At 40.4% G+C, this 122,537-nt stretch overlaps 2 protein-coding genes and 2 pseudogenes across 4 annotated transcripts; 1 reads left to right on the forward strand and 3 right to left on the reverse strand.

The window, feature by feature from the left end:
* Positions 1-12,915: 12,915 nt before the first annotated feature.
* SEC62 (SEC62 homolog, preprotein translocation factor) lies at positions 12,916-42,317 on the reverse strand. The gene is made up of 8 exons (XM_080654544.1): positions 41,846-42,317; positions 32,036-32,144; positions 30,919-31,024; positions 24,885-25,089; positions 24,571-24,663; positions 21,757-21,817; positions 18,839-18,958; positions 12,916-14,133 (listed from the first exon to the last, which is right to left on the reverse strand). Exons 1-8 carry the CDS (start codon positions 41,879-41,881, stop codon positions 13,664-13,666), a joined length of 1,200 nt encoding a protein of 399 aa, XP_080510670.1. The 5' UTR covers positions 41,882-42,317; the 3' UTR covers positions 12,916-13,663.
* Positions 42,318-60,170: 17,853 nt separating this feature from the next.
* Positions 60,171-86,845, reverse strand: SAMD7 (sterile alpha motif domain containing 7; the record flags this gene model as incomplete). The annotated part of the gene is made up of 9 exons (XM_080654253.1): positions 60,171-60,365; positions 64,142-64,252; positions 69,052-69,173; positions 71,015-71,637; positions 72,593-72,671; positions 76,022-76,146; positions 78,766-78,892; positions 81,190-81,257; positions 86,808-86,845. 9 exons carry the CDS (start codon positions 86,843-86,845, stop codon positions 60,171-60,173), a joined length of 1,488 nt encoding a protein of 495 aa, XP_080510379.1.
* On the forward strand, positions 69,771-70,233 carry LOC308240810 (large ribosomal subunit protein uL23-like; annotated as a pseudogene). The gene has a single exon. The product of its transcript is annotated as a large ribosomal subunit protein uL23-like (transcript).
* LOC308242644 (keratin, type I cytoskeletal 18-like) lies at positions 76,536-77,854 on the reverse strand (annotated as a pseudogene). The gene has a single exon. The product of its transcript is annotated as a keratin, type I cytoskeletal 18-like (transcript).
* Positions 86,846-122,537: the final 35,692 nt, after the last annotated feature.

Here is a 122,537-nt window from a genome sequence, read left to right on the forward strand (position 1 = left end):
GAGGGAGAGAGGGATAGAAACGTCAATGATGAGAGACAATCTCTGATCGGCTGCCTCCTGCACGCCCCACACTGGGGATGGAGCCTGCAGCCCGGGCATGTGCCCTGACCAGGAATTGAACTGTGACCTCCTGGTTCATAGGTTGATGCTCAACCACTGAGCCATACTTGCTGGGCTGTTTTACATTTTTAACCAATCTCTTCAATGTCTGGCTTAATAGAAGAAAGCTAGATCCTCAGATCTTCCCCTGCACTGATCCCGCTGCCATGTCATGCTGGAAAACTCCACTGCACGTGTGAGAGAATGAGCATGGTAAGGCAGTACCATCTTAGCATTATCACGGAAGTAATTTGCCCTTGCAGATCTCCTGGAAGGGGACGGCGGCGTTCCCAGACCATGAGTTGAGCACTGCTGCCATTTTTTGGCGCAATTCCTTCCTTTGTGTAGATCCATACTTCCACTTGGCATCTTTCTCCTCCTGTGTGGATAATTTTCTATTACTTTTTTTGCAATGTGGGTCTATTGGAAATGAATTATTTCAGCTTTTGTATGGTTGAAAAGTCTTTATTTTTGAAAGATATTTTCATTGGGATAGTAGAATTCTAGGTTGACAGAGTTTTATTTTAGTATTTTAGAGTGTAGCTCCGCTGTCTTTTTACTTGTATTGTGTGTTTACATACGTGAAACCTGAGAAAGAATATGGTGGTGAATATTTATCAAGGGTAAAGACAGAAGAATAATGTGTTTATTGACCACTTACCAGAGCGGATACCTAAAAAGAGAATGTCTCTGTGGGTTAGAATTGGAATTATTGGTTCCAATTCTTCATGCCTCCTTCTATCTATGCCCTTTGTCATGTGATTCTGGACTCCCTCCACTAGAGATAGTGAATACTTCCCACCCCTTCACTTTGGCCAGTGGGATTTCAGTGGATGTGGCCTGACCTGAACTTGAATGCCTGGGCTTCCTCTCTTGTGCTTTTGCCATCATCCTGAGAAGAATCACCCCTACATGGTCGCTACCCCTTAGGCCTGGGCCCCAGAATGAGCATATGTTGAATAGACCTGAGTTCAACCCACAGTAAGAAGTCAAGCCCAGCCAGGCTCACAGCTTGAAACAAAGCTACCTAGCCTAGTCCAGCCTGCATCAGCCAATCCACAGCTGACCCACAGACATACAGACTGTACCATGTCTCATTCCTACCATCTCATCTCAAACCTTCATACCACCACCCTCATCCAGGCCTGAGGTCATAAAGGCTTGAGCTAAGTGGGAAGCAGAATGGCAGAGTCAAGAGACTTCAAATACTTCAGTAAGTAAAGGGACATTTTTGAAGAGTAGAATGAATAGAATTGGGTGACTGGTTACACATGGGGACCAGGGATGACTGAATTTCTAGTTGGGCTGGCTGTTACTTGAGGTCACTAAGGGCCTCAGCCCCACAGGGATGGAAAGTCAAGTTCCATTTGGGGCATGATGATATCAAAGTGCCTGTGGGACTTAGGCCCAGAATGGTATGATGATCAAGGCTGAAGCAAAAGATTTGGGGTCACATTTGGGGCCAAGAAAATAAATGTAATCTCTGGAGAGAATGTATGTAGTGAGCATGGACCAAGGAAGGAATTTTTAGAGTCCCCATCTTTAAGATGCAGAAGGGGAGGCCAGAAATAGAAAAGAACCAGGAAGGAGCCATACTATAGATGCTGAGGGAGGAGAGAAGTTTAAGAGGGTGAGAGGCAAAGGACTGGTAGCTTTTGGTGACGGATGATGCAGAGATAAAGTGGAATGAAGGTTAGAAAGAGGCTATTTGGCTTAGCATTTGGGAAAGGTTATACTTATCCAAACACCTTACTATTTGGGGGTCTAAGCACATTTGTAGGCTGAAGGGCAGAACCCAGGGGAAGAAGCCACTGGAATGAAGTCCTCTCTGACTTGACATTTAAGGTGTCCTTCAGTATGATTCCCACCTGGCTTTCTATCCCCAACATTCCCTGTGATTAAGGCAATCAGGCCACTTAATATTCTCCACATAATGTCCCATTGTCTATCTTTGGTTTTGTTTGTTTATTTATTGGTTTTCACTCAGAATATATAGCCTTGGCCTGGAATATCTCCATAGATCATCCTATTTTTTAAAATATATTTTTATTGTTCATAGTATTTACAGATATCTCCCATTCCCCCACCCCCTTCCTTCCAGCCCAGATCATCCTATTGATTTCACATCCTATTGACCCTCCAAAGCTCAAACACCATCTCAAAGCCTTCTTCTGATCCCACAAATGAGTGATTTCCTGACTTAAAATTCCCAGAAGCACCTTATATCTCCCTTATCATCTCTAGTCAGAATATGCCCTTGAATGAGAGTTGTCTGGGAACTAGTCTCATTGCTCCTTTTCAGTGCAAGCTTCATGGCTGGGATTGTTCTCTCTGTAGCGCTCACCCAGCACAAGGATTTACACATAGGAAGTGCTCAGCAAACACTAGTTGAATTCACAATGAAGGGAACAGAAAAGTGTTTAAGGGATCGAGGTACAGTGGTCAGGGAGTTCTCAGGAGAGACTGTTCTAACCATGAATCCATTCTCAGTGGAGAATGGCAGTTCTGTTTGTTCAATGTTAGGCTGGGGAGATAAGGACATGGAGCTAACTGCACTTAGAGTCCCAGTTTAAGGGAAACCTCACACTCATCTGTGTTAGTTCTCTCTCCCATCCAGATGTTATTAATCATCTGTGCAAAGAAAATGAAGGAAATGCTGCTACATACCATATGGATCCCACAATGTTGAAAAGTCCAACGCAAAAGAGTACATAAGATGATTCCATTTGCAGGAAGTTAAAAACAGGCAAAACTAACCTACGGTATCTAAAGTGACCCTGGTGAAGAGGAGAGGAGTCAGGTGGCTGAGAGGAGCACGGACCTCTAGGTGCTGGTGTTCTGCTTCTTGGTCTGACTGAGGTTGCATGAATGTGTTCACCTTGTGGTAATTCAGAGCCATACACTTAGGATGTGCACTTTTCTTTAGGTATGTTACATTTTATTTTGAAATATTTGTTGTGCATTTGTAAGTTAATTATCCAATTAAGCTGTTCTCGTAACAGGATAGAGGACAGCAGCAAGTTGATCACACACAACATCAAAGCAAGCAAGCCACCTTCTCTAAATGCACAGTTCTTGGCCACCTTGATGTGTGTGTGTGTGTGTGTGTGTGTGTGTGTGTGTGTGTGTGTGATCTTATGTTGCTTCAGGAGGGATGGAATTTTATAGCACAAATCTGTTGGAAAAAATTTCTATAATTACTTGTATCAAGAAAAAAACAGCCAACAGGAAGGAAATGGAATTGTTCTCAGGTGCACAGAACAATGTCTTGGGTGGCTTCCTCTTTGTAATGTGGCGGGGTGGGGGGGGGGTTGGGGTAAACAGAAATGAGCATCTTGATGGATCTTATTTTAAGCAGGTTTAACTTGAACTAGGATAAACACAAGATACTTATGACATAGTGTCCCCGATGTGAAGGCTGTGCTGGAAGCCTCTGTCCCAAAGAGGAGCAAGATGTTCTTTTGTTCCCTTCCTTTCTACTCCAACAGTTGGCTTTGTAAACTCCGGCAGGGCAATATTCCCAATTCTGGAATTTATTTGTTGATGGTAAAAAGGAAACAGGGAGGAGTGATGGCAGCTGTGAAATCCCTGCTTGTTGGTGAGTGCTCTCTCTCTCTTCTCACCTCCCCAGTCTTTTTGATGTGGAATTTTTGGACTAGAACCTGGATTCTTTGTCTGCCGGAGTCAAAGAATGAACCACGGACAGAAGGTGGTATAGTAAAGGTGGAAATTTATTGAAGAACAAGTATAGACTGCCACGTGGGGAGAGGGAAAGATTCTCATGGCATAGACTCCCACATGGGGAGGGGGAAAGGGTCCCACCGACTTCCTGTTCCACGGTTTATAAAGGCTGCAGTTCCTGTGTCCTGACATCCCCTCTGATTGGTCAATATTCCCTTTCGAATTGGTTACTATAGTGATTCCTGAGGCCCTCCTCCCTCATTGTCCTCCTATTCTTTCTGAACTTTATTCCTTCTTCTTTATTTTGTAAATATAGACCTTTTTGGGCTACTTCCAGTTCCCTTGTCTTTTTTTTTTTTTTAAATAAATCTTTATTCAGATTATTACAATTATTTCTCCTTTTTCCCCCCATAGCTCCCCTCCACCCCTTTCCCACCCCACCTTCTGCCCTTACCTCCCCCCCACTGTCCTCATCCATAGGTGTATGATTTTTGTCCATTCTCTTCATGAACCCCCCATACTCCTTTCCCCCTGAGAATTATCAGTCCACACCCTTTCTATGCCCCTGATTCTATTATATTCACCAGATTATTCTGCTCCTCAGGTTTTTAATTCGCTTGATTTTTAGGTTCGCTTGTTGATAGATATGTATTTGTTGTTCATAATTTTTATATTTACCTTTTTCTTCTTCTTCCTCTTCTTAAAGAATACCTTTCAGCATTTCATATAATGCTGGTTTGGTGGTGATGAACTCCTTTAGCTTTTTCTTATCTGTGAAGCTCTTTATCTGCCCTTCAATTCTGAATGATAGCTTTGCTGGGTAGAGTAATCTTGGTTGTAGGTTATTGCTATTCATCACTTTGAATATTTCTTGCCACTCCCGTCTGGCCTGCATAGTTTCTGTTGAGAAGTCAGCTGACAGTCGTATGGGTGCTCCCTTGTAGGTAATTAACTGTTTTTCTCTTGCTGCTTTTAAGATTCTCTCTTTGTCTTTTGCTCTTGGCATTTTAATTATGATGTGTCTTGGTGTGGTCCTCTTTGGATTCCTTTTGTTTGGGGTTCTGTGGGCTTCCTGGACTTGTAAGTCTATTTCTTTCACCAGGTGGGGGAAGTTTTCGGTCATTATTTCTTCAAATAGGTTTTCAGTATCTTGCTCTCTCTCTTCTTCTGGCACCCCCATAATTCTGATGTTGGTACACTTGAAGTTGTCCCAGAGTCTTCTTACATTATCTTCAACTTTTTGGATTTTTTTTTTTGCTTTTTGCTTTTTCGGTTGAGTGTTTTTTGCTTCTTTGTATTTCAATTCTTTGACTTGATTCTTGTGTTCCTCTATTCTGTTTCTGGGTCTCTGTATAATATTTTTTATTTCAGTCAGTGTATGTTTAATTTCTAGTTGGTCCTTTTTCATATCTTCGAGGGTCTCGTTATATTTATCGGCCTTTTCTAGGATATTCTTAAAAAGTCTTATAACGGTGGTTTTGAATTCTATATCCAGTCGTTTGTTTTCCTCCATTTCTTTCGTTTGTGATCTGATTCTTTGACCCCGCATTTTCATTGATTCCCTGAGTTGGTAAGGTAGATATTTGTGCTAGGTTTCCAATATGGCCCAGTGGGTCTGCTTCCCCAGTTAACCTGAGGTGGACACTCTTGGTGCACCCCTTTGTGGACTGTGTGTACAGCCTTGTTGTAATTAAGTCTTTATTGTTGTTGGTATCACTGGGAAGAATTGACCTCCGGGTCAGCTGGCTGTAAGGATCAGCTGTGTCTACGCTGGGAGAAGCCCGGTGCTGGAGACAGCCCTATAGGATTAGACTTGCCAAATTGCAATAGCCTCTGTGCTCAGCTTGGATGGGGTGGAGCCTCAGTCTTGGCTTCCTGTCAGCCCCGCCCCTGCGCGCACCTGCGCTTTCAGTCCTCCGCCTTCCTCAGCTCGAGTCTCCGCCTGAGAGTCCAGACTCCCCCCACAAGAGCGTGGGTCCCCAGGGGCTCGCCTGGAACCGGGGTTCACTGCAGTCAGAACTGGGGCACAGTGCCGTCAGGAGCCTCTGACTCCCCTCCACCAGGGAAAGCCCGCGGCAACCTCCACAGCCCTTGTGTGCACCAGCGCAGGCGCGCTTTCAGTCCGTCTTCCCTGGCTCCCGAGTCTCCGCCCGAGAGTCCAGACTCCCCCCACAAGAGCGTGGGTCCCCAGGGGCTCGCCTGGAACTGGGGTTCACTGCAGTCAGAACTGGGGCTCAGTGCAGTCAGAATCCTCTGACTCCCCTCCACTAGGGAAAGCCTGTGGCAACCCCCGCAGCCTTTGTGCGCACCGGTGCTCGCGCGCGCGTGTGCACTTTCAGTCCTCCGCCTTCCCCGGCTCCCGAGTCTCCGCCCGAGAGTCCAGACTCCCCCCACAAGAGCGTGGGTCCCCAGGGGTTCGCCCGGAACTGGAGTTCAGTGCAGTCAGAACTGGGGTTCAGTGCGGTCGGAGGCTTCCTTCCCCCTTCCGCCAGAGGAAGTCAGCCAGGCTCTCAGCCGCCCTTCTTCTCTGCGCGCACAAAGACCCTTTGCCGTACCTCCAATTCTCTGTGAGCTTTTCTCCTTCCTTCTAGTTGTAGAATTTTCACTCAGCCAGCTTTCCTGTGGTTCTGGATGGTGTCCGTTCTGTCTTTTAGTTGTAGTTTTGAAATTGTTGTGCGAGGCAGCAGTTTAGGTGTTTACCTATGCCGCCATCTTGGTTTCTCCAGTTCCCTTGTCTTATGGAAATATACCTGTTGCTACTCCCTTGTCTTATGGAAATGTAACTGCACCTGGCTTCCTTGTGTTTTGGAAATGTACCTTCTCCCAGTCTGTAGCCCTGTGTTTGTTTTTTATTATTCCCATGGACCCCAAATCTAAAAATTCCCTAAACCTGCCTATATTCCCCTAAAATTCCTGTTTCATCTCCCTCATGATCTCTCTCAAAGTCCCACAGCACCAAAGTTTTGTCTCTATGGCACACAGGGTTCCTCTTTGTAGTTGCCGTATTCCCGCCAGGCTGGAAGCCTACAGGTGGCAGAGACTATAGCTCTTGGGGTAATGGATCTCCTTCTGCATCATGTTTTTTCTTGTGTGGGAAGAGCTGGCTGTTTGCTCCTTCCCAGGACTGTGAGCGGCTTGGGGCAAGGAGGACTGATTGCTCATGTTTGTATTTCATTGTTTTGTGCACAGTAGGGACTCAGGTAGTGTTGGCTGAATGAAGAAAAGAAGGGATGGTGGGTCAAATCTCCCAGTTTCAAGATTCTTCAGATGACCTGCCTCCTGAGTGCTGCGGAAAACTGTAGTTGCCTTTTGAAAAATCAATCTGTGTTCTATATTGTGAATGTAAATGGCATTCCTTTTGCCCCTACTGATCACCACATTCCTCTCAATATGTATGGGGGTGGGGTGGGTGAGTGGGGGTGAGGTAGCAATGGGCTGAAAAATTGAGCTTATTTTACAGGAGTTGGTTCCCCTGTTAGGGAAATTATGTGTTTATAATTGTGGCTCAGCATTGATGGAAACTTTAAAACAAACATTCCATGCTCCCCTCCAGTACTGTTATTTAATAAGTCACTTTGGTTACAGACAGAGGGAAGCACTAGACATCTTCAGAGTCCTTGCAATATGCTGTTTTAGGAAATCAAATTTGCAATCCACCCTTTGGAAAGAGACTAAATTGGGGGTAGGTAGGATGGAAGGGGAGGTAGAAGAAAGTGTATAAGGATTTGAGAAGTGGAGAACTCCGAGGCTTCTTTTATTAAAAGTCCATCTTGTAAATCTTGCGGAGTACATGCAGCTAGAGAATAGGGATGGAGAGGTGATGTGTTACTTTGTGCAGCTTCCGACAGCTCTTACAGCCGTGAAGTGTGACAGGTATTACAGAGACTCTATAAATGCAGACCAGCTTCTACACACTCATTGCTCTTTTCCTCAGCTGTAGACTAATTTGCTTGTCAGTGATTTTTCCTTTGCAGTGGGAAGTGCCACTATTGTAAGAGGTTGAAGGTGTATATTTGAAGATATGGGGATGTTAATAATAAAATCTTCCTTTTCTAACCCCTCTTCTGTTGATCATCAAACACACTGTAATGTGAAATCTCTGTAACATGCATTTGGCATATTCTTAGTCTAGAGCTAATGTAACATCAATTTACATTTCAAAGCTTGAAGTTGATGAGCAGAAATACAATCCTATATAATAGAAGTCCAGCAACTGACATGGCAGAATGGCCAGAATGACCAGTACAACCAGAATGACTGCAGCCCCTCGCCTCTGCTGGCCCTGCCCCCCACAGCGGGGACCCCACCCTGATCGGTGGCTTCCATCAGGGCAGGCTGGTTGGCCCCCACCCATGCATCAGGCCTCTATCCTATATAATAAAAGGCTAATATGCAAATCGACTGAATGGCGGAATGACTGGTTGCTATGATGCACACTGACCACCAGAGGGCAGTTGCTCAATGCAGGAGCTGCCCCCTAGTGGTCAGTGAGCTCCCCCATGGGAAGTGCCATTCAGCCAGAAGCCGGGCTCACGGCTGGCGAGCACAGCAGCAGTGTCAGGAGCCTCTCCTGCCTCCGTGGCAGTGCTAAAGATGTCCCACTGCTGGCTTAGGCCCACTCCCCTAAGCCATCAGTCAGACCATCTCCCAAGGGCTCCCGGACTGTAAGAGGGTGCAGGCTGGGCTGAGGGGACCCCCCCTCCCGAGTGTACGAATTTCATGCACCGGGCCTCTAGTCTATATATGTAAAAGCCGAAGTGACTGTTCGACTGGTCGCTATGACGTGCACTGACCAACAGGGGGCAGACGCTCAACACATAGGACTGGGCTCCCTCCTGTCTGGATTGGGCCTGTAAGGATTGGGCCAAAACCAGTTCTCTGACATCCCGAGGGGTCCTGGATTGCTAGAAGGCGCAGGCCAGGCTGAGGGACTCCCCACTGTGCACGAATCTGCACTGGGCCTCCAGTTTAATATAATAAGCTGGTCAATGATTTATTTTGCAAAATGTTTATACTATGGTTTCAAAGAGAATGTTCTTTTTCCATATCATCAATTCTTTATATTCCAAGTGCAAGGTACATGTGGTATGATCCCACTTACTTAATACTTTTCCCACCTCACTGAATGCACAGTCACACATGTAAGGGTTTAGAAGGACATATATATATATATATATATATATATATATATATATATATATATATATATATATATATATATATATAATGTTTTGACAGAGGTTGTTCCTGAAGGGTAGGTTTGGGGGTTTTCTGTTTCCTTATTTTTGCTTTTAAGTATTTTGAGTTGTCTGTAATAAGAAAAAAATTAAAATTATTTGAAAACAAGAGGGGAGTTGTGGTTAGAATATGTAAATCTAAGAACAATCAGAAATAGTCAGAGAATTTGATGGCCACTACATCATTCTTCTTCCCTCTACACTTGCTCCTCATTTTAATGTGGTTAGCATAGTCAAAGATGCAAATTTGATTATGGCACTTCCCTGCTTTGAGTCAATTCCCTCTAAAGGTACCTCAGTGTCACTGTTTATACTTATATTGTGTAAATCAGTCATATTTCAGTTCCAAATGACAGAAATCTCACTGAAAATTTTATCTGGATGGAAAAACCATGGGATTTAAGTTCAAAGGGTCTCTGGGCTATGTTGTAAGAGCGGACCTACTCAGAAACTCCCAACTAAATGCCACAGACATTGGCTTAAGGGCTTATCAAAGAAGACAAATTAATTTTTGTGTAGTTATCTGCATAGATATGCACTAGAGCGGGATTTTGGCTATCAAAACCTTTAGGACATGCTCTGTAATGAAGGTGGTAAGACCCTTTCTAGCAGATTTTGGTGATAAGACCCGTCAAAGAGAGAAACTCATTGGAATTCCTGTTTTTTGGTTTATTGGCCTTGGTTCTAACAGGAAACAGATGGTTCTTACATTAAGATACTTTGAGGAGACACAAACAAAGATGTGGGGTAGGGGAGCCACAGGGGCAGTCACAGTAGCTTCAGCAACTCCATGCTAGTAGCAGCAGAGCTGGCATCATCCCCAGGCCAGAAGGGAAGAGAACAGGAAGAGGTGAAGGGAAGTTTGGAAGTAGTGACCTCTGACTGCTGACGCAGCCCCACTGGGTGAGAGGCCAAAGAATAAATACCCTGATCATCCTCAGAGGTCATCCCTTGGCTAAACCCACCCAGAGGTCAGGAGGCAAAGGAGCTGTGGTCCTTTCATCAGCCTCATGGGACAGGGCACAGAGAGGAGCTGGAGATTTTTTTTTTTAATATATTTTATCGACTTTTCATAGAGAGGAAGGGAGAGGGATTGAGAGTTAGAAACATCGATGGGAGAGAAACATCGATCAGCTGTCTCCTGCACACCCCCTACTGGGGACGTGCCCGCAACCAAGGTACATGCCCCTGACCAGAATCAAACCTGGGACCCTTCAGTCCACAGGCCGACGCTCTATCCACTGAGCCAAACCGGTTTCGGCAAGGAGGAGCTGGAGATTTAGAGATACCCAGCACGTTTGGCAAATCCCCACCATAGCGCTTACTACACTCTTTGATGGTCTAAAAGGGCAGAACCATATTTTTTATTCATGGCCATGTCTAGTAAAATTCTGGCACATGGTAAGTGCTCAGTATTACTGAATAAATGAAACAAAGAACTGAAATATTGTTGAAAAAGTAAAAGCAAACTACCACACACAATTAGGAACTAAGTATTTACTTTCAGAGCGGATATTTAAAATGTTCCAGAAATACTGGAGCATGATTGAGCAATAAATTCTATTCTGTAGATATGCCACAGCTTTATAATAAAGTACAGTCAATTCTCATTATTCGTGGATTCTGATTTGCACGTTTGCCCCCTCTTTAAAATGTTTTGTGTGCTTTCATGGTCATGTGTAGTGGTGAAAAACTTGACTTGCCCAATGCCTATGTTCCCAAGTTGAGGTTGACAAGGTGACATACCCTTTTCTTGTTCCAGCTCTCATAATTTTAACAATGTCCTTAGCTCTATTTAGTGCTGGTGTTTCTGTTTTTTTGTTTGTTTTCATTTTTGATGATCTTGCTGTTTAAAATGGCCCTTCAATGTAGTGCTAAAGTGCTGTCTAGTATTTCTAATGAATGAAGGCTGTGATATGCCTTATGCAGAAAACACACGAGTTACATAAGCTTTGTTCAGGCATGAAGTTATAGTGCTATTGACCATGAGTTCAACATTAATAAATCAACAGAACAGAAAGACACCTCAAACAAGTTTATGTATTATTGGCTAATGAAAATGTGACCAGATGCTCACAGAACAATAGCCTGCGGAAGTATTTGTTAATTGCATTTTGGTGGTGACTTTACAGAACTAAACCACCACTAATAATGACAATCAACTGTACTTATTATTTTCCAGTTCCTAATAAAGATTTAAAAAAAGAAAATTCAATTTACAAAAGATAGAAGATGATTTTTCTATAGTTGGCAGCTAATTGGTACTTATTATATAAAACCAGAAAGGGGGGAAACATTAAAAACCATCACCACTGCAAACTAAAGAAAGCAATAGAGGTAAAAAGAAAAACAATCTATTTAATACATTGATTTTAACAAGTCACAAATGCACTATTCTTACGTGGACTCAGTTGGTGAAGTCAATCCTGCTTAGTCGGGCCTATTTACACTCACTCCACAATAAATCAATCCTACATGATCCCAAAGCTGCACGCTTATACTTTTCAGTAGTATGGCAAACCTAAAGTTTTGTTTTTTTTTTTAAATCACCATTTCATTGGCTAATGTAAACAGTTCTCCATGCTCTGGCATAAGAATATTTATTATTAGCCAACAAAGACAGTCACCTACTTTGAGGGTATAACAGTGGCAGCCTTTTGATTTTTATGTTTGTTTCAAGTACACAACCTTAAATAGTAAGACACTAAGCTGAAATTTCTAACTCCCTTTCTAACAAAGAATGACATTTCCCCCAGGGACCACCAGATATTTATAAAAATTTGTACTAACATTTTGTAAGAACACATAAACATTATTAAGAAGCTGACTTTCCTGCCATGCAACAAAGGTTTTTAAGAGGAGATATAATACATATATTATAAAGAGCTTTAAGATAAATATTATTGTTATAGTAGTAAAGGTTATTTTTATTTCTGAAAAACACTTTTGGTACCATTACCATAACCCAAAATAGGTATTAATGCTACTGGTGGTTAAGAAGCTCAGAAGCTATAATTATGCATCTCTTACTGCGGAAATTATGCAGGAGAGCTCTGAAAATGTGAGGAGAAAACGCCCTACACTTAAATCAATAAATATTTACTAGGAGAAAACTTTTAAAATGACTGCAGCCTTGATAGAGTTACATTAATACCAACCAGCCACACTTCTGTCCACTTACAAGAAGTATTATTAAGAAGCTAAAAAAAATTAAAGCTATGTGTAATAAAATGTGTCAGTGCACAGAAAGTATAGTTTTTCACAATAAAAAAATTTAGTATCTTTAAACACTTAGATGGGAAACAGCCTAAAGAAAAATCAAGACCTACATATTCCACCTATTTCAACTACAAAACAAAATGCTCTCACTGTGACTAAAAGAAAATAATTTAATATTCATTATCAGTTTATAAGAGTGTAACACCAAGGAATGATTATGCTTAAAATAAATTCAAGATTTTTCCAAAGATTTGTAACTAATATATGCAAGATAAAAAAATCAAACTGCAAAACTAGTTCAAAGCAATTAGAGTCCAATGGTTTTCTTATGTTTTCTTGTATGCTCTTTATTTTAAATTGATATTTTAGAACAGTGAATTATCTTTCATAGCAGTGCCTCCAGGTCTGATAATACAGTACCCACTTCAGAATGTATAGATTTAAGATAAATCAAAATGAACATTAAGGCGTACAAACAGCTAATTTAAGTCTGTTCTTATTTAATAAGGATTGTTTTAACTCATTCAAATACATGGAATGTTGGCACAAAACTTGAAGCTGCTGTAGAAAGATCACAGATGTTCTGTGGGTTATTGGAACTTCCATTTCTCTAAAAACATACCCTTAAATGGTCTTAATTTTACAAATTTAAGTGTTAGGAAAATGTCTAAATAATAAGTAACAATTAAAATAAAATGTTTATTTGTAAATTATATACAGAATACATTTTACTTTACGACAAGGAAATGGGGAGAAGAGCCATCACCTCCCACCCAGCGCTGCTTGCTTTCTCTGTTGGAGATGACCACCCCTCTCTGAATCCGATGTACAAACCAGTTTGGATTTCCTAAGCTGGAAAAGGAGAATTTGTAGCTAAACTGCAAGTGCTGTTTCAGTATACTAGTTGGCTTGTTTCCACAGAATGCTTTTGAACCCTGTTAACTCAGAATCTTAGAAATTTCCTGATGTAATTTTATAATCAACAAAAGTTAACTGTCAAAAACAGTGAGTTTAAGCATTTCATCTCAATGAAACTGTGAAGTGGCTACATAACTGCACATAATCTGAAATTGTTGTTTATTTTTTACCCATTTAATTATTTTGATTAGTCTAACAGTAAAAAGCCATACAACTATCAAAAATGCCATTAATCTAAATGTCATTGTGGAAAGTGCACCTTTGACAACTATCCAAATTAATGAGACCTATGTACTGTAAAATTATAAAAAAGATAGAACTTATAAATGGCTTTTGACTGTACCAATAATAGTATTCTATGAAATGAAGGACTGAATAGTCCCTGGATGTCAAATACATTTCAGTAAGTGGACTTAAAGAATGCTACAAATATCTGGTATGCATTATGATGATCAGCCAACATAGAAAATCCAATCTCTTGCACTTTTTTAGTCCCCAAATTAGGCAGATTATGATTTTTCATGTAAAGATTTAGTTGTTTCTCCATCATTGTCATCCTCTTCCTCCTCTTCACAATCACCATCTGTTTGTTGTTCCAATTCCTCTTTTGTGATCATTTCAAAATCATTCCCATTTCCACTACTGTGTTGGGATCGGTCATCTTCCCTCCTGTCACTGTCTGTGTCAGAATGCCGTTCTCCACCTGAGCCTTCTGTTCCATGATTTCCTGGTCCTACTTTCCCCTCCTCATCTTCCTTTTTCTCACTGTCTGACTTTTCCTCACTGTCGGACTTCTGCTGTTTTTTGGTTTCAGACTTTTCATCTTTCTTTAAGTCTGCTTTTGGTCCTTTATATTCATGTGTATACAGAGGCCTGAAGGAGTCAATGAAGCCCACATCAGCAGTCAGATTTGGCAAGAACCAAAAGTGGTGCCTTCCTCCAGTTATGAGCCAAATGATGAGAAATAGAATGCAACGAGCTGTGGGAGAAAAATTTCTCTAATTAAATAATTCAAACATTGACTCTGACAGCAGGGAAAAGTTATTAAGAAAAAACTGAGAAGACAATCAGAGTGTTATTATTTGCACATTACATGCACCCTAAATTAAATTAAACAATTAAATTCTGATTAGTTAAGCAGCTATCACAGTATTCTAGGCACAGAACATTCTGTTCTGAACTTGAGGGCATAATGCTACAATGCTATTCAAAAAGTTACTTCTATGTCTTTTTCAGCTGGGTGCTGTTTCATAGATAGATACTTATGGTTTATGCAATTTGCTCTGTTATAGTTCAAGAAGCACAGCCATCAGTTGCACATTAAGTATGGCTAAGACCACGGTATAAGAAAAAGAAAATAAATGCGAGTAAGGAATGAAGGTATCTTAAGAAGTCTCTAAAAAGGAAAAAGCAGGGCTGCACAATGACTTCCCTAGACCTTAAGTACTTCAGCAATTCTCCATAAAAAAATTAAAAATTATACTTTTATGACCAGATTGGCATAAATACAAACATAATACTGCATAGATTCATTACTATATACATGTATACATATTATTACTTCTGATTATTTAAAAAATGAAAATGAAAATATTGGGTCCAAGGCCACCTGCCTACTCTGTCTACAGGATAAGTCTTCTAAGTGAGAACTTTTGAACAATAAGAGAACATTTTCCTACAAGTTATACTTTTAAAAAATTAAAAAATTTTGCTTTTTTAAAGGACAAAAACCCTCTCCCAATATTAGGAAATAATATAATGCTAATGAAAGCCAGATCACTTAAACAAATAGGGTTTGTGGTTACCTCCAGAGCAATATATGACAAAACTGTGGTTAGTTAATAGAAGAATTAGAGAATTTTAAAGTTTATCATGAGTTATCACAAACAAATTTAGTTTCATCTTAATTTACCAATTACATAGAGCTGAGTGATTTTCCAATTTTTTTTAAAAAGTCATAATGATTACATGAATGTTACAGACTAGTCAATTATGTTAGGTTTTTTTGTTTTCTTTACAGACAATTATATCACTATTTTCATCTAAGGCCTAAAAGAAGCTCATGTATGCTTCTTCCATTATTTTGCTTTGGATAAATAAAAGGAAATGGTTTTAGCTACCTTGACTTTTATGCAGTGGTAATTTCTTTTCTTTTCTTTTTTAATATATTTTTATTGATTTCAGATAGAAAGAAGAGGGAGAGAGAGATAGAAACATCAATGATGAGGGGGAATCATTGTTCAGCTGCCTCCTGCACACCCCCCTACTGGGGATCGAGCCTGTAACCCAAGCATGTGCCCTTGACTGGAAACCTGGGATCCTTCAGTCTGCAGGCTGATGCTCCATCCACTGAGCCAAACCAGCTAGGCAGTAATTTCTATTTTCACAAAAGAATATAAATATTCTAAAAGACTGTACTACAAACAGAAAAGGCAAATATGTTGGAAATTATGATTTAAGAATAAATTCCACTAATAAAAAATAATGAACATCTTTTAAGGAGGCTGTACAATTTTTTCTCCAAATATAATTATGATGCTATGATAGGCTTTATAGGGTTTTAAGACAGATGGTTCACAGTATGAAATTTTCCCTCAAATCCAAGAAAAAGCAATATAGAATAATGGCACAAATAAAATCTAAGTTCTCACCATATCTAAACTGGGCATAGCAGAATTCTAACATGTTTTATGGTTTTTTCTCTATGTGACCTTAAATTACCAGGGTCAAAAGGGGAAGACTAATGGAAAAATCAATGGACTAATGGAAAAATCACTGTGACATATATTGTCATACTGTTTCTAACACTAAGAGTGACACATTTAGAAAATTGCAAAAGGTCTTATTTTAAATGGCGATATTAACAATACATATTCAAAGTAGCACCAAATATAATTTTGACCAATATATAATAGTTCATAGAATAATATAAATGAAATATCCAGTTTATAAGTGGGCTACAGATCAAAATTGTTTGAAGTAGGTTTGGAATTGTATTTTCTAACAAAAACAACAAATGTTGGGTTTATTTTCTGGTTTAATTCACAAGATTATTTAATACACAATGCTATTTAAATCCATAGTATATTTAAAATAAAAAATTATACAAAATACACTGAAGAACCATTATTTTATAATCTCTTTTTAAAAAATACGTTTTTACTGATTTTAGAGAGAATATGGGAGAGGGAGAGAGATAGAAGCATCAATGATGAGAGAGAATCATTGATCGGCTGCCTCCTGCACGTCCCCTACTAGGGATTGAGCCCACAACCAAGGCATGTGCCCTAACTGGGAATTGAACTGTGACCTCCTGGTTCATAGGTAGACACTTAACCAATGAGCCACACCAGTCAGGCAAGAAACAGTATTTTAAAATGCAAAACAATATAATAACTATAAATTATTGTGAATAGTGGTTTAAGTAAAAGATAAGCAAGTGGCCCTGGCCAGTGTGCCTCAAGCAGGCATCCTCAAATTACGGCCCACGGGCCACATGCGGCCCGCTGAGGACATTTATCCGGTCCACTGGGTGCCGCTGCCTGTCCTGCTTAGCAGCCGACTTGTCCCGGGCCCGCAGTGCGCATAGGAATTTGTTCATAGTTTTTTTTTTAAACTATAGTCCGGCCCTCCAACGGTCTGAGGGACAGTGAACTGGCCCCCTGTTTAAAAAGTTTGAGGACCCCTGGGTTAGAGCATCGTCCCATGCACCCAAGAGTCGCCGGTTCAATTCTTGGTCAGGGTATGTACCCAGGTTGCAGTTTTGGGGGCTCATACGGGAGGCAACCGATCAATGTTTCTCTCTCACATTGATATTTTTCTTTTCTTTTTTCCTTTCTCTCTCTTCCCCCCCCCCGTCCCGCTCCCTTCCTCTCTCTCTCTAAAACAAACAAACAAACAAACAAACAAACATATCCTCCTGTGAGGATTAAAAAAATAAAATGATAAGCAAGTGGGTTAATTTCATTCAGTGGAGTTAAACCTTTGCTGAAAATTTTCAAAGGGCTTCTCAATTTTCAAGGTTTTGAGAATGGTGCCAGAAGACACCATTTGATTATATCTAATGTCAGATTAAAGTTATGGCTTCTCATTCTTGATACACTACCACTATTTACCTGCTTCACAGTATGTCTTGGCCTACAAATGTGCTGTGTTACATGCAAAGCATCAGGGGATTTTCTCAAGGTGACTAACTAGAGGAAGGAAAAAAATGAAAGGCGGGTGGAAAGGCTTCACACAGTCAGATCTGATAGAAAAAAGAGGCCTGTAAACCCACTTGAGTGAAAACACTAGCTGAGCTCCTGGGCCCACAGATGGAGGCACCAACTCAGAACATACCTTGATGTCTAGGATGAAGGCATATACAGAAGAAAATTGCTTAGGGCTGTAGAAGTAATGCTTTATAAACGTAAGAGTCTATAATTATCATAGAACCTCAAAATAACTTGCACTCACTTCAGATACTCTTGGTCAAATTATGTCCTCTAACAATAGGTACTAGGTCAATAATGTGGGTGTTGTTTTTAATTTTTATACAGAAGTACTCCTACATTCTTGGTGGAAAAGTTGATTTATCAGTTGGAAAAAATAATCAGAAATCTGTACCACTTGCTAACATAAACTCAAGCATGTCAAACTCCGTTTATTTGTACCATGTTAGCCTTTGAGTTTGACATGCTTGCTTTCAAGGAATTTTATATAAGTAAAAAAATCACTAGACAACTTTGGATAAGCTAAGAAAAATTCCTTTCCCAAAGCGAAAAATTAAATTAGACCTGCCCACCCAATGTCAGAAAATCTTCAAAGACTAGGATTTTAAGTGAAATAATATTTGTTGAATTTTTTCATGGTAAGTAACATGCTCATTGTAAATAATACAGACAAGTGTAAAAATACCATTAAAACCATTCATAACTATCACCACTATTTATATTGATGTACATTTCCTTCCAGTCAAACCCTTCTTGGCATTGAGTGCTTCCATTTCAAAAAAATCTTCCTAATTAAATAGACAAACCCTACTTCATTATTTTATTATTGTTTGATTACTAGTGATGAGCATTTTTCATGTATTTATTAATCACTTATTTTTAATATCCTCTTTTAAACTGGGTTTTTATATTGTTTTGTTTTTAGCTATGAAAGACATCCAGAAATATTAAAAAAAAGTTACTTATGTGTTCTTGTTTGATTTTTAAAAAACATTTTAAAACTCCTTAATGTATCTAGAACTTATTTTGGCACATGGATACAAATTGATTTTTCCTAATGGTAAATCAATTGTTTAAAATCATTTATTAAATATATAAAAGAATTTAAATATTTAATATGTTTCATTTGCCTTAAGTCAAAATATAAAAATGTTTTACTGAAAATATTATGTCTAACAAAAAACAATATGGTAAAAATATTAACATCCTTGTGGTAGCTAATTTTTAAAGCTTATCAATGTGCACATTAAGCCACATTAAATCTTTTTCTTCAGAATAGACCAAATCTAATCAAGCATATATACTACTCCTTCAAGTCTGAGTCAGATTTGGGATATGACCCAAAAAGTAAGTGCATACACTTTTTTATTTACCAATTTAAATTATGCTGTTAATTACTGTTGTTCCAGACTACAGTTCTAAATACTCAATATCTACCTGATTGAAGTCAGTTTTACTAGTAACAATACTTACCAATAGCAAGGAGAAGAATGCTGGCTACAAAACAGCCTGCACCCACACTGAGGTAATAAACACCCACTCTCATTTCTGCTGGCCAAAGAGGGAAAAGGGTGGCTGCTATCACTGCAATCACTGGAATAAGAAATGACAAAGTTACATAGATAACTTTTTGATTAAAATTCTAAATGGCATGGATGATATAACAGTGAATATATTCCTAGGGGGGGAAGCTGAAACATAAATATATAAAAACTAGAGGCCTGGTGCACAAAATTCATACACTTGGGGGGGGGGGTTCTTCCTCAGCCCGGACTGTGCCCTCTTGCAGTCCAGGAACCCTCAGGGGATGTCCGACTGCTGACTTAGGCCCGCTCCCCTCCAACAGTTGGACATCCTTAATGCTGCCATGGAGGTGGGAGAGGCTCCCGCCACCGGCGCTGTGCTTGCCAGCTGTGAACCTGGCTTCTGCCTGAGCGGCGCTCCCTGCCGTGGGAGTGCACAGACCACCAGGGGGCAGCTCCTGCATTGAGCATCTGCCTCCTGGTGGTCAGTGCACATCATAGCAACCGGTCATTCCTCCATTCGGTCGATTTGCATATTAGCCTTTTATTATATAGGCTATATTAAAAATTGCCATTTTTGTAGGTGAAATATGGTCAATTATCAACCATTTCCCATAATTCTGTTTAACATTTTAACTACTGTTCCTAAATTAGGTTAAGATTTTTCTAGAATTACATATAGTTAGAAAAAAAGTGCTGTCAAAAAATGTGAAATTGTTAGCTCCTTAAATGATCAATTGCTACTGTTCTCCAGCAATGTCTACTTTATTTTTTGACTAAGATATCTGTCTACTGAGCAGGGGAGCTTAAAGAAACAACAACCCAACAACAAAACTAACAACAACAACAAAAGATTCAATAGATCCTCTCTAGAGATTCTGATTCTGGGGTGGAGCGCTGACAGATACAAATTGAAAAGGTCACCTTGTGGTGACCTTTTTGGATAAGCTAAGAAAAATTCCTACTTCTTTCTCAAAGTGAAAAATTATATTAGACCTGTCCATCCTATGTGGAAAAATCTTTAGAGACTAAGATTTTAGGTTAAACAATATTTATTGGATTTTTTTCATGGTAACATATATGCGTATTGTAAAAAAATATAGACAAGTGTAAAAAATAACATACAAATCATAACTATCACCACTATTTATATTTAGGTGCATTCAGGTGGTGATACAGATGGTTTTTGGTAGTTAGGGAAACTGTATACAAATATCTCCAGTTTTTTTTCTAAGTACAGTGGGACCACACTGAATAATTGTAAGAAATTAGAAGTCTGGTTATTAGGTCTTTAGAGCAAAAAAGATCAGGATTCAAATTCTAGCTATATCATTTATAAGCTAAGTAACCCTGGGCAAGTTATTTAACCCTGTTGAAGCTAGATTACTTTATATTTAATATGTGTCTGTTCCTATTTTTTAAGGGTTGCTGTAAGGATGAAATGAAATAATGCATATAAAATATTTAGCAACATTACTAGTACTTAGTAGGTGATCAACAGCTATCAGATATTTGGGTTAGAATTATATGAGTTTCAACTTTTTGAATGGGATCCTATGATAACTTATTGATCAAGCTTGTTTAACTGTTTTTTTTTACTTGTTAAATCATTCTCTCCCTGCCCACCCATGCCCCCCACCCTGAATAACACATACCCATGGTCAAATTCCACACAAATAAAAACAAAGCAAAAGGTATAAAGGGAGGTCTTCATCCAATTCTTGGTTCATTCCCCAGAAGTTAATTAGTAGAGACTGCCTATATAAAATTAAATTTGCTACATAGAATTTTTTTCTACATAAATAACCTTATACTAGTCTTACTCTTTTGCAATTTCTTTTTCATTTAATCAGTTCTACATATCTATCAGTACATTCTACCTAATTCTTTAAAAGCTGTATTGTATTCTAGTGGGCAGTTTCACCATTTTCCTTCAGAGTAATTTCCTACTGAAGAATATGAATTATTACCAGTTTTATCCTATTATACACAACAGTTCAACAAATACCAAACTACATGTACATTTGTGCAACTGATTACAGCACAAGAGAAATTAGTTGAGGTGTAATTGTTAGGTCAAAAGGTAAAGGTATTTAAAATTTGAAAGATAGTTGCTAATTATCCTCCTAAATATAATCTGAGGGATTTGGATTAGAATAGATAACAGTATCAATGCACACTTCTGAATAGACTCTTTGTGCAACTGTATTAAGAACAGCCATGGCCCCTGGCTGAGTGGCTTAGTTGCTTGAAGCATTGTCACATACACCAAAAGGTTGTGGGTTTGATCCTTGGTCAGGATGTATATGGTAGACAACTGACTGATGTCTCTCTCTTTCACATCAATGTTTCTTTCACTCTCTGTCTCTCTCCCTAAAAAATCAATAAAAATACATCCTCGGATGAGGAGAAAAAAAAAAGAACAGCCATGGGATAAATTTTGAGAAGTAGAATAGCTGGGTCAGTGTATATATATTTAAAATCTGAAAAGGTATTATCAATTGTTGGAGGGTGTTGGTGCTAGCCCTGAAGTTAGACTAACTTCATTAAGACTAGATATTATCAAACTCTGAAATTCTTTTAATCACTGTTGCTTTACTTTGTATTTATTATGAGTGTGATTAATTATCATTCATGATTATTGGTCACGTATTTCTTTATCTATGAGCTATCTTTACCATTTTTCTACCAGGTTGTTAATCTCTTAAATATCTTTGCTTTAATGTGTTGCAAATACTCTCTTCATTTTATCATTTAGCTTCTGACTTTAAAGTATATTTTTAAAAAATAACTATTTTATATTAAATATTTTTCTTTATGGCATCTGCATTTTTATTTTCCTTTCTAAATTTTAGAGACTGTACTTACCAAGAATTAGTCCCATGACAAAGGTTTTAAAGTGAACTGGGTCATAGATCCACACGAATACCTAGAGGAATCAAGAAACCACAGTGCTTTAAGTTTTAAGGTCACATTAGAAAGTTAAGCTTAATTCTGTTTTAGGTCTACAAGAGTAACTTCCAACCTCTTAACATGTGAGAACTGCTTTTTAAGGTAAACAAATTTCAAAGACCTTTCCTTCAGTAGTATTTTGTTTTGTTTTAGTCTCCAGTTAGAAAATTGTTTAAAAAAACTATAAATTCTGTAATGCACTTAAGTAAATTTCTACGTACTTACATGCTTTTAACAATTTGTTCATGTGTGTAAACTATTACTTATTCAACCTGAAGACCAAAAATTTACAACCTTTTTTTCTTTAATATAATTATGTACACTGGCATGAGCAGAATAGTCTGGGTTAAGAGCACAGTTAAATAGATTCCAGCCAGGCTCTATTACAGATCTGGCAGCTCTCAACCCCACCCTGTTCTTTCCCATGGATGAGATAGAAAAAACCATTATTAAAATATCATGCTTAGTGAACATAAAGATGCTATGACCCCCTGTAATAATTTCATTGCCTACTTCCCCAAATCAAACTCTGCATAATCATCATCCACAAAACTCCTAGATTTATCTCTTAATTTCTATAAATAACAATACTCCTTCCATTTCCTGGTTCTATTTTGACCAGAACTCTTTGGTACTGTCTTTTGATTTGGTTCTATTTTTAACACTGGGGGTTCCATCCTTTTTCTTTTTTCTTTTTTTTTTTTTAAATATATTTTATTGATATTTTACAGAGAGGAAGGGAAAGGGATAGAGAGCTAGAAACATCGATGAGAGAGAAACATCGATCAGCTGCCTCCTGCACACCTCCCACTGGGGATGTGCCCGCAACCAAGGTACATGCCCTTGACCGGAATCGAACCCGGGACCCTTGAGTCCGCAGGCCGACGCTCTATCCACTGAGCCAAACCGGTTTCGGCCCATCCTTTTTCTTTAACTCTGCACATTTCCCCTGGAAATCAGATCCACAGACATCACTTCTGCCAGTTAGCATTCTAAAAAAACAACTTTTAGACATTTCCCACCTCTACGTTTGAAAGCATGATTCTTTGCTACATCTTCCTACAGAATAAAATCTAGCCTTTTCAGGAATGCAAGCACCCATGGTTTTGCTCAAACTACTTCATTTGCCTAACAGGTCTATAACACCTTCCTGGTGCACCTGGTAATGTGCTAATCATCCTTCAAGGCTCAGCTCAAGTGTTTAGGATCTTCAGAACTGCCTTATCCTCTTGATTACATTAACTATCTCTAATCTGTATTCTCACATCATTACACTTAACACACTGTAACACAGTACCATATTTAAAAGTTTGTACATTTGCTAGACAATAAGAGCATCTAAGAAGAGAATATGTATCATGCTATTCCTAGAATCTATAAAAATATTTTGGCATAAAGCCAATGCTTGATGTGTGGTCTTCAATTATGTGGCTCTTAAGCATGGGTTCACATCAGAATCACCCTGGGACACATTACAGAACCAGTCACACACACACGTTCTCATGCAATTGTGTCCGAAATGAGCCTAGGGCACGTATTTTCTGAAAAGCTTTCCTAGAATTTCAAACTCATAGCTCCCAGAATCACTACTTCTACTTTACATATACTATTTTTGTATTAGGTATAGGAAGAAGAGATAGATCTTGAAATTCATAACAATTCAATGGCCAGTATATAACTAATACTTTTGTATTAGTTTAATGACTAAATTAATCATTCTGCTCTTTTTCCTTTGATAGCAATGGAAATCCTGCATGTTTGGCTGGGCAAATGACCACCCAGTACAAAAAGCATATTTCTTAAGATTTTACTGCAGGTAGGCATGACCATGTGACTAGGTTCTCAGGGGTCCTCAAACTTTTTAAACAGGGGGCCAGTTCACTGTCCCCCAGACCATTGGAGGGCCGGACTATAGTTTAAAAAAAAACAACCTATGAACAAATTCCTATGCGCACTGCGGGCCCAGGATGAGTTGGCTGCTAAGCAGGACAGGCAGCGGCACCCGGCGGGCCAGATAAATGTCCTCCGCGGGCCGCATGTGGCCCGCGGGCCGTAGTTTGAGGACCCCTGTTCTGGATAATGGAATCCAAGAAAGGAAACTGCCAGCTTCCTGGAAGGTGTCCTTACAGAGGACGCAGGTCCCTCATTTTCCTTCCCTCCTTTGGATGCAGATACAAGGTTGGCAGTCATTTGGGACCATGAGGGAATTATCCTTCACACGGAAGGGAGAGTTCAGATCTACCATTATCTGTAGTGCTTATCCTTCAGATTTCCTTGATGACAGAGAAATAAGCATTTATTTTAAGTAACTGTCATTTCAGGTTTCCTATCACTCATACACAGCTGAACCTAATTCTGACTGATTTTTCATAAATTTTATGTCTTAATTCAGAGAAATTATGGATTTTTAAAATGTTTTTTATTGATTTTAGAGAGGGGGGGAGGAAGGAAAGGAAAGAAAGAGTGAGAAAGAGAGAAACATCGACCAGTTGCCTCCTGTACGTGCCCTGACTGGTGACTGAACCCGCCAGCCTTTGGTATATGGATGATGCTCCAACACACTGAGCCACACTGGCCAGGGCCAGATAAACTATAGATTTTTAAAAAGAGTAAATTTTATATCTACATGGTTAGATTTATCTAAATTATTTTCTTAGCGAAAGCATTAAAGATAATTCTAAATTTTCCTATGGAAAACTGGATTTCTACCTATCAACTAGATACTCTCACCTCATTTCCATCCAGAAAAACTTGATCATCATGTGGCTCGAGCTTGAATTTTTTCTTAGTTTCCTTCTTTTTGGGAGTTCCTGGAGCTTCCTCCTATTAAAACACAAGTTAAATAGAAGAAAAAGCACTATGGCATTCACATAGTAAAAAAATCTTAATCTTTAAGATACAGAAGTAAAAATTCTCAACCATGGTATTTAGAAAAACCTGAATATGCTTATCTTAAATGGTTGTTACATAGTATTTCAAGATTGCTCATATGCCAGTAATCCTGTGCACATAATGACTTTTGATTTTTACTTAAATGAAATGACCTTTTTGGATTCTTCCTTTTCACCATCTTTTTTTTTCTCTTTTTCCTTTTTGGTCTTTTCATCCTTTAGATTTTCTTTCTTGCTCTTTTTATCTTCTTCTTTTCCACTTTCAGCTTTTCCTTTTTCTTTTTCTTTTTTAATGTCTTTATCATACTTCATTTTCATTACTTTTAGTGCTCGATGAAAAAACTGTTTCTTTAAAAGCCTTTAGAAAAAAAGGTATGACAATTATAAGATACAGACTGAAAAGCAAAAATATCAAGACCTGAATAAAATGAGCAAGGGAAGACATACACTGGCAACTCACAGAGAAATTACAATTAGTAAGCCACGGGAAATAAAATCCAACCCCACCTCTAATAAAATAAAAAAAAAACACTATATAGCCAATCTGAGTATATAAAAGTTGTCAATCTAATTTTCTTTTTTTTAACTATATAATTTAGGTAGGAGATTATATAGGTTTGGAATTATCCTTGTGAAATTTTCTCTACATTCATTAAGAGTAACCAAGACTGCTTTATTTAATGTTAAGTCTCAAATTTCTAACCTTATAATCCTACTGAAAAATCCTTACATTTGTCACCTAAAAGCCATCTTTTCAAATCTTATGTTCCAGTTTCAGAGTTTCTGATTTGTGTCTTCATTTCTGCCTAATAAAGTGCAATCACCGAAACACAACTCACTGCCACCATCTGTGCCTATTGGTGATTACCCCCTTCCTACCCCTACCGGGGCCTGCTCAAGCACATCATACCACTTGTTAACTAGATGCCCCTCTCCTGCCAAATGATCGCTTATTTCTGGTCATTATGTTCTGCCCTCCAGAGCATTGGTTTTTACCTGGCTGGCTGGGCTTCTTTCTGCTGCCCAATTAGTACACCCATGCACATCGCCACAAAGCTAACTTCTAGGTGTCCTCACCTGGCCTTCTACTTGTTCAGAAGATCTATACAGCAAGTAATGTGCAACTGTCTGAAATATCCCCAAAGACTCCACCATTAATATCTGCTACACATATACATATGTATGTAAACCAACAAAAAATTGAAATGAGTCCCTTAATAATTAACTACTTATGAGTAGAAAGTGAGATTTAGGAGTAGTGGTAGGTATTTGAATATGAAGGAGGATTTAAAATTTTTATTGTACTTCAGAATTTCTTATAAAAATTTATAATGAATATATTTTAATTTTATTTACTTCTGTACTTATGTGATTTCCAGATTTTCTATCAGGAATATTCATTACAACTTAATATGAAAACAAAAATACATCCTATTCACTGTATGTTACAAACCAGCATTTCATATTACAGTTCATATTATGGATTTCCACATATGAAGAGTACATATATATACACATAGATACTTGAGTACACATTCTCAAATGGTAATGTGTTTTATATAACTAATTTGGATTTTCTTCTATGCCATTTTAAGTGGAAAAATTTATTCTTAATAAAGTAATAATTTAAAAAATCAAACAATTTTAAGAGAAAAAAATCTTTCCCTTAGTGAGTAGACACAGAAGTGCACAGAGCCAGTAGGAAAATCAGCTCAGTCATCACTCCTGCACAGTTGCCCCACCCCCATAAAAGAAAAATAGACTATAATCCATCAAATTGTTGAAAAGTTCACATTCAGCCCTGCTGGTGTGGCTCAGTGGTTGACATCAACTCATCAACCAGGAGGTCATATTTGATTCCTGGTCAGGGCACATGCCTGGGTTGCAGGCTCGAACCCCAGTAGGGAGCATGCAGCTGATTGATCAACTATTCTCTCTCATCACTGATGTTTCTTTCTCCTTCTCCTTTCCTCTCTCTAAAATAAATAAAAAAACACACATAAAAATATTTTTTAAAAATGTGGTAGCTATTTCATAGGGGTTTCTAGGACTAAATGAGAAACATGGTGCCTGACATATATGTACTCAATGTTAGCCATTACTGCTATAACAAAACCTTGAATTTCTTTAATAGTTATGGAATACACATACACAAACACATTTGGTCTCACGAATCACTAATTTTAACATCATTCCATTCTGTAATAAGTAATACTAGTAATAAGTAGAATCATTTACTTATTCCTTGATAGATTTTCAGAGAACTTTTAATGCCTCAAAGTGAGATGACATTTACTATTGTAATAATATCAGGGCCTCCATTAATTAAGCTTTAAGTACATCATATAGTACAAATCATTACACAAAGCTCTCTGACACTTTCACAGAACTATTCATACTTCCCTATCTTACTTCCCCATACTTCCCTGTTCTGTGCCCTTTGCCAGGAACAAATGTCCTTTCTCCTATCGTTTGCTGGGTAATCAGCTATCTATGTTTCAAAATTTGAAAAGACAGATTTTTCCTGTGAAGCCATTCTTGAAGTTTCCCCATCTCTGTCTTCCTTATGGAACACACTGCACTGTAGTAGTCATGAATCTTCTTTAACAGACTAGATTAGGTGCTTTGGAGGCAGGAACCAAGTCACAGTCATCTTTGTATTTCCGGGGCCTGGCATATAATAGATATTTGTTGAATAAATAAATTGATTAAAGGCAGCAAGTTATTAAATTGCTTTCCTCACCTTTTAATTTTTTAAAAAATTTTTCTTTAGGTTTAACAAACATTTATAGATGCCAGATATGTGTTCAGGACTTTCATCTATGTGACAATGGTGAGGTTTCATTAAATGCCCACATTGTGCTATGGAGTAACAATAAAGTATAAAAGAGTCCTACAATTGCCTTCAGATTTAGCTGCCAATTAGTTAAAAAAAAAAACTAACATATACAACAATTCTAAAATAGTTAAGGGCTAAACTATATGATAGCAGCTTTATAAATACTGTAGAACTTTTAGATACAAAGATTAATGTGGGTTGGAGGACCTGAGGAATATCACATGGTGGAGATGGAACTTGAGAGATATTTATATTGAAAAGCAGACAGGAGAGAGGGAGAGAACCATTTGGGAAAAGTGGCAGGTTATGATTAAGTAAAGACCAGAAGAGAGAATGAGGGTGGCATATGAACAGGAGTCGGAAGGACATTATTGGACTGGGGTTGGCGATGCAGGCATTGGGAGAGTTAGGATGGTGCTAGATTAAAGGCTGAAGAGTTCGTACTTGAAATAGGACATAAAGAAGCACTAGGCCATGCCAAAACCGGTTTGGCTCAGAGGATAGAGCGTCGGCCTGAGGACTGAAGGGTCCCGGGTTCGATTCCGATCAAGGGCATGTACCTTGGTTGCGGGCACATCCCCAGTGGGAGGTGTGCAGGAGGCAGCTGATCAATGTTTCTCTCTCATCGATGTTTCTAGCTCTCTATCCCTCTCCCTTCCTCTCTGTAAAATATCAATAAAATATATTAAAAAAAAAAAAAGAAGCACTAGGCCATATTAGATAAGTTTGTTCTGTGTATTATCCTACACTTTCTTGTTCTGTCTGTCTTCAGACTCCCTCAAGCCCATTTAGCAGCTTCAGAAAATGAGACTGGAAAAGTGTACTTTTGTCTATAGCCAAGCAGGAATCCAAGAGGGCTGGCCATCATGAGACCTCCATGGTTGTATTGGAAGTGGCTCTGAAGAATTTAAGTAGTTATGCATCCCCATTTTAGTGCAGAAAGGACAAACAACCTGACATGAATGGGAATAACATACACAATGAAAAATGAGTGTATCTCCAGGACATTTTCTGTACTCAGGTCTTTTGGGCTTTTCATATAACAAGGTACCAATACTCCTAAAAGGCCAACAGATGTGGATTAAAGCTGGCTGCTCTCCTCAGAGATTTGCGCTTATAGATTTAATATTCAAATAGTTCTATTTTCCCTGCTATTTGAAAGCAAAAGAGTTCCTAGGAAACCTTTTGTGAGCTGAAAGGGAGCGAAATAAGGGTATCTCTTGCTTTTCAAAAATTTGTTTTGTGTCAGTTCACTTTAGTACCTATTTTTGTTAACCTAAAGAAATCTAAAGAGGATTTTTGCTTTTACAAATAAAGCTGTTACCATAATAATGTAGGTCTTGCCCTAGCCGGTTTGGCTCAGTGGATAGAGCATCGGCCTTCAGATTGAAGAGTCCCAGGTTCAATTCTGGTCAAAGGCACATGCCCAGTTTGTGGGCTTGATCCCCAGTAGGGGGGTGTGAAGGACACAGCCAATCAATGATTCTCTCTCATCACTGATGTTTCTATCTCTCTCTCCTTCACCCTTACTCTCTGAAATCATTAAAAATATATTTAAAAAAATTAATGTAGGTCTTTTGCGAACTTTTAGGAAGCAGAGGATACCTGCATTAACAGGTGAATCCTTCATCTTAATTTTTGCTTCATTAAACACATCATCATTTTGTTGGAGGAGACAGTATAGCATGCAGTGGTTAAGAGCATGAACTGTACCCAAGCTGGTGCAGTTCAGTGGTTGAGCATTGACCTATGAACCAGGAGGTCACAGTTCAATTCCCGGTCAGGGCACATGCCAGGATTACAGGCTCGATCTTCAATGGCAGGGGCGTGAGGAGGCAGCTGATCAACGATTCTCTCTCATCATTGATGTTTCTCTCTCTCTCCTTCTCTCTTCCTCTCTGGAGCAAGACTGAAGGATTTAGAATTCTGGTTCTAATAATTAGCTGTGTGACCTTGGGTAATTTACATAACATTCTCTGTTTTTGTGTTTATTACATCACTTAGTTTTTATATCACATATAAAAAATAAATCTATTTTGAGGCAAGGCAGGGAAATTTGTACTTTGGAGTGCTAAACATACAAATGGCTATACAGAAAAATACCAACTATACCACTGTTAGCTCATCCCTGCTCCAACAATGAAAATTTTATTGCTTCTGAAAGGTCCATTTGTGACTCTAGTTTTTAACAACAAAAACTACAAATTTTAAGAAAAAAATTTTTTTAAACATGTCTTTATTGATTTCAGAGAGGAGAGAGAGGGAGAGAGAGATAGAAACATCAATGATAAGAGAGGATCACTGATTGGTTGCTTCTTGCACGCCTGCAAACTGGGCATGTGCCCTTGACCAGAATCGAAACCGGGACCCTTCAGTCCACAGTCCAATGCTCTACCCACTGAGCCAAATCGGCTAGGGTAATTTTAAGAAATTTTTCATAATTCCTTAACTTTATAGCTTTAGAAACAAGGTTGTAAAGTAATGTTTTTTTAGAGGAGCCTCATGTGGCTGATACTTTAAATCTCTTTAGACAATATACTAATAAATTGCTATGTGTACCTCCCTACCATCCATATAAAATAATCTAAAATGTCAAATTTCCACCTACTATAAACTATAGTGTCATAAAAAAAAAACTTGGTTCATCAACAGCTTAATAAATATGCATAACTATTTAAACCAATGGGAAAAAAATGAAAAGAAATAACAGTGTACTTATTTCCAAGAGGAAACTGATTTTTGTATACCACTCACCATCAAAAGTTTTTCCCAAAGGAGTACTTATTATGAAAAACATGAATATATTACTGAACTGTCTATTCTTCATTTTGGAGTCAAGAAAATAGATGTTGCAGATGCCTTGATTTTACAAGGAATAAGTTAGCCATCACTAAACAAAATATGGAAGGGTACTGGCTAATACGCAGTGTGTAGGCACTCTAAGAACAAGCAAGCAAACAAAAACCCCAAGAACAGCAGGTCTATTAGGAATCCCTGCCAAAATTTTAGAAAAGACTCCCCAACCATTTGCTCTAGAAAAGAAAGACTTTTTTTTGTACAATGTAGGCACTGTTGTATGATTTTTATTGCTGACCTCTTTGGTTTAGTCAGCCTGGCAAATGTACAAATGTTAATAGAACACAAATAAAAATCATAAAAATATGATAGTCTAACACCAAATCAATGTATTTCTAGAGGTATGAAGAAATCCAGTTTGCATGTAAAAGCTATGTTTGAGCTGTTTTAATATCACTAGGTTTATTGATGAAAATGGGTAAGAAGCTTCAGAACTATGGAAATATTACTAAGTTACTATTTAGTTATCCTTCACTAAGAAATAAACACTACCTGTTGCAGTAGTCAACCACAGACTCCCTTGTTGTAAATAAAGCTTCCTCTCCTTTCTTGGCTTTTGCCCACTTTGAATCCAAAAGGCAATCCACTGCTTTTGAAGCTAAAGAAGAAATTTATTATTTTAAATTTAGTATACATAGAAATTTATGCCTACCTAAATAATATTTTCTAAGGCAAATTTCAACATATTGGCATCAGAAAATAAAACCAAATTCAATAGAAAATTTAAGTCTGACATGATCATGATAAACAGTTCCTCAAAACCTCAATCTGTGAAGCATATCAGTAAGCATCTTTTTAAAGTAATGCTGGGAAATAAATTATTTTAAAACATTAACTAAAGCAAGATAAATTAATAGGAAAATATTCTAAACAAAAAATTCAAAATAAATATAAATATCACTCATCGAATAATTACAATTAAATGTAGGCTAAAGAAACCAAAAATCTTCCTCTCCCCCAGTAACAAATTCTGTCCTTATGCTTTTAACTTGTAACTCACTGAGGAATAAGTTCTGAACAAGCTACTGCTAGAAGCAGCTAAATATATTAGTTCTGAAGCGAACAGCACATCAATTTTTTTAAACTCTTAATGAATATAAAAATTAATCATTATATTAAAGAAAGGCAAGTAAATTTCTTTTCTATAATGGCAATTCAATCTTAATGGATCAAAGAGGCAAACTCAATTACTGTTTACAAGCTATGGGACTATGTTATAGAGAACATTAGCTTATAATAAGGGCGTTGGATTATGTGAAGATCCAAAGCTCCTAAATCGGTTCCAACAGGATTTGCTTCACTGAATTCTACTCCAGAATTTTACAAAAGGATTATCTTTAAGTACATGTACTATCTGAACAAAAGGTAGTATTAATACTGAAAATAAATTCTATTTTAAAAATTTCCAAGAAATGTTATTACAAAGTACATTCTTTTATCTTCTTCTTATTCATAGTTTCAATCATAAAAGGAAAGAAAAGGACAATCAATTGTCATCACCCAGCTTCCCTAATCATACTTGGAAAACACTTTTAAAACATCTACATATCCCAAATTTAGGTATCTTCATAAGATATATACACTAATATATACACTCATATAATCCTACCAATAAAATAATCAACCCGATGACCCATCATATTGGTAGACTTTGTTGGACAGTTGAATCGAAGATACTTGGCTACAGCCTTCTCTTCTTTAGATGGCTCACCAACTTCCTGCAAAGTAAGAATATTAATTTAATGTAATCATTTACTTGAGAAATTCATGTACTAAAGAATAATTTACAGATATGTTCTGCAAATCTTTTTAAGTGGAACATAGGGCTTTCTTTCAAACTTTCTCTGGAGCAGACGTGGTAATCTATACAAAAGACAGGATGGAGAATTTTTAAAATTACATGTCTTTCAAATACAAATTGATAAAGCCAAAACCTGACAGCCTCTTGGCCTTAGCCTCAGGTAATTATTTTGAGTTGTTTTTCCAGTATGGTAACTACATTGTACCAGTTCACCTTCACTCTTGCCTGGTCTCTTTTTATAAGCCACAAAGCAATAATTCAAAAGGTTAAGCGGATGCTAATAGTGAGTGCCCAAATGTCAAAGTAAGAAGAAACAGATGGCATAAATACATATTAAATAACAACCAAAGCCATGTACTCTGAACAATGAACAACAGACCTTAGGAGCAGTTCTCAGATTAACCAAAGATAGCTGCCCCAGTGTGGTAGCCATAAGAATTATCTGAGGTCTGAGATGCTGAAGATTTGTACTCCCTTCCCTTTCCTCTTGTGATTCCAAATCCCAGATAACTGTCTGGGACTCCTTTCTCACCTTGTCTTGCTTCTTTTTTTCCCTTTTAGGGGTAATGCAAAAATAAAAATGCAATAGATAAATTACACTCTTATTTGAAGAACTGTACATGGAAATACTTGGAGAGTATTGGAAAGGTTGCTTTAATCCTTCCCTCTTTTCTTTCTTCCATTTCTTCCTCTAAATTTTCTCTTACTTTCTTCATTGTTTATCATTCTCCATCTTCTGTTTATTTCCTTACATTCTAAACTACTTCTTTGATAATTCCTTCTGTGTACTTATTCTCTCCACCCATATACTGAAGAAAATGAAGGCAGTCTACATTTGTATCATATATATATATATATATATACTAGAGGCCCGGTGCACAAAATTTGTGCAGGGGGGGGGGAGGGGAGAGGTCCCTCAGCGAATGTCCTTCTGACGGCTTAGGCCCACTCCCCATGGGTGCTGCCTGTGGGCCTGCTTGCCTGCTCACAGGTCACTGCAGCTACAGCCAAGCAGGCCCTGCTGTCAAGCTGCGCAGTCGCCCTTGCCTCCCGGGGCCAGCGATGGTCCCGGGAGCCTGCAGACGTGGCTTGGCGCAGCCACCCTTGCCTCCTGGGGCGGTGATGGTCCCGGGAGGCTGCGGGCTTAGCGCCCATCTCTGGAACCCAGGCCATATGGCGCTGCCCCGCCCCCGGACGCTTGGTGCCTACATATGCAAATTAACCCGCCATCTTTTTTGGGTTAATTTGCATACTCACCCCTGACTGGCTGGTGGACATTACGGAGGTACGGTCAATTTGCATTTCTCTTTTATTAGTGTATATGTGTGTGTGTGTGTGTGTGTGTATGTGTGTGTGTATATATATATATATATATATATATATATATATATATATAAAACTTTGAGAAGTTGTCTTATTGCTGTAAGCTATTGAAACAAAAGTACTATCTTTAATTACATGTTTAAGCATAATACATAAAACACACAAACAATATTTCTAGCAATATATAATCTAAATGTGACTAATTTTAGAAAAGTCTGTTTCTAAATGAATAAAGAGCCAAATAATAGTAAAGAATTATTTGCTAAAAATCTAGGATGTTGAGAACAATTAATGATAAAGATACCTACATTTCAGGCAAGACATTCTACTAACATGAAACAGAAAACAATAAGCTACACCATCTGTTTTTTGAGTCAGTTTTCCCACATATTACAGATAAGACTTAATTCAGCTATGTTTGATGATGCTAAGGAACAAGTAACAAACCACGGTTTCAGCTTTAATTTTATCCTGGAAAGGGGTGATTTGTTAGATTAAGTAAAAGCCTGTGCTTTAGTTGAGTCACCTGGCAGCTACCTCTCATATTTCTTCCTTTGAATTTTCCAGCTCTACTTCCAATAGCCCAACTGACGGTGTATGATTCTTATACTCTGCTACTACCCCATTTGTGGGTTATAATTTGTGTCAATAAAAATTAAAAGCCCAAACCATTCAATACAAATGAAGACTATAGTAAAACACAAATATTTATATAATTACAAAACCTTTAGCTTTATATATAAAAACTAGAGGCCTGGTGCACAAAATTCATGCATGGAGGGGGGGATGTCCCTCAGCCTGGCCTGCACCCTCTCCAATCCAGGATCCCTCTCACAATCTGGAACCACTGGCTCCTAACTGCTCATCTGCCCGCTTGCCTGATGCCCCTAACTGCTCTCCCCTCCTGGCCTGATCGCCCTAACTGCCTATCTGCGCTCCCCTCCTGACCCGATCCCCCTAACTGCCTAAATGCTCTCACTTCCTCTCTGCGCCCTTCGGACCCCTGGCGCAGGCGTGCTGAGAGCTCTCCACCGCAGCCCCGCCCCCATCCTGTTTGGTCATTAACGTGACGGTGTCCCGGCCAATTTGCATATTCCTCTATTATTAGTATAGATATGTATCACAGAAAAATAAAATCTTAAAATATTTCAAATTCAAAATCTAACACTCCAAGCTCACTAATAACTATAAGGTTCATAATGATTTGGTTTGGAGCCTAGTCACAAAATACATTTCTGACATGCTAAATGGTGAAAATTCTATACTTCAATTTTTGAAATCACAGTAAAATATACTAACATATGTTAGTTTCATATGTTAAATGATACTTAATTATGCCTGTGTAATACACTGCAATTCCAGAAGTCTCATGGATTAGTAATTAATATCCTGTATATTTGTGATAAAATCAAAAAAGTATTATTATAAATAGTTGAAAATAATAAGATACTATAATTGGCTTATAAAAAATTCTATTTTATAATCATATCCATATATGTTCATTTCCCCCCTAATTTGACATATCTGTCGCAAATTTAAAGGTTTATCTAATTAACTGGTAAGTTGTTACAAGGATATGGTTCATTAAAAATTATTGTGGGTGAGAAGTCTCAATAAACAAAAATCATTCAAATACATACTTACTGAGTGTTTACCCTATATTATCTTTGGGTGCTACACTTAATGCCAAAATTCTGTAAAGCATGATACCTATACTTTGTTACAACTATCCAAAACAGCAATTATTATTTTTCAAAATAAGCGGTAGGAAAAAGATATTTTAGGAGTAGGATTATCAAGTGGATGAAAATATCTATGAAAGACCGCTTGGAAGAGGGAGCTTGATTTTGAAAAAAGAGTAAGTTTGGGGTAAGTTGAACAGACAACATAAACATTATGGCTGAGAATGAAAACAAACTCTGGCTCCAAACAGAAACAAGTTAGGAAGCATTGTGAGGCTAAGTAAGTTAGTAAGCAGAACAGGGCTAAAGATTCTTCCTGACAGTTTGAGAAATTTCAACTAATTAGTATTCAAGTAAAACACGATGTCATACTGGACTAGGAATGAGAAGAATTGTGGACATTTGAAACATTTCAAATGTAGAGCAGATAGGACTCTATGATAAAGGATGAATGAAATGGCTGAATCAAAGATGTCAGACCTCTAATGTGATCAACTGAAAGTATAGTTTTCCAATAACAGAAATTTGGGAGGAAGGTGATTCTGGGGGGAAAAAATCATATCAACTTTAGGCATGACAAGTCTACACTCCTGCTAACACTCATTTACTGAGCACAAGCATAAATGCATTAATCAACTGATTGTTGATGGAGGCATCAACATGTAAAATCTCATATTAAGATACACAAGAAACTGAAAAGTCCATTCTAGTTTTATACAACAGGGCAGTGGTAGGCAAACTGCGGCTCGCGAGCCACGGTTTGCCGCTTTGTTGACTAATGAGTTTGCCGACCACTGACCTAGACTCTCAATTCCAATAATTACAGGCTGTTGTTGATCCTTGTGATTAAGCCCCTATCCCAGTGGTCGGGATAAAAGTTCACCGAAGTCATTCCCACACTGCAAAACAGATTTAAGTACAGTTGACCCTTGAATAATGCCAGGGTTAGGGTAGCAAAACTCCTGTGCAGTTGAAAATCCGTATATAATTTTTGACTACCCCAAAACTTTACAGTTGTCCCATGGCATCCATGGGGGATTGGTTCCAGAAAACCCAACGGATACCAAAATCCCTGGATGCTCAAGTTCTATATATTAAATGGCACAGATCAATAAATGCATATAGTCAAAACTATGGATCCACTTTGGTTGAATCCACACATGTGAAATCCAGGGAAACATATTTATTGAAAAAGATTTGCGTATAAGTGGACTCACACAATTCAAATCCATGTTGTTTAAGAGTCAACTGTAATCTATTTTCATTCCTTCCCACTCCTTAATAAAGCAACTACGAACTACTAAGCAACAATGAACAGAACAGACCCAGAAAACATGGGTTTGGATAATCTCTCCCAACTAGACACAGTTACTTATCCATTTATACTTAAAGTATCAGTATCTTCCCTTGAAACTGTAACTAGTGAATTCTATCAAGATATTGGTTTAACAGAACTGACACCTTCCTTGCTCCTTGAAGTTCAAATCCTAAAAAAGTTTCTATTTTTCTTTGTGAATTATGAAATAAATGTTCATTATACCACATATAAGTTATAGGTATTGTAGGCTGTCTTTAATGAAAGTATAGAATCTGTGCCACCTGCTGAGGCTTTGAAGCCAGAAAGACTGAGTGCTATATAAGAGTGCCAAGGGAACATGACCATGGGGACATGACCATGGGAAGCTGGTAATACAGAAGATCCTGCCATGGAGACTTCACTCTCACTGCTCCCCTACTGCAGCCTGAAGAGCATAAAAGTCTTACCCTCTTCCTGCTTATGTATAGACTACAGCATGTCTCTTTTCACTCCCTTTTGATGTGAACAAATCCTCAGAAAATTTCATAACTTTTCTAGAAATCTAACAAAAAGTGAAGGTCTTTTGAGAATGGCAGGACCCACTAATAGGAGAAACCAACTCATCAACCCTCAAATGAAAAGAACTTTATATAATAGCTCAATGAATGAGCTCAAATGTCTTAGAATGAGGAAGGGAAGAACCAATGTTTTGAGGCTGGACTACCATCTTTGCACTCAAATACCAAGATGCTAGCTGTTGCAACTCACAATCCAAAATTATATAAACCGAAAGTTTGGTTAGAACACTCTCAAGTTATTTAATAAATACTATTTTTACTTTGTTCCATTTTCTTTTCTAAATTTTATTTTTTCCCATCACCATTTATTCCCTCTATGCCCTTCTCTACCCCCCCTTACCTCCCACCACCCCTGCAGTCACCACACTGTTGTCATGTCCATAAGTTCTCCCACTTTTTTCTTTTTGCTCATTCCCTCCACCTCCCCAGCCCCAGCCCCAGAGCTGCATTCCATGTTTCACCCATGTCTTCTTTGAGAGCCAAGGAGGTTGGCAGTCTGCTCCCATGGCTATTTTTACTTTGGACTATATCAACACTCAAATACTATAATGAGGTAGGAATTACCTTTTCTATATATACTAGAGGCCCGGCGCACAGGTACGTGCACAGGTATGTCCCTAGGCCTGGCCTGCAATCAGGGCCATCTTCCCAACTGCCCACAGCCGGCCCCACCCCCCGCCACCGCCCACCCCCAGTTCCCCATTCGCTATCAGGTGATCAGTGCCTGACAGCCAGGGGAAGGAACCAAGAGGTGGTTGGTGTGCCTTATAGTGACTGGTCCAACGGTCGTTCTGCCGTTAGGGTCAATTTGCATATTACCCTTTTATTATATAGGAGAGAGGCCTAGTGCACGGGTGGCCGGCTGGACTGCCCTGAAGGGGGCCCCGGATCAGAGTGGGGGGGTCCCCACTTGGGGGTGGGGCCGGCCAGGGTAAGGGGCCACGGGTGGTTTGCAGGCCAGCCACGCCCCCGGCTTTGTCCAGAATGACATCCGGTCTATCTGGTCTAATTAGCATGTTACCCTTGTATTAATATAGATAGCCAGTATTTAAGAACTTAAGGTAATCTTTTTGAGAAAAAAAATATTAGATCAAGTCAGTAAGCCTTAGGCTTCATTCAATCTTGCAGAAGTTTTAATTTAGAAGAATTTTAAAAATTGCTAGTCAATAGAAATCAACTGAATTGAATTTTCGAGTGAATTGAGCAAAAAAGAAAAAGGTTAGTTCACAAACTGAATTTGTATCTTCACACAAGTACTATAAAAATATTGGTGAAAATGCAAATAGGGTTAACAGAATAAAATCTGAAAGCTCGAGGGGACCTTACATAAATCATTTGCTTAAAGTCACACAGCACATTACTAATAAAGTTTGGCAAGTCTCTGTATCTTAACTCTGACAGTGCCCTTCTGCAATACCCTCTTTGCTTCACTCCTATTGTAAGCCCTCCATTAAACTTCTGGGGATAGTTCTCACTTAGGACCTGCTTCCTGGGTTTCTTCTTTCTTCAGAAGGCCCCAGGGAGCCAGACTGTATAGTCCTAAACTTTGTCTTTTCTGAAATTAAGCCTATTGGCCTGAGATAAGGCAGAATTTTATTGCCAGGGGACAGCTGGGTGCAACCAAATTAACTGAGATGCAGGTGATAAAAGTTCTAGGAATTAGTAAGCCATTTAATTTTCCAAAACTCAATTAGATATTTCCATAAGCACAATATTAATTGGGATAATTCTCTCATTAGCATGAGCAAGTCATGTTAAGTAGGTTATACAATTTAATATAAAGATTTCAGGATTAAAGTATTTCAGAACAATTCATTCTTATTTTATCGATGGTGAGGTGGAAAGAATATTCAACTGAGAATTAAAAGAGTTGGTCTAAATCTGGTTTTACTATCTTGATGAGTGATCCTGGGTCAAGTCACATAACTTCCCTGAATCTCAGTTTATCTGTAAAATAAGTGTAATGGTTTAGAGCAGTAAGTTGTATACCTAGTAATATTTTTTTGATTGAGGTCCTAAAAATAGCTTAAAGGACAATGGGATGTAGGGGTGACAGTAGTGAGATACTTAAGTGATAGGGCTTTGGGGCCTCCACTCTACTTTTATATAAGAACCACATTTGTGCAAGAGGATTCCAAACAAACCCTACTATTTGAAAATTCTTTTGAACTCTAAAATTTCATGGTACTGTACTAGGATTCTAAATCAACCTTTCTAGTAAGCGGCACTTTCTGTTAACCTATATGCACTTACTGTATGTCCTTAAAAATTTACGTAATTGCATTAAGTAACAAAATTATTTTTAAATGTTTCATCAATTTAAATTGAGATCACTTTAATTTGAGAATCTCAATCATTAAAAATTTTCCAGTATAATGTCAATGAATATATGTAGTTTATTTCTGGTGTTCAGTGACCTGTGAAGTGAGTCCAAGAAGAAAATGTGACAAAACAGTCCTCTTGCTTCCAACTTTGATGTGATACAGAATCTGAAATTACGCTACACTAGAAAAAAGTAAATGAATTAGCTACTTTTTAAAAACCCTGAACTTATCTATATCAATCATTACCCCCAATGTACAAATTACAATTCACCACTGAATCTATTAAACATAAGAATCTTTTCTAAACAGAAAACATCAAGTAACAAACAACAGGACACTCAGTGGATATTACAGACCTTTTTGCCCAAAAGTTTTACAATAGAATCTTTTCTGTAACTTAAACTCTGAACTTTGTCACTACATTTGATCTTTTTGTCTAAAGTGATGCTAACAGTATAGTTTCTGAGTCTCTGGGATAAATAAGAAATTGTTTAAGACATTGTCTATTCTAATTTGTTAAGACTGTACAATAGTCTTCCAAGTAGCACTCCCAAGATCTTCACAACATCCTAGCAAACTAGATCTAGAAAACTATAATGAAAACAATTAGTTTGATTTAGCAGCATGCCAAGCTGATTTTTAACAATCAGATCCTCACATATTTATCTGATCTTCAAATACACAACAGGAAGTAAAAACCTATACATTATACTCACAGTCTAATGGTTTACTTAATGAATCCACAGGAGTTAATCTTTCTTCAGCATATCAGATTACTTAACAAAAATCAAAACAAGCCATCATAAATTCTTCATACTTGGGAAGAGGGGAAAGGAAGGAGTTCTGTGCCAAGCACTCTTTTAATGTATTTTTTCACAACCACCCTATGAGGTTCCTTTTTTTTAAGGTACATATTCCTTTTTACAGGTTTGGAAATTGAGGTAAAAAGTTAAGTAACTTGCCCAAAGTTACACAGCTAACAGTTTGTGAAATGGGCAGTCTGGCTCAAGTTTTAATTCCTTGCCACTAACCACTACAACACAGCTTCTTAATCTACCTTTCTATTTAATATAAAAATCACAACTGAAATAGAGCAGCTATTCAAAAAGTGAATTAAGAACTTTTACAATAGCTGACACAGTAAAAACAGTGTTTACGAAAAGGCATAAAATGCTGTATATGTGTAAATATAAGGAGCCTAGTATGCACAAATTTGACAAATTCGAGACAAATGCTAATAAAAATCTTACATATTTATACCTGATCAATAACACTCAATTCTGAAAGACTACAAATAATATAATTAGAAACTTCTTCCATAACCTTAAGTCTTGATTTTTATGACCTGCCTGCACTCGGGAGAACTGTTTATGACCCCCCCCCCTTCTGCATTTCTGCCCAACTCCAAAATTCCAAAGTTTTCAGGAGAATTTTAACTTGCAAAAGGCTCAAGTCACCTGTGATGTAGGCCAATGAAGTGGTCGTTTATTTTTTAAATGGGGGAATAAAAGATTAGACAGAAAAAGTCATTCTAAGCAATGCAACAGTAAGGAACAGAAAGACCGTAAGTGTAACAACTTGTGATTAGTACATTCACAATTTACAACACATACTATCCATTTATGATGACATATGAAGGTTTCTAGGCACTTGAGCTGATGAGACAAGGAACATCCCGAGTCTGAGAGGTGCCATATATCTAATCCTCTTGGTAAAGAGCAATAATAACAGGAAGGGGGGTGGGGGGGCCCGCAGGGATGAAATGCCCAGATGACACACGTGTGGAACGAGGGAGGGATGTTATGTAGGTTATGAGGATGACACACTGAAAGGTTTCTGGGCGCGACCAGCTCGTTGCAGTACCAACAGGGTTGTGTTTATTTACACTGTGTCGCTGAAAGAAAGCCGGAGAGCTACAACTGGACTACCAAATGGACACCACAGAGAAGAAAAGGGAGGGTATACGCCACTGAACAGCTGGGTAGGCAGATCGGCGCCCGGGCCCGCGGGGCAGCTGCCCAAACCCAGACGACTCCCCTCCCACAGTCCTGTTTGCGCACAAAGAACCGGCTGCTTTGGGTCCATCTCCGCCGGCTTCTACCCTCATGACCGTGGCCTTCATTTCGAGGTGGCTAAGGCGAGAGGCTGGGGTGGAGAAGGGAGGAGGCTGCACTCCAGGCGCGGCGCCTGCTGCCTTCCGCGCTGCCCCAGCACCTCAGCCTCGCTCTCCGCCGTCGCCAACACCACCTTCCCCCCCAGGCCCCTCACAACAACGCAGCGCGCAGCCGGCGGCCGGGAGGCAGGACCCCGCCCCGCCTAGCCGCCCGCTCAGCTCGCCCTTCCAGGAGGCTTCCCCCGCTTCTTCCACTCTCCAGCGCCCGGAAGCCCCCTGCCCCAAGACTCGGCTTTGCTACCTGAATCCGCTTCTTGTGTCGCCTGCGTTCCGCCATGTTGGCCGCTCCGCCCGGTTCCCTCTGACGTGGAGCGAGGAGGGGGCGGTGGAAACCTCGCGAGAGCCCTTCGCGGGGCCCGTTATGTAACCCGCGGGCCGGGGCCCCGCCAGGGGGGAGGCGGGCGAGGGGCCGGGACCGAGCGGCCCTGTGGGCCTGGCGGCGCCCTCTCTCCCCTCTTCCCTCGGCTCCTTTGGTTGCGGGAACGGGAAGTCGCAGGGACCAGGAGGAGGAGGAGAGGGGACCAGAACAGGAGGGCTGTCAAACCTGTCTGAGCGTCTGAATCACCTGGGAAGCTGCTCAAATACAGATTCCCGGGCCCCACCCCCTCGGAGTCAGGGCGTTTGCAGCGGAGCCTGTCCCGGAGCGATTTACTGAGACCTGCGGCACTAACTCTCTTCCCGACTGCCCTGCCCCACGCATTCCCCCCCGCCCCGCCCCAGCAAATCCTCCTGACTCCATTTTAAAGATGGGAAAACCGAGGCCGAGGGGCGGCGATCTGAAGGGATGTCTCTAATGCTCCACAATTGGTACTTGGCGGAGCGGAGACCTAAGCCAGCTCTTTTCCTTAGGACAGACGGGGTCGTCGGCTCATCTGAAACAAACCTCGGATTCTCCATTCTATTTTCCGTGTTGCTCTTTAACACTCACCTGTAGAATGCAAGATTCAGAGAGAACCTAGAGCAGCAGAAACAACTAGTAAGATGGATAGGAGAAAGAAGTGGCGAGTGAAGAAGACAGGGTTCTTCACGGCTGGTGAATTACTGTTGTAAATAGTTATTATTATTTTTTTAGACACAAAGAGAATGGGCTTAGATTGCTAGTAAGTGTTTAGAAATTCCCATGACTTTATGGAGATTTTTTTAAAAAAATACATTTTATTGATTTTTTACAGATGGGAAGGGAGCGCGACAGAGTTAGAAACATCAATGAGAGAGAAACATCAATTCTGCTGCCTCCTGCACGCCCCCCACTGGGGATGCGCCTGCAACCAAAGTATATGCCCCTGACCAGAATCGAACCTGGGACCCTTCCGTCCACAGGCCCACGCTCCATCCACTGAGCCAAACCCGTCAGGGCCTTTATGGAGATTTTAAGGCATTTTTAATTATAGAAAATTGAGAAAACACAGAAAAGTAAGATGGAGAAAACAAAAATCCCAAATTCTGCCGCTCAAAGAGATGATTATTTTAGTTTGTTTTCTTTAGTATTTATTCCTACTTTGTGTATTTGTTTTTATATTTATACATTTTCCTCTTTCCCCTGTATATGTAATATGGTAGCCTTTTTTTTCCACTTTATGTTCTTTTGCAAGCATTTATTATGTCATTACAAACTTCTTCAAGTTTCCCACATTAAATATGTAACCTAATAAAAATTAAATGTGTAACTAAGGCAAATAGCAGCATCTTTTTACAAAGTAAGGTAGCTAAAGTTCTGTTTTGGACTATGCACTGCTGCTCTCGGGAGGGGACCAGCCAGCCACTAGTTCCTTTCCCCTCAGTAATCTACAGTTAGAGTGTGTGTGGTCAGGGAGGGGGAGAAAAAGTGATGATTCTTACCAATGAACCCAAAACATAATATAGATTATGAAATGTCTGTTTCTTTCAGGCCCTCTTCCCATCCAAAATGATGGATCTGTTTTGTACATCGGAGAGCTGGTTTATAAATGAAAATGCTGTGTTTAATAGATAGTGCCTAGAACTATGATGGGGAACAAAAGTCCTTTGTAGACAATTACTGCCTCTCAAGCTACTACCCTACCACCTTTTTCTTCTGAAGAGCTTTAATTTACTATCCCCATGTTCTAATTGACATTTACTTCTTAGACTACAACAATTTGGTTTCTACCTCCACCATCTATAATAATAAAAGGGTAATATGCTGATTAGACCGGACAGCTGAACGACTTTCCAGATGTCCTTCCGGACAAAGCTGCCATGGTGGGGGCTGAGGCAGAGGTGGTTAGGGGCAATCAGGCAGGCGAGAGGTTAGGGGTGATCAGGCAGGTAGACGAGTGGTTAGGGGCGAACAGGCAGGCAGGCAGGCAGGCAAGCATTTAGGAGCCAGCGGTCCCGGATTGTGAGAGGGATGTCCCCTACAGAATTGGGCCTAAACCAGCAGTTGGACATCCCCCGAGGGGTCCTGGATTGCGAGAGGGTGCAGGATGGGCTGAGGCCCCACCCCCGTGCACAAATTTTGTGCACTGAGCCTCTAGTTCATTAATAATTCTCATCAAATCCAATAGCTTCTTTTTTACTAGCATCTTAGTAAGCATTTGACAGCATTGACTATTCATTTCTTGACTTATTCTTCTTCCTTGGCATTTATATCAAGTTCTTCCCTCCTGTTTGTTTCTTTTGGGCTCCTCTCTCTTTACCCAGCTCTTACCATGCTTCCTTGCTCAGCTTCTTCCCTTCTCTTTTCTCTATGCATTCTGGGAATTCTCATTCATGCTTACAGCTTAATTCCAAAATACTGCATATATGTTTATTTCCAGCTGTGTTCTGGATCTCACCTAAATGTCCAACTAGAGATCACCATTTTCCCCACAAGACCTTCCCCTTTTATTTTAAAACTCTGATAACTGCATCATTGTTCACTCAGTTACTCATGATTAGAAACTTTGGAGGTATCTCAATCATGCTTCTCTGTCAAGGAGTCACCAGTCCTATTGATTTTACAATTGAGATGTTTGGCATTCTAACCTTCTTCGTCACTCCTACTGCCATTGCTTTGATCAGGTCTTTATCAGTACCTACCTGAACTATTATTACAAGAGCCTCATAATCATTCTTCCCAACTCTACACTTTAGATTACCTTCCATCCCCTTGTTTAACCACTGCCCCCACCCACTGTTACTCCCCAGTTGTGTACAGCAGCATTAAGGATGGCTAATGTTCTCACCCAAGTGTCAAATTTCTGGATCCTCCTTCCATTTAATCCTATATAATAAAAGCCCAGCGACTGAAATGATGAAACAACCAGAACGACCAGAGATGAGAATGACCACGGCCCCTAGCCCCAGCCAGCCCCCACCCAGGCACCAGGCCTCTATCCTATATAATAAAAGGGTAATATGCAAATTGACCCTAATGGCAGAACAACCAGAATGACTGCTGGACCAGTCACTATGAGGTGCACTGACCACCTCTCGGTCCCTTTCCCTGGCCAGCAAGCTCCAATTGCCCGATGGCAAATGGGGAACTGGGGTGAATGGCAGCTGGGGGGGGGGCAGGGAGCAGGCAGAATGGCCAACCTATTGGTCCCTTCCCCCCCCACCCCCGCCATCAGGTTCCAATCGCCTGATGGCGAATGGGGAACCGAGGGTGGGTGGTGGGGGGAGGCAGGGCTGGCTGCAGGCAGCCAGAGAAGATGGCCCTGATCACAGGCCAGGACTAGGGACCATATCTGTGCATGAATTTTGTGCGCCGGGCCTCTAGTATTTATATAACATAATTCAAATACTCTTGACAGAGCCCCATTTACTAGTGTATCTTTGATGGTGGTGGTGGAGAGTTTCTTCTAGCCCAGGGGTGGGCAAACTTTTTGACTCGAGGGCCACAATGGGTTCTTAAACTGGACCAGAGGGCCGGAACAAAAGCATGGATGGAGTGTTTGTGTGAACTAATATAAATTCAAAGTAAAGGAGTGGAGGGGAGAGCAAGAGAACCCTCCGCTCTTTCGGCTCCGTGGGCCAGAAAGAACAGCCGAACGGGCCGAATCCGGCCCGCGGGCCGTAGTTTGCCCACGGCTGTTCTAGCCACTTCTTGCTCTGATTTTCCTTTGAATTTGAATATCATTCCTGTCATCTGACTTTTATTTCTTTTCTGAACAAGGAGTATTGCCCCTCTTTCTTTTTCCAAAGCAAAACCAGGGCTTCTAGATTTGGATATGGACATGGGAGAAAAATCCTAATATTTTTCCTTCTTACATGGGCCTCAAATAAATTTCAGACAGCTTTTGTTCTCAAGTGCTAGTTCAATAATGCTGATTTCTCTGAAATAAAAAGAACAATAGGACAGTAGATTTTATGGAGTGAGTATTTTAACTTTTAGGTAATTAAGTAATTTGGTAGAGGTGATGGTAATTATGGGTTAACCCCCAATTTAAAGCTACTAGTTATTCAATTATTTTTTCTTGTATATCTCTTTAAGAAATTACTAAAATACTGTATAACATTTTATATTCTTATGCGACATGTAAAATGTTCTGCTTCCCGTGGCTCCAATTATTTTTCAACATGTTGCTTCTGAGTTATGCAGGATTTCTTCATTGACCCTGGAAATGAACTCACTGCATTTGAAGTGATATATATTTTCAGACCAAACAGGGAAAAGTACTAGATTCCTTCCCTAACCTATACTTCCTAAGGAAAGGGATTTGGGTGTCTTGATTTTTAATCTGTCAAATGGAAAACTTTTCTCTTCCACCTGCCTTCCACCCAGGAATTGCTGGTCTGAAAGGCCATTGTATTTAGTGTTTGTCATAATAAAACAGCTCCCAGCAGAGGTCTATAAATTTTGTTACAGAACAGACCAGGATCACCTAAATATTTTCACATACAATTACTATTCTGACCTTCAACTTTCGGTAATAAAATAAATGCTGAGAGCTTAGAATGTGCTTTTAAGAAATGCTTGAATAATCCAGCACATGACTAATCAAAGGCAAGTTTTGCTTGTCTAATATTAACTTCAAGAGTAAAGATATTTCTTTTATTAATATTTATTTTTTTACTCTGCCCACAAACCAATATTGTAATAAGTAAATTTTGCTCAGCCATAGCAAAATTTATTTTTAATTTTCTTCAACTACTAATTTTGACATACTTTCAGTTATGAGAGAGTTGCAACAAAATAGTATAAAGAGTTCCTATATAGTATTCTTCACCCAGTTTCTACAAATGTTATCTTCTATTACCATTGCACCATTTTCAAAATAGGAAATTAATTTGAAAAAGTAATCTCCAGACCTTATTCAAATTTTATCATGTCCTACTAATATACTTTTTCTGCTCAGGATCCAATCCAAGATCTTGCATTGTAAGTAATTTTCATTAATTTTTTTTAATCTACCTTAGAGAGAGGAAGGGAGGGAGAGGAGAGAGAGAGAAGAGTGAGAGAGAGAAAGGGGGGGAAGAGAAATATATATATGAGAGAGAAATATCAATTGGTTGCCTCCCAAACACACCCTGACTGGGAATTGGACCTGACACCTTTTGTTGTACAGGGATGATGCTCCAACCAACCAACCAAACCAACCAAATGAGCCACACTGGCCAAGGCTGGTTAATTAGTCTTTTAAAAAAATTTATCTTTATTGTTGAAAATATTACAGATGCTCTCTTCTTTCCCCCACTGACCCCTTCCACCCCCCCACCTTCACCACACTATTGTCAGTGTCCGTGGGTTATGCCTATATGCATATGTTTTTTGATTAATCTCTTCCCTAGCTCCATCCCCACCTCCTTCCCTCTGAGATTCATCAGTCTGTTCCTTGATACCATGTCTCTGGATCCATTTTGTTCATCAGTTTATTTTGTTCATCAGATTTCACATATGAATGAGATCATGTGATACTTGTGTTTTTCTCTGACTGGCTTATTTTGCTCAGCATAATACTCTCTAGGTCCCTCCATGCTGTCTCAAAGGGTAAGAGATCCTTTTTGGTTCATTAGTCTTTAATCTGTGATCAGTCCTCAGTTTTTCTTTGTCTTTGACTTTTTGAAGAGTACTGGGCAGGTTTTTTGTTGTTGGGTGTGGGGTCTTGTGTGTGTGTGTGTGTGTGTGTGTGTGTGTGTGTGTGTGTGTGTTGTAGAATGTTGCTCAATTTGGGTTTGTCTGATATTTCCTCATGATTACATTTAGGTTACTCATTTTTGGCAAGAACATTTCAATGCTTCCTATCAGGAGGAACGGAGTCAGTGTGTTCCATCACCAGTGATGCTTATTTTGATCACTTAGTTAAGGTGGCATCTGCCAGGTTTAATCACTGTAAAGTTACTGTTCTCTTTAAAATCAGTAAGTATCTAATCAGGGGAGCCTTTGAAATTATGTAAATGTTCTGCTTTGCATCATACTTTTGCCTACTCCTTTTAGTGTACATTAATTGCCTCTCCCTGAAATAATTATTACTGTTGTGTCTGCCAAATGATTATTTTCTATTTTTCGTCATTCCTTCTACATGTATTAATTGGGATAATGCTGTAGAAAAGAGGTGTTTTTTTAATTAATTTATTTGTTTATTTATTAAGTTGGCTTGCCTTTCTAGAGGCCATCATTTAGGAATGGTTTCTGAATGAGACTTAACATGATAACCTTCAGGTACTGTACTCACTGCTCCCTTTGAGGATATCTGTGTAACTGAAGTTTTTGAAATGGGGGAGTGGTCTGGAACATAGCTCATGTGGTTTTTTGGAAAGGGCCTAGGGAACATCTCTCACTATGAATCTGTTTGCATCCACTGATGTATAACAGGACCCAATATCTTTCCCAGGAAAAGATTCTGGACTCTGTAAAGACACGCACAACATGTGTGATGGACTGGCCTCACAAGGGCCAGAATTTTGAAAGAACAATGTGAGGCATGAGAACAATAGGACCTCCTTGTAAGAGAAAAAGGAGCCTGATCCAGCAGGTCAGACCCAGAAATGGAGCACGTCCTTCAGAGGGGTGTTGACTTTAGATCACTGCGATAGAAGTTACCTCCACAGAGGCCTCTGCCAGTAGGTATGGCCCTTGGTAAAAGTTGCATAGTGTATTATTTAAAATAACTGTGAGACTAAATGTTCTAATACTTCGGGTCCATACAACCTTATTGTGGAACCCCGTGGAACCTGAGTGTAACCCAGAAGGAGTATTCTCTTTCTTCTCCTTCGTACGTTGTAAGATCAATGTTTGGACCTCTAACCCCCTGGGCATCATTACAGGTCCAACTCCACCACACCAGCTAGCTGCCTGGCTCTAGCTCAATGACACTAGATATAGCTGTAGGTATTGTTGAGTTCCTGCCCTCCTAGTCCTCAGGGACAGCCATGCACAGGAGCAGTTTCAGTTCTGTGTGATACTTCTATGGAACCATCAGCCCCTAGTTCATCTTACCAGATTAGAAAATAATGACTATGACGGACTCAGGGGCACATATAAGATCCCTGATAATTCTAGCAAATTTCCAGAAACACGGGCACTGTTAAAAATTAGATTTCTTAATACAGTTGAGCAAGTGGAAGTGAGGTACTATTGACAGTTAGATATATATCAATGGGGCTTCATTTGCACCCATTGTCTTAAAATAGTGAAACACTAGGATTCTAGACTTAAAACAGTAATTTGCCTTAGCCTACTTAGTTTCTAGAACACACACATTAGCTATTTTCAACCTGTAAAACAAAAAGTTCTTCATGAAACATTATCTGCTAGTTGCAAGTGAATTATAACAATTGCCTCTACTTTATTCAGGTATTTTCCCCCCATATAACTCTGTGCTAATCTAAGATCCATATGCTCAGCTTTTAAAACTTTACAAGTAACCCAGAGGCAGTATGGCTACTGTGCCGCTGAGTGTCCATCTACTAGAAAAATATTACATGAGGGGAAGCATGGACTGTCATGACTGCAAGCCTTAGACCCATCAGCCTTTGACTTCCAGGAGCTTGGAAAATTCAAGAGGCAAAGTGAGTCTGAGGGAACAAGTTCCAAAGGAACTTGGATTTGCCATTTATGTGTGTGCTGGGTTTCTTCTGTTTGCTCTTCCAGCTTCCCTCCCTGCCCTTCTCCATTACTTTGTGACTCAGTGGCTACATCAGTGATCTCCCTCCCACTCTGGCTTCTGGTGATGTTCAGCCAATGGAAAGCATCATCAGGAGGACGTGGGAGGAGAGGTCAAGTTGTTTAGTCTGCTGGTTCACCTCTCTGCTGGGAGGCAGTGGTCTGGCTGTGACCTTGGTTGAAGGTCACAGTTCTTGCTGGTGATCCTTCCCATTCAGATCTCTCAGCTGGGCTTCTGGAAACATTTCCCTACCCTTGGCCCTGCAGGCTTAGGCTCCAGCTGCTATGAGCCTGAGAAGGGGACACAGACCAAAAGCTTTCTAGAAAGAAGAGTATCAGCAGAAGCTGGCAAGGGTATGCAGTCACAGGTAGTTACTCAGAGTTTATAGAGATTGCCAGCCAAATCCCAGGACGGGGGAGCTGCATGCCATTGGCTCAAGGACTCCTGCTCAGAGGGAAGGACCAGGAGCTCAGGCAATGCTGGATGCCCCTGGTGGGACTGGCTTGATGAAGGAAACATTCGGGGTCAGTTCTCTCTTCTTTCAGAGGTAGAGAATGAACAGGTAATGCCAGCAGGCATTTTTTTTGCTACTTCTTATGGTGAAGTATTACAAATTACAACTCTACTGGTATTTTTCACCTATCAGACGAACAAAGATCAAAAGTTTTGATAAAACTGTGTTGGTGAGAGCTGGTCCAACAGACCCTCACTCATTGCTGGGGACAGTGTTATTTCTTTGTTACATAAAACACACACACACACACACACACACACACACACACACACACACACACACCCCTCCCAAATGTAGTATGTTAACATTTGCAAAGAAAGGGTAAAAAGAATAGTTGTTCATTTTTACTTATTACAGGAGGGCAATTAGTGGCTGGAGGACAGGAGGTTTATCACTGCATGCCCTCTTGAGCCATGAGACCATAGGCACTAATTTTTTTTAAACTGTAAAACGTAAATTTAAAAAAGCAAAAGAAGTAAGGGGGAGCAGCAGCAGCGACTGTGGCTAAAGACAGAGGACTGCTCTATTAGCAAGGTAAGCAGCAGTGGCTCCCACCACTGCAGGAACTGGAGGGCCCAGCTGTTAAGTTAAGCACACATCCCACTTGACCACAGCAGTGGTGGCTGGGACAGCAAGGCCTGGCCTCGGCCCCAGGAATCAATGACAACACTTCCAGGCCGGCCTGGCACCAGGTGCTATAAGCACAGGGGCCATGTGTCCCGATCTAGAGGAAATTAATAAAAATTGAGTGCATTTCACCCATCATGGGAAGGTACAAGCCTGTTCTGATTGATTATTTGGAAAAAGCAGACACTCCGGAAGCGGTGAGTTCCAAAGCCACAGCGCACTTGAGTGAACAAACTTCTAGGAGCAAGGTTTTCCAAGTGTGGTTCCCTCTCCAATGTTTAACCTACACTCGGCTGAGATAGGGTGAAGAGACATATGCAGGGAGGAGACCTCGGCGTAACCCAGATCATGCTGGAAGCATCTCACTTCGGAAATGCTCTCAAGGAATGGGTATGGTGTTTTGTAATGGCTCTGAGCTTGATGGGAAGGAATGGATAGGTGGTGATAATTCATAATCCCTTTCCTCCCAGACACTTGAGTTACTAATCATTTTCCTGTCTCAACCTGTTTTGATATTAGGGTTTCTGTTCCTTCGATTGTTAAGTTTTTCAGAGAGCCAAGTGGGGCTGTGCTTAGGTTTTCTTAAGCCCGAGGCCAAGGCACCCTGGGTGGTCTCCAGTTTCTCCCAGAGCTGAGGCTCAGTGAGAGCATGGGCAAGGACGGGCTTGTTCCTCTATTTGCATGGCCTGTCTTACCCCATCTTCCACCTCTTGGGCAACAAGTGCTTTGCACTATGTCTTATGGCCACTTTACTCTCTTGCTTGTTATACCTGGCTGTGCTTAATAAGAGATAAATTGCTGTCCTTGGTATACCATGGGACAACAGAGACACACTCACTGTTTACCTAAAGGAGAGAGTCAAAAACATTTTAAAAATATTTTTCTAACTTAGAAAGTGTAAAAGATTAAAAAAAATTTTTTTGATAGGTCAGCTGTGTTATATCTCATACAAGTATTTCAGAAGTTTAATGGGAGCAATTGTCCATTGTTCCGCAGGGAAAAACAAAGTGCTTGGAACAATGAGACGCTTTTGAGCACATTCACATTATCTTGTTTTTTAACTTCGACGTTACAGTGTTATTAGAAACATTGTGCCCACAGTGAAAGTCTTTTCATTTGAAAAAATCAGAACCGGTGTATATTTTGCTGTCTTTGGTTACAATAAATACATCATTTACTGATAGTGCCCTTGGTCTCCCTCAGACTCTCCATTATATGAAACTGGCAGGAGGAACCAATAAATGTTTGGGAACAGAGAGGTATACCATCTCCAGCATCACATGAAAGAAAATACTTAGTTTGGACTTTCCATTATTCATCAATTTACTGAACACCTACCCTGTAGGGACCATGTTAGATACTGGGAATCAAAGATGAAAACAATTAATAATGTGCAAAGATGTAAATGATGAACCAATTATTTATTTCCCCTTTAGGTTCTGTATATTTCAGTGGAGTTAGTTTTTGCTTTTGGCCTCTGAAAGTTCTCATATATTAATTTCAAATATTTAGAGTGCTAAGATCGAATTCAGAAACAACCAGTAAACAACTTGTCTCATTTAAAGTGTTCTTAACAGCAAAATGGAGCAAGAAAACTTTTTCTCACTTCTCCTGCACACAGATTTATTATATTATAATTAAGGCAACAATCTGATTAATGAAGTCCCTCCCAGTTCTCATAACCTTGATGTCATCATTTGGGCGGGGTTAATGGAAGCCAACAAAAACTAATGGAACCTTCCTGTTGCTAGGCCTGAAATGACAAGGGAAGAGGCTGGCTTCCCAGAGTCCAGAGTTTGGGAAGAGCCATAGCTGTAGTTGCTAGAGGGGGCTGCCTGTCAGGAGTTATGGCCTTCCTGCGGAAAGCAGCCTTGCAGGGAAGGGACCTAAGAAATAAATACTCTGACCTCTTTTTTCTCCTATTCCCTTTCCTTCTTCTATTGGTATTTCCTATTGGCCAAACCCAAGTGAAAGTCGGAGCGAAAGAAGGCCATTTGATGAAGTCCAATCAACCCCACGTCTTGGGGCACTGAGCATGGTGGAGAGAGATGGACAGAGAACCTGGAAGGGCCATGGAAAACCTTCATCATCTTATGATTCTAATATTTCTTTACAATGTATTTTGGGATTCTAGAGAACAGTTAATCAAAAGAAAATAGTATTGCCCTAACCGGTTTGGCTAAGTGGATAGAGCGTCGGACTGTGGACTGAAGGGTCCCAGGTTCGGTTCTGGTCAAGGGCATGTACCTTGGTTGTGGGCACATCCCCAGTAGGGAGTGTGCAGGAAGCAGCTGAATCAATGTTTCTTTCTCATTGATGTTTCTAATTCTCTATCCCTCTCCCTTCCTCTCTGTAAAAAATCAATAAAATATATTTTTTTAAAAAGTACTTCTCTATTAAAAAAATTAGTATTATGAGCATCACATCATATAACTTAATCCCGTTTGCTGACCATTTGTTGTTGGTGGTAGTTTGAAATAATGCAGGAATTTAGAAGTCATAGTTGCTGCTCTCAATGGGCTAATAGCCAAAAGGGTGAGATGAGTTATCACAAATAAAAAACAAAATTAAGGGTCTACACACAAACATAAAAATTCAGACTTCAGGCATGAACTGGTCAGTGTATCCAGCCCTTCTAGCCACAGGGCTTGAGCCCAGAAGCCAAAGAAACCATGAGACTGAGGACTCCCAGGATGTTGTGTCTATTAGAAGAGACATATGTTTTTCCTTCTACCCTAGGATTTGAGAATGTTGGGTCTGGACAACTGCAGGCCTTTTACTAGCAGGAGAGGAGGCCCCGAGCTGCTCAAGACCATGTTAATAGAACCTAAAGATGAAGTCAAAGGAGAAACTGGATCCTTGGTGGCATCATTTGAACTACTAGAAAAGCCTTACCTGAAGCCAGAAATCTAGACTTTTTGGTTTAAAAAGTTTCCTTTCTAGTTTAAGCCAGTTTGAATTAGGTTTCCTGTAATTTACATTATAGATCATCCATCTTAAAACAAGATAATTAAAACAAAATATTATTTTAAATAAAATATTTTAATGTTCACAAAAAGTGTTTGGTTCTTCACAAGAATTCTTGTATTTTATTATTATCCTTTTTTTTTTTTTTTTAAATTCTCACCCTAGGATATTTTCCCATTGATTTTTTAGAAAGAGGAAAGGCAGAGAGAACTATTGATGTGAGAGAAACACATTGATTGGTTGCCTCCTGCATGCATCTTGTCCAGGGCCTGGGCCGGGAGGAGCCTGCAACCGAGTTATGTGCTCTTGACCAGAATCGAACCCGGAATCCTTCCATCCACAGGCCAAACTGGCTTGGGCAATTGTTATACTGTAATCTTAAATTTTAAAATAAAACTCTGATTTTTGAATTAACAAATATTTCAGTGATAGTAATCATAGGAAGTAACCCAATCTGATCATTCATTTTGAAAAGATCTCTATAAGGGAAGTAGTACTTAGAAACTATTTTGTGGATGTCATTTGCCTAATGTTGGTGAGTGCAAACAAAGGCTGGTGAATTATGATTTTTTTTTTATGTTTCTGGTATGGAACAGTCACCAGGCCTGAAATAAAGACTTTTGTTCATATCCTACAAGAATAAAAAATGTTGCTTTTTATAGATTTCTCTTTGAAGTTGCTGATATCCCTCTCATGTACAGCCTATGCAATCAGACACCTGATTCTTTCTGATTCCTGTGCTGTGAATCTTTACTTCTTTGTTTGCTCAGTTAAATGAGTGGTTTTAGTGGCAAACCATTGGGGTTAATACAAAGTGCATAGAGCCAAGATAATAATTTAGGAAAAGCTGAGTGTTAAAGGATTCTAAACCCACTGTAATAGTAATCTCATAAAACAATGAACTACCTGTTTATCACTAACTTTATTTAAAAAAAAAAAAAACACCACACACACCAGAAAACAAAAAATAACAATCTACAAAGTTCCTTTCTGCTATTTTGAATGAAGTTGTTTTTATTTACTCAGTGTCTGGAGATCTAAATGTGTGTCTGAAAAGAAAATGTTGTCATAGTAGAGGTCTATAATGAAGTCTTGAAAATATCAGGGAACAGTTTTCAACTATTATTAATCAAATTGTACCAATGCTTTTTGTACTTGAAATTTCTGCCTTTTAAGTGAAAGAGAACTGCAGCAGAGTTCTCTTATCAAAGCAAAGCACAGTGCTGCATTAGACATAACTCTAGTAAATATTGTGCTGCCTTCACAGAATTGGTTGGATTAGTTATTTAAATGCAAAACAACAGGTTGACAGTTTAGTAAATTATCTGCCGACCCATATAGAAAGCACTGAAATTTCTAGTTTCTACAGAATTCTTTGCAGTGTCAGAGAGCATTTTTAGTCTATTATGTCATATGCATCCAAACTTTGCCTTATAGATACTGCATAATGAGTCTTGTTAAATTCATTAAATATCTCTATGACTGTATCAATAAAGATGTAGAAACGCTTAAAACAGAATTTATGGACCCAGATGAGTCAGAGAGAAGAAGCAGAATGGATTGCAGTCACAGAAGAAAGGCTATTTAAATTTCACATGTAAATACAGCTCATCAATTGTGCATCCTAGTGTATATGTGTGTCTGAAGAGGCATGTGCCCTTGAGCAAAGGGGAGACTATCACCAGGTTTCCCAGGATTCATTTGTGTATTTTCCCAGGACATTGGGGCAGTGAATGGGAGACTGGTTGAGATAATCACTATAGGAGAATCAAATAATTTAGAGGAAAGAATGGATGGCTTACTACTACAGGAAGTGCTTAGGAAGTAAGGAAGTGTGAATTTAGAGTGGCTGGGTTGGTGGCCAAAGGAATTCAGAGTCAAGAGTAAGAACAAAGGATGTAGATATATCCACTGTCAAGCTGGTCCCTAGGACAGGGAGAACCATCCATCCACAGAGTGAGATGGGTGAGACTTGTGAGAAATGAAAGATTCTCACAGTGGGTAAAACTCTCTGGGTTTGCTTATATGGAAAAGGCAGAACGAGAACTCAGAGCCCTAATTTAGGAGACCTGTGAGATGATTTCAACAAGAGGAAGTGGTTGGGAAAGAGGAGGGGCCATGAACAAAAGATGGATGACCATCTGCCAGTGTGACTAGAAAGAGTGAATCCAAAGCACAGTTTGTGGTGTACCTTCTCCTCTACCTGGAACATAATAATAATCATCATCATCATCATCATCATCTATATCCTAAAAGCCCAGTGGCCCTAACGCCAAAACGACCAAAGACCGGTCACCAGGAGGCTGCGTGCACAGTGAGGCACATGTGGGTGGGCGGGGACTTGACTCTGGGTCCCGCTGCATGGTGGGACTTGACTCTGGGTCCCACGGTGGGGCGGGACTTGATTCTGGATCTAGCGGCGGTGGGACTCGAGGGAGTCCTGTGGCACAGCAGGGTCTAGGGTCCCAGGTCTCACGTGATTTCCTGGGGTCTGGGTCTGGTGCCATTTCACGTGCTGGGTCACTAGTAGTAATAATAATAATAATAATAAGCTTTCCTCTTTTCTTATGAGTCAAAGTAGAGGGTCTTGTCAAGAATGGACTACATGAGTGAGGGGTGAGTCAGTGTTGTTTTTTCCTTTGGTGGCTGGGAAATTGGCTTTAAAAAATAGGTGCTTAGGCTATTGGGTCACAATTTTCCTAGCTTTATTGCTTATGCACCTGATAACCTTAAGAAATGAGGTAATATCTCCTCACTCCTCCACACTTCATCTCCACCCCTGGAAAAAGAGCATGCTTGTTTACTGCTTGCTATAAAATTAGTGGGTTCCCCAAGCTCAGTGGCTGTGAAGCAATCCACTGCACGGGCAGGCAACCCACTTCATGTGTCATCTGTGTTGCCCCCATGACACTTGAGGACAAAAGGAAATATGCTGACCTTCATGATGTTTATTGTGTCATGTGTAATAAAGTCCTTTGTCTCTGACCAAGATTCTTGAATATTCTGCCAACCTCCAAAAAATGATATTAGTGAGTGGTAAATTTATTATGTTGTTGGTAAGGTAATCCCAGATCCAGCATATATTATTTTATCTGTACATATTTTAGTATACATTCCAAAGATAAGAACTCTTTTAAAAAACTTAAGATGTCATAAAAAACTTAAGATGAATAAGTTCTAGAGAATTACTGTACAACATTGTTCCTACAGTTAACACTATTTTATTGTGCACTTAAAATTGTTAAGAGGAAAAATTTCATGTTAAAGTTCTTACCAAAATAAAAAAAAAATCCTCCAAAATACTAATATCACATTTAAAAAATACAATAATTCTTTAATAAAACTGAATATTTCTAATTGTGTTCAAATTTCTCCAATTGCTTCATTTTTTATAGTATATTCAATAGGCATCCAAATATTTATATTGAGTGACTTGAATCTTCAAAATGTTTTATTGTAGTAAATACCTATATCTACATATATATCATAAAATTTGTCATTTTAACTATTATCAAGTGTATAATTCAGTGGCATTAATTACATCGACAATGTTGTGCAACCATTATCACTCCTATTTCTAACACTTACCTCTGGGTGGTTTGAATTTTTAGTATATCTTTTAATCTACTGGTTTTCCTTTTCCCTCTCTCTGTTTTTCCTTGCAATTTATTTGTTGAAGGAAATCAGGTAATTTTTATTATTACCTGATTTTCCCAGAGTTTGGATTTTTCTATTTCATAATTGTTCCATCAGGAGGCATATAATGTCTGGTTGTTTCTCTTTTTGTGATGTCAGCAACCATTTATGATTCTAGATCCTTTATTTTTTAAAGGTGCAAAATGGTGATATTTGAATTCTATTACTGCTTTTTACTAGCTCTAATACTTCCATAGAAGAAACAGGCATATTGTTATACACACACACACATATTTATTCAATCTGTCTAAACAGAATATTTTATAAGTCAGAAGACCATATTTAGCAAACACAGTTTATTGTGTTTGGTTTTCAAATATGAGAGAGATTTTTGTTGTTGGCATTGCTGTTGTTTAATTCTCAAAGGGGTATAGAGTATGTTCAGGACTAAAGTAGCATTTGTGGAAAAGTTAAAGACTACTTTCATATGAGTGAAATTTTCACCCTCCAAAATCATTTCTGTTACTAAGGTGGGACTTTTGTTGAAAGATATCTTATAGTCATTAACCTGGAAAGAAAGCAATCTTAGTGTGACAAGCCATTTCAATCTCCCTTTCTTCCAAAGAAGAGTGCTGAGAGCTGGGGAGAGCCTCCTTTGCATGTGTCCCTAGCCCTTTTTTATGCAGGACCTAAAATTAATCACAGTGCTTTTTTTGGTGATGGTACATGCCAGGATGGCATATCAGAATATTTTCTTAGAGCAATAAGGAGACACATCTGTTCAAGTGAATCAGTTACCAGCTCAATTGACTCATTTAGCAGGAATACCAAATTCAAAAGCCATCATATGGACTGAACCACATGACTTCTTTGCCTCTAAAAATATGAATTAAGCTTCTCTTTTTATCCACACCATAGCATCTGTTAACTTACATTTGGTATACAGCAGTTTCTTGTGAAACTTCTAACTGCTGGGAATTACAGCAGTTGAAAGGTCATGTGACAAAACTTCTTAGAATTTTAAAATTTGGAGGGATTCTGTATGTGTGTGTGTGTGCGCACGGGCGTGCATGTGTGTCTCCAGAGAGAGTAAACAAGCAAGTCAAATGCATATTTGATAGTATAATATAATATAAGAGCAGGGAAAAACCTGCTTTTTTATATTAAAAATAAAGGAAAGAAAAGCTCAAACAAATTAAGATTGATTTGTAGCGGAATGACTTCAAGAACCCACTCTTCAAATCAGAGAAAAAAGCCCACACTCTGCGAAAGCCTGATTTCTTCCAATGTGGACAAGCATGTTATATATGTTTATCGGTGCAATTTGTTTGTTTTAGTTATCTATTGCTATGAAACAAATTACTCCAAAACTTAGTGGTTGAAAACAACACAGGTTTATTATCTCACAGTTCCTATGTGTCAGGAATCCGGGAGCAGCTCAGCTGGGGGCCTCTGGCTCAGGGCTGCCATTCAAGCTGTGGGCAGGAGCCACATAGTCATCCCAAAGCTTGATTCTGGGAAGAGCCACCTTCAAGCTCCCTCCTGTGGCTGTTGTCAGCCCTCGGAAGATCCATTTCCAAGTTCAATCACATGGGCCTCTCTATGGGACTGCCTAGAGGCTACTTCAAGAGAAAATATTCCAGAGAGTGAGAGGGAGCACCCCAGACAGAACCCCCCAGAGTGACATCCCATCATGCCTTTCATATTCCATTCATTAGAAAAGAGTCAAGTCCAGCCCACTCAAAAGAGGAGGGGATTGCATAAGGACATGAATATCAGAAAGCAGAGATCATTGGGGGCCACCCTAGAGGCTGCTTACTAGTTTCTTTATTTTAAATGTAAATTTTAAAAAATAGAAAACACATTGCCATAGTTAGAAATTCAAAATGTATAAGAGGGTAAGAAGTAAGCCTCCCTCAGGACTAAAGTCACCGAGTCCCCCACGCCCTGCCTTGAGCAAACTTGTGTCAGTTTCTTGTGTATCCTTTCAGAGGGTCTCTGCTGGGTGTGAAGTTGAAAGAGTGGAACTCCACAGGGTGCACGCAGAAAGCCACTTTAATCTTCTCCCCTCCATCCTGCCGGTTCAACCTGCTTTGCAGGGATAACTCCACTCCACCCCTTGGCTGAAATCTGAGGTGGGCATTATGCCTTTTTCATGGCCCTCTCAGATAAGGAGGAGCCTGCCTGTTATTTTTAGTCATAACATAGTTTTACGGCAGATAGAAAGAAAATGCTGACTAATAGCTGACTCGAACTTTGAGGTTGAAATGTCTGCCCTTTCCTACCTTAAAGCAGAGGCTTTAAGCCTGGAAGGCTGCATTGGGAAACGGTGGAAGCCTTGTGGTCAGCTTCTCTGTTTCTCTACTTTGTACTTCGCTTTCTTTTCTGCCTCCTTCTGTCTTTGTCTCTTTCTGGGAAATGGGAGATGGGAAATGAGTGAAGAGAGGTTAAGGGCTCCTCCTACCCCTCAACCCCCAGTATCAGCTGTTTTGGCTTCTTCGGAGTTTTCCTTAAGCAAACATCCACCTGTAGCTTTTATTAGTGTTTGCTCATTCTCTCCTGCATTTAGCTTGGGCTTTCAGGGATTTGCCTTCAGTCACTTTGTGCTGAGGTCACCTCCGGAAGCCTCTTGGGCAAGGCCTCCTCCAAGACAACTTCGGGAGGACTGGCTTTCTCTCCCTCGCAGCCTCCACCTGGTCCCAGGAAGCCCTCACACACCCTTCAGAATATCCTAGACTTTGGAAAACTAAGACTGTTCTTGCTTCTTGAGGGTTTTAATTTTTCATACTATCTCGCTCGATTCCTTTAGGAATTATTATATTCTGCGAACAGGTCCTGTCCAATGTGTCACCCCAGGAATTAAAATCCAGAAGAGGGGATGTGTCTGCAGGTTGATCAAATGCTTGTTTTGTGTGGGTAGGAAGTGAAAAACCTTTCTTGTAGAACGTACTTTCCATATGCTGAGATACCTTTGAAGACAAAATAATTATAGTAATTAAGCCTATGAATTCTTTCAATAAACCAGCATACTCTGATTGGCCACAGAGGGCAGGGAGGTTGGGGTAATTTCAGGCATAGGCATCTGTATAGTTGTGAGAGACATGATTCTCTAGGATACATTCTCTCAGATTCATCCAGTGGCCACTGCTGTAAAACTGGCTATCAAGGTGGTAACAACTTCGCAATTCCCATTCCTAGTTCTGCTGTGGCTCATCTGCACACATAATTATTTCACTTTGAGTTCACTCCACCTCTCCCTTTTCAATGGTCTCACAAGAGGTCCCACAGGCAACCCCCTCCACCTTCCCCAAAACCCAGCTGGTCCTTCTCCTGGCTAAAGGCTGGAATTTTTTGGACAATCTCAGCACACAACTTAATGTTGAGACAGAAATGGAGCTGTTATGACAGTTAGTGTCCCATACTAACCATTGGGCTCCTACACAAACCTGATCCTAAATGGGACCCAGGAGATTCTATATTGTTCACAGTGTCACAGCTCAAAACCAGCATCCTCCATGCTAATAATATTTGAGTTCTCAAATACCAGTAATTCTTTTTTCCTCCTACCCCTTTCATGCTCAGTTCAGGTCCACCTTCTAAGCCTCTATTCTGGAGAAAGGGTTTCCTTCTTAGCAGGCTCTCTATAATGGAATATTGCCTTTGATTCCCATTTTGGAGATTGAGACTTTATCTTATCCATGAAGATATCTTGTCTGAGGAACTCCTGCCTGCTCACCTTCTAGGTCTTCCAGGGGTTACTCAGAATCTTCCAATTCTGCTGCTTCAGTTGGACTCCTGGACATTCCCAATCCCAAGGACTCTACAACCATTCTGTTTGGTTGAATGTCTAGGATCAGCTGGACCTCCACTCCCCAACCTTCCTACCAGCTTCTGTGGAAGCCCTGTCCTGTTATGCTGGCAGATGGCTCTAACAGCTCAGCTGCGCTTCATGGAAGCACTTACACATAGTGGATCCAAGCACAGCCTCCTGAAAATGTATAGGGGGCAATGCTAACAGCAAGTGAGGAGAAGATTAAAAATGATTTGGAGTTGGCCACATTGTAAGGTCAAAAAAAAATTCCAAAGAAATAGATCAAAGCCAAAGTAAAAACCATGTAGTGTCATTTAAGTTTGCCAAGAGATATAGCATCCTCACCAAAAAGGAAATCACTTAAACGTGAATACCATATTGTACCACTGTTAATTTCTTAATTTTGACAAATGTGCTACATTATGTAAGATTTTAACATTAGGAAAAGCTGAGTGAACTCTGTACTATCTTTGCATCTTTTCTGTATCTAAAATCATTCCAAAAAAGGCATTTAAAAAAAGAATAACAATGGAAATATGAAAGTATTTGCATTATAAATAACAAAATTCTTTACCTTAAAATTTTTAGGCAGATAAAAATGGCTTTTGAAGAACATTTGAAATCTCAGCTCCTGGCGTAAACATGCAGTATAAAAAGATGCCCTATAATGCAGTATAAGTTCTGGGAAGAATTAGTTGATGCTTCATGGAAACCCCTTCTTTCAACAAATAATTTCCTACCTGTTACAGAGCTTGCATATTCTAAGGATACATGAGCCAACAAAACAAATAAAGATCTCGGCTCTCACTGGATTCCTGCATTAGCCTTCAAACAATTCTAGTGGGGGCAGAAGGAAATCAACAACGAACATTAACATAACCAATAAATAAATTATATTGTATGATTGAAGGTGATAGGTGCTATGAGAAAAAAAAAGAACAGAAAAAAGGGATAGTAGTATGCATGAGCTGGGCTGTGTGCAATTTTAAGTAGGGTGATCAGAGCAAGCCTCACTGAGAAGGTAGAGGAAGCAAAGCGTGAGTCTATCAGAGGGAAGAGCATCCCAGGTAGAGAGAATGGCCCTACGGTGGAGCCTGCCTAGATGCTGAAGTAGCCAGAGGTGTGTGAGCAGAAGCAGTAATGGTGGGGGAGAAAAGTATATGAATGAGGAAGGTGAGGGTGGTGGTGGGTGGGGAGGAGTGCAAATAAATAGGACTTTGGCTTGTACTCTGAAGGAGATGGGGAGATATTGCAAACTTCTGAGCAGAAGAATAACATGGTCTGTCTTAGGCACTGCATAACGAAAGGTTTCAGTCAGTATTAAACCACATATACAATGGTAGTCCCATAAGATTATAATGGAGCTGAAAAATTTCTTTTGCCTAGTGATGTCATAGCCATTGTCATGTTGCATTACTCATTTGTTTGTGGTGATGCTGGTGTAAACCTACTGCGCTGCCAATTGTATAAAATTATAGCACATACAATTATGTAAAGTACGTAATATTTGATAATGATAATACATGACTGTGTTACTGGTTTTGTATTTACTATATTTTTGTCGTTATTTTTTAAATGTTTATTGATTGATTGACTGGAGAGAGAGAGAGAGAGAGAGAGAGAGAGAGAGAGAGAGAGAGAGAGAGAAAGAGGAAAAAAAACCCCATTGATTTGTTGTTCCACTTATTTATGCATTCATTGGTTGAGTCTTATATGTGCCCTGACCGGGGATTGAACCCACAAGATTGGCATTATTTTAGAGTGTACTATTTCTACTTAGAGAAAAAAGTTTCCTATAAAGCTGTATGCCCGTGTAATGGTGGCAGCAACCTCATGCATCTCGTATTTACCAAGTTTCCTGATTGTACCACTTCCTCATGTGATTGATTTAATCCCATGTTTTGTGCAATGACATGCTGCACAGGCTTGTAGCCTAGGAGGAATAGGCTATGCCATATAATCTAGGTGTGTAGTAGGCTATACCATCTCCTTTTCTGTAGGGCACTCTGTGGTATTCGCACAGTGAAATTGCCTGAGGACACATTTCTCAGAAGTATCCCCATTGTTAGCTGTGCATGACTGTACTAGAAGAATAATCCTTTACTGCTTTGTGACTAGGCTCTGGCTGGGAGAGGGCAGAGCAGGGAGAACAGTGAGAAGGTGAGTGCAGGAACCCAGTGAAAGACGATGGTGCCTTAGACCCGAATGAACGTTGGAGATGGTGAGAAGTGGCGCACTGGAGCTGGCTTGTTCCAGTCCTGAGAGTCAACTGTTACATCTTTAGGGAATTTGCAAGCCAGTTGTTAAATATGCCATTGTTAAAAATTAAATTTTATAAACTTACAAGTAAATACATTATGTTATAATATTGCATGTAGACTGCAATAAAAAATTAAATTATATAAATTTACAATGTAAAATTCTATATTGGAAACTAAAGTAATAAATACCTAAAACTCATCACTTCTTAACTGTCTTTACCTAATTCTCTTATCACTCATTATTACCTCTGCTGCTGAGGCTACTTGTGTCTATTCTCGTCACGTGGCACTCTAAAATGGGACGCTGCTGTGCATCTCTTCCCAATTCTGTATCCAGAGACATTACATTAAGAGCCTGTCAGCCATGGTGTGAATATTTACACTACAGAAATTGACAGATGCTGCAAATCTGGGTTCATTTTGTTTCTAAAGCAAGCTGGTTGTTAAACATTTGCTAGCACACCACTGCGTTGTGCCTTCCCAACTACACATGGGAATGTGTGCTACTACCCCATTCCAAAGCTTTCAGGTTCCCTCACTTCTGCTATGCTCCCACCCAAAGAGGGGAAGGGGGTTAAATAGGTATTAGGAATATTACAACAGGATGAAAGTAACATATTTCTCCTAAGCTTCATACCATTAATGGATATCTAGCTATGAAAAATCGCCATACCTGCAATTGGATCTTTAGTGCTGGCCCTAGCTTTAGCCCCATAGTGCTTCGAAGATGCTCCTCTGTGAGTAATGGCAAAGTTTCTCCATCAATTGCATGATCTTTAAATACCTTAGAAAACACAAAAGGTATTAACTTTGTCTCAGTGTCTTTTTTAAAGTTCTTGTTTTATGTGCAGGTAGTTTAGTATTGGAGGAAACATTAAGATTGCCGGGGAATGACACAACATTTTATAAAATTTCTTGTTTCAGTTACTCTCTCTTCTGTGCCCCGGTAGCACAGTGTTTACGCTCTTCAATAACTCTTTGTGGCACTGTTTCTTTGTCCATCCTTGTATGTTAGAGTCCCTGAGGCATCTGACCCAGGTCCCCTTTGTTGTTCCTGATTCATCTCTGTCTCTCTCTGGGCTTCAGTGAGTGTCTCTCTACGCTGCGGGCTCTCTAATGTATATCTAACTAAGAGGCTAATGATGGCAATTCTGCCTCTTAGATGGCGTATTTATTGGCCAGCCCCATTGTTTCAACCTTGAATCAAATTTCACTGTTGCTCATCTGAGGAGGCTCTCCCACTAGTCTGGCCACCTTCAACCTATTTCATAAAAGTAACTTGAGTGACCCTTCTGAAATAAAGCTAATCACACCACTTCTTAAAACCTCAACTGTCTCTGGGATAAAGTCCATCGCTGAGTCTTCAAGGCACTTTAGGACCCGGCCCCTTTTCCCACTCCTGTCTCCTGTCTTGCCATTCTCTCCTCTCTCACCTTGGCCCTGGCCCTCTCTGGACCACTAGAAACTGCTCTCAAAATCCCAACTATTTACTTCTCTACATTCTCTCTGGCTCCCAGTCCTTCCTGGAAATTCCTTATTTGCCTCTCTGCTGCCTCACTTCCTTCCTCAGCTGGTCAGCTCATTGACAGGTCTCACTTTTGATGCCTCTTCCTGCAGGAAGCCATGAGGCGCTCCTGGGTGTTCCTACCATGCACGTACCTGCCCTCTCCCAGCACGTCTCACCCTGACGTGAACCCCTTACTAGTGTCCCTCTTCTGGGTTACAAGCTCCCAGGGAGAGGGACCATGTTTGTCTCGTTTCCGCTGTGTGTTCAGGCCTTGGCTGGATGCCACAGGATCAACTAAAAACTGGAATCTGCTTGGGAAGCTTCCGTGCCAGGAACTTTGTGTGCTAACATATTGTAGCTATTTACAAAATATGTTTATTAAGTAATTGTTTATCTTCCTATTTTAATTAAGCAAATCATAGAATGGCTAATATAAATTAACTTAATTTGGGCCAAAGAAAGAAAATTGGCAGTTTAGGTTAGTCTTGTAGCCTTCTCTTGGGAAAATGGATGATCTCCCTTAAGTTTTCTGAAATATAAAGAATAACTTAAGGGTCTCTTACCACTTTGAGAACTCCTAGGGGCTCTTGACTAGAAACCATCTAGCTCAATGCAGAATAATTATAATGGAAAGAGCTAGATTTGTAGTCACACATTTTTCAAGTACTTATTCTTTTAGCCACCTTGATGTCAATCTTATTTAACTGAAAAATAGGGCTAATATCTTCTTTGCAAAATTATGCTATAGACTAAATTTAAAAGCTAATCTGTAAATGATGTGCCTAGGATAGTGCCTTGCATATAGTCAACCCAATAAAGTATAGGCATTATTATTCTTTATTATTACTATTATTATTTTAATAAACGAGAGCGCAATGTAGAGAAGGTTAGGGAGTTGCCTAAGAAGCACAGCTTGCCAGTTAGAGAACTTACAAAACAGCATATAGTTTATGATTCTGAGCCAGGATTTTCCCTGCTTAATTCCATGGCCATTCAGGAAAAGGAGTGCTGACGAAAATAGTGAAGTGTATTGATGGTGGAAATTTTGCTTATTTCTTTTTCCTTGGTAGGAATTCCAGTGAGCAGTTAGGGACTATCAGAAAGCACCAAAAAAAAAAAGAGAAACCACAGGGGTAAATTTTCAGAGGCAGTGTGGCAGTCAGGGCCTGAAATGCGTGAGGCCTGAACCCTCAGCCTTGGCAGATGAACCCTGGGCCTGAGGCAAAGACACAGAACAGGCCACTGTCTCTCAGAAGATGTCCCATTCTCATTCTCCTGAGAGCAGCTTAGGCCTAAAGCACCACATAAATGTGCACATAGTTTTACTAATTTCTGTTATTTTTAGGGAGAGAATATTGTATCTGCTGAGTTCATTCCAGGGGTCCTCAAACTCTTTAAACAGGGGCCAGTTCACTGTCCCTCAGACCGTTGGAGGGCCAGACTATAGTTTAAAAAAAAAACTATGAATAAATTCCTATGCGCACTGTGGCCCAGGACGAGTCGGCTGCTAAGCAGGACAGGCAGCGGCACCCAGCGGGCTGGGTAAATGTCCTCGGTGGGCCGCATGTGGCCCGCGGGCTGTAGTTTGAGGACCCCTGAGTGTTGCCGGGTCTCCTGGATGTCCCTTAAACAGTTGAGCCACCAACCCTTTCTCTACACCTATTTAAAGGGGTTCATTTGAAAGAGAAAAATAAATAAAGGGGTTCATTTGCATTGGGGCTTGGGTTTTAGTTGTGGTTATGTTTTTTTCTGAATTTCCTTTTCTACCTGCAGGAGGCAGGTGGAGGGAGGTTGCTGAGTAGATACCTAAGGCAGAGGTGAGGAAGAAGAGGGTGGGGGACAGTGTGTGTAACCCCGACAAGTCCCTGGGCTGGGAGTAAAAACCTAAGGCACGTTTAGACAATGGTACTTGTGAAAGTTGTGCACAGGCAGTGCTGCTTAGGAGTTTGTTGCAACCAGACTGCACCCAGTCTTCTGCCTCCAGGAGAATCCTCCCATTTCTGTACAGAACACAGTCACTCACCGTGCTGGGGCCGGACCCAGGAGAGCAGCAGTGCTCTTGTAACTTATCTCACCAGTAGTTCTGGGAGGGAACGGGCTTTAATGAGGAAACAAGAGCAGGACTTGATCCTAAACACATTTGAGAAACACCTAGAAATAATCATTTCTGCTTCTTGGGGTGGGGAAGGGAGAACTGACATCCTGTTGGTGAGAGATAATGAGTCAGCAAAGTTTGGGTATTGGTGTCTATGTAACTTCCAAGAGAACATTTGGGATGATAAAGTTTGAAATGTAACGTTATTTTTTACAAGAGTGGTTTTTATAAACTGCACTTTTAAAAAATATTTTTTATATTGATTTCAGAGAAGAAGGGAGAGGGAGAGATAGATAGAAACATCAATGATGGGAGAGAATCATTGATCAGCTGCCTCCTGCACATCTCCCACTGGGGATTGAGCCCTTAGCCTGGCCATGTGCCCTGACAGGGAATTGAACTGTGACTTCCTGTTTCATTGGTTGACATTCAACCACTGAGCCACACCAGCTGGACATAAACTAAACTTTTTTGATTGGATCACTGACTGATTAATAATAATGAGAGTTCAAACAGATTCAATCCATCAGAAGTCAGCCATAAAAATAAAGTCAGCAATCACATGTACATTACATAGGAGGTTGCTTGTTTCTGGCTGATATAATGATGAAATTATCACTTATTCAGTATTGACAAAGTGCCAGGCACTCTTTACTGTTTACAACATTCCTTGAGAGTATATTATACTATCCCCATTTACAGATGAAAAAACTGAGACACAGAAAAGAGACAAAAATTATCTTAGATCACATGTCCAGAAAGTGGAAAAGCCAGGATTTGAACTTACACTTTCTGGTTTCATAAGTACACTCTTAATTACCACTCCATATAACTTTTTCGTAAGTCTCATAAACAAAACAAAAAAAAAGAAAAATACTTAACAGCATTACATGAAGAAAAATATTCTCACCCCAAGATCTGAAACACAATGATCTCTAACATCAGTTAATTATGATGTTGTTAAATCATAATGTCCTTTTCTTGCTTTTTTCCTTTAATACATAAACATATATATTAAGACAATGATACATGATTTAATAGGCACATTGTTGCTTGAAATTGTGTTACTAAATCACTTGAAAAAGTAAACCATATGCATGAAAATGTAGCATTGACATAAACTTCAAAAACTTGCCAACCCATGATTTTTGTCACCAATTTTCCCATGTGAATGAAAGTACTCTTCATTCCACCTATCCTGACATTAAGGGAATTTTTAAGAAGGTAGTATTTATCTGTGCAGTTTTGTATATTGTCCTAGCATGAATATCGAATTTAAGAACAGTTAATAATCTCCAGTTTTTCAGATCTGTTGCCGTCTTGTCCTTTTTATTTTATCTTTTATATTTTTACTGATTTCAGAGAGGGAGAGGGAGAGAGAGATAGAAACATCAATGATGAGAGAGAATCATTGATGGGCTGCCTCCTGCATGCCCCCACACTGGGGATGGAGCCCGCAACCCAGGCATGTGTCCCCAACCAGAATAGAACCTGGGACCCTTCAGTCCGCAGGCTGACACTCTATCCACTGAGCCAAACCAGCCAGGGCTGTCTTGTCCTTTTTAAAATGAAGTATATATTTCCGTTTCCTATTATGAGTAGCCTAAAACTTCTGGTACAGAAGTATGTGTCCCTAAGACATTTGTTTATGGAGGAGTAGGGAAGATACTAGACATTTCTCATTCTTTTTCGATCTTTGGTCTCTGAATCTCCTAATTTGGGGAGAATTCCCACCTCTCAGGAGTCTTGATAGAACAGAAACTAAAGCCAGACATGGGCTTTGCCAGCTGGGGTGTGGGCATGGGACCATCCCTCCACCAAACAGAAGCTCCTGTGCCAAAATAGCCAATGCCCCAAACGGGGGGAGATTATTAGGAATCCTCTCTGGGGGCAAAGTGCAAGTTTGACTGAACTCATTATAAAGGAAACATATTTCAAAGTATCTTACGTACTTCTATGAAAATACTTAAATTCAGGTCACCTGAGCATAGTCTGAACAACCCGGAAGGCCACGGATGAAGCTGTGCACATCACTCACGGTCCACTTCTGAATATCGTCATCCAAAGACACAGTCTCCCCTCTTGTAACCAGTACATGTGTTCCTTTAAAATGGAAAGACAATTATTGGGTGGTATAAAATTTCCAGGGGAAAGGAGGACACTAAGAGCATTGTTTTATGTACAGTTACATTAATTTCCTCATATTTTAGTACCACGAAGTGGTCCTTTTATAGAGATCTACATGTAAACTCCTCCAAGAAGATTAAGAGTTATTGAGAGGTGTTTTCTAAAAAGCTTAGCTGCCTCTTTTCTTTTCTTCCTCTGAACAGGGATGGGGAATATCCAGCCCGAGGGCCATATAAGGCCCACGAAATCATTTGGTCTGGCCCTGCCAAGGCATTAGCAGTGAGGTGGGCGGGCTAGAAGAGGTCGATGGGGGACAAGGGGGGACATGTGTAATACTTTCAACAATAAAGATTAGAAAAAAAGTTTGACCAAATATAGCAGGCTAATTTTTAAGTGGATAATTTTGCATGGCCCTCAAATAATGTTATAAATATCAAAATGACCTTGGCAGAAAGAAGGTTCCCCACCCCTGCAAAAAGCTCTTTAATGACTACATATCTTAAGTAAACAAAGACGTTCCAGAGCGGCTTCCCTCAGATTCCAATAGAAATGCCCTGTGGCCTTTTTACCAAGATGGGGCCGAAAGCTAAGAAGGAAGCCCCTGCCCCTCCCAAAGCCGAAGCCAAAGCAAAGGCTTTGAAGGCAAAGAAAGCAGTGTTGAAAGGCGTCCACAGCCACACAAAAAAGATCCGCATGTCACCCACCTTCCGACGGCCAAAGACACTAAGGCTCCAAGGCAGCCTGAATATCCTCGGAAGAGCGCACCCAGGAGAAATAAGCTTGACCACTATGCCATCATCCATTCCCCCTGACTACCGAGTCAGCCATGAAGAAGACAGAAGACAATAATACACTTGTGTTCACTGTGGATGTCAAGGCCAACAAGCACCAGATCAAACAGGCTGTGAAGAAGCTCTATGACACTGATGTGGCCAAGGTCAACACCCTGATCAGGCCTGATAGAGAGAAGGTATATGTTTGACTGGCTCCCAACTATAATGCTTTGGATGTTGCCAACAAAATTGGAATCATCTAAACTGAGTCCAGCTGCCTAATTCTAAATATAAAAATTTTACACAGTAAAAAAAGAAAAAGAAAAAGAAAAAGAAAAAGAAAAAGAAATGCCCTGTGGATTTCATTCTGGAGGTTAACACCACCATGTCCTATGACGTTTTGCCATTTATCATGCTCTCTAGGCAATGTAGGGATTTAGTCGCATCTTCATCAAAACAGCAAATTCACACTTTGTAAGGAAGCACTTGGTCTGGTGGCTAGATCATGACCCCCTCCAATGCCTGTATTTTAAAATATTTTTATCTAAAGAAGTTCTAGAAAACTAGAACTTCAGTGTTTGGAGGGAAAAGTGCATTTATATTTTTAGGTCAGAAGGTTATCATTAATAGTAATGGGCACTGAAGGTTAATGCTTCTGTTTGTCTATTGTTTTACACTTAAATACAGATAGAATTCATACTTTTAAGCAAGAAACCCCTCTATTTTGTGTTGAAGAAACAGCAAATTAAATTAAATTTTTAATGAAAAATTCTGGTAGGTTGCCCCATCTTCCTCATACTTGCCTACCTAACCTTTGCTGTAAATTCTCTACTTAGCTATATAAAGAGAGATTAGTTTCACCGATATGGCTTCTTAGAACTAATGTAATAAAATGACTTCAAAAAGAGGTCATTCTAAACGGGATTAAAAAAATAAAGGATAAAAAGAAGCATGATGGCTTTAATTCACTATGTAATTACTTAAGGACTTGAGGATCTGTGGTTCATGAGAATCTGCCATTGACCTTGCTCCCTGGATACCCACCTGGCAATGGTTGAGGAACTGGAGGGTAAACCCCATTCTTTTCACCACAGGCTGCAAAAACCTGCTGTGAAACCTCTCTCCCACCATCCCAGGCCTTTGCTTCCATGGGAGCATCTTGAGTTCCCCAGGGTTCTCTATGGGTGGGCTCCAACTCTCCGCAGGTATTGGCGAGAACTGCAGTTGGCTTTTCGTTGACTTCGCTTGACTTCTGGTTGTTGGGAGCTTCCGTTTCTGGGTCTTTTGCATACTCATCCTCTTCATAGGGAATCACGTGAACCTGGCCTATGCGTTTTTCTTCTGCCTGACTTTTGGAACTCTCAGTATCACTGTCTAGAACTTTCTGATTCCCCGTACCTCTCCTGAGACGACGACATTTCTGCCCCCAGCCCTCTAGATAGCGTGGACCAGTTGCCACTAGCATGGGGTTTCCGTGAAGACTTCTCAGGGAGCGTCTGTGCAAATGCAGGTCACCGGCAGGGAGCATGCTCCTGCCATGGCAGGTGGCTGGGCCACTGGGGATACTGGAACTATAGGGGAATGGTACCCCCAGGCCTGCAAATCCTGTGGGATTCATTTTGTCTATTCTCCTTTGCTGGTAAATGGCATGCATTTCCATTTCCAACCTAAAACAAAACAATGTATTTTATACAACCCAAGAAAACCATTAGAAATAGAATTTTATGGTGATGGAAGGAGACTTGACTTTGGGTGGTGAACACACAATACAATATACAGATCATGTATTATATGGAATTGAAACCTTGACACCTATATAATTTTATTAACCAGTGTCACCCCAACAAATTTTAAAAAATTTAAATAAATATAATTCACCTTCCCCTGATTGCCAGATCGCCTCCCTCCCCTGAGGGTCCTCAGACTGTGAGAGGGGACAGGCCGGACTGAGGGACCCAACCCCTCCAGTGCATGAATTTTCATGCACCAGGCCTCTAGTATATATATACTAGAGGGCAGCCTGGGAGCCCTCGGGGGATCTCTGACTGAAGGCTTAGGCCTGCTCCATGTGAGGAGCAGGCCTAAGCCAGCAATCGGACATCCTTAAGTGCTGCTACAGAGGTGGAAGTGCCACTGCTCTTACCAGCTGTGAGCCCAGTTCAGGGCTTTTGGCTGAGCGGCGTTCCCCCTGTAGGAGTGCACTGACCACCAGGGTGCAGCTCCTGTGTTGAGTGTCTGCCCCCTGGTGGTCAATGCACGTCATAGCAACTGGTCGTTCCACCGTTCGGTCAATTTGCATATTAGCCTTTTATTATACAGGATATATTTTTTTGTAATATTCTTGAAGTATTTTTCTAGGTAACCATAATTAATCAAGAGTGTGTGTGTATATATATACATATACAGATGTATACATACATATATACATATATTCATTCAGAATGTATATATATGCACATATAACAACATACACAAATACAACAATATACAAATATAATAAATGAATGAATATGTACCATATATAAAAGTATATATAACTATATCTATTTACCTATATAAAACAAATGAATAAACAAACAAGTGAATGAATAGAAAATAAATAAAGCAACACTGTTACGTTACCTGGCAGTATGCTGCCTTTGAATCATTTCATTCTTCCTGGCCATTGCCTTTAAGGATTCAGGTGGTAAAATGCCCCAACCTTAAGAAAGAAAATCAACACCCCACCCCACAAACAAATTAACAACATTCATTTGAGAATAATAAAATAAAACATAATGATTAAAATAGTATTTGCAAAACCATTAGTTGAGCACAATGTTGGAAACAGTATCATTGCTAGTCAGCACCTTAGAGTCATATTGGTGAGGGCATCATGATAACACTAGATATTTTTTCTTTAAGGTTGGTCCATAATTGGTGACATTTCCTGCCATCAAAAGGAAAAACATAAAATGAACTGTGGATCTCTTGATCTCTTGCTTTTGAAGTAAAAATTGATAGCTTTCCCCCTGCCCCCTTTGGTACAAAAGGAATTAGTTGACCTTTAAAAAAATGTAACTAAGTGTTTCCTTGATGCACTGAAATCCCTGGAAATAAATGCATGAGCTAAGAGGATAAAATATATAGTTCTGTATCTGGACATTTTGGTGCATCTGAGGAAAATACTTTTTCCTAAACAATTTCAATGGAGTGGGGTAGCAATTGTATTCCTTGTGTCAACCTACTAAAATGTCTTGAAATAATGACAGCATAATCAGAATTCAAGGCTCTATTCTTGACTAGTAACATAACACTATATTGATTTTTTCTTTATCTGCACTCCCAATGCACCTAGCATCTATATTGGTGCTTCTCAAACCATCTACGGTGAGATAATTCTTTTCTTTTTAAATTTCCAATCCATCATGGACCAATCCTTTTTAAAAATACAATAAAATGATGTTTTAAAAAATGGAAATAAAGATAAGAATAAATACAAGCAAAAAATTTTTAAATCATTAGATTAATAGACATAAAATTACCCTTCAAATTGCCATGAAATTTCTAAGCCCTTACTCTCCATTTATACATTTATTTGTACCAACACTTCACAAACCAGCACAGATTAATAACAACCTACCTTGAGATAAAGCACACTGTATCTTTTTTGTCATTTTTAAAAATCAGAGGTTAGATGAGATGACCTCTAAAAATCCCTTTAACTCTAAATCCCTATATTTTTATAGTTGAGTGTCTTCACGATATTCTCCATTAGCTGGCTGACATGCACGAGAGTGCCAGCTCATGGTGTACTGCCCAAGGATGCAGAGAAAGTCCATGTGAGAAGTCCAGAGTAGAGAGCACAATTCTAATAACCTACATGTTAGGACCTTTTGAAATCTGGACTCATCAAACCTATTCCACATTTATTTCTCTTTCCCAAATAAGTGACCTCAAACTTGGTGCTAGTCTAGCTGCAGTAAGTCACTCCCTAACTAACATCTTTATTTTTGAAATAGACCCCTGTCTTAATTTCTATTTTGCTAACTGACTTAGAAGCTCAGTTTCTATAGGATGGAGGGCCTACTTTGCCTGTGCTTATTTTCCCAAACATCAGCCCCTTGAGGTGGGGACCTGACCTATGGCCTTGGGACAAATGATCAACCGGCCTGTTTGTATCCAGATATTGGCAGTTTCTGAATTCTTCATCTCTAAGAAGGACTCTCTGAGTCTGTGGTCTATTTATCTGTTGCCTGTAACCATGGCTTTATTATTTATTGGGTTCTTGCTGCCAGATGGGACTTCCATCCAGAATCAGCTGTCTTATTTGGTCCTTGGGCCACTCCACTGTGGGTGTCTAGTTTCATATCTGGTCCTTGTTCAGACACTCAGTCTCATTGCAGTGGACCCATGAATTGTGGTAGCTCAAATCCAGGCAGGCCGGTGTCTGCACTGGCCCTGGTATCAATCATATTTCTTTTTTTGGGTTGGGCTTTTCACTCCATTGTATCTATTAAGACTTGTTGGAGTTGGGGGGCAGGGACAACCAGAAACTCATGAATATAGTTTTGGGGAGATAAGATGTATCAGTTTGATCTTCAATATGGTGAGGAAATCCTCATCTCCTAGTCTTTCTTGCCCCTACCAGTCATGTTTTCACTGCTACCACACTACTAAAATAGCTCTTATCAAGATAACCAATGACCTCCACATAGCCAAATCTAATCATATAGTCTTAGTTTTCCTCTACTTGATCTATGAGTGGCATACTTGACACAGTTGCTCAATTTCTCCTTAAAAAATTTATTCCCTTGTCTTCCAGGCTTCCATACTCTCGTGGGTTTCTTCCCACTCACTGCTTGCTCCTTTTATATCTCTCTTGCTTGTATCTCCACAGCTTTTCAACCCTCTTGGTATGTCCCAGGGATCATTCTTTTAATGTCTATCCACATTCACATTTGGATGATGATCTCATCTACACTTATGTATCCTGATAACTTCCAAAATTATATTGCTGGTGTCTCCAGAAGTCTTCCCTGGACTTTGGCTGCCTTCCTGACATCTCTCATTGATTGTCTATTAGGGATCTCAATTGCAATATGAACAAAACTAAGCTTATGATATCTCTTCTGCTCTAAGAACTCTTCCTCTCATAGTATTCCTCAAATCAGTATATAACAACTTCACCTTTCTGGTTACTCAGACTAAAATTATTTATGTCATCCCTAACACTCCTTCTTTCTCACCTCTCATATCTAAACTATGAGAAAATCCTGCTGTTTACCTTCAAAATAATTACAGAATCCAACCACTTCTTACCATTCCTACTGTCACCACCTGGGGCCAATCCATCATAATATTTCAACTATTCTAATAACCCATTTACTCCCATCTATTTATTCCCAGAACTTTGTCCTGTTAAGTTTGACCCCAAACAGCAGCCAGAGTGGTCCTGCTAAAATGTAAGTCAGACCATGTCACAACCTTGTTCAAACTCATCAAAAGTTACCCCCTCTTACTCAGAATAAAAGGCAAGTCCTCTGCCCTAACTGGTTTGGCTCAGTGAATGGAGCATTGGTCTGCGGACTGAGGGGTCCCAGGTTCGATTCCGGTCAAGGGCATGTGCCTTTGTTGCAGGCACATCCCAGGGAGTGGGCAGGAGGCAGCTGATTGATGTTTCTCTCTCATCGATGTTTCTAACTCTCTATCCCTCTCCCTTTCTCTCTGTAAAAAAATCCATAAAATTTATTTTTTAAAAAAAGGCAAGTCCTCACTATGCCTATTAGACCACATATAAACTTCCCTAAGCCCCTTTAACTCTCAGATCTCCTCTCCTCATGACCTCATCAGTTCCTTATATGTAAGACAGACAGTAATATTGCAGATTTTCATGTTATTCATCAGTAAATTGATAGTTGGAGAAGTGAAGCAATTTCCACTTGGTCACACAGTGGTGGAACCATAATTTAAACCTAAGTACTAACGGCAGAAACTACAAGTATAACTGCTATATCCTTCAGCCTCCAGTTCACAGTGGCTCCACAGATGAGAGCCATCGATTGTTCATACCTGAGTAGACACGATTGGACATCATGTTTGGCATATTTGCATTTGGTTGAACAGAGGATCCAAATCGGTATGGAACACAAAACTGTCTTGGGTCAGTTGGAGCCACAGTGGAAGGCAATGCAACTCTAGGGAAAAAAAAAGATATGAAATAGATAAAATGAGAATGTAACTGTACAAAATTTCCATTGCATAGGCAACGAGATTTTGTTTTATTGCCATATTGGATTCTATCATCTCTTCCCAAAATGAAGTACAGAAGTCCTGCACTCTCTATTGGTTTAAATAGAAATAGGGTAAGGAAGATTGGAGGAAGGACTCTACTAAGGAAGGATTGACCCAACTGACAACAACAGAGAAAATAGGAAAGAAAAGTTTTAGGGATGTCTGAAAGAAAAGATCTGATTTTCCATGACCAACATAATATTCCTTTTTAAAAAAATCTTTAACAATCTCTGAACTTTTTAATTGCCCCCCCTCAAGGAGTTCCCTCAAGGAGTTCCCTGCTTCTGCTGCCTTAACACCTCAAAACTTTGGTGTCATTGGTCTCAGATATCACTTAGCCACCCACAATCCTGCAGGTGATGGTCTTTTGGATGGATTGTGTGAAGTTGCTGCTGTCCAGGGTGTTATCAGAATCAAAGTCCTTCCCTTCTTCCAGCAAGAGGGTGGTAGATGGCTATCTCAGCTTCCAGCTTGACCTTGATGTTCAGTAGTGTCTTATACTCTTAGCGCTGAGCTGCCCCCCTGTCCTAGTATGGGCCAGCTCTGACTCCAGCTGTAGCAGAATCCTACTGAGTTTTTCCATTTGCATGGCATAGCGTGTCTCTACTTCCCTCAGGCTGTTCTCCAAGGTGGCCTTCAAATTTCTCATTAAGTCCAAGGACTGGATCGTATGTCTTAGCTCCATGAGTGTCATCTCAGGAACTCCTATCTCAGTGGTCTGCAAGGTGACCACTGTGGTGCTCTCTTCAATCTGCTGGGACCAGTACTTGTCTAGATCTCTTGGTTCTTCTGAACCATCTGGTAATAGTGGGCCCAGATGTCCACCATGATCTTACTGAGGTCCTGAGATATGGGAGCATCCAACTCCACAGTCACCCCAGAGTTGATAATCTGGTTTCATAGACCAGCTTCCTCCCAGTGTTCCTTCTTCAGAAAGAGCAGCTACTCCTTGAGAGAGAGTCTCGATCTCTATCTTGTCTCCAGCTGCAGCCAAGTGATAATGATATCAGTGACCTTCTGAAGCCCATTGATGTCATTTTTCCACAGACTGGTACATGGCCAGCTCTGTCTCATACTTGACTCTGAAGTCATTAGCAGCAAGACTGGCATTGTCAATCTGCAGAAAAAGGCGGGCATTGTCCACAGAAGTTGCAAAGATCTGAGCCCACACGTCCTAGATAGTCTCTAAGCCAGGGTCCCTTTTTCTCCAAATGTTCCTGGATTTTGCTCTCTAGCCTCCAATTATCAACTTCCAGGATCCTCATCCTTTCCAGATAGGAGGCCAGGTGGTCATTCAGGCATTGCATTATCTCCTTCTTGCTCTGGATGCCCCCTATGCCCATCAGGTCCCCGACCCCCAGCTACCCTGCATGCTCATGGAGAGGGACACAGAGATCCAGGAACCCAAGTCCCCAGGGCCTGCATAGATGCCAGCCATGCTGCTGGCCAGCCTTGTTAGTGGTTGGGTGACTGCAGGGAGCCCAGGACCCGGTAGTTTGTGGAGAAACTTGAGTGGTGCTGAGCTAATGTTGTCTGGGAGGACGATGAGAGGCCATGTCTTGGGTTTGAGCCACCCAACCTACTGTTCTGACCACAACATTCTTTTCTCATTTGGGTTTTGACATCTGGAACCAAAGTTTGACTTCCTGGATAAATAATTTATTTATTTTGCCAAACTTCAGTGCTCTCTAGAAGTCAAATTTATTGTTCCTACTTCATGAACAGGAATAAATAATAGATGTTTACTCTTTCCTCAGAATGTCAAAATATTCTAAAGAAGGTAAAATAAGAAACTGCCAAAGTGTGCAACATAAATATTGATACTGTCACTTTTATTGAAAAGAAAGAATTGTTCTATCACAGGAAATCCAGGGTATTCAATTATTATGGACTAAATTATGTCCCCTAAATTCATATGTTGAAGTCCTACTCCACAATGTGACTGTATTTAGAGGTAAAGCTTTTAATGGGGTAATTAAAGTTTAAATGAGGGCAAAAGTGTGGAGCCCTAATCTAACAGGACTGCTGTCCTTATGAGAAGAGGAAGAGATGCCAGGAGTGCACAAGTACAGAGAAAAATGTCATGTGAGGAAATGGCAAGAAGGCAGCTGTCTGCAGGCCAAAGGAGAGAGGTCTCACCACAAATCAACGCTGCCGCCACCTTGATATAGGCTTTCAGCTTCTAGAACCGGGAGAAATAAATTTCTGTTGTTGAAACCACCTAGTCTGTGATATTTTGTTATAGCAGCTCTCATAGACTCTACCAATGTTCGTACCTGCACAATGCCTGTCACATGGTAAAAGTGCTTGTTAGCTATTTGCTGAGTATGTCAAGGCCTCAAAGGGGAAATGATGGGACGTGTGTTGAAGGTAGTCAGCATAGTATCTTGACGTGAATTATTACACCACTGTTCACTGAAATAACATTAGACCATAAAACAACACTGAGATTAAAATCATCCAAAAACTTAATGATTATCCATGTTTTCCTTTGACCATAATATTATGTTGGAAATAAATACCTATCCACAGGCAGAGGTTCAAATGGTGAGGGAACCAGTGGGATCCTTTGCTGCCCTGATACTGTCAATAAAGGGTTCCTGGCCATCGTGGGATTTATCATCAATACCTCTCGCCACTGATGGAATTCTAAAAAGAACCAGATAGATATGTTAATAAATAACTCTACTTTTTGAGAACTATTTGAATTCTTCTTAACACAATGAACACCTTTTGTATTTTCCCAACACTTGGGAAAACTAGAAGCACCAAGCTTTCAGTTACACAAAAACCCCTCCATTGTCAGCACCCAGATACAACTGTAGAACTCAGTGTTTGATCCATGTGCCCTTGAAACTTGTTGCAGAGTCCACAAGTAATAGCACAGCACACTACAAGCAATAACAAAATTAAACCAGCCCTGCAAGATTCCAGAAATACCAGCTTCCACTCTTACAGCTTAATTGGATTTGTGTGTTTCTAGAGGTAAAAATGCATATATTCAATCTTTGGAAAAAATATTCCTAGTAGTTGATAGGATTAAAACAAAAAAAGAAAGGGGAAATCTTCTTAATGGCTAACAATGTATCTAATTAGAAAGAATACAGGCTGAAAGCATGAGACTGTATTTAATTAATACAAGTGACCAAGTTATATTCAAACATATATAAGCACAAGGATTCCTAACTTTCTCTTCAGAGCCTAGTGATCAGAAAAAGAGACCCTTGTTAAGGGGATAATATTTTGCCTTACATTTTCTTGTTAATTATTAATGTCCTTTGGATAATTTTAAATTTTAAACAAGTATAGGTCAAACAGGTTATTTTAGCTTCTCCTGCATCTTCAGTTGTACTCAAAATAAACAAACAAACCAATACACTTACAACTATGTTTGGGAAAAAAACAGAAATTAGGAAGAAAAATTCTGCTTTTCATAGTAGTGATCTTTCATTCTTTCTTCCTTTCTTGTGTGTACATTTGATTTAAATTTTAAATAGTTAATACAATCATATGATTCAATAACTAAAAATATAATGGTATTTAAATAAGCAATCACTTCTTTAGCTTCTTTACCAGACAAACCTACTGACAAAATTGTAAATTCAAGTCCATGGGTCACTTAACATTTGCTTTCACCATCTATAATAATAAAAGGGTATTATGCTAATTAGACCGGATATCTTCCGGATGTCATTCCAGACATCCTTCCTAAGGAAGCCTGGCCCGGAGGGAAGCAGCCCAGGTCCCAGGTGCCTGCCAGCGGCCGGGGGAGGGAAGCCGGCGTCCTGGGAGCCAGAGGGAAGCCGGTGCTGGCAGCCGGGGGAAGGAAAGGCTTACTCTTGCATGGATTTTCATGCATCGGGCCTCTAGTATATCTATAAATGTTTTAATGTTTTTTGTATTGATTTATTTTCACTGTATTTATGTCAGGATTAGAATAAAAATATCTACTAGGTGCCTACCAGCCATGGTGAGAATGCCAACAAAGAATGTGGGCTGGGCATATGTCAGACATGGCTTGCGGTTCTGGCAGGGACACTGCCATGTGGCTTGAAATCGCAGGTCCTCCACATGAAATTTTGTGCACAGCCATGTTCTTCCCTTTAGTCCAGTACACAACAGAATGATGTGGGGTACAACCTAGTGGTTCATTCTGAAACATTATGAACTTTGATTTCTGTCACAAGTTGTCTTTTGAAAAAGTTTGAATTTACCAATGAATGAGATAGAATCTTTGAAATTATAAACTGTAGTGCTCATCTTGCATTTTATGGGATGCCTGAGATAAATCAGGAGGAAGGGGAAGGAAGACAGGGAGCGGTGCAGAATTCCTCTGGAGCAAGGATTGCCTAGAGTCGACCTTGACCACCCCCCTTCCTCACACATGCCAACTTAGGGAAATGCCATGGAGATTAGTCAACAAAAGTAGATGAGACTGTTTTATTTGGGATTCCCCTTAAGCAGGCTTTGAGACAAGAGATTGAGTGCAGGTAGTTATTTGAGAGGCGATCCCAAGAAGCCCCCATAAAGGAGTGGGAAAGTAAAATGAGGAAGGGAAAAGCCAATAAAGAGTTATGTATGAGTTACTACTGTGGGCAACTGGCGCTGGGGACCTTCTAAGAATCCATGTGGCACACACCTCAGAAATGTCCCAGTGAAAGACAAAGAGTTGGCTAATTACCCAGCAATTTCTGTCAGGACACTTCTCCCTCGCATCTGGGTTATGCCTGAGCCTGATCCAGCAAAGTCCTATGGTGCAGAAGAAAGCCTTCAGACTGAGAAGTTGAGCAATGCAGGTGCTCGAGATGGAAAATGACCTCCATGGTTGCAGGTGAACTCAGAAGTGGACCAAGGGGATATGGGATAGGGCAGCAACAGTGTCTAGTGCAGTTGAGACAAAGTGGTTACCTTCTAGTGTCATTCCACTAGATAATCGGCACAGATACCTTTCTTCTGGACTGCCAGGTTCTCCGGGCACAGGCATATTTCTACGAGGCTCTGAAGGATCCATTGTCTGCAAAAACACAGCAGGATTTTTTCCCCCCTGTTAGTCACATATTCAGTGAGATAAGTGGGGGACACAAGGCTATCAGGCTAATGGAGATAAAGAAATGAGGCACCAGAGACAAGTCTCACCTAATTTAAATATAATTTAAAGCCCTTCTTGATACCATATCTGTTCTGGGTTCTATGGTTCTTGGGTCTGGCTTTTTCTCTTTATGTGATGCTATGGAAAGTGAATGTAATCTATAAAATGTTGTTACACTTTTGATATGGTAGTTTATTATTTTTTAATCAATTCAATCCACCAAGTTTTTACTTAAAATGTAATTTATTTCCAATTTCTAGGGAAATATCCTTATATCATGGAGGTCTCTGGAGAGAACAATGAGTCACTGGCACTTGCTACATCTAAGTGTTATGATTCTGGGCTCCATTTGGCTTTCCTAGTTTCTTTGGTGAGAGAGTGTTTCTTTACTTACCACTATCATATCTATTGCTGCCCCAATTTTCTTTAAAAAACAACATTGCCTGGTATTATAGACTGAATGTTTATGTCCCCCTTCCCCTCCCCAAATTCCTATATTGTAACCTAATCCCCAATGTGATGGTGTTGGAGGTGGAGTCTTTTGGTGGTGATTAGGTCATGAAGGTAGAGCCCTCATGAATGAGATTAGTGTCCTTAGAAATGAGATCACAGAGATCTCCCTGAGCCCTCTGCCACATGAGGACACAACAAGAAGATGCCCATCTATGAACCAGGAAGAAGATCCTCACCAGACACTGAATCTGCTGGCACCTTCATCTTGGACTTCCTACCTCCACAGATTTTCTGTGTTTATAAGCCACCCAGACTACAGTATTCTGTTACAGCAGCCTGAATGGACTAAGATCCTTTGTTTTTTCAGGTTATGCCTGTTTTCTTTTATTTTCCAAAATTATACATATATCTATATATATAAAAGGCTAAGCGACCGTCCAACCATCCAACTGGTAGCTATGGTGTGCACTGACCACCAGGGGGCAGACGCTCAATGCAGGAGCTGCCGAGCTGTGGTGACTTGGCAGCTGTGGTTCTCAGGGGATGCACCCCGGGGAGGAGGGAGACCGATTCAGGGGTGCATCACTCAAGAACCACCCTCTTACAATCTGGGACCCCTCAGGGGGTGTCGGAGAGCCAATTTCGGCCTGATTCTCACAGGCCAGGCTGAGGGACCCCACCTGCTAGAGTGACCCTGCTCACTCCACCCCAGGTACGGCTGGCCGGGGAGGGACTGAGGGAGGTTGGCTCCAGCGGGTGTCCAGCCCATCTCACCCAGTCCTACCCTGCCAGCCACCTTCTAATTAATTTACTTTCAATGTGCATGAATCTGTGCACCAGGGCACTAGTATATATATAAATAATAACTTTATATTTTTAGGTTCATAACAAAATTGCACATTTTAAGATAGCACAGAGAATTTGCCATATACCTCTCCCCCACCCATTTATAGCCTTCCCTAGAGTGGTGCATTTGTTACAATTGATGACTCTACATCGACACATCACTTCCACCCAAAGTCCACAGTTTACCTTAGAGTTCATGCTTAGTGTTGTACATTCTGTGGGTTTTGACAAGTGTATAATGACATGTATTCACCGAAATACAGAACAGTTTCACTCCCCTGAACCAAGTTATATTTTAAAGCAAATACTATCAGGACACTTCCAAGGAAATATTCTGGGACTGGCTATATCTTTCCTTTCATCAGCCAGATAGACACGTGAAGCTCCAAATCTAAGTTTCTGCATATGCACCATTTTGGAGATACTGCGTCATGAGTCTTTAAATACTAATTTCCACATTTTCCAGGTATCCTCTTTATAAAGAGACACACACACGTAGACAAACTGTGAACCAAGGTCACTTTGCTATGGCAGATGAAATGCTCTTGATTCAAAGTGCAGACTGGGCTATCCGTTTTAAATGTGGAGCGTGTCTGGTAATCCCCAATGCGGGAGTGCCCTGTGCTTAGGTCTGCATGCAGCTGGATTTCTCTGACCCAGGGCTCTAATCCGGGATGCCCAGCACTTTAGGGGGATGAGGACTCCTTAATCTCTGTCTTCAGACTCTTACCCTCAACAAACTCCTTCAGGCAGCACAAAGGCGACTTAGCTAGTGCTAATTCTGTCTCAACTGATTAGGGCAGTAGTAGTAAGACATGAACTTCATGGACTGAAGCCCTTGCCAAGTCAGCAGATATTTGCTGAACGCTTGCCTGGTGCACAGTAGCCAGCTGCAAATTTGATTCTATTTCATTTTCTCACTGAAATAGAATGACATAGAATGAAATGACTATTCATTAAAGTCAGTGCAATTTGAGTTTGGCCAAATCTGATTTTGAGCAGTTATATAGAAAATATTTGTTGCATGTATGATGCTTGAATTCTAGGATATATTCATTCTAAATAAGTGCATTTTAAAATAACTGCTGTATTTGGTAAGTTTTTACATTAAAAAGGAAGATTAGGAGGATCAAGTGTTTCTACATTTCTTGAAAAAATAAACATAAATTCTTAAATTAAAATTAGAAGGAGATATCCTTAGAAGTGTTTTGTTTAAGGTATAAAACAATCCTCACATAGTCCTAAGTGTCCTATATTAATGTGAATTCTTAAAAGCGTGTTAATGCTAAAGCATATTTCACACTTCCTTCGGTATATTTTAGTTTTTAAAAATAATGCATGGGAAAACATTTTTAAAACTAGGAAGGCCAAAATAGCTGCCTCAAAGCATTTCATTATCAAATACTTCTAACAGAAAAATTAGCTGTGATAAGAGACATCATGCTATTTTCTCATAGCTATAGCTAGAAGTGTGAAAAACCTATTTTTATATCCAATACAAGAAAAGTTTTAGAGTAATTACATAAAATATTATGTTAAATACAATAAAATATAAATTATCATATCAATATTTAAAATACATTTGTTAATTAAAATAAAGTTGAAGGTGAGACTAGATAAATAAATTGGCATAAAATATTTGATTGTTCTAATTCTAGAATCACATATTTCTTGAGAAGATTACAAGGGAATTCTAAAATTATCCAAGCACTCATTTCAAGTGGAAGAAATAGTTTAAAATATCTCCATCCCAAATGTGCACCACAGTAATTTATAACAGGACAAATGATATTGCTCCTTAAAATTGGAGTGACTGATATCACCTTCAGCCCCCATCCCATATTCTCCACAAGGCTTCTACCCATTCCCAGGGACTTCATCTCTGTGGGCACTCTGTCTAAACAGCTTTGCTCTTGTGGGGCTCCGAGTCTACCCCATGCCTCACTGACTCAGAATGCAGTCCATTTCTCTCAATATCCACATAAAACCACTCTCAGTGTGCAGCCAACTTTACTGAGGTTTTGGCCATTTGGGGTGGGGTGTGTGTGTGTCAAAAACAACTTAAAAGTGAACCTGACTTCTCCATTCCTCTTTTGACAAGTCAGGCTCTGGTTTCTTGTTCTTTTCTTTGATCTTCTTTCAATTGGTACCCCAACAGCTCCAAACCAATTCTTCCCAGTTTGTTTTTCAGAGGCCTCTCTAGACCCTCTCCCACACTCTGTTCTGAGCCTCTACTCAATGGGCCCTCCACTCTGGGTCACTACTTACTCCCTTCCTTCCCATCTTTACCAAAGATAGGAAATTTAGGGAGTTCTTGTCTACTAGTTTGAATTAAGCCACTAACATCCCACTTTAGAAGGCAGCTAGACTCAATTTTGGTTTTAAATAACAATAAGCACCTTTTCTGTTATTCTAGCACAGTATAAACAAAAATGAGTTATCACTGTAGTATTGCCAGCAAAGACGCTTAATACAGAAGTATTTGGCAGTGACCGTAAAATATATTTCGCTTTTACTAGAGGCATGTGCTTTAGCACTTTCTAAACACAGCACATCACAGTGAGTATAGCCTGGAGGTGTCGTTGAAGGCAAATGGTATGTGCATGGTTCCCTCACCACTTATTTCTTTTCATTCTGTTTTGTTTTGTTTTAAAATATATTTTATTGATTTTTTTTACAGAGAGGAAGGAAGAGGGATAGTTAGAAACATCGATGAGAGAGAAACATTGATCAGCTGCCTCCTGCACACCTCCTACTGGGGATGTGCCCGCAACCAAGGTACATGCCCTTGACTGGAATCGAACCTGGGACCCTTCAGTCATAGGCCGATGCTCTACCCACTGAGCCAAACCAGTTAGGGCTATTTCTTTTCATTCTGGAAGCTCATTGTCAGTAGATCCATCCAACCTTCCTAAAATGTAAAGTAAGTTCTAGGCACATTTGCAGATATTGTGACACAAGGGATAAACCTTTGACATCATTAAGCAAGTAGAAATTATGTAATACCTTTTCTACTTGAATTTAACATAAGTTATGTGCTATTACAGCTTGTATAAATTATGTTCACTTCCTTCAAAAGGTTGTGAACCAAAATCTATTATATATAAATTTGTACATAGACTAAAGAAATTCTAGCAGCCCTAGCCAGTTTGGCTCGGTAGATAGAGTGTCGGCCTGCAGACTGAAGGGTCCCAGGTTCGATTCCAGTCAAGGGCATGTACCTTGGTTGCAGGCACATCCCCAGTAGGGGGTGTGCAGGAGGCAGCTGATCGATGTTTCTCTCTCATCGATGTTTCTAACTCTCTATCCCTCTCCCTTCCTCTCTGTAAAAAAAAAAAAAATCAATAAAATATATTTTTAAAAAAAAGAAATTCTAGCAATACTTATATAGTTGAACTGAATTTCAGGTATTTTAGATAGTTGCAGAGAATGAGTTAAGAAATAGTAACATAAAAGATATTATTTTCATGATTATAATTGCTTATTCCTCAATGGTTTTTTTTCCTGAAATTATCTACTTTGACACTTCATAGTCTATATATTATGACAATTTTTGGAATACAGTTACCTGCAGTAATGGGAGGAAAGCCATTAAAATAATAATTATAGTAAATATGTAGCAATAACACACAGAGGCAGGTATTTAATATATTTGAAGATGACAAAACACTTAAATTTGTATCTAATTTTAAACTGACTTTATCTTTTAAAACTTACTTTTGCCTTCTGGAGGAAAAAATGAAGTTTTATTTTTTTTTTAAATAAAAAAAATTAAGGCAAGGTAGTATTTATTTCTTTACTTGGCAGGAGCAGTATATTATCTTTACTTGTTAGTAACTTCAGCCAAATAAGAATTTATTAGCTACCATACTGCTTGTAACGGAGCCAATAACATTTATAGATAAAACTTTATATAAATTTATGTTTCCAAAGTGTACTGTGTTTTATTTTTATATATATATTTCTTACATTGTACCTACCAGTGGTTATGGGAGGAATGCTGTTGATGATACTTATACAAGATTATTTTCTTACTTCTCCGTTTTTCATTAGGCTCCTATAGAACTATATTCCTTTTAAGATCAAATTGTCCTTCTATTTTACACATGCAAACATTTTTGGTAAAAGTGACTAGCCTCGGTCTGGACTAACCAGTGTGTGGATTTGTGTACTCACATCCTCTGGGAAGACGTCTTGGTGTTGACATTGCTCATGGAAAAGCCATCTGAAGACTTTCTGCCTTTACATTGCAGACGCTTCTCTGCCTGCAGGTTGAAAAGCACATCTGACCACTGCAGTAGACACTGTCTCGGTTACTTCACCTGGCCTTAAATACGAACTCAGCTAATAAGGTGATTAGTCCTATTTCATGACAGATACGGTGCCCTCCGGTGTCCTCGACAGCCAGGAGAAAAGATGCTAAGCCCTAGGAAAGTGCACTGCAGGGAACATAAACCTGCCTCAGGGTTTAGCCTTCCGTGTAATCCTTCTTTAGCCTCTAAGGTGCTTTGTGGGCATTCACTTAATGCTGCCCTTCGACACAAAGGGAAAATACTATACAAATGAGTAATAAGCTCTTCTTTGGTGGAAATAAAACCTATTTCATATTCCCAGCAGGTGTTAGTGGAAAAGTTCCTTTTGCAAGTAGGACAAAGAACAAAGCTGCTTTCCACAGAGCTTCAAGATTAAACAAAAGATGGCAGACTATTTAAGAAAGAATCTTCTAGCATTGACAAGTGTACTTGACTTCTCATAGGCAGTGAGAAAACCCTTCAGAGTCTGTGGGAGAGCTACAACCTACATAAAAGAGAAAACATGGAACTTTGAAAATTCAACTTGTTTTATTTACTAGAGAAATAGAGAATTTGTAGCCTTGAAAAATAACCTTTTTTTATTCCTACTAATTCACTAAGAATGGAAAGTATAAAATTTAATATAAAAAAATTAAAGTGTTACAAGTCATGCTTTAGGCTTCCTGTTTGAAGATAATTTGCTCCTTTTTTGACACACGTTTTTGTCATTGGCTATTGAGGCCATTAAAAGAAACACCAGAAAGTACTGGCTGGGAGGGAATAATGGCGGCGGAATAGACAGACGTGTTCCGAGCCTTGTCCCTGAGCAGAAAGAAAGAACAGCTGAGGGTCGCGCAAGGAGTGTTTGTTGGCTGGTTGGGAGACAGCTGAATTCCAGAAGGAGGTGGGGGACTGCTGAACGGGGTTCCCCTGACCTGGCAGCACGAACTGCGGCTGGGTCCCCTCCCGGAGCTGCGGGCTTGGACGCAGAGTCTGCGCCATCTTGATCCGGAAAGTGGAGCTTATCTGAAGCCTGAGAATCCACAACGGCGGCACCCCAGGAACAGCTGCGAGCCCCAGAACAACGCTCCCCAACTGGCGCAAGCACACGGGTTCAGAGAAGCTCTACACTCCACCACGGAAAGGTCAGATTTCGCCTGGGATAAGGTGAGGTCTCTGGTCCCGGCGGGAGAGAGGAACGCGCGTTTTGCGGGAGCTGGAGGACCAGGGAAGTCTGTGCCTAGAAAAATCCGTGGCTGTAGGGGCTGGCGTGATCTGTGACTGTGGAAAGGGGTCCTCAGAGCTGCTAAGAGAAGGGCACTCTAAAAAGCAACCCATTTTGATCTGAAGTGCAGGGACACCCTAAGAATTTCAGGCAGTCCAGACTTACGTGCAGCCCGTGCGCTCCCTGGGTGCCTGGGCTTACTCGCAGTCCCGGAATTCGCACACTTGGGCTTTTTCCTCTTCAAATCCTTGCATCTGATTACTAAGCCCAATACATAGGATCACCCAGTTGGGGACACCCTGGGAGACTGCAGGGGAAGGTTGTTTTTCTGGAACCTGGGGATCGGAGCGGGGAGTGACCATCAGAGAGCCAGCTCTGAGGCAGCCCATTCCCACAGGCCTGTGGCGAGTGCCACAGGGAAAGAAGGCTCTAACACTGCCTAGAGAGGCCATAGATAGACCCGGAAGTCAATCCAGAAACACTGCCACCCAGGGGCTGAATCACAAATTGACTCTTGTGTAATCAAAAATAAAGGAATACGAGAAATTAAGACACACCGCCTGCTTAAAATCAGGACTGGCTTACAACACCGAAGAGCAGTGGATCGCAGGGAACTGCAATACTGTCTGGACTGAGAAACAGGCGTGCCAAACAGAAAAACAGAGGAAGTGAATGACCTTCACTACTCCACATTTTATTTTTACCTTTTATTTTTTTTATTTTTTTATTTTTTTAAAATTTTCATTTTTTGCATCTTTTAATCAAGAAACTTTTTTTTCTTTTTTCATCACTTGATTTTACCTTTTTAATGATTACATTTTTATTTTCAATCCGTATTATTACTACTGCTATTTTATCTTTTTTTTTTTTTTTTAAGTGTCATTTTATTTTCTCTTCATTTTATTTTGGGATTAGGGTTCTACATTCTATTTTTTATCTTTCCTTTAGCATCGTTTTACTCTATCTCAACTCTACCTTTAGGCCATCACTCTCTTCCTAACCTCCCCCTTTTCAGTGTCCTGTTTGTCTTACCCTTTTACTGCTTTAGATTTTCCCTATTCTTTCTGTTTACCCCTTGTTAAAATTTCACCCTACTTACATATCTAATCTCCAATCCCCTGCTCCAAGTCCACATACACCTTTCCCTTCGCTGTCTGAGTTATCCATAAACTTGTCCTTATCTCTGTCCTTTTGTTGTTGTTTGCTTGAATGTAGATTATATCCAATTTTTATGCTTTTTTTGTGAGATTGTTTTGCTTATTCTTCTTTTATTTATTTTTTTGTTTGTTTTGTGCTTCAGCTTTCCCTTGCCTCACTCCATATTAGTTGGTGTTGTAGTTTGTACTAATCCCCAGGCACTTGTTGCTGGCATTTGCTGGGATTAGTGATTGTTCTATTGGAGTTTTATCCCCAATATATATAGTCTGTTCCCCTTTCTCTCTTAGTCAATTTCTTGTCTCTCTTACTTTTTTTTTTTTCTCTTTACTTTCCCTTTTCCCAATTTCATTTTCACACTCCTTTTTTCTTTTTTTTTTTCTTTCTTTCTTTTTTCCTCTTCTTCTTTCTCTTCTATCACCTAATTTGCCTTTCTCTGGTGGTCACCTTTATTGGAGGTTATTAATATCGTGAATACATTCCTGTTCAGTGCCTTGTGAGTTGTACCTGGTAGTGCTGTATTTTGTGCCTTTAAATCAACCCAGGAGAGAGAGAACTACATAACCAGACACCCAGAGAAGAGAGACCATGGGGAGACAAAGAAGCAGCCCGCATATGAAAGAAAAGCAGGCATCACCAGAAAAGGAAGTAAACGAAATGGAGGCAAGCAACCTTCCAGAAAAAGAATTCAGAGAAATGGTCATAAGGTGGCTGAAAAGAATGGAAGACAAATTCGACAATATGAGCAAGAACCAAGAGGAAATGAAGAAGAACCAAGAAGAAATGAAAAATGACATCGCTGCTGTAAAGAACTCAATAGAAAGCATCAAGAGTAGACTAGAAGAAGCAGAGGACCGCATCAGTGAGCTAGAAGACAAGATGGAAAAAAATACCCAAGAAAAGCAACTTCTAGAAAAAAAAATTAAAAGGCAGGAGGAGAGTCTAAGGGAACTTTGGGACAACACGAAACAAAACAACATCCGCATAATAGGGGTTCCAGAAGGAAAGGAAGCTGAGCAAGGAGTAGAAAACCTCTTTGAAGAAATAATGACAGAAAATTTCCCAGATATAGGGAAGAAAAAACCCACACAAATCCAAGAAGCTCACAGAGTCCCAAGCAAAATGAACCCCAAAAGACCGACGCCAAGGCACATTATAATTAAATTGGCAAACACCAACGACAAAGTAAGAATCTTAAAAGCAGCAAGAGAGAGACAGAAAGTTACATACAAAGGAACCCCCATCAGACTAGCAACTGATTTCTCAACAGAAACTCATCAGGCCAGAAGGGAATGGAATGAAATATACAAAGTCATGCAAAGGAAGGGGCTGAATCCAAGAATACTGTACCCAGCAAGGCTGTCAATCAAAATTGAAGGTGAAATCAGGAGCTTCACAGACAAAAAAGGACTAAGGGAATTTATTACCACCAAACCAGCAATGCAAGAAATGCTAAAGGGTCTACTGTAAAAAAAGAAAAAAAAAAGAAAGAAAGAAAGAAAGAAACAGGAAGCGAAGAAGTAACACAGGGGTAAAGAATAGGAATGGCGACAAATAAGTACCTATCAATAATAACTTTAAATGTAAATGGATTAAATGCCCCAATCAAAAGACATAGGGTAACAGATTGGATAAGAAAACACGACCCATATATCTGCTGTCTACAAGAAACCCACCTCAGAAAAAAAGACGCACACAGACTGAGGGTGAAGGGATGGAAAAAGGTTTTCCAGGCAAATGGAACTGAAAAAAAAGCTGGGGTAGCAATACTTATTTCTGACAAATTAGATCTCAAACTGAAGGACATAACAAGAGATAAGGAAGGCCATTTCATAATACTAAAGGGAGCAATCCAACAAGAAGAAATAACTCTGGTAAACATATATGCACCCAATACAGGAGCACCCAAATACATAAAAAAACTCCTGGAAGATATCAAGGGAGACATTGACAGCAATACAATCATAGTAGGAGACTTTAATACCCCACTATCACCATTGGACAAATCCTCTAAACAAAACATCAGCAAAGAAACATCAATCCTAAATGACTCACTAGACCAGATGGAATTAATTGACATCTTCAGAACATTTCACCCCAAAGCCACAGAATATACATTCTTCTCAAGCGCACATGGGTCATTTTCAAAGATAGACCATATGTTGGGACATAGGCAAAGTCTCTTCAAATTCAAGAAGATAGAAATCATATCAAGCATCTTCTCAGACCACAGTGGCATAAAACTGGAAATCAACTACAATAAAAACAACCCAAAGAAATCAAACACATGGAGACTAAACAGCATGCTATTAAACCATGACTGGGTTACCAGAGAGATCAAAGAAGAAATAAAAAACATCATGACAACAAATGACAATGAAAACACTACAATCCAAAATCTATGGGACACAGCGAAAGCAGTCTTGAGAGGGAAGTTCATAGCTCTACAAGCCTACTGCAAAAAACAAGAAACAGGGGTAATAAATTACCTAACCCAACAACTCAAAGAGTTAGAAAAAGAGCAACAAGAAAAGCCCAGTGTAAGCAGAAGGAAGGAAATAATAAAGATCAGAGCACAGATAAACGACATAGAGACCAAAGAAACAATACAAAAGATCAACAAAACCAAGAGCTGGTTCTTTGAAAGGATAAACAAGATTGATGAACCTCTAGCCAGGCTCACCAAGAAGCAAAGAGAGAGGACCCAAATAAACAAGATCAGAAATGAAAGAGGTGAAATAACAACAGATCCCGCCGAAATACAAAGGATTGTTAAAAAATACTACGAACAACTCTATTCCAACAAACTGGACAACCTGGAGGAAATGGACATATTCCTAGAAAAATATAACCTTCCAAAACTCAATCAGGAAGAATCTAAACAGCTCAACATGCCAGTAACTATGGAAGAAATTGAAGCAGTCATCAAAGAGCTTCCGGCAAACAAAAGCCCGGGGCCAGACGGCTTCACAGGAGAGTTCTACCAAACATTCAAGGAAGAACTAAAATCTATCCTCCTCAGACTATTCCAAAAAATTCAAGAGGAAGGAACACTTCCAAGCTCCTTCTATGAAGCCAGCATCACCCTAATACCAAAACCAGATAAAGACAACACAATGAAAGAGAATTATAGGCCAATATCCCTCATGAATGTAGATGCCAAAATCCTCAACAAAATTCTAGCAAATAGGATCCAGCAGTACATCAGAAAGATCATACACCATGACCAAGTAGGGTTTATCCCAGGAATGCAAGGATGGTTCAATATCCGCAAATCAATAAATGTGATACATCACATAAACAAATTGAGAGATAAAAATCACATAGTCATATCAATTGATGCAGAAAAAGCATTTGACAAAATCCAACACCCTTTCTTGATAAAAACTCTCAACAAGGTGGGAATAGAAGGATCATACCTCAACATCATAAAAGCTATATATGATAAACCCACAGCTAACATCATACTCAATGGGCAAAAACTAAAACCATTTCCCCTAAGAACAGGAACAAGACAGGGATGCCCACTCTCACCACTCCTGTTTGACATAGTACTGGAAGTATTAGCCACTGCAATTAGACAAGAAGAAGAAATAAAAGGCATCCAAATTGGAAAAGAAGAAGTAAAGCTGTCCTTATTTGCAGATGACATGATATTGTACATAAAAAACCCGAAAGACTCCATCAAAAAACTAACAGACTTAATAAATGAATTCGGCAATGTAGCAGGATACAAAATTAACACCAAGAAATCTATGGCATTTCTATACACCAACAATGAACTTACAGAAAGAGAGACTAAAAAAGCAATCCCATTTTCCATCGCACCAAAAAAATTAAGATACTTAGGAATAAACCTAACCAAGGAGGTAAAAGACCTATATGCGGAAAACTACAGGACACTGAAAAAAGAGATAGAGGAAGATGTAAACAGATGGAAGAACATACCATGTTCATGGATTGGTAGAATCAACATCATTAAAATGTCCATACTACCCAAAGCAATCTATAGATTCAATGCACTCCCCATTAAAATACCAACGGCGTATTTCACAGACCTAGAAAGAACTCTCCAAAAATTCATCTGGAATAAAAAAAGACCCCGAATAGCCACAGCAATCCTGAGAAAGAAGAATAAAGTAGGAGGGATCTCAATACCAGATTTCAAGCTGTATTACAAAGCCACTGTCATCAAAACAGCCTGGTACTGGCACAAGAACAGACATATAGATCAATGGAACAGAATAGAGAATCCAGATATCGACCCAAACCAATATGCGCATTTAATATTTGACAAAGGAGGCATGAGCATACAATGGAGTCAAGCCAGTCTCTTTAATAAATGGTGTTGGGAAAATTGGACAGATACATGCAAAAAAAATGAAACTAGATCACCAACTTACACCATACACAAAAATAAACTCAAAATGGGTACAGGACTTAAATATAAGACGGGAAACCATAAAAATACTAGAGGAATCCACAGGCAGCAAAATCTCAGACATATGCCAAAAGAACTTTTTCAGTGATACTGCCCCTAGGGCAATGGAAGCCAAACAGAAAATAAACAAATGGGACTACATCAAAATAAAAAGCTTTTGCACAGCAAAAGAAACCATCAACAAAACAACAAGAAACCCCACTGTATGGGAGAACATATTTGCAAATGGTATCACTGATAAAGGCTTAATTTCCAACATCTACAGGCAGCTTATACAACTTAATAAAAGGAAGATAAATGATCCAATAAAAAAATAGGCAACGGACCTAAATAGAAGCTTTTCGAAAGAAGACAGAAGGAAGGCCAAGAGACACATGAAAACATGCTCAAAGTCACTAATTATCCGAGAGATGCAAATCAAAACAACAATGCGATACCATCTCACACCTGTCAGAATGGCTATCATCAACAAATCAACAAACGACAAGTGTTGGCGAGGATGCGGAGAAAAAGGAACCCTCGTGCACTGCTGGTGGGAATGCAGACTGGTGCAGCCACTGTGGAGAACAGTATGGAGTTTCCTCAAAAAACTGAAAATGGAACTCCCATTTGACCCAGTAATCCCACTCCTAGGAATATATCCTAAGAAACCAGAAACACCAATCAGAAAGGATATATGCACCCCTATGTTCATAGCAGCACAATTTACAATAGCTAAGATTTGGAAACAGCCTAGGTGCCCATCAGCAGATGACTGGATCAGAAAACTATGGTACATCTACACAATGGAATACTATGCTGCCGTAAAAAAGAAGGAATTACTACCATTTGTAGGCACTTGGATGGAATTAGAGAACATTATGCTAAGTGAAATAAGCCAGTCAATGAAAGAAAAATACCACATGATCCCACTCATTTGGGGATAATGAAAAACATTATAAACTGATGAACAAAAAGATAGTTACAGAGGCAGTAAAACATCAAACAGACTGTCAAATTACAGTGGTAAGGTTAGGGAGAGGTGGGGGAAATAAGAGATCAACTGAAGGACTTATATGCATGTATATAAGAGTAAACAACGGATGCAAAACATTGGGGGGTGAGGGCATGTATGGGAGTGGGTTGGGGGTGGGGGGCAATGGTAAGATATGTACACATATAATACCTTAATAAAAATTTGAAAAAATAAAAAAAAAAAAAGAAAGTACTGGCTGATGTCACCCTAGGGTTACTGTTCATAACACAGCTCACAACAGCAGGGACTTCAGTGACCAACAGACCCAGTCAAGTCCCAGGCCCACCATTTCTGAGCTGCACGGCCTGGCCAACTTGTTGAACTTCCCTGAGCCACCTTTTCCTCACCCCAGAAGAGCCTCAGAGAGTGTTTTTGAGATGTGAAGGCAACAATGAGACAAGTACTTGTATAGTCCCCACTAAGTGTTAGCTATGATGTTAGGTAACAACATTACATGGAGTCCTCGGTTGAGGATCCATGGGAGAAATTTTTCTCAGCCTGCAGGACTAGGCATAATTGGGCATTTTCCGGAGAAATCAGGCCAAATCTCAGGAATTACGTAACCAGTGAATTTTTCTTTCCGTTGGCTAGCAGTAAGCTCCACTTGTCTTTAGGCATGCATTTTAAAACCAGAAACTATCTATGGCTTCAGCGTGTTTTTTCTAACATTAGTGTCCCTTTGTCTTAATTTCTTTATTGAACTGTGTTTCTCATGGTATTATATGTATATTTTGATGTTTCTGCTAATCTATAATAATAAAAGATTAATATGCGAATTAGACCGAAAGACCTTCCTGACGACCACACTATGACACCTACTGGCGCCAGGCCAGGCCAGCCAAGGTGGGTGCGATGCGATTGGTTGGGGGCTCAGCCATCACTCCATGATCGCCCCCTCAGAGGGAGGCCCAGGCCACCGACCAGTGGGCTGTGGGGGTGGGCGGGGCCTCCCTCTGCGAGGGAAGCCCAGGTCCCAGGTGCCAGAGGGAAGCCAGTGCCGGCAGCTGGGGGAAGGAAGGCCTACTCTTGCACAAATTTTGTGCATTGGGCCTCTAGTGAATAATAAACGAATAGAGATTTCATCACTCTGATAGTACCCAAATTAGAAGAGCTTGTGTCTGAGAGGCTTGTTGATACATTGCTCAATGGGAACTTGTAAATGCATTGTTTTTATACAAGCAACATCCTAAAGTGTAATTAGATTCCTGGCAACCCATATGAACCTATCTAGCGGTGTAACAGCAGTCCTCATTTCAATGTGAATCTACCATTTATAATTCTGTTCTGGAAATGTGCTCAGCGTGCCAGTGGGTTCATGAATGACAAGGTTTCTCCCGATTCAACACTGGATGAGTTTCCAGACCCCCACTTGTAGTTGTTACTTCTCCTTACTCCCCTATACCAGCTCCTGCTATGAGGTTGGGGCTGAGACTATGGGAGGGAAGGAAGAAAGGAAGGAAGGAAGGAAGGAAGGAAGGAAGGAAGGAAGGAAGGAAGGAAGGAAGGAAGGAAGGAAGGAGGGAGGGAGGGAGGGAGGGAGGGAGGGAGGGAGGGAGGGAGGGAGGGAGGGAGGGAGGGAGGGAGGAAGGAAGGAAGGAAGGAAGGAAGGAAGGAAGGAAGGAAGGAAGGAAGGAAGGAAGGTCAAGAGCCTTGGCATGGAGGGAGTAAGAGAAATAGTGGGCTTCTGGAGAGTCTGGGCTCTGATTGGAAGATGGAGAGAAGACATAGAAGCTTCTGGTATCCAGTTAATACATACCAGTCTGGCTGTGCTGACTGTTAAAATATTGAAATTCTCCCCTAGTGGTTGGAAAGTAGTCACTGCCCTGAGCACCAAAGTGCTCTCCTGAGCGGTTGCTCCTCTTCTCCCCTGAGACACCCACACACAGTACAGCATCTGAAGGGTAGTTCCTAACACAGCATGGGCCTGCAGCTTCCTGCTCTAGCACCTCAACTGCAGTCCAATCGGATTGGTCTATATTGGGGGTGACTGTTGCTGAATGAGAGCGAAAGATCACAGTGCCAAAGACTGGGTTCTCTGACAGTGTGATGCCGGAGGAGGGGGAATGGCGGGCTCAGAGGGCCCTGGCTATTTTGAGAATGGTTGGAAGAAGCTCCACAGGAAGAGAGGAGCAGATGAGGATGAGAGGCTAGCAGTGGCCTTGGGGGTGGTTTGTTGTAAGTTTGTACCCTACACTCAGTCAAAGAAAAGCCTTTTTATTTTCCTGCATCTGATCTAGTCTCCTCCCAACGTCCTACTCTCTGGATAAGATGTGAGAAACTATGCTTAGTGCAATCTGGTAAATTAAACATACCCAGTAATATAAAGAATCAGTGTTTTTCAGGTAACACAAGATTAAATTATCTCCCTTGGACTTCTTCTCCATTTCCTTTTCTTCATTGAGCTGACACCTGGTTTGAGGGGTGGACAGCGTGCAGTGCCTTTGCAGTGAAGGAGTAGGGAGGGGATCTCAGAGAGAGTTGAGGGACCATATTCTTCCCTTCTGCTCTCCTGGTGCTCCCTCAGGCTCAGGGCCCTGCTGGCTTCCCAGTGCAGCATCACTGCACAGTCTGCAAATGCATTACTGCCTGCTGCCTCAGCATCTGACACTGCGGATTGGCCATTCATCTCCAGTAGCCCCTGACCACAGAGTTATTTTTGCATAGCACTGGAGACCAGCTCTAACAAGCTTCCCAGACTGAGTCTCTACTACTCCTTTATCACCCAAGGGGACGCAGGCACTTGGAGGGCCTTCCATTCATGCCACTCAGGGTCACTCAGAGAAGCTAATTCAGGCTCTCTCTGCCTGGCCTCTTGGCAATCCTGGATTGCTCCAGGGCACCTAGCTGAGAAGTGTTCCTCTAGGAAACCACATGAGACGTGTAGCAAAAGTACTCTGTGCTCACCTAACACAGCACTCCTCTCCTGGACTCCAGAATGCCCAGTGCATCTGGAATCAAGGGTAGGTCACCTTCTTCCTGACTTCCTGGGACTTTCCTGATATACAACTGTGAGAAGCCCTCTAGTCCCAGCCCTTGATATGCTAACCAATGGGGATGATCTGGAATTAAGTTATCCATTTTTTCTGTACAAAGCCTAGTTTTAAGTACAAATGTCTCAACTAAGTAAATGAAAAAAGAAAGTGTGGGACTCAAAGCCAGTCTACCCCAGCCTCTTTGTTGATGAAAGTTCTCACCCCCTCCCTTCCTGTGGCAATAAACCTCATGGCCCCACCTCTGAGCCATCTTAAGAAGTGGCTTCTGCCTTTGTAGCTTCACATCTTTGTATCATCCCCATCTATTTAAATAACATAGAGTTATCTTCAAATTCTGTTCTTGCTAAGTCTTACTGACTTAACATCAATGACTTTTCTGGGTGCAGTGAGGATACACTGAAAAATAAAAATTGTTTTTGAACTATTTTAAATCATCATTTGTTTTGATGCTGACACATTTCTGATCCACCAAGCCCTTGAAATTATTTTCTCCTGTAGTGTTGACAGCTCTATTTCTGGAAATTAATCATGTAAGTATAGAAATGGAGTGTAATAGGATTTATTCCAAGAACACTTTTTTTTTTCATGTAACAAGACTTCCAAAGGAAGAATAGGAAATATCCCTTCTTTATCTGTTCTCCCTTTCTTTGTCCAAAATACAGATGCCCCGGTGCGCCTGGAATCAAAGGGTAGGTCACCTTCCTCCTGACTCTGGGACTTTCCTGATGTACAACTGTAAGCATGATTTAAGAAAACTAAAAAATTGTGATTTCTAGCTTAATGATATTGTGATTCATTTGTTAAAAATATGGTGGCAGCATTAAATACATTCTTCTGAAATTGTTAGATCCTATTTTATAATGCTTCTAACAATTATCAAGCCTTGTACAAGGGAAAATATTTACTATAACATACATTACATCAATTTGCACATATTCATATCTATGAAGTATATTACTGTATTGTTATGAAGGCAATGCCATTGAATCAGTGAACTTTGATTCATCTCTTGCTCAGGCAGGATGGGTTAAAAATAGGTTTACAGTTGTGAGTACATGAAACACAGTTTATTCTTGTTTTATTATTTATTAATTATTGCATTATTTTCCATACAAACAACTATAAGCCTACGTTTGCCCTACCCTGTATATATTGCACAAGTGGACAACAGTTTGGAAATAGTAAGATAAGAAAGACAATCAAAAAAGGTTTTTGTTTCTTTAGATACTAGTTTTAACAGTTATTTTTCTTAATTTCCTTAATTTTAAAAGTCTCACTTTCCTTAATATCTCCATTAAAATAAAAGATTACTTATTAACTTGTTTTATAACTTAAAATCTTACTAAGATTTAGAAAGCCATGAACCTTGAAAAAAATAATACTAAAAGATTATATCCCGCATAGCAAAGTGCTTTTAAAATATCATTTGATTTTAATGGCCATAAAATGCTGAGCACCATGAGAACTATATGCCAAAGACACGGTTCTTGCTTACAATTTATCAAAAAATGTTTTGCAAATGACTTTTGTTTCTTCTACATGACTCCCCTGATCCTCTCTCTTCACCACTGATATAGCGTAAGTAACCAAGCAGGAAAAATAATTGACAAGATATAGAAAAGAAAGTAGACTAGGCAACATGAAGAAATGCCATTTTATCTTCAAACAGGAAAATCAATTCAAACAATTGCACTTGGAAATTGCTTATTGATGGTGGTTTTTGTGTTGTTGTTGTTTTTTGGTTTGGGTTGTTTTTTTTTTGGGGGGGGGGGGTGGTGGTGGAACCAAGATCACAGTATAAAAACTCTTCCAGGGACTTGAATCTAGACTACTTGGCCAACCACAAAAACTTCTAAAATTGTACACATTTTTGTTATGTGGGTATTAATTGTAATGGAATTTGATTTTTTCAAATTATTTGTATATCTCCAAATAATAGAAAGACTCCCAACAAAGGATGGATCTTGGAAAATGGGAGCTACAGTTACCATGCTCTTGTGGTAAAATGTTGAGCTGTTCTGCCGAGTGTCATGATGATTCATGGGTAACATTTTTTCTGCCATTAGAACACTTGCAAAAGTAAGCTAGAATTACCTCAGTTGACTGCTATTAGCCAAAGCTCCAGGACCTGGTGCCAAAAATAAGTTCTTGTAATGATAGATTTCAACAGTTGTACAAAGCAGACTTTTAAAGATTGGTTTCAGGAAACTAAATATTACTTGCTGTGACAAAGGGTCTATCATTAATAGATATTTAGCCCTGACCAGTTAAAATGAACAGAATTCCTTTGAACAGTGTAACAATGTTTACAGAAGTAGCATAATCATGCTAATGATATATTTTTTTTCTTTACTTAAAGTCTTCTTTTTGGTAAAGAACCTCTGCGGTTTTATAAACATTACCTCACCCATACCTAAAACACCTACTTTTTTTTAGAAGGCAGTAATAGCATTTGATCAAGTCCTCAAAAGGTTCAATAACTGCATTTCACACGTTGTGGATCATGAAGTCAGAAAGGAGTGGCCTCAGGTTTCCTCACCCCCAGTGTAGTGCTCTGATTCCTGGTGTGAGCAGTATCCTGTTTCAAAGCAACCTCAAGTGTCAACATTTTATACATAAAAAATGAGTCACTTTTATGAGTACCACATGGCATGAAATATCTTTTTTCAACTATTATAAAATACACATAACATAAAATTTACCATCTTAACCATTTATAAGTGTGCAGTTTGTGTAACCAATCTCCAGAACTTTTTTCATCTTGCAAAACTAAAGTTCTACACCCATTAAATAACTCTCCATTCTCCAACTCCTGGCAACCACATTCTTCTTTCTGGTTCCATGATTTTGACTATTCTGTGTAACTCATGTAAGTGGAATTACAGAGTATTTATTCTTTTGGGACTGGTTTATTTCACCTACCATAATGTCCTCGAGCTTCATCCATGTAGCGTGTGTCAAAATTTCCTCCCTTTATAAGGCTGAATAAAATTCCATTTTATGTACACACCACCTTTTGTTTATTCATTCACTCATTAATAGACATTTGGGTGGCTTCTGTCTCCTAGCTATTGTGAATAAAGCAGCTGTGAAAATATCTCTTTAAGACCCTGCTTTTAATTCTTTTAGGTGTATATCTGGAAGTGGAATTTCTGGATCATACGGTAATTCTATTTTGTTGTTGTTGTTAATCCTCACTCAAAGATATTTTTCCCATTGATTTTTAAAGAAGGTGGAAAGGAGGTAGGGAGGGGAGAGAGACAACATCGATTGGTTGCCTCCCACATGAGGCCTAAGTTAGGAATTGAGCCTGCAACCCAGGTATTGTGCCCTTGACCAGAATTGAACCTGAGACTCTTCAGTCCAAGGCCAACGCTCTAACCACTGAGAACACCAGCCAGGGCTGGTAATTCTATTTTTAATATTTTGAGGGGCTGCCATACTGTTTTCCACAGCAGTTGCACCATTTTAGATTCCTATCAGCAGTGCACAAGGGTTCCAATTTCTCCACATCCTCGCCAACACTTGTTATTTTCTGGGTTTGTTGTTTTGTTGCTATTTTTTTATAATGGTGATCCTATTGGACATGAGGTGGTTTTGATTTGCATTTCCCTCCTAATGATTACTGAAGTGGAGCATCTTTTCATGTGATTGATCATTGACTCTTAGTTTATCTCTTTTGGAGAAATGTCTATTCAAGTCCTTTGCTCATTTTTTAATTAGATTGCTTGTTTGTTTGTTTTTTTGTTTTTGTTAAGTTGTAGTTCTTTATATATTCTGGATATTAACCAGGTATATAATTTACAAGTATTTTTCCCCCTAGAGAATGATATCAGTTATATGTAGAATCTTAAAGAAGTCAAGCTCATAGAAATAGGTAGAAAAGTGATTACCAGGGGCTGGGAATAGGGGAAATAGAGAGAAGTTGGTACAATGGTACAAACCTTAATCTATGAGATGAATAAGGTTTGAGGATATAATATAAAGCATGGTGACTATAGCTGATTATGCTCTGTTGTATAATTGAAATTTCCTAAGAGAGTAGAACTTAAATATTTTTACCAAACAAACAAAAGACAAATATTGCAACAGCATGGGTGGTCCTAGAGAGTATTTTGCTGAGTGAAATAAGTCAGTCAGAGAAAAACAAGTATCATATGATTTCACTTATATGTGGAATCTAATGAACAAAATAAAGAAACAAAATAGAAACAGACTCATATACAGAAAACAGACTGGCAGCTGTTACAGGGAAGGGAGGTTGGGGGGCTGGATGAAAAGGTGAAGGGATTAAGAAAAAACACACCCTCACAGACACATGCTGGGACTGACCAGCAGACCCTGAGCGATGGATGAATGGATTACTCTGACACGTTTGCTGTGAAAGAGAGGGCTAAGGGACTGCCTGGCTAAAGGAACCAGACAGCCTCGATTGCCTGCCTCATTAGGCTAAATTGTAGCAGCAGTTTGAAATAAAGTTTATCTTTAAGATACAATCAGTAGGGTAAGTAATATTGGGAGGACACATGTGTTCTTAATGTCCTTTAAGCAAGGACACCCAAAGAGTAAGTATAAGGATTCCAATAAATACCCAAGGGTCTGCACGTGCACAGACTTGTCTGGAAAGGTCAAGGAATAATTAGGGCACCGCCTTTGGCACTCCCCTAAGTCAGAATTCCGATAAACAGGGCAGGCGGCCTTCTGCACGTTTCCCTTTTCTCTGAATGTCCTCCTTACAAACGTTCCAACCAAGTCTTGTGTGCTCCCCAACAGACACAGACAACAGTTTGGTGAATACAAGAGGGAAAGGAGGTGTGGGAGGTAGTGGAGAGTAAAGGGGGGAAAATGGTGATGGAGGGAAACTTGATTTGGGGAGGTGAACACACAATACAATATATAAGTGATGTATTATAGAATTGTGCACCTGAAAACTATATATTGTATTAACCAATGTCACACCAATTGATTTAATAAAAAATTAAAACAAGGACAACAAAAAAAGGCAAATATTTGAGATGAGGGATATGTTAATTAAGTTGATGGGAGAATACTTTCACTATATATATATATATATATATATATATATATATATATCATATAATCATGTTGTACACTTTAAATACCTTATAACATTGTTAATTATACCTCAATAAAGCTAAAGGATTTCTAAATACTGGAAAAAATGATTTCCTCAATTATTTTGTGGTATGCTCTAAGCAACAGTCCTTAGAGACATGACACAGTTTTAAAGTTTTCATCAAGATTCTTAACATTTTCTCTGTCACCTTCTTAAGTCTACAGTCAACAAAACAATCAATCAAGCTGTGATGTGTAGCATTTTCTGATTTCTGTAGTGTTCATACTCCCTCCTCGGCTGATTTTAAGCGGCACAACATTCTGCATCATTTCTACCATTCTGGTAAGTACTGGTAAATAACCTCAAAAGCATAGAAATAGTGAAATGTGGTAAAATAATTAGGAAGTGATGAGTTTTGAGTATGTACTACCTTCATTTTAATAGAATTTATTTCATTCTGCCTATATAGCTTGATTTTTAATAATGGCTGTGTTTACCAACCAACTAACAAAATTCCTGAAAATGTAATAATCACCTCTTGTAAGTGAGTACAAACTGGCCTCAGCACGTTACTGCTCAGACCACTTCTGCCCTCAGCCATCCACATTCCTTCCATTCCCCAACAATGTCAGCATTTGGCTTGGGTTTCTAAAATAGTGTACAACTTTAAAATCTTCCTTTAAAATCTTTCGGGTAAGTCTTAACTCATTGGTATTCACAGTCCTTCTAAATCTGGCCCCTGCACACCTAGTCACGGTGTTTCCACACCTCATTAATGTGAACCTTGTTGCACTTCCAGTGCAGCCAGGTGCCTCCCTGCCCTGCTCTTCACTCAGACCTTGCACATTCTTGACTCTGGGCCCAGCATCCTCTCTGTTTCTCTGGGAAGCCTTCCCCCTTTCTCACCCAAGTTCAACCCTTCCTTCAGGGCCCGCTCCAATTCCACTGACTCTACTAAACCTTCTCTTGGCACCTCAGCAATTTCTCTTAGCACTTTATTACGCTTACAGCTTCTACCATAAGATCCACCCCTTAATGAAGTATTACATTGTACTGATCGTTAATTGTTGTTACATCTTGTTCTTAGTTTCTCAAGTAGGATGCTGGAAATGTATAATATCTCCAATTAGAATGCAAGGAAAAGACTCATGTTTATTTATACTTTTTGAGCATCCTCCCTATGCATATTCATACATTCAAAAATATTTACTGAGCACCTAGTATATATCAGGAGCTGTGCTAAGCATTAGGGATAAATCTGTGAAAGTCTTTGTAAAGGAATAAGACACAAGTTTATCTTTGCCTGCCTCAACGACAAGGAACACACCAGGCATTCAATATAATTAATTACATTAAGTTTGGGGATGAAGTATATAAACAGAACCACTAAACTTCAGAGGCAAGCAGGGATCCTAGGCCAGGGATTCTCGGTGGGGACAATGGTTCCTCCTTGGGGACATTTTGGGACCCTGTGGAGGGTTTTGGTTGTTTGCCTGTTATTTATTTATTTATTTATTTATTTATTTATTTATTTTAATACATATATTTTTAAAAACATATTTCTTCATTGATTTCAGAGAGGAAGGGAGAAAGAGAGAGAGATAGAAACATCAATGATGAGAGAGAATCACTGATCGGCTGCTTCTTTCATGCCCCCTACTGGGAATCGAGCCCGCAAGCCGGGCATGTGCCCTGATCAGGAATCGAACTGTGACCTCCTGGTTGACACTCAACCACTGAGCCACGCCAGTTGGGCTATTTGCCTGTTTAGATGCTGTTAGGAGATTTTGCATGGTTACAGGGATAGGGGACATCCTGCAATGTATGGACAGTCCTTCTCAACAAAGAAGTGCATTGCCTCACATACAATTTTAAAGTATTTTGTTGGGAATTTATGAAGACAAATTATAATGGGTAGAGTTTAAAGCTGAACTTTACAAAGCGTTCTCTTGCATGGCTGTTGACATACACTGAATTTTTCAGTTATTCAACTATGATATAAGTTGAAGGAAAATGTCTTCCTGGTGTGCCAGCTTTATTAAGTGCTTGTTCATCATAACAAAAGTGATCACATCATAGATGGCAAAGCCATTCACAGTATTTGAGTCACCAAATCAACACATTGTATTTTTCTGCATTCTTAGTCATTATCTACATGTATTTATTTATCTATCTATATAAAACCTCACAATATGTATGATATACTAATTTAGTCCTGATTTCAAAATGTCAAATAGTTTTAAAGTAAAAAAAGACCATTGGAAATAAATAACAACACATTATTATATTAAATACCCTTTAAATATTTTGATACATAATAAATGAAATATCAAATACAGTAATATAAACACATAAAAATTAGGTAAGATATTTTCAATGTAGTGGGTACAAGCAGCTGACTTTTCATATGTCTCAGTGTAGCTGTGCTGGAGTATTTACATGTTAAAATACATATGACCTATTAGATTACTTTACCTGCTTTTCTCTTTTATATTCCAGTTAGGGCATGATATTGATTTTCTGGAAGTGTGTAGGCAGGTTGTATTATCTATGAATTCCACTTCAGGATATTAAGGGCATGTTTCAAAATGTTTGTTGTAAGAAGGGGCTTTGGGTCTAATGAGAATGACCATCGCTCTGCAGGACCAAGGAAACCTGAAATCACGAGGGTTTCTATGTCTGCTACGACCTTGTTTCATTGCTCACCCTCCTGCCCTCCTTGAGAGCATTGGTTCCCCTGGGACAGGGACCGTGTTCTTTTGAATCTCAGGGCGCTGGTACTCTGAGTAACTCATGATGACATGGATGCTAAAATAATGGAGACTGCAAAAGTGCAATAGGATATTGGGCAAACAAAGGGAGAGCTTGCCTTCCGTGTCACTCACAACTCATAAGGGTGGTATGTGGAAAAGAAACAAGGTCTTCGGTGGTAGGAGCTGTCCTAATTACTGGAGTTCAGACCCCAGGGGAATTAAGCTAAATTTTAGTGTCTCCTGTCCTTTCCCCCTCATGTCAAAGTTATGTTTCCTAGAGCAGAATGGAGGTTTTAACACTCATCAGCGAAAGATGGGTTCTAAATACCTTGTTGTTTTGAGTCAAGCTTTAGGAAACCAGGAAAGGCAAAATGCTTGAAAATGTATCTGGGACACTTTGAAAGAAAAACAGCCTGGCAATTATTACTCAGCGAGCACACCCCACCTCAGCCTCCCTGTCCCCTCAATCCCCACCCCCCAACAACACGCACAAACACTGAAACACATCAGTCACCACTTTACATGTTTTGTTTTCATTTCTTTGTAGTGTCATCCTCTTGGGTCAAAACTGCAGCTGAGCCCAGCTGGCGTAGCTCAGTGGTAGAGTGTCAACCTATGAACTAGGTGGTCATGGTTCAATTCCCAGTCAGCTGGCTGAGTCGTGGGCTCGATCCTCAGTTTGGGGCATGCAGAAGGCAGCTAATCAATGATTCTCTCTCATCATTGATGTTTCTATCTCTCCTCTGCCTTCCTCTCTGAAATCAATTATATATATATTATGATCTCTGAACACATAATAATCTGGCCACTCAGTGTGTGTATATATATATATATATATTAGAGGCCCGGTGCATGAATTTGTGCATGGGTGGGGTCCAACCAGCCTGGCCAGGGACATGGGCAGTTGGCCGGCCTGCCTGCTGGTTGGACTCCTGGTTGAGGGGACAGTTTGCATATTAGCCTTTTATTATATAGGATATACACTGACTGAGTGGCCAGATTATTATGCATTCAGAGATCATAATAATCTGGCCACTCAGTGTATATTTTTACATATATATATATATATATATATATACACACTAAAACTGCAGCTGAGATTCACAAAAGGTTGATAACTAAGTATCCCCACTATTAGCTAACCTACCTAAATGAATTCATCCTTGACGTAACAGGGACAAACCCTGATCAAAGATTTATGCTTAGTGCCACACCCTGGGGCTATAAACCTGGGCTCCCTCAACTGGAAGAGCGAACACCCTTCACAGGGAAACAGGCTGAGGCTGGTCACAATGCTGATTAACCAAGGTGCACGGTTCACCCACCAGTTCACCCACGTAGGGAGCACCCATGAAGGGAGTCTGGGACCTGGGGCGTGAGCCAAAACCAGTCAGTCAGGGAGAGAGGTTAATGGCAAATACAATCAACTGCCAGCATGTCAAGTGATTTTCTGGTAGGAATGATGAATTATTTAGGTATAAGAGAAAAATAAGTAATTTTCTCTTTTGTCCCTAGGGTAAATGCATTTGTTTTTCTTCTCACTAGTATATCCTCTTTCCTCTTCATCTGCTGTTGCCCTTCTAAAGACACACTAAGAGAAACAGGGTGATCGCTTATCTTTTCCATCTATTAGTGCAAAAATGGAATTTCTGCCTCTGCTCCTGCCTCAGAAACCATGGCAACGGCCTTTTGACCTGGGTGGCTGCAGCTAGAGTTTCAGGCTTGTGACTTGCAAGGAAAAGGCTGCATTGTCAGCACCTGTAATCAGAGAGAGGTTGGGATCAGGGTCCTTCCAGCCGTGCCTTCCGGGACACAATTCCACTTTTGTGGATGTTTGTTTTATTTGGTGATAATGATGAGCTATCCATCTTCTGTTGAGTTTGTAGGAGGTGTGAAGAGAGGGTGATGATGAAATGTAATATTGGGAAACGAGCCTCCGTCTTACAAAACGCCAAAGGAATTCAGCAGCTCTGCCCCAGCCGTGGGGAGAAAGGTGCCAGCTTGTGTTTCATAGGATCACACTGACTGGAAGGGGCTCGTTTGAGTTTAGAGAGAGGGAATTCTTTGTCCATAAACACAGCATCCAAGGCCAAAGCAGTTACCTTTGTTTCTTCTCCAGAACAGAGCCTCGGGACACGAGGGCACCTCAGACTTAATACAACAACAGTGATGACATTTATTGAGCACTAGGAGCCCAGCGTGCGATTCGAAATCACACGGCGCCGCCCACCCTCAAGTCGCCAGTCTGGCCCTGCCTCGCTCCCCTGGTCCGGCCCTGCCACGGCCACTGCCGGTCCGGCCCTGCCTCCCTCTCCGGCCCTGCCTCCCTCTCCGGCCCTTAAAGCAGCCCCGGCTGCAGCTGATCAGGCCCTCCGGCTGCAGCTGATCAGGCCCTCCGCCAGCTCAGGTGCGCGCAGGCCCCTGCCACCCCGCTCCCGACGCTGCACACACAACCTCCTCCTGTCAGGCTGACCCATTATGGCATCCTGGTTAATTAGCATATTTCTCTGTCTTATATATAGATATCCTCTGTACTAAACCCTATGCTGTGTACTTCTTACACATCCTCCGGTGCATTCATTACAGACCTGTCAGGCAGGTGTTCTTATTACTTTCATGTTACAGACTAGGAGGCTGAAGCAAAGCTACCATTAGGCTTGCATTGCTAGTAAGAGATGGCATGTGGGATTTGAACCCAAGCCTGTATGGCTTTAGAAGCTTCTCACCCTCACACACTGCTTTAGATTGGAGTTGAGTGAACCAAAACCAAACTTGCTTCCTTGCACACCGCATCCCAGGGATGTGCCATTGGGATTTCTGGATCTTCTCTTGGTTCTCCTGCTCCTGGTCCTGTCTCCGCAGGTGACTCACTTTTTCTTGCAGTTGAGGGCTCAGCATGCAGTTATTACTATTGTCTGGTGACCGGCCCTGGGAAATCTTGAGTATGACAGCAGGCTACTAGGATGTCTATTTGCATGAGAGCCCCTCAGGGTCTTGGAAAAATGAGGTTGTGAATTTTGGAAAGTTACAAACTCCTAGAGAACCAGATGAAGGCTGCCCTTAACTTAGGGGATTCGGGGTGTCCTGAGAAGCAGAGAATGATCTATGTCTTGAATGAGGGAAGGAAAATCGACCCCTGGGAAAAGTTCAAGGACAATAGGGGAGAAATACTCTCTTATCTGCCAACATTTCTCTAGATCTGGGGACTGTATCCCAAGTTCCTCCAAAAGGAGCAGGCTACTTTTCAAAGGGGGGGGGGCGGGTCAAAGCATCTAATAGTAGTGTAAGGCCAGGCCACTGGAAGTTTAGCAAAAAAAAAAAAAAAAAAAAAAAAAAAAAGCTGTTTGCTGGCAGAGCGGAACGCCTCTTCAGCTGTAAGGAGTAGTGTGGTGAAAGAAAAAGAGCCAAGAGCCATATTCCAGTGATAGGGAAGTAACAGCCCTTAAGCCAGGCCACCAAGAGACAGACCAGGCAACACGAACAACAGCTGTGTTGAGAAAGCTCCAGGAGCAAGACCAGGAGGGCTGCCTCCGAGCCAACAGGAAACGGAGGGAGCCTAGTTTCTAGGGCAGGGGTGGGCAAACTTTTTGACTCGAGGGCCACAATGGGTTCTTAAACTGGACCGGAGGGCCAGAACAAAAGCATGGATGGAATGTTTGTGTGAACTAATATAAATTCAAAGTAAACATCATTACATAAAAGGGTACGGTCTTTTTTTTTTATTTCAATAGTTTTATTCATTTCAAACATTTTAACAAGAAGAATGTAAACACTAATTATTATAATTTGAAACTTCAAAAAATGGAGGAATCATAGCACAATAACATACCTTATATTGAAGATGGCAAAGGCAAAATAAAATTGCCTAACAAAGGAAAGGTACAAAAGCCTTTCAAATTAAACTTAAATATAATAAAATAACTTAAAACTAAAACAAATAGAAAAGAACAAAATGTGTAAACAGTAAATTAAACATTTTCTTTAGTGCAACTTCCAAATTATGCCCGGGACGTAGATGTAGATGGCAATGTAGACTGGGTTGAAAGGTTTTTGGTCTTTAAAACATCAACTTCAGTGGGAACAGTGTTGTTGGTCTCCTTTTTAGCTAATGCTCTGATACTGTGCTCTCCAGGGGCATGTCTCCCTACATCACCACGATAACGTGTCTACGCATTCCCAGGGTGATGTCGGGGGACGTGTCCATGGGCATTACAAGGAGCCTCTGGAAGATTGAGAGGTTGTTCCTTCTACTGAATGGGCGGATATAAATCCGCCCACTCAGAAGAAGGAGCTGCGGCCGTGTTTCCCGACGTTGCCATGTTAACACTGCTGCTGGTGAAGGAGCGGAGGGGAGAGCAAGAGAACCCTCCGCTCTTTCGGCTCCGCAGGCCGGATACAATAGCCGAACGGGCCGGATCCGGCCTGCGGGCTCTAGTTTGCCCACGGCTGTTCTAGGGCCTCCTAGCCCAGTGACTTCCTTGGAAAACTCAGGGTCTGAGCTGAGTTTTAGACTCCTTCCCCACACTGGAGTACAGTTGTCCCCAAGGACAGGGAGGTCTGGAGAAACAAAGGCCATGCAATGTTATGGGTTGAATTGTGTTCCCTCGGAATTTATACGTTGATGTCCTACTCCAGTACCTCAGAATGTGACCTTATTTGGAGAGAGGCCCTTTATGTAAATAATCAAGTTAAAATGAGATAATTAGGGTAGGCCCTAAGCCAAGGACAGGAGTCCTTATAAAAAGGAATTTTTAAAATATATTTTTATTGATTTCAGAGAGGAAGCGAGAAAGAGAGAGAGATAGAAATATCAATGATGACAGAGAATAATTGATTGGCTGCGTCCTGCATGCCCCACACTGGGGATTGAGTCCACAACCCAGGCATGTGCCCTGACCAGGAATTGAACCACTGAGCCACACCAGCCAGGCTAAAAGGGAATTTTGACACAGATATGCATACAGGGAGAACACCATCCTATATAATAAAAGGCTAATATGCAAATAGACCAAACAGCAGAACAACCAGTTGCTATGATGTGCACTGACCACCAGAGTGTGTGTGCGGAACATGGTGGGCGTTGGTCATGGCGGGATGGTGGAGCAGGTGAGTGGGGGTGCCAGAGCAAGGCAGAGCACCGATTGCTGTCATTGGGGAGAGCCTCTGGTAGTTACTGAAAATTCTTTGCTCCTGCACGCCGTGGTCCCATCCGGCGCTTGCACCTGCTGCCAGCACCGGTCCCGCTCACACCTGCAGCTGGCACTGGAGCTGCTGCTCACACCTGTTGCCGGCACCCGGCACCGGCCCCAATCGCTCAGTGCAGTCAGCAGGTGCAAGTGGTGGCTGCCAGCCCCGATCGCCCCTCAGGGCTTCTCCACCTCCCCCTGCTCCTGAGGGACGATTGGGGCTGGCAGCTGCCTCTCACACCCACTGCTGGCAATGGCCCTGCTTGCACCCACTGCTGGCACCAGTTCTGGTCGCTTGGCACAGTCAGCGGGTGCGAGCGGGGCCCATACCATCCGTGTGTGGGAGCGGCGGCAGCGGGAGCGGGGCTGCAGGCAGACAGGGGACCAGGGGTGGCCACAGGAGGGGCTGGGTGAGGGCATGGAGGATGGGCCAAGACCCGCCCCTGTGCCCACCGCAGCTTCGCGGCCCATAGTTCCTTTCAAGGTGCACGAATTCGTGCACTGGGCTCCTAGTATGTACCTAAAGGAGGCAATCAGAATGATGCTCATATGAGCCAAAGTATGGTACAGCTTGTCAGCAAATCCCCACAAGCTAGGAGAGAGCCAAGGAACTGATCCTTCCTTACAGCCCTCTGAATAAACCAACCTGCTGACACCTTGATCTCCACTGCCAGATTCCAGAACTGTGAGATGATGAATTTCTGTTGTTGAAGCCGTTCAGTTTGTGATACTTTGTTATGGCAGCAAAGCCCTCAGAGCACCAGGTATTGGGACATTTCAGTCATAATATCCGGGATTGAAGGTTTGGTAGCTCCCATGGGGTTATGCCCCATAAATTGTATTCTCTGTCCAGGCCACGTGCTGGTGAATGCTAGAGAGAATATCCTTTCTCCTAAAGCACAAGTGTAAATCCTATAAAACACTATATGCACAAATATTCATTCAACGAACACTTACTTTCTGGGCAACTACTATATGCCCAGAAACCTTTAAGATTTAAAACATATGACAAATGAAATTGGATTAAACAGTCATCTTTTAAAAATATTTTAATGAACAGACCCACTGAAACTCATCTCCAGCATTGCTGTCCAGACCAGTCCTCCAGAAGCAGGGTGGGGTGGAGAGGGGGACTGAGCACATCTGAGCATAACACAAGGTTTCATTTGTTTCAACAACACTTTAGGGTTCCTAAAATTTAATCGAGAGCACTCACCCTACAAGATTTCTCTTTTTAGAGTGGAAGTGCTATATGGCCTCTCCTTTTGGCTTTTGCTTAGAAGTGAGATTGGAACAGAAATTCATTGGTCCATCCAACCTAATTTTGTTGGATTCCATAAGCATTTGACATTCTTGTTTTTGAGGAACATTTTCTCTGGTATGTGCTTTAGGAATACAAAGGAGGATCATGGTTGGACATTAGCTTTTTTAAAAAACAACAAAAAAACTCCTCTTTATTATAGATAATTTCAAACATATGCTAAAGGAGACAGACTAGAACAGTAAACCTGAATGTACCAATTATGCAGCTATTATAATTACAAACTCATGCATACTCTTGTTTCATTTTTGCTTTCTTCGTCTCCTTCCCCACACTGTAGTATATAAAGCAAATGCCAGCTTGATACCATCTCATCCACAAATATTTTAGTATGTATCTTTAAAAGAAAAAGACCTTTTGAAGAATTACCATAAAACTGTGACCATACCACCGAAAACACTGACAATTCTAAATGTCATCTATTGTCCAGTTAGTGTCCAAGTTTTCCTGATTGTCTCATAGTTTGTTTTTCTTAAGTTTGCTTGAAAAAGAATCTAAAAAACATTCACATGCTACATTTGGTTTATGTGCCTTGAGTGTCTGTAAAGCAAGCATGTCAAACTCAAAGGCTAACATGGGCCAAATAAATGAGGCATGCGGCCTGCGGGCTGCAAGTTTGACATGCTTGCTGTAAAGCTATAGGCTCCCCTTCACTTTCTTATTCCTTGAAATATATTTGTTTAAGAAAACAGGTTATCCTTCCCATCACATCTCCCACAGTCTGGTTTTGCTTATTGCATTCCCCTGGTGCCTCTGTATTTCCTAAATATTAGATTTAGTTGCTCAATCTGACTCAGGTTTAATATTTTTCCAGGACCCCTTATTTTTAAAAAAATATATTTTATTGATTTTTTACAGAGAGGAAGGAAGAGGAATAGAGAGTTAGAAACATCGATGAAAGAGAAACATCCATCAGCTGCCTCCTGCACACTCCCTACTGGGGATGTGCCCGCAACCAAAGTACATGCCCTTGACCGGAATCGAACCTGGGACCCTTCAGTCCGCAGGCCGACGCTCTATCCACTGAGCCAAACCGGATAGGGCAGAACCCCTTATTTTTTAAAATCCTCACCTGAGGATATATTTTTGTGCTTTTTGTTTTTTTTTTATTTTAGAAAGAGAGAGAGAAAAACATCAATGCACTCAGACTGATGAACTGGCAGCCTGGGTATGTGCCCTGACCGGAAATCAAACTGGCCACCTTTTGGTATATGGGAATGCGCTCCAATGAAATCACGCTGGCCAGGGCTTGCCAGGGTCATTTTATATAAAGATGGTGTTGGATTTTCCACCAGGAGACTTACCATGTTCATTTCTCTCTCTTCCTCTGATATTAGTTATTGATGGTCACAGCCTAGATCTTATTTCACTTGAGATTTGCCAAATAATATTCAAATGCCATTATTGCTTAAGAGGGAGGGTACAGCTCACATGCCAGTAGGAAAGGCAGGCCCAATGCATGATTCATTTAAGAACAATTGGCTCACTGACAGCCTCCAAAAGTGACCAACGCGTTGATTTTTAAAAGATCGTTATGAAGTCATGACATTTTAATTTATTTCACATGTTTTGATCCATGGCTTGTATTAATGCTCCAGTTGGCCCATCATTGGCCATTTGGAGCTGTTGCAAGTTGGTTCTTGAGTCTTGGACATAAACTCTGAAACTATCCTTGGGAGAAGGTCATAGAGACCCTTTCTAGAACTTTCACTCATAGAGCAGTGGTGTCCAAACCTTTTAGTTGTGAACGCCCATAGAAAATATCTTTAAGCATGACTCCCCTCTATAGGCTCACTTATAAATTATACACATGAACAATTATTTAATAGACTATCCTATATAATAAAAGCCTAATATGCAAATTGTCCCCTCAGGCTGTTGTTCAACTGGGAGTTTGACCTAGAGACCGGGAGTTTGACCTCTCACTATGATGTGCGCTGACCACCAGGGGGCGGCACGGAACATGGCGGGTGTCGGCAACACGGCGCTGGCAGCGGGCAGCAGTGGAGGCGCTGCTGGCCCCGATGGGCCCGACGAGAGCGGGACTGTGATGGGATTGGTGGAGCAGGCGAGAGGGTAGTGCCAGGGCAAGGCAAGTGCGAGTGGGGGGCCCGATCGCCCGGCCAATAGCAATGCAGTGGCTGCGGGGGGAGGGGGGTGCCCCAATCAATCGGCCCACAGGCGGGATGGTGGAGCAGGTGAGGGGGCGGCCCAGGCCATGGTGGGGTGCCAGGTGGGGCTGTGGGGCTACAGGGCTGCAAGGCTGGGGGCAGGAGCTGGGGCTGCGAGCCTGGGGGTGCAAGCTGGGGCTCGATCCCTGCAGGCCACCCTGAGGGACCCCACCCATGCACGAATTCGTGCACTGGGCCTCTAGTGTACATAATAAAATACCTCCAAATAGAAATTGTAAATGATCAGATCAACTTGAATGTCTTAAAAATGATAGCCACCTAGGAAGTCACTGGATATAGCTCCCTTAGCCAGCGCAACAGGGAGTGGGGGGAAATCGCAGCCATGGCAGAGACTCCACCTTTGCCGGCCAGAAGCCAGGCATCTTTAAAGAGACCAGGCTGCTGGCCCCCAGCTCTGGGGCCTGGAGAGCTCAGCCCTGTTTCCTGCCAAGAGTTTGTCCATGAGCTCGGCAGAGATTCCTCAAGTGTCCTGGCACCCCACCAGTCTTTTTCCGTGTCCAACAATCTGGTCAGCTGGCCCGAGTCGGTAAATGTGCAAGAGAGGAGACATGAGGCTGGATTCATAGATGTGGAAACAGAATCATATATCTGTCTTCTCTTGAGAAGGAAAAATCTGAAGTTAGTAAAGTGGGACTTCCTTTGAAAAGGGAATCGACTTTACTGAAAAAGAAATGATCAAGCAAATTACTGTAAAATTACTTCGTCGTTGCCACTCTATGCTGATAAATGAAAGCAAAGCATAAACATACCATTTGTGACTCCGGCTGCTCCACCAAGGACTTCCGTAACCTGCTTGAGACAAACTCTCCAGTAAAGTGTAGGCCCGGTTGCCTTTTCATGATATTCAGTTTAAAACGTGAGGGCTCTCTTACTGCCAAAGGGTTTTGATACCCACCTAAACTGCAAACCTTTGTGTTTCTCAATAACTCTGAAACGTGTTTTGAAAATTATAAAACATCAGAAAGAAAGGCTGGTGTTGGAAGTAATGGTGCTCTCTGCAAGAAACCTGTTGTTATTCCTTCAGTGTATCTGAACACAAAATCAGCTCCGACGTTCCCAACGAAAAGCCAAACCTTTGTTCTCCAAAACAATCAAAAAGTCAGAACAGTATCTGGCTTTGAAATGGTAGCCCCAATTCCCTGCCTCTCTTTTCTAAAAAGTTTCAAAGCAAATTTGAATACAATAAAATTTCTCTTCTGACAGTTTCTGAATTTAAACATGAAACTGTGCTCATTGTGTGCAGTTCTAGCAAAGAAAGTCAAGAGCTGCAAGCACCTGAGAGAGTGAGATCATCTTTAAAGGGAAATAGAAACTTCCAAATAGTTTGTCATCCGAAATTTTTCTCTGAGGTAGTCATCCCGGGGAGTCCAAGGATGGCGGACCCTACAGGATGCAGTATGCCTGGGAAGCAGGGCGCCGTCGTGCTGCTAACAGTGTGTGTGAGTGAGCTGTGTTTCCTATGGATTGGAGGGACCCAGGCAGAGCCACTTTGTAACTTGTGGGTGAAAGCCTCTTCCAATGACGGGACTTTTCTGATTTATTTTTTCTATGGGAGCCTTGAAGGCCTGTTTTAGTAATGCCACCCATAATTACTGAAAAATAAAATTTCACCCATTGTAGGAACTATTTTTAAAGCTGTATCCCCAAAGTTCAGTTCTCAAAACTGAAAACAAAAGGCCAGCGCTGAAACCGGAAGAGCCCCTGTTTTATCACAATGACCTTCACCTGCAAGGAGGGCTGTCTGGCTCTTCAATTATGTGACATTAACCTACCACCCTTACTGCTTCACTGATAAAACACCTTGGGATGCTCAATAATGTTTCTACAAATGCTCAGCATCACCAACCTATCCAAAAAAAGGGCACCAACAGATCATTACATCATCATGGAACATTTTCCCATTCCCTTTGAGTTCCCAGCTGGATTAGGTTGTAGACCCTGGCAGGGCCTTGAAAAGGTGACAGGGCCCTTGCCATTATGTTAACAAGTAAAAACTTTCAAATGATAAAACTCTTGCAGAGAATCCAACAAAATGATTTCTATTTCCTGTGATGACTACTTCAATATTTTCAAATTTAAATTTTTTTCAAGAAAGGGTTTTTGGGCCCTGGCTGGTATGGTTTAGTTGGTTGAGTGTCGTCCCATGCACCAAAAGGTCACCAGTTCAGTTCCCGGTCAGGGCACATGCCCAGGTTTAGGGTTCGTTCCCCTGTCCAGGTATGTAGGGAGGTAACCAATCAACGTTTCTTTCTTCTCCCTCTCTCTCTCTCTCTCTCTCTCTCTCTCACTTTTTCTCTCAAAAATCAATTTTAAAAGGTTTTTGGTTCTTCTTTTTATTCTGATCAGCTTGTGCCTTTGTTCCCCCTAGGTTGACCCAATCCCACATGTTTTCATAACAAAAGACAACTTGCTACAGAAAGTGGGCTCAGGGCCAGGATTTCAGTCCCTTAGGAACAGGTTTATCAGTTAATGAACAGATTATTGCTAAGCATTTATTAATGTCCAGTACTCTGCTAAACACTGCAGGGAACTCCACTAATAAAAGAGAAACATGCAAATTACCGTCACTCCACTATGCCCAACAGCCAATCAGAGTGAGTATGCAAATTAAGCTGAAAAGATGGCAGCAGCCCCGCCCCCCCAGCCACTCCAGGCCTGTGGGAGTTAGAGAAGTCCGGCACCAAAGCCTGAGGCTGGCTGTAGCCAGGGAGACCAAGAAGCCGCCTGCCCCATGATCCCAGGCCGCAGCCAGCCACAGAAGCTGCCCCACGTCCTGGGGGAGACAGAGAAACCTCCCGCCCCATGTCCTGGGGGAGATGGAGAAACCGGGCCGGGTCTCCCCCAGGACATGGGGCAGGCGGACGTGAGGCTTCTGCTGCTGGCTGCAGCCTGGGATCATGGGACAGGCGGCTTCTTTGTCTTCCAGGCTGCAGCCAGCCTCAGACGCTGGGGCCGGGTCACCCCCAACTGCCTCTCCTGCAGGCCTGGTCCCCCCCCCAACTGTCCTCCCTCCCCTGTAGGCCCGGTTGCCTCCAACTGCCTTCCCCTGCTGGCCAGTCACCCCCAAAGGCCCTCGACTGTTGGCCTGGTCGCCCCTAATTGCCCTCCCCTGCTGGCCATCTTGTGGAGGCCATCTTGTGACCACATGGGGCGGCCATATTGTGTGAGGGCATGATGGTCAATTTGCATACTATATATATGTACACACACATATATATATATGATTTGCTATTTTTAAAAAAATATATTTTATTGATTTTTTATAGAGAGGAAAGGAGAGGGATAGAGAGCTAGAAACACTGATGAGAGAGAAACACTGATCAACTGCCTCCTGCACACTCCCTACTGGGGATGTACCAGCAGCCACAGGTACATGCCCTTGACCAGAATCCAACCTGGGACCCTTCAGTCCACAGGCCCACGCTCTATCCACTGAGCCAAACCGGTTAGGGCAGGATTTGCTATTTTTAGTAAATAATATATTCCCAAGGTTCAACATTCTAAAGATTTTCTTTTCTCCCCTTTCCTTCAACTCCAACTTCCTTCCACACTGGCAGTCAATGTTACTGCAGTTTGGTGTATTTTTTTAAAGACATATTATACACATTTAAATAAATGTGAATAGATATTTCCTTCCCCTTTGGTAGCTGCTCTGTGCCTTGACACATAGAGCCGGAGTATTGTAGAGCTCTTAACAGCTGAGGCTCTGGAGCCTGTGTTCCAGTCTTGACTGTCATTTATTACAGGTGTGACCATGGACACACATCAATGAGGCTGTTTCCTGACCCCTGAAATGGAGGAAAATATGAGTACCTGCCTCTAAAGTTGGTATAAGGATTAAATGAGCTAATCTATATTAAATGCTTAGAACAGTGCTTGGCCTTTATAAAGCACTGTAAAATATAGACATTATTATTTTCACTTAATATATCTTAGAGAGTTTCCTTATCAGCACAAATAGAGGGCTCATTTAGTTATTTACAAATGCTTAATATTTCATTGAGGGACCATATTGTGCTTGGTCTCAAATGATAAATAATATTTAGAAAATTAGAAAAACAGTGATATTATAGGGCTGTCAGAAGGTAGAGAAAAAGTACAGGTTATCACTACATACTTTTCATTGGCTAAAACTTAACACCATACTGAGTGTTAGCAAGGATGTGGAACAGTTGGAACTCTCTCACACACTGCTGGTAGGAATGTGAAATGGTGTGATCATTTTGGAGAACAGTTTGGCAATTTGACAATTTCTTATGAAGTTAAACACACACCTGCCATGTGATTGAATTGAAATAAAAACATGTATTCACACCGAGTTGTACACAAATATACATAGGTTTATTTGCAATAGTCAAAACCTGAAAACAATCCAGTGTCCATCAACAAGTGAATAAATAAACAAGTTTTGGTAAATCTATACAATAGACTTCTACTCAGCAATAAACTAAAAGCAAATGCAAAATAAATAAATTTCAAAAGTAATTTTGCAAGAGTACATACTTTTATATAAAACTCTAGAAAATGCAAACAATTGCAAACAGAAAGCAGATTAATGAAGTGGAGGGTGAATTACAAAAGGGCATGAGGAAACTTTTGGGGGGATGATAAATATGTTTGTTATCTTTTTTTTTTTAATAAATCTTTATTATTCAGATTATTACAATTATTTCTCCTTTTTCCCCCCATAGCTCCCCTCCACCCATTTCCCACCCCACCTTCTGCCCTTACCTCCCCCCCACTGTCCTCATCCATAGGTGTATGATTTTTGTCCAGTCTCTTCATGAACCCCCCATACCCCTTTCCCCCTGAGAATTATCAGTCCACTCCCTTTCTATGCCCCTGATTCTATTATATTCACCAGATTATTCTGTCCCTCAGGTTTTTAATTCACTTGATTTTTAGGTTCACTTGTTGATAGATATGTATTTGTTGTTCATAATTTTTATCTTTACTTTTTTCTTCTTCCTCTTCTTTAAGAATACCTTTCAGCATTTCATATAATACTGGTTTGGTGGTGATGAACTCCTTTAGCTTTTTCTTATCTGTGAAGCTCTTTATTTGCCCTTCAATTCTGAATGATAGCTTTGCTGGGTAGAGTAACCTTGGTTGTAGGTTCTTGCTATTCATCACATTGAAAATTTCTTGCCACTCCCGTCTGGCCTGCATAGTTTCTGTTGAGAAGTCAGCTGACAGTCGTATGGGTGCTCCCTTGTAGGTAACTAACTGTTTTTCTCTTGCTGCTTTTAATATTCTCTCTTTGTCTTTTGCTCTTGGCATTTTAATTATGATGTGTCTTGGTGTGGTCCTCTTTGGATTCCTTTTGTTTGGGGTTCTGTGGGCTTCCTGGACTTGTAAGTCTATTTCTTTCACCAGGTGGGGGAAGTTTTCGGTCATTATTTCTTCAAATAGGTTTTCAGTATCTTGCTCTCTCTCTTCTTCTGGCACCCCCATAATTCTGATGTTGGTACGCTTGAAGTTGTCCCAGAGTCTTCTTACATTATCTTCAACTTTTTGGATTTTTTTTTTTTCTTTTTGCTTTTTCGGTTGAGTGTTTTTTGCTTCTTTGTATTTCAATTCTTTGACTTGATTTTTGTGTTCTTCTTGTCTGTTTTTGGGTCTCTGTATAATATTTTTTATTTCAGTGAGTGTATGTTTAATTTCTAGTTGGTCCTTTTTCATTTCTTCGAGGGTCTCGTTATATTTATTGGCCTTTTCTAGGATATTCTTGAAAAGCCTTATAACCGTGGTTTTGAATTCTATATCCAGTCGTTTGTTTTCCTCCATTTCTTTCGTTTGTGATCTGATTCTTTGACGCCGCATTTTCACTGCTTCCCTGAGTTGGTAAGGTAGATTTGTGTGCTAGGTTTCCAATATGGCCCAGTGGGTCGGCCTCCCCAGTTAACCTGAGGTGGACACTCTTGGTGCACCCCTTTGTGGGCTGTGTGTACAGCCTTGTTGTAATTAAGTCTTTATTGTTGTTGGTATCACTGGGAAGAATTGACCTCCAGGCCAGTTGGCTGTAAGGATCAGCTGTGTCTATGCTGGGAGAAGTTCGATGCTGGAGACAGCCTTATAGGATTAGACTTGCCAAATTGCAATAGCCTCTGTGCTCAGCTTGGATGGGGTGGAGTCTCAGTCTTGGCTTCCCGTCAGCCTTGCCCTTGCGCGCACGTGCGTGCCTTCAGTCCTCCACCTTCCCCGGCTCCCAAGTCTCCACCCGAGAGTCCAGACTCCCCCCACAAGAGCGTGGGTCCCCAGGGGCTCGCCCGGAACTGGGGTTCAGTGCAGTCAGAACTGGGGTTCAGTGCGGTCGGGGGCTTCCTTCCCCCTTCCGTCAGAGAAAGCAGGCCAGGCTCTCAGCCGCCCTTCCTCTCTGCGCGCACAAAGACCCTTTGCCATACCTCCAATTCTCTGTGAGCTTTTCTCTTTCCTTCTAGTTGTAGAATTTTCACTCAGCCAGCTTTCCTGTGGTTCTGGATGGTGTCCATTCTGTCTTTTAGTTGTAGTTTTGAAATTGTTGTGCGAGGCAGCAGTTTAGGTGTTTACCTATGCCTCCATCTTGGTTTCTCTTGTTTGTTATCTTTTGATAGTGTTGCAGGTATATGTGTGTGTGTGTGTGTGTGTGTGTAAAATCATCAAACAATGCATTCTAAATACATGCAGTTTTTTTATAATAAAATATACCTTAATAAAATTGGAAAAAAATGAAAATAATTATATATATTCAAAACTAAGCTAATAGAAAACTGAAATTTTTGAATGTCCAAATACAGTTAATTTGAGTATGCTTGTAAACATAACATAACACCAAAATAATCTAAAAGTCATTTGCATTTAGTTGTTATTTTGGGTGTTTCCTTCCTTGCTCCCATATTCAAACTAAGTATGTTTATAGGAGAGGAAAATATCTTTCTTTCTACCCTTCTATATTCAGCTGGGATTCCTTTAATAAAGACATATTAATAAAAGAAAAACGCACAGAAGTTTGTTAACATGAAGATCTCATCCAAGCATGTCAGAGGCTCAGGGAAAGAGAAAGAATAACTAGAAAAGGTGTTATAGAACTTCTGCTTATAGAACACTAGAGGCCCGGTGCATGAAATTTGTGCACTGGAGGGGTGTCTCTCAGCCCAGCCTGCACCCTCTCCAATCTGGGACCCCTCCAGGACTACTGGCTCCTAACCACTCACCTGCCGGGCTGCCTGATTGACCCCTAACTGCTCCCCTGCCGGCCTGATTGACACCTAACTGCTCCCCTGCCAGCCCGATTGCCTGCTACTGCCCTTCCCTGCAGGCCTGGTTGTCCCCAACTGCCCTCCCCTGCTGGCCATCTTGTGACAATGTGGGGGCAGCCATCTTGTGATGTGAGGGTCAATTTGCATATTACCTCTTTATTATATAGGCTTTTCAACAAAGAACAATCTATCTGTAGAGAAGTGGCAGGTGAAGGTTTCCAGTGGCAGCAAACTATGGAAAGATAAATATGCAGGAGGCAACTAATAAAGTGAGGTTTGTTTGCAAATTCCTCTGGTGCCATCTCTTGGCTGATAAGAGTCTAGAATCTCCAGTAAAGGAGAATTTATGTCCTGCTTTTATGCAGAAAAAGCAAAGTGTAAAGAGAGCTTTTCCTGTGTTTATTGTGTCTCACTTGCCTTCAGCTCAAAATAATTTTATGTCAAAGAAGCATATTTCGGGGTGACATGTTCTAGTTTCTTCCATCTTCATTATTCAGTTGGAGAATTTTTTTCTTTTAGTTGCTTTGTTTAGTCACTTAATATTTACTTATTGAATTAAACTGTTTTTTTTTCATTAGGTAGGAGATAAAAGGGAGTTTGATTGATGTGTGTGTGTGTGTGTGCGTGCACGCTCTTTGAAAGAAGATGTGTGGAGAGGAGGCTAGTAGTGGTAAGGATGTCTCAATTCAAAGTCATTGCTGTCCCCCCTTACACCAGCAATTCTCAAATTCTTTTGGTCTCAGGTTCCATTTTGCCCTAAAAATGTATTGAGTGCCTTAAAAAACTTGTATATATCAACATTTAATATATTAGAAATTAAAACCCAGAATGAACTCATTGCATGTTAATATACATAACGTATTTTTAAGAAGAATATATTTAAAAAAATTTTTTTAGTGAGAATGGCATTGTTTTCCATTTTTGCCAATCTCTGAAGTACCTGACTTAAGACAGCTGGATTCTCCTACCTGCTTCTTCTTCTTTTTAAAATATTGTATTGATTTTAGAGAAGAAGGAG

This window comes from Plecotus auritus, assembly GCF_963455305.1.
Source record: "Plecotus auritus genome assembly, chromosome: 2".
NCBI lineage: Eukaryota > Metazoa > Chordata > Mammalia > Chiroptera > Vespertilionidae > Plecotus > Plecotus auritus.

Excerpts from the sequence above, each read along its gene's own strand:
- SEC62 (XM_080654544.1), bottom strand. The coding sequence starts at position 41,881 with ATGGCGGAACGCAGGCGACACAAGAAGCGGATTCAG. Across the intron at positions 21,818-24,570 it reads TTTTTCTGGATGGAAATGAG|GTATTCGTGTGGATCTATGA; the intron begins GTGAGAGTATCT and ends TGATTCCTCTAG. Across the intron at positions 18,959-21,756 it reads TGTCATGGGACTAATTCTTG|TGATTGCAGTGATAGCAGCC; the intron begins GTAAGTACAGTC and ends TTCTTATTCCAG.